A 144,179-nucleotide genomic window follows, 5' to 3' on the forward strand; every position below is an offset into this window, starting at 1 on the left:
GGCATATGATTCAGGGTGGCGGTCATGAATGGATGAAGGATAATGTATGGCAGTGGATGGGACCCAGTTGACTCTTTCTGAACGACTTCTCTTGAACATATGGTGACACTGATGCGATGGATCGATAGCATTACCCCAAATAAGGATGGTATGGCGAGACCATGGTGATGTGACCGGTGAATGAAATAACCCAACCCGATTGTGGTACGGAGGAAAAGTGTCATGTTCGAGAGCGACTTGCTACCATCAAAGTTTTCTTGATTTTCTCCCAATTTTTCCCCAGTCATTGCTGACCAGTACCTCTTTATTTTTGTCAAGCTTGAGGAGGATAACATATGCTTGTTCTATAACCTGCCCTTCGAGCAAGCCCATCGCTATGTTTTAACGAGCCTAGCGATAGTGAAACTCGTTCTCGTCTAAAGACAAGTTTGTCGCTATTTAGTGATTTTAACGAGTCTAACGACAAGGATAACTCGGTCCTTTTCATTTTTAGAGAGTCTGAAAAGGTACATAAAGTCAACTCCAAAATTCCTTTTTCGTCATCTAATCCCTTAAGTCCGAAAAAGTATAAAACAATACAGAAGGGATGAGTTTTCGATAGTTTTAACGAGCCGAACAAAACAAGCGCTCGATCTTTTTGTGCAATAATCCTTCAGGTCCAAAAAGATTAAAATCTAGAGGAGGGATAGCTTTTCCAGTTGCTTTAATGAGCTGGAAGGCCAAAACTCGGCAATCTTTTCATATTTTACAAGTCAATTGAAAAGAGCTTAAAGAAGACTCGTCTTTTGAGGAACGAGTGATGAACAGGGATAGCAGCTGATTCCAGGTACAGGTTGGAATTTTCCAATCACGGCAGTGTCACAAGGATGGCTAGGTGAAATCACTCTTCGCAGCTGTTCCTCAAAATGGGTAAACAATCATATGGAGGTGAACGATCAGCCAAATGAAAAGTGGAGGTGACGGTGCAAACACGACCAGGGCTTTTATGGCTGATAAATTTACGATCACAGTGGTTATTTACTGGTTCATTTTTTCTGGATGAGCTTGAACTCTAGGGGAAAGCTTGCTCACAATCGCTTTTCTATTTTTTAACGAGCATAAATTCCGCGTTAAAACTGCTTGATTTTGCGTTTATTTTTTAACGAGCATGAACTTTATGCTAAAACTGCTCGAAAATATATGGTCAAATATTTTGATTTTTACCATGACTAGCTTTGCCCTTTTCAAAGATAGTACTGTATCCTCAATTGCTGCATCAAACTTAGTTAGAAATGAATAATATTTGCATGAAAATGAGATTATAACCCTAATATTTTGCTTTGAACTACGTAAAAAGCCATTAAAAGGTGTTTTTACCTCTCATTTTGCCATTTCATTTGAACTTGGTTTGTTGGAGCTCTGGAGGTGCCTCTTCCCCCTTGATTTTCACCAGATGATTCCGGGAGATTCTGCGGACGATTTTCGACGTTGTCTGGACTAGGTAGGAGCTAAACTCTAGCTCTTTCTTTTCATGGTTTCCTTTTTCCATTCTGTGCCTGTTTTCCTGCCCCCATGAGCCCCTGGGGTTTTGACATTTTTGTCGAACTGCGCCTTGACTCATTTCTTATGGGCTTCGTTAGCCAAAGCGGCATCACGACGGGTTTCATCCAATTGGATTAATTCCAAGAAACGAGCCTCTTCTTCCGAAGTTCCGGGGAGGAGATCAATTGCGAGTTTAAGCGACGAAATTTCACACTGGATTGGCAAGACTGCTTCCAGGCCATACACCAGTTGAAAAGGTGTGAACCCGGTCGCGTTCTTTACCGATGTTCGGTAAGCCCACAAAGCTGAGTATAGGATTAGGTGCCACCTTCTTTTGTGAACCCCGATCATCCTTTGCAACATACGCTTCACGACCTTGTTGATTGCTTCAACTTGTCCGTTGGCTTGCGGATAGTACGGGGTAGAGCTGTCGTGAGATAGCCCTAGCTTGGAAGCTAATTCAACCATCATGTGATTGCGAAAATGTGACCCATGATCTGTAACTATAGCCTGTGGTACGCCGAACCTGGCGACTACATGATTGAAAAAGAAAAGGGCAGCTGTTTCGCCAGTGTTATCTAATGTAGGCATAGCCTCGGCCCATTTGGTAAAATAGTCAACGGCGACTATAATATACCCATGCCCCCCGGTCGAGGTGGGGTTACATTGCATGAAATCGATGCCCCACTTGGCGAAAGGCCCTACAGCAACTATTGGCTGTAAAGGTGCGGGTGGTCTTCTGGTTTTGCTATCAAAAATCTGACAAGCATGGCAACTTCTGACTGCGATTATGCAATCTTTGAACATGGTTGGCCAGAAGTATCCTGTTCGTAAGATTTTTTGTGCTGTAGCATATCCAGATTGATGCCCCCCACACGCGCCTGAATGACACTCATTCAGGGCTTTTTCGGCCTCTTCATGGGTGAGACACATTCTCAGAACTGTATCGATACCACGACGGTAAAGCGTATCACCGACGATCATGTAGTCTTTCGCTTGGTATCGTATACGTTTCTGTTCTGAGTGGGTGGTGTCAGGCCTGAATTTTTGGGTTTGAAGATATATTATTATATCTCCATACCACTCATCGCTTGCATATATCAGAAACAAACTTTCGTCCACGATTGACTCTTCTGATGTTTCATCGTTGGACGACGACGGGAGATCGCACAATAATTCTGCGAAAACTAAAGCTTTCTTTGATTTGGATTTTACAAATTCCAGATCAAACTCTTGAAGGATCGCTATCCATTTTGAATACTTGCCCCCCAACAACTGTCGCGACAAGATATAAGTCATGGGGTTGCAATCTGATAGAATGGTAGTTTTCCGAAAGAGGACATAATGTCAAAATCTTTGTATCGCTTGAACAGCAGCGAGCGCTAGTTTTTCAACATAAGAATATTTACTTTCTGTATCATTGAGGTTTTTACTTAAATAATATATAGGATGTTCAATTCCATCGACTTCTTGACCTAAAACCATCGCAATGGTCGTATCCGCTGCAGCCAGATATAGGTTAAAATCTCTTTGATAGTCTGGGGCATACATTAATGATGCTTTTACTAGAGAATATTTCAGAGCATCAAAGGAAGCTTGCGCCACCTGATCCCAAACAAAAGGTACATCCTTTTTCAAAAGACGATTATAACCTTTAGCAAGTTCTGCGTAATTTGGAATGAACCTCCTCAGAAAGTTTGCTTTCCCTTGGAGTTTCTAAATCTGATGCAAATTTGAATGTGGAGGCAAATTAATGATTGCCTGAACCTTGCAAGGATCGAGACAAATCCCATCCTTAGAGACTACAAAGCCAAGTAAACGACCAGAACCGACGCAAAAAACACATTTGTGCGGATTGAGTCTTATCTTGTAGTGTCGGCAACGTAGAAATATCGCTCTTAAATGCTGCGGATGATCAGTCCGCTTTCGCGAATGAGCCGGAAGGTCGTCGAGATATGGTTGAACGATGTTCTTGATGTCATGGAAGGCATAATTCATTGCCCTCTGAAATGTCGCCCCTGCGTTCTTTAAACCAAAAGGTAATTTTTGATAAGCGAATGTGCCCCATGGACAAATAAATGCAGTCTTTGACTGGTCCTGTGGGCGGATATTTATTTGATTATACCCGGAAAATCCATCCATAAATGAAAAAATTTCACATCCGACGCATTCATCAATTATCTGGTCGATGAAGGGTGTAGGGTAGTTGTCCTTTGGACAAGCTTGGTTTACATCCCTATAGTCGACACACACTCTAATCGTCCCTTGTTTTTTCATAACAGGGACAATATTCGATACCCAATCGGTTAGAGGAACCGGGTAGATGAAACCAGCATGGAGAAGCTTTTCAACTTCTGCCTTAATGGCAGCGGCTTTCTTGGGGTGCACCTGCCGAAGCCGTTGTCTTACTTGTTGGCATTATGTTTCTGGTATGGCTATATGTTACAAATGTTGTACTTGATGGCAACTCCCATGACAAGGCTCTCCATTTATTGAAAAATTAAGAAGGACGCAGGAAATCAGTTCAGAGGGTGCGTACCCGCAGGTACACCATGCAGGAGCCGCGTCCAGAGACGCAGGACAGCCATTCAGGAGGTGCGTCCACCCAGTGCACACAATTCAAGGCAGAGAAAAGCTCATGTGGGGGTTTCTTGTGTTTTACTCTTGGTATCTAGCCGATGGTATTGTGTTATTATGGTGTCGGCTCGTGGTATTGTTCCATGTTTTGAGGAGGAGCTTGCCTATATAAAGCAAAGGAGATCATTTGGATTTAGCATGTCTTTGGTTGAATATCTGATGAGGTGAGATCTGGTCTAGATCTAAAAGGCGAATCTACTGAAGGACCGAGATCTCTTTGGCGCAAGATCAGATCTGTAGATCTAACTGTTTGGGTTACACTTAAAGTCTTGAAATCATTCATACCCGAAAGGACGCAGGTACAGTGAAAGGAAAGTGCGCCGGGACGCAGTGCAGTAGGAGGATACCTGCGTGAGGACGCAGTGTAGATGAAGTTTAGGTGCGTCCGAGACGCAGTTCAGTATCTGGAGATCTGCGTGGGGACGCAGGGCGACCAAGGTTCAGGTGCGTCCCTGAAGCAACAGGACGCGGCGCGATAGTGTCTTCTGGTGCGTCCTTGCAGCAACAGGACGCGGCGCGATAGTATTTTTGGGTGCGTCCCTGCAGCAACAGGACGCAGTGCAGTTGAAGGAACAGTGCGTGGGCACGCAGCGCAGCAGAAGGATCGCTGCGTGTGGACGCAGGGGAGCAAAAGGTTAACTGCGTCTGGTCGCAGGCCACAGAAGGGAAAACTGCGTCTCTGTCTTAAGATGTTCTATTGATTGAATTTCTCTGTTGATAAGGTGTTCTGGGTTAATTATGTTATTACTGATCTGATAACTGTAGTGGACTGTAACTGTTATGTACTTGATGATCATTTGATGCTTTATGAAAAGAAGGAGGGGGTTGTAGCTCCCTTCCAGGAGAAGACTGGAAAACGAGAGAGAGTTGTAGCTCTCTGCAGGTTGCAACCTGCGTACTGGTAAAGGACTGCACCAGTACAAAATCATTGTAAAAGGAGTATCTAATTTGAATGAAGATAGAGACATATTGCAGCAGGTGGTTTTCACCCACATTGGGTTTCCACCTTACATCTTGTGTTCTTTGGTGTGACTATCTGTTTTCTTTGTTCATGCTCATTATTTTATGGTACTGACATGCAAAAATAATTCAAAGATCAAATAAGGAAGATTTATTAATTGCTAGATAATACTGATTCACCCCCCCTCTCAGTATTATTTCCAACAATTGGTATCAGAGCAGGTCCTTCAGAGAAGCTTGATCGCTTGAAGGTAGATCGTTCATCATGAGCAACTACGAGAGAGAAGCATCAATCAGGCCACCAGTTTTTGATGGGACAAACTTCAATTATTGGAAGGTAAGAGTTACTGCATATCTTCAATCTCTTGGTACAGAAGTTTGGGACATTGTAGAAACAGGCTATGCTTTTCCTTCAGCTACTCCTACAGATCCAGCTGAGAAAAAGAAGTATGAAACAAATGCAAAAGCAGTCAGTACTCTGTTAGGATGTATATCCCAAACGAAATTCATGAAGGTAATGCACTACAAATCCGCAAAAGAAATATGGGACAAAATTGTCACAAGCTATGAAGGAGATGAACAGGTAAAGCGTGCTAAACTTCAAACTCTCAGGATTCAGTATGAGACTCTCAAGATGTATAATGATGAAAGTGTGGCTAACTATTTTCTTCGGGTAGATGAGATTGTTAATTGTATGAAAAATTTGGGTGAAGAAATAAGAGAGGCTATAGTGGTTGAAAAGGTTCTAAGATCTTTGTCTCCCAAGTTTGAATCTAAAGTATCTGCTATAGAAGAAAAGGAAAATCTACGAATTCTTACTATGTCTCAGCTACATGGAATTCTAACTGCTTATGAAATGAGAAAGGGAGGTCCTTCAGACAGAAGAGAAGCTGCTTTCAAGACATCAGGCAAAGGAGATTATTATGAAGCAAGCCACGTCTCAGAAGAAGAGGAAGAAGAATCAAATTTTGTCAGAAATCTTCAAAGGGGTTCTGGAAGGTTCAGAGGTAAGTTACCTTTTAAATGCTTTGCTTGTGGAAGAGTAGGTCATTATGCTGCAAAATGCCCTTATAAGGATAAAGGAAAGGAACCTGCTAGATGGAACAAGAAACAGAACGCAAATAAGAAAAGCTACTACACTCATGAAGATAGTGATGGTCTATCAAACAGTGATGAAGATGAACAAGGTAATGAATATAAGTTGTTAATGGCATTTGAAGATGATGATTATATGGATGATGTAGATGTGGATAACCTTTATGATGAAATCACTAGACTCAAGAGATGTATAGAAGAAAAGAACATGATCATTGATACTCTACAATTTCAAATTGATGAAAAGGAAAAACATCTTGAAAAATTAGAAGGTGAAATTGTTGGTCTTAGAAAAGATATTGAGAAAACAAAAGCTATTAATCTCAAGTTTGTCAAAGGATCTGAAACTTTGGATGAGATTATCAATGTGCAGCGATCTCCTCTAAACAAGACAGGTCTGGGCTATAATGGAGAAACTTCTCAAGCATCCACCTCAAAAAGTTATCTTGATGCAGCAAGAAGAAATGAGCAAAAGCAAAATGAAGATCATCAGGTAAAGCAGGGACGAATTACAAACAGAAACTATCAGGGGCAATCCATCTTAAGGGTGAACAAAAGCTACAACCAACCACAGGTAAAATCTTCTCAATTTGGTTCAAGAATGGATGATCATAGAAATTACAATCATTTGGCCGGTAGATTTGATAACCGCAGAAGTTTCTTCAATGGACAATGCTTTTCTTGCCATAACTTTGGTCACAAAGCAGCTCAATGTGTTGCATATAAAACAATCATGACTAGGGAAGCTCAAAAACAAAGAAGTATGACAGGGATTACAAAAAGGACCTATAACAACTTTTCGGTTCTTGAAAATGAAGTTGAATGTTCTATCTGCAATAAATTTGGTCATGAAGACTCTGAATGCAGGAGCAGGTTTCAGCAGAAAAAGGAACAAGCCTTAAGCACCAAAACATGGAGAATAAAGGAACCTCAAACAGAAAGATGTGGGATAGCTTTTTATGCAGAGGGACAGGAAAATCTATGGTACATTGACAGTGGATGTTCGAAGCATATGACAGGTGATAAAGAAAAACTTGAATCTTATTCTGCTCTAGAAAAGGGAAAGAAAGTCTCTTTTGGAAATGATACTCCTGCAACTATAAAAGGAAAAGGCATTGCTCAGTTAAAAGAAAAAGTCAAGGCTGGAAATGTTTTGTATGTTGATGGATTGAAGCATAATCTTCTAAGTGTCAGTCAGATGTGTGATCAAAGAACCGAGGTTATATTCAGATCGAATGGATGTCTTGTTCGTGATCTTGATACAGGTAAAACAGTGCTCAAAGGCAAAAGAACTCCAAATAATCTATACATATTTGAAGAAGGACAACAACAATGCTATCTAAGCAAGGATGAAGAGCACTGGTTATGGCATCGAAGGTTGGGACATCTAATCTTCTCACAAATAAGGAAAGCATGCAAATATCAGGCAGTTCGCGATCTTCCAGATATCAAAATTCCTGACAACACCATATGGAAATCATGTCAGTTTGGAAAACAAACCAGAACTAACTTTCCAGAGAAAGAAGGATCAACTAGCATGCCTCTTGAGCTAGTACATACAGATACATGTGGTCCCTTCAGAAAAAGGACACCTCGAGGAGAAGAATACTTGATATTATTCATTGACGATTTCTCCAGGTTTGTCTGGTTAGGACTTATGAAGCACAAAGATGAAGCATTCGAAAAATTCAAATCCTTCAAAGCCTTGGTGGAAAATGAATCAGGTCACAAAATTAAGTGCCTCAGATCCGACAGAGGTGGGGAATTTACTTCAAATGAATTTTTCGATTTCTGTGAAGAACATGGGATAAGAAGGGAATTCTCTATAGCAAGAACTCCCCAGCAAAATGGAGTTGTGGAAAGAATGAACAGAACAATCCAACAAATGGCTCGTGCTATGCTTGATGAATCAGGAACTCCCGCTACTTTCTGGGGTGAAGCTGCACATGCTGCAGTTGTTATTCTCAACAAAACGAATGTCCGGGTGAACAGCACTCAAACTCCTCATGAGCTTTGGAATGGTAGGACTCCTTCGGTAAAGCACTTCAAAATCTTTGGGAGCAAATGCTATATCAAGAATACTGATGAGCAGCTTGGCAAACTTGAACCTAGAGCAGATGAAGGCATTCTTCTTGGTTATTCTCCATATAGCAAAGCATACAAATGCTACAATAAAAGACTTGGCAGAATTGTTGACAGCATTGATGTAGTGGTTGATGAGAAGGGATACATTCCTAGGCAAGTACATCGTGAAGACATCGAAGAAGATGAAGGCTACCCTCAAAGACAGAATGATGAAGAAGAAGAATCTCAAGAAGAACCTCAAGAAGAACCAGAGGAGCAAACAAGAATAGAAGAAAAGACTCCATCCAGATATGTTCAGAAGAACCATCCAGAATCTCAGATTATGGGACAGAAAGAAGCAGGTGTACAAACTCGAAGAACAATTGCAGAAGCTTCAAGCTATTTAGCATTACTCTCCTCAACTAAACCACAAAATGTGAAAGAGGCATGCAAAGATGAATGTTGGGTGAAAGCAATGGATGAAGAACTTGAGCAGATCGAAAAGAACAACACTTGGGAGCTGGTTCCTAGACCAAAAGATAAGAATGTTATCGGGACAAAATGGGTCTTCAAAAACAAATTGAATGAAAATGGAGAAGTAATTAGAAACAAAGCCAGACTTGTTTGTAAAGGGTATGCGCAGCAAGAAGGAATAGACTTTGAAGAAACCTTTGCTCCAGTTGCAAGACTTGAGGCCATCCGAATGTTCCTTGCTCTCTCAAGTTTTCAAAACTTCAAAGTATTTCAAATGGACGTGAAATCAGCCTTTCTGAATGGAGACTTGGAAGAAGTGTACATTGAACAGCCAGATGGGTTCATTCTTGGAAATGATCCAAATCTTGTATGCAGATTGAAAAAGGCTCTCTATGGTCTCAAACAAGCTCCAAGGGCTTGGTACTACCGTTTGGACAAATATCTTCATCAACAAGGTTTTTCAAAAGGTTCAGCAGATAGCAATCTTTATATAAAAGTTGAAAATGACAAATTGCTAATACTTGTTGTGTATGTAGATGACATTATTTTTGGCAGCAATGAAGAAGCTATGAGTCAAAGCTTTGCCTCGGTCATGCAGAAAGAATTTGAAATGTCCTTGCTAGGAGAACTGACATATTTCCTTGGTTTGCAAATCCAACAAAAAGAAGGAGGAATCTTTTTATCTCAAACCAAGTATCTCAAACAGATTTTGAAGAAATATGGCATGGAAGATGCAAAACCAGTATGTACACCCATGGTCACAGGATGTAGTCTCAGTGCAAATGATGAATCTGCAGCAGTACATCAACCAACCTACAGATCTATGATTGGAAGTTTACTATATTTGACAGGTACCCGACCGGACATCATGCATGCAGTTGGAATAGTTGGAAGATTTCAGGCAAATCCGAAGGAGACTCATCTTCAGGCAGTGAAGAGAATTTTCAAATATCTTCAAGGGACTCAAAATTATGGCTTATGGTATCCTAGAGATACAGATCTTACACTTCATGCTTATACAGATGCAGATTGGGCCGGAAGCGTGGATGATAGGAAAAGCACAAGTGGTGGTGCATTCTTTATGGGTTCCAGACTAGTATCTTGGTTCAGCAAGAAACAGAGTTCGATTGCCTTGTCTACAACTGAAGCGGAATATGTTGCTGCTGCATCTTGTTGCACCCAACTCCTTTGGATGATGCAAACTTTGCAGGATTTTCAAATCACTTGTACACCACCTATCCCCATCTTATGTGATAACACAAGTGCAATCAGCATCTCAAAGAATCCTGTTATGCATTCAAAAACCAAGCACATACCAATCAAGTATCATTTTCTCCGGGAACAAGTGCTTGAACAGAAGGTCAAGTTGGAGTATGTTCCTTCTAAGGAACAAGTTGCTGATATTCTCACCAAACCATTGCCCAGGGACACTTTTGAATACCTCAGGCAAAAGCTGGGGGTTGTTGATGCATCATCTTATTGTTGAACCTTTTCTGATTGATGGTACAGGTTCAGGGGGAGCATATAATGCATTGTTGGCATTATGGAGGATGGTCAGAAGGAGATCTTGGAAATAGCTGCAATATGTCTCTATCTCTTTCATGGTGGATTATGGTTCTTTGCTGCAGATCTGGTTCATTTTCAGGGGGAGCATGATCTTAGGGGGAGCATACCCCTTTGCCCTTGATGTCAAAGGGGGAGAATGAAGCTGAAGTTTGTGAGGTTGCCATCAAGTCCAAAGGGGGAGATTGTTGGCATTATGTTTCTGGTATGGCTATATGTTACAAATGTTGTACTTGATGGCAACTCCCATGACAAGGCTCTCCATTTATTGAAAAATTAAGAAGGACGCAGGAAATCAGTGCAGAGGGTGTGTACCCGCAGGTACACCATGCAGGAGCCGCGTCCAGAGACGCAGGCCAGCCATTCAGGAGGTGCGTCCACCCAGTGCACACATTTCAAGGCAGAGAAAAGCTCACGTGGGGGTTTCTTGTGTTTTACTCTTGGTATCTAGCCGACGGTATTGTGTTATTATGGTGTCGGCTCGTGGTATTGTTCCATGTTTTGAGGAGGAGCTTGCCTATATAAAGCAAAGGAGATCATTTGGATTTAGCATGTCTTTGGTTGAATATCTGATGAGGTGAGATCTGGTCTAGATCTAAAAGGCGAATCTACTGAAGGACCGAGATCTCTTTGGCGCAAGATCAGATCTGTAGATCTGACTGTTTGGGTTACACTTAAAGTCTTGAAATCATTCATACCCGAAAGGACGCAGGTACAGTGAAAGGAAAGTGCGCCGGGACGCAGTGCAGTAGGAGGATACCTGCGTGGGGACGCAGTGCAGACGAAGTTCAGGTGCGTCCGGGACGCAGTTCAGTATCTGGAGATCTGCGTGGGGACGCAGGGCGACCAAGGTTCAGGTGCGTCCCTGAAGCAACAGGACGCGGCGCGATAGTGTCTTCTGGTGCGTCCTTGCAGCAACAGGACGCGGCGCGATAGTATTTTTGGGTGCGTCCCTGCAGCAACAGGACGCAGTGCAGTTGAAGGAACAGTGCGTGGGCACGCAGTGCAACAGAAGGATCGCTGCGTGTGGACGCAGGGGAGCAGAAGGTTAACTGCGTCTGGTCGCAGGCCACAGAAGGGAAAACTGCGTCTCTGTCTTAAGATGTTCTATTGATTGAATTTCTCTGTTGATAAGGTGTTTAGGGTTAATTCTGTTATTACTGATTTGATAATTGTAGTGGACTGTAACTGTTATGTACTTGATGATCATTTGATGCTTTATGAAAAGAAGGAGGGGGTTGTAGCTCCCTTCCAGGAGAAGACTGGAAAACGAGAGAGAGTTGTAGCTCTCTGCAGGTTGCAGCCTGCGTACTAGTAAAGGACTGCACCAGTACAAAATCATTGTAAAAGGAGTATCTAATTTGAAAGAAGATAGAGACATATTGCAGCAGGTGGTTTTCACCCACATTGGGTTTCCACCTTACATCTTGTGTTCTTTGGTGTGACTATCTGTTTTCTTTGTTCATGCTCATTATTTTATGGTACTGACATGCAAAAATAATTCAAAGATCAAATAAGGAAGATTTATTAATTGCTAGATAATACTGATTCACCCCCCCTCTCAGTATTATTTCCAACATTACTGGTTTGACATCAGGATACATTTTAATCTCATGTTCAACGATACTCGAGTCAATGCCTGGCATTTCATCATATGACCAAGCAATGACATCTCTGAATTCGCGAAAAAGAGCGTTATATATTTCCAGTTCTAAAGGGGAACAACCTTTGCCGACATAAATATTCTCTACAACATTTTTTTTAGTCGAGATATTTATGGCTATAGTCTCTTCAATATTGGATAAGTTTCGCTCGGAATCCACCGTATTTACAGTATTTGATAGGAATTCAAAAACTGAAGGGTGATAAAGGTCATGTTGAGTATCTTCTTCATATTCTGGAAGAAGGGAACGATGGTGGAAATCGTTCCATGGTGTCCCCTCAATCAACATTGATTGTAGAATTCCTTCGTCAGTCCCATGTACTTTCGACCAAGGATCTAATGGGGTATCATATTCTCTAGACCTATCTACCCAAACGCTTGACGAGCGTTGATTTGGGTTCGCCTCCCATGCTCGAAACATTGATTGCTACAATATTCGTGGAAGATATCATGTTGCAGGCTCTTACAAATGCTACTTCTCCTATATAGAATGGAGGTGGAAGTGCGAAAGTTCCCATTAATGTGGGGTCTTTCAGTAGGCCTACTCCGATGTCTTGAAGCGAATGATTGCTTCCATGAATCATGGGGATGCTTCCTGTAACTTGTGAACCATTAGGGAGGAAGTTTTGTTGGTCGACGATCGTAATCCCTCCTTCAAACGGGAATGCGATCTTCCTAAAATAAGTCGATACAACAGCTGCCGTGGCATATATCCATGGTCTTCCCAGTAAGATGTTGTAGTCAAGATTCCCATCGATGACTTCGACATCTATTTCTACTGTTTTTCCTCCTAGTTCAACTTTCAAGTTATTAAGGATACCCAACGGGGTATATGTCCTTCCGTCGAATGCTTTCAATGTCGTCGAAGATCACGACAAGGTCGGAGATCCTAAAGTTTTCCAGCAACTCATCGACATAATACATGTAGATGCCCCCTCATCAATAATTGTTCGGTGAACAGTTTTGTTGAGGGCTTTCACTTGAATAAGGAAAGCTAGTTGAGCTGGTAATTGAGGATCGTATCCTTTGTGATCAAAAGATACAAGATTGGAATCCTTAGGATCAACTCCGCCAATAGCCGATAACAAAGCCTGCCTTTGGCATGGGCAATTTTGTAGTACTTCAAGAGTCGACATAGCGGATGGCGATTGGGCCAAATATTCCACTATGTTATAATGCTGCGCCGCTCTGGCGCAAGGATTAAATGTCGACTTGTGTACTACTCCCTTCGGCGGTTTTATTGTTAATTCAGGAATGATGGGCGGTACAACTTCTGACGAAGTTGTTGTCGAACTACTTGGTTGATCTTTACCTTTGTCGTTCGACAGCTGTGGATTCCCGTAATCTTTGTTCCTCGTCGAAATCAAAGCATCATTCTGCTGTTTTGAAACCGACAACATAAGTACTTGCGACGGGGAAGCATTTCCACTATCAACCAGATTTTGACCTGGATTAGGAAATGGATTAGTTAACACAGCTGGATTTGTTCGGACTCTTAAAGAATCTTTTTAACTCAGCTTTGTACGGATAATTTCTTGTCCGATGATCCTCCTCATCACATATTAGACATGGATATTTCCTATTTCCCGGCGGGTTTGAAGAAGTCTTTCCAGGAGATGACTCACCCTGTTTCTTCTTCTTCCCTTTTTTTTGCTTCTTCTTGCTCCCTGGTTGTTTGGTTTCTTTGCCTTTATCTGCTGATACGGCATTTACTTCCGAAGCAAGAAATTCTTCTTTTGCATTTTGATCCGAATTCTTACGGGCTTTCTTAGAAGAAGCCTTTGTCGATTTCGCGTTTGCCGTGCCAATCACGCCATCGCCGGCATGAGAGTCACTATTGGGTTTAGGAGGAGGAGGAATTGAAAATTTCGGTCTAGGGGCATTAGGTATTTTGTCGTAGAGCGTGCCAGACTGAGTATAAACTAAGTCTAGATATTGCGCATGAGCAATAACTTGCTCCTCTGTTACGACTCTCCCCTTTGCCACATCTTCTGTTATAGCAGGAAGTAACGACTTTATAAACCATTCGGCTAACAGCTGATCGGGAACGTATGTTTTCACCATCCTACGACGACGACGCCACTCATGTATATGATCGGATATATGAGTGGCAGTTGTCTGCTTGAAGTTGGTTAAGATTTCGGTTCCCATTTCATACCTTATCGGTAATTGAAAATGGGTTAAGAAAATCGTGGCTAGGGAGCTAAAATTGTCGAACGAGGCTCTAGGTAACTCAATATACCATTTTGCCGCTGGACCCATTAATGTCCTCTGGAAAAGGCGAAGCCTTATCGAATCATCATTCAGGGTGTTTGATGAACACCACAGATGAAAAGTCATCACGTGATTCGATGGGTCTTCACCTGGATTTCCATTGAATTTAGGAATGTCAGATGGAAGTTTGTGAGGAATCGCTGGCCACCAAGGGGCGTAAGCAATCGGATCATTGGTTAACCGGTGTAAATCAGGTAACTCTAAAGTTGCCACGAATGGCAACTGTTGATTCAGGTTAGGTGAAGCATACCCAGGGTACGATGGAATCGCTTGAGCAGTGGGTCTTTGCATACCAGCATAATGTAATTGATGTTGGTATGACTGATACGGTTGGTGGACTTGACCACTGTAAAGCGGTTGGTTTTGAACGTTTTGAATATACGGTTGTCCACTGTTTGCAAAGATCTGCTGCTCAGAACCTTGGTACACCTGCTGGAATTGTGGTTGTTGGTATTGCACCAGCCATGGTTGTGAAGCCATGTTTTGTTGTGCTATACTAACTGTTGGACCGAGGTGTGGGGTAATTGTACCCGTTTGGACCTGTGTCGCCCCACCAGTTGGCGATTGCGGTTGTGACCCAGGGTCAAGGGGCTGTTGCATTACAACCTGAGAAATCTGAGGTTGACATACAACAGGCATCGCTTGAACTTGTGACACTGTTACAATAGCCGGTGTGGTCGGGATGTTCGACATAGGTACACACTGTTGCATAGAATATACAACCCTTGGTTGTTGAGGTAGCATAGGTACCCAACCACTTGATGTAATTCCAGTATAACCTGAATACTGTTGTGAACTCCCATATGGGTATCCTCCCGGAGGGGGTAATGAAAGGGCATATTGCCCCCCATACGGTAGCAATCCGGAATTCAAGGGGATTGTTTGTCCTTGGGGACTGGATTGCCCAAATTGACTTCCAAATGGATCAATCTGGCGAGTCTCAACATAAGAATTGCCAGATATTATTCCGAATGAACAAACTGGAACAGACCACACTGTCGAAATAGTTCCTTGGTGGACTCCTTCTAGCTGTTGCGAGCTAGTCGGGACAGATGGTATGCCGGCAAACATTGTCAGAGTGACGGCAGGGGCTTCTGCTATCGCTGTGTCGTTCGACACAGTCCTAGATGTTGACAGTTGTTCAGACATTTTGAGTCTATCCAATAGATTGCCTAGCGATTCTACAGGAACTTCCACTTGTGGTGGATTAACTTCTGATGAAGGAAATAGAGTGACCCCCACTCCGAAATGGGTTGGAGTGCTTGCTTGCGGATCCTCTACAATTTCCTCTATCGCAATCAAACCTGGTGGAAGAGGAAGAACGTCAGGTCCGTAAAATATTTCTGGTGCCGAAGAAGGGGTTGAATCGACAGCGACAGTTGTTTGAGGAGCAAGACTCTCTAAACCGGTTACAGATGGAACTGGTTCAGTAACACAAGTATTTGCCCCCAGACCAGGATCAGTGTTACTGTCCCTCTGTGGCTGTTGAACTTCTTCTATAGAGGCAGGGTTTCCAGAAATGTTTGGAGTAACCGGAATCTCGGATGTTGTTGGAACACTTGTTCTAACTTTGATAGGAGATTTTGAACCGGTTAAACGAGTTCGCTTTGTCCGTACTATTTTCGATTCTGGAGACAAAGACGGTTGACTCGTAAGCCTCCGCGAATGACGGGGGATCAATTGACTTTCTTCCACGATTGCGGATTACTCGATCAACCAAAATACACAAAGGGAAATTGGTGTTTCTCAATTGAATGAATTTTATTAGACGCTTTAGACACAACTTGCTTTTTCACTTTTAAAGAGTCGAGAAAAAACTAAAGATGACTCTAGTCTCCTTCGATGTTTTAACGAGCCCGAAGTGACAAATGCTCGGATGGACTTTTTCTGTTATAGAGTCTGAAAAAGGCCAAAAGAAACTGCTCTGGAGATCTAGGCAGAGGGTGTGCCAAACTTTTCGCAAAACCGCAGAATACTTTTTAAGGTACGGGCGGTCGATCTTCGTGAATGCTGTGTTCACTGCATTGCGATCAGTAGGGTGGCTGACACGGCTTCCTAAGGATAAAGGATATATCCCTATAGGGGTCTCCCAATATATACGCGACGGTACGTGGGAGCACAATCCGTACTAGTGCTATCGTCCCTCAGGAGGAATCACCCACCTTCCATGAGATCGACAGTCACTAGGCTTAACGACGCCGGAACACGTCTCTAGCCTAGACCTCTATGTTGTGCGTTATGTTACAAAGCGTTGTTAGGTTCATTCAGTTTATTTTAGGTTGATCTTTTTAAAGTTTGCCTTTCAAGGTTCACCACGAGATGTATGATACAAATTCCTAAATGCAGTCTAAAGATGATAAGCAAGCTTTATAATCTTTTCAACTTTGAAAATCCTAGCTACTAAGGGAAAAGAAAGACACCATCTTTTCTCAAAGAGAAATCAACACACTCTAATGCACTCTTCCCTAAATCAATCATGCAAACTTATCAAAATGCAAATGCACAATGCAGGTGTTTGTTTTCCACTTTCTTAGTATAAATGCCTACAAAGAAAGCTTTTTGTACAACTTTGAATTTGTTTTTAAATGACCGATACAAACAAGTTTACTTTTTCGAAAACAACAAGGGTAGAAGAGATACAATCACTTTGCGACTTTCGAAATGAATACTTGTTTCGACATTTAAAAGAGACAAACTCAAACCAATAAGCAAAAGTAAATATATAATCAATCTGCAAACAGCCAATGAACTCTCTTCTAAGATCACAATCAATCAGATCTGAATCAAAGGCTACAGGATGACTACTTTACTCATGCAAAGGAAAACTGTAAATGACGCCACAAACACATAAAAACATTCACAGTCTTTTTGTACAAAAGGAGGCGGAATCTAAGCAAAGAAAAGGAGTTATCAGACTGGTACCTATGCTGGTTAAAGGCTGCAAAAAACAGAGATCAAAACAGGGCAACAGACAGCAGAGAACCCCAGATGCACAAGGCTAAACTGGTTCAGCGCAAGTCCAACACTGTGGGTTTGACATTCAGCGCAGGTAGCCTTCACGGGACCTGCATTGAAATGCAAACTGCCTTCACAGTGTTTGCGCTGAAGGAGAAACTCTCGTTTCCCCTGCATTCTGTGTCACAAAATGCTCAAAAATCAACTGTTTCAGGCCAAATTAGAAACACAAGCAAGGTATAATCAAAGGGATGCTTTGAAAGGGTACTAAAGACTATCACAAAGGATCATCAAGTCATTTGTGAGTCCATTGTTCAGATCATAGACAAAATCCAGTGAAGGATCAAGGCAGCAACAGTCTACTTTGCAGAAGCAGTTCGATTGTTGCTGTTGAGTCTATGAAGCAAACAATGATGTAAACACAAATAAAATGACTAAAGCAATCTCCCCAGTGGAGTCGCCAATTTGTTGTGGGGAAAAATGCCTATGCAGGACGATCCTATCCACCTAAGGTGTGACAGTGCCTTAGCAACAAACAGATACAGCTATTCTGGTTTCTTCCTTTATGAAATGTGAAAGAGGGGAGATCGATAGACTTACCGTTGTCTTCCGTTTGTCCCTCGATCTAGATCCTCTTCTCTTTGGGTGTTCACAGCTACTTGTCTCCTCGCTTGCTCAAGAGAACAGCTACTTGATTCCCACTAGATCACAAGAGAACAGCTACCTGTGACAAGAGAACAGCTACTTGCGACAAGAGAAGAACACAACACAAAGGAAAATATTCATATTCATAAATGATTTAGGATTAGAAGTAAATCAAATACACTAATGCAATCATACAAATACACCAGTATATAGGAAAAAACCAAGATAGCTTTATTGATTGATAACAAGGTTCAGGAAGAGATACAACCCAGAGGGCTCCAATCCAGCATCTCCTTCCCAGCAGAATGGAATTCCTTCTTCAACTCCCTTCAAAGCATTAAGCACCCAATGTTGCAGTCTCAAACCAACAGAAATTCTTTGCAATAACATAATTCCAGCCTCTAGATCTCATGGAGGTGAGATCCATATATAGATGTTTGGAGAGAGGATGAGTCAGCTTGAGATCTGACTAGTGTCCTCTCCCTTTGTCAGTTCTTGAGTCCACTTGGAGGTTCTTGCTTCCACTTGGAGATTTGGAACCTCTTACTCATCACCAGTCGAATTCCCTGAGGCAAGTGTCATTTTGGAAGCTTCCTGGCTTTTGACACCTTGAGGAATGAGTCTGCCACATGTCCAAACTCGCTCAGCGTAGGTAGCTAGTGTTGGAGTTGACATTCAACGCAGGTAGCCAGTGTAGCAGTTGACATTCAGCGCAGATGCTCAGTGGAGCAGTTGACATGATCCTGAATTGACTTGTTTTTGAGTGGTTTCAGGTGGAGAACTTCTGTGAATTGTTGTGGTTAGTTAGCCTTGTTCCTCTAGGGGTAGGAACAACATGTTTAGGGACTTTGGATCCCTTAGATTATGGAAATTTCATGCTCAATGCTGTAAGGCACAAAAATGTCTATAACATTTACCCTTGTAATTTATAAGTTGAATGTAATTATGATGCTTCTAGAGCTTACTAGGGTAGATTCATTAGGTGAAACAAATTTATGAGGTGTAATGTATCAGTTTGTTTGGATTAGGGATGAGTCACTTTGACCACCCTATTTTCTTGTTAGTATTTTATATTATGTTGGAAATAGCTCCTCCTCTCATGGATTCGACTCCCTAAGCTTAGGATGAGTTGTTTGAGTTTTGCCAAAGGATTGAAAGGGTGAATTTTTGTTAGCAGTTAACGAAGCAGTTCATCCTCAATTCACAAAACAACGAGGTCACTTTAGCCAAGGTCACATTAAATATATCCTCTGCCATCATATCACATGACACTAGAATTCCAAATGTAGGAGAGAAATGGTTCAGGCAAAGAAATATGCCTCACAGTTTTTATGAGCCATATCTTAAAACAAGGTTTAAAAATGATAAGAAAACAATTTTCCCTTTCTCTTATCTCTTAGACAAGTATGTGCCATTAATTAAGATAATCATGAGGTATTTCACATGTGAGGGAAGGTTTTCCAAACTCTTCTCATATCATATCAGGCTTCTCATGCACTTTACCAGGGTAAGAATGCTCAGTCTTCCATATTAGCTTTTTAGAAGTATTGACAACATAACATATATTGCTAATAAAAGGGATCGATCTCATTAGATGACTAGTATTTTCCATCATTCTCTTCTCAAAATGGTATTCCTCCATCACTTAGATCAATTAGGCATTGCTTGGGAGACCTTCATATCTAATGAAATATTCGATGAACCACCTACTCAGCCAGCTCCCCACATTCCTCCATAATCCTCCACTCATCCATCTACTTCTTCTCATCCACCACAACTTACTTATCACTCATCCTCAATAGATCATTCTTCACCAGCCACCTCCACACCATCTACATCACCATTTCATGTAGCCATTCATTCACCCAATAGAGATGATGACAGTGATGAGGAACATGATGAGGATCATGGCAGTGAGGGACATGATGTACACACTGAGCATGGTCAGAGTAGTATACCATAAAGGAACAATTTGTAGCCATTTTCTTTCACCTATCAAAGGGGAAAGAGGTAGGTGTTTACCCCACAGAAAGTGGGAGGGGCCTTGCCTTTGTCATCAACAATACAGGTTAAAGGAAAAGAGAAAATGGTGGAGGAAGAAGATGTCAAATAGCAGCATGAAAAACATAACATTAAAAAGGAGTTTCTCCTTGTGAACAAAAATGATGAGGAGAAAGACAAAATCACTCAGGCTGTCTTGAAAGAAAAGGATACAAAAATTAGGAAGCTTGAGACCAGGTTAAAAAGGGCCAAATATATCATCTCGTTTTATGAGCAAGAGAACAAACAGCTAGAGGTCAAGCAAGAGTTAACGCAAACCAAGTACATCAAGGCAGAGAGGGAGGCTGAGAAGGCCAAGTTTCAGCTTGATGAGGATTACAAAGATTATGGTGAGCAAGATGATGAATAGGGATAGAGAAAACGACCAAGAACAAGAGGATTAAAGGGAGCATTAGAGCTTGAAAAGAAAAAGGAGGAAGAATTAAAGAAGCAGCTCACTTTAAATGAGCAATTGGTCAAGCACATAACTGAGAACAGAGAGTCTTGGCTTGAGAAGGTGAATACACACTTGGAGACCCTATTGGAAAAAGAAAATAGATATGTTTAGATACAAAGCAAGATGGCCAAGTATTATCCACGGTGGAACCAAGTGGCAAGGAGAAAGCTCAAAAGAGCTCATGATAAAATTGACAAAGTGACCAAGCAAGAAGAGAGGAGGAGACTTCGCATACTTGTTGAGGCATCCCTACATTCCTCTAACCTTTGATTAGCCATAAAAATAAATTTTTGGGCATGTTGAACAATTTTTGAGCTTGAAGGAAATTGTTGTATTTTTCTGTCCAGATTTTGCACAGTCATGGAGGGAAAATGCGCAGCACCGTGGGCACTGCGCTCTTTTTTGAGACATCCAATCAGAAAGAAGTAAGCATTTTTGGGTTTCTAGTGATGAATACATACACCTTATACATTTTCCAAGCATTTGGAGGAAAATTGGTTGGTCAAAAGCTCAAAAAACACCCAAAAAATGACCCTTATGCCCTCTTTTTGGCTTGGGTGTTGCGCAGTGTTGGGAAATTTGGTTTTTGACTCGGAAAATGACATCCAAATTCAGAAATTCAAGTGGTTCTAGAAAGTAGATAGGTAGAGCTTTCCAACAAGATATTGTGGGCCCAATTTGGACAACGGGAAAGCCTCCAAGAGTGCAACTGAAGTTGAAGGGTGTGCCTACACTTGGCGCTGTGCGCTGGCACTTAGTGCTGCGCATTTGACACTTTGCCCAAAATTTTGCAGATTCGACCCAGTTTTCCCTTCTACCATGACAGATCATAATTTATAAGTTGAATGTAATTATGATGCTTCTAGAGCTTACTAGGGTAGATTCATTAGGTAAATCAAATTTATGAGGTGTAATGTATCAGTTTGTTTGGATTAGGGATAAATCACTTTGACCACCCTATATTCTTGTTAGTAGTTTAGATTATGTTGGAAATAGATCCTCCTCTCATGGATTCGACTCCCTGAGCTTAGGATGAGTTTTTTGGGGTCTATATGATGCTTTTCCTTAGTCATTTTAGGGGTTGGACTCAGTGGGATGCTTATGTTTTGATTAGATATCATTTTGTATTAGTTACAGTAGGAGATTAATGAAAAATTGCAACTATTTCTTTGGGATCCATGTGGTATGATGCTTAGTTCAGTTTTTCTTTTGTATTCATCTGTTAGAATGCATTTTTGACTCCATTTAATCATTTCATTTCCTTAATGTGAATTTATACAAGTCTGAGAGGTAGAATCCATATCTTTTATGCTCTGTTTTGGGTAGACATTTCACAGTCTATGTTTTCTTCAGTTTAGGAAGAATCGATGTGGTTTACATGCTCTTTCTAGATCCTCACCTATCTTTTCACCTCATCCATCAAACCCTAAGGTTCTGATCATTGTGCCTAACTTGCCCCATAAAACACCCTACAGTTTTGACCTAGTTTCCTTGCCCTAACTATTTGGCTCTTTATGATCCCGTAAACACCTTCAAAAAATCAAGTCAAAACCCTGTGCTACTATACCTAGCCTAATATCAAGTTCTTGATCCAGTCATTTTGTATGAGATCCTTACAGAGAGAGCCCTCTCTAGGCCTAGTAGGGCTAGCTACTTAGCTAAGTGTAGTTTGTGGTTACCCCAGAATTGCCTTATTCAGCCCGAGGTTCAATCTAGGTGCTAACATTAGGTTTTCTTGGACCTTATCACAGGTATACAAATTTAATGTATTTTCATATGCATAACTTATTCCATCCTTGGGATTTTCTTCATTTTGTGAGGCTAACTTCAAATTTCCTTCTCACATGTTGACCACACATTCTTTATGGATATTTTTCAAGAATATAGATGTAATTTATGTTCCTTAGGTCCTTGGAAGAAGACATAACACCAATTTTTCTGGACTAAGCGTTAAGACCATCGATCTCTTACCTCCCTAAGAGGTTTTTCCTTAAATTTTCAAAAGAATATACCAAATAACTAGCTAAGATACTATTGAAGGCTGAGAGTATGTGTTCATATTTATTTTTTTAAATGATTAGGTCCATATTGACCTCTTTTTCATTAACATTATCTAAACTTGTATAAGAATACCAACTATTCTGTAAGGTTGTATTTGCATAATGTTTATTCTCATTCTCTTTCGCCTCTACATGGAATATATAGTGCAATGTGATTTTCGTATATTTGAATAATGTAACTTCCAAATTTAGTTCATAATTTCATATTCAATTATACCCATATATGGGTTTTTCTCCTTTATTTAATTTATAGGTACTGGGCTATCAACCTACCTGTTTAGGAACAAGTTTATTGAGTTATCCTTAGATTCACAAATGTTGTTTTTGTCTAGTATATGGAAATAGTTCATCCCTTAGACTATTTTTATTGTAATAAAACACTTGCTTATAATCCATGTGACTAGAGATTGACACAAACTAACACTCTTATGACAATTCATAATATTAACATATTAAATAAGTAGATGGATTATATCCTTATATATATATATCTATTTATTAACCTTTTTTTTTTTTTTACACTATAATGATCGTATACATATTCTACCCTTAAGATATTATTTCATTATAACTTATGCATTTTGATCTTCACTCGAAGGTTCCACTCTATACCGAATTTTTATGGTATTTATTTCATATTGTGCATGTATCGTTCCTATGTATATTTTTACATAATGTAATGCTTAGTTATATTAGAATGATGATAGTTTCTTATGGATCTTAATGACAGTGACAAATAAAATTTATGTATTCAAAAAACTTCTAGGAATACTTATATAATATATGTTTCCTTACCTATATGGCATTCTTGTCCATGTATAATTCTATAATAATTAATTGTGGCTTATATTTTGATATTATTTCTTTGAATTGTTAGAGTTCATCTCACCCTTCTTGCATTTGATTCATATTTTAATTTCACCCTCACTTCTTTTCTTCTGGGGATGGGGTTCTACACTCGCGTTTGTCTTAATTCTTTCTATGGAAACTAGACCCTAGTTCCTTATAAATAGAATGAACCACTACACTTTTGGCATTTATAATTTAATTCTGATGAAAGAGAACATCGTTATCTTTATGTTACTATGACTGAATATATTAGTCTGGGTTAAACATTTCACTTCACCACCTCAATATATATATATATATATATATATATATATACACACACACACACACACAAATATGCTTATACCAATTGTCTTATTTACCATCCATGCATGAATCATCAGCAAGCATTGGACAATCATAATCATCTTTTCGTAAACAACCTTTTGGAAAACTTAGGGAGAGAGCATGTTACTCCCAACCAATGAGCTGCCACCAACAACTTCCCCTGAGCTCAAACTTACTACATCCAGGAATAAAAACCTCTTTTATATTTACTAGTGGTATTTTTATAATTATTCTTGGTATTTTTTTCTTAGAAATGTCTTTCTTTTAGGGCATCCACCCTTTCAATTACATAACATTTTTCTTTTTAATTGGGAAAATGTCTTTCCTTTTTCCTTTAAAGAACATTTTTCTCTCTCATTGTGCTTTCGTTTTCTTTTCACCCAAATATCTATCCACCTCAGTTCCCAGAATATTTTCCGTCTCCCTTTATGTTATTCTTAAACTCGAAGTTTTCTTCTAGGCGTTTTAGGAGAATATTAGGGAAGGTCCACTATTTGGACTTTAATACTTGACAATTCTTCTAGAATCGTAAAAATCCTCTATTACTCATGTCCTCTTTCTCGTTTATTCAAAAAATAAAAATCATGTATTAATCATATAAAATTTTACTATATAATCATCTAATTCCAATTCTGGCATCCACATACATCAGGTTCAAACAATAATCAAAATGTTCTAGAAATAGTCATTTATTTTTCAAAGAAAAAATAGGGGTATCATAATTATTGTATTGCTAATCTCTATTGCTTGTTAGATTCATTTAGAAAAAAATGGGTTTTCTATGTGGGAACCCTTTTCTTTTTGGATTCAATGGTCATAGCTCTAGATGAATGTTTAGTTCTCTAACATTCTATATCATTTTAGTGGATTATTCGAAGCCATGGTGAACTAAAATTCCTAAGGTAACTTTCATGTTAAACCTTATCATCTCAAGAATTTGATTAATATTTTAGGTTCTATATAATGGTGGTACACCTAGAAATTATTATATTTTCTTATAACATGTTATTTCTCTCATCTCCCATCATAGATTTTCCTTAACATAATATTAGAACTACCTCACTAGGTAAAAACACTTCCTTGAACATTGTGTTTTCTTGAACATGCTCTTGGATAATTAAGTGGATTATGTTGAATGAAAAGCCACCATTGGTTCTTGTGAGTTTTTCTATTTAGGGTTTTTTCATAGTCAACCTTTGAGTTATATTATTATTTTAAGGGACTAATCTTTTTAAGTTATTAGTTTTCTTTTGTGCAGTCTATCCTTGTAGACTCAAGAGTTTGCATATTCAACTCCTTTTGGAGTCATTCACAGACTAGTTTATCATCTATTAAATTTCTAGTAACAAGCATTACAAAATCCAATTTTCATGCATAAGTAAATTAAAATAATTAACGAGTTGGTTTAGGTATACCCTTTTCTAAATATGTTCTTAGTTTTAAAAAAAATCCTTTTACTCTACATTTGTTTAAGCATTTCTTCTCAATGAAGAATATGAATTATTATTCATTTAAATTTGTTCAGTATTTATTTTCTTAAACAACAGTTACTCTTTCTCTCCCTTAGTACATATTTTAAATTTCGTTTTCCCTTTTGTAACTACTTGACAAAAGTCTAGACTTAGAGTCTTTCATAGTAGACTCTGAGCGAGAAAGGAGTAATTATAAAATACATGTATATTTAAATTTTGAAATTATCTACTCAAAAGTTTCCACAAAACTAAATGATAAACTATGTATGACACCCTTACATTTTATTTTTATCTATATGATAGATTGAAACATAAAACTTCTATAAATATTTCATATACTCACTATTCATAACAAAGTAGCAATACTCATCGAGATTTCAGTCATATTAAAATTTGTTTCCTTTGATTATTCTATCATAAATGATTTCACGTCCCACATTAAAAAATGAATAATCACATTAGAAAAGTATACACACATGCATTCTTTAATTACAATCAATACTTACATGCATTCCTAATAATTAATAAAAAATTATTGTTTCCTTCATTATTGATGTAAACATATATATTCTAAATGACAATAGTAATTGCATATTTCAAAACAAAATTTCTCAATGATAAAAAGAATTAGAGTAAAGCTTTCTACTTATCTCATCACTTGGAAATAAAGTAACAACCAGCATGTTCCTCGCAACCAGTGAGTTGCAACCACAACAACTCCTCCTTAAGCCCGAGGCTTCACAACTGTCATTACTCTATATTTTTCTTATTGGAATAACTTCTCTTTCCCACAAATAATTTAGTAGTGTTCTTCCTCTTCCAAGTCTAGTCTATCCTTCCTATTGTAAGGAGTATTTATAGAAAACTTAGTTTCTTCCCCTCAACATTGCCTTTCTCTCCAACGTTTGCTTCTTATTCTCTCTTTCTCCCACCATAATCTCTCTCTCCACTTCTGTTTCCTATTAGTGGAGATTATTCCTCCCAAAATATTGGGGAAACAGGAGAAGCTATAATTTTGGCAAACACCACCTTTTTTTTTCCAATACCTGGGACTCTGATATGATATATGATCCTAGACAATTATTAAGGTATTACAGACTCATGTGCATGGATATGCCTATGTTACTTTGTGCAATGGATCGATAAGATTGTGAAATACATAGACAATGAAGCATTTAAAGAGCATAATAGACAAACACATATAAACAAAGCAAGTTTAATAAGGAGTTCACCCAACACTCCTAGGCTATGTCTCCTGGTCCAGCCTTCAGTGGTGACCTCTCTATTATGTCTTCAAAACAGAGTCTTACAAAAGTGTGAGCTCAATTTGAGTCTCAACACACAACAGATACAATGACAAGAGTTTTTCTTGAACCCCTCAAGCCTCTCTGAGTACACAGACTCTTTTTATCACTCTTTGTCTCTGTCTTTGCTCTGTCTCAGTACTTCATGTTCTATTTTTGGTCAATATGTGGCTTTAAAGCCAGTCTGCTCTATTTTTTCGTTTCATCTTCTCGGGCTCTCTAGCTTCCTGAACTCTGTCCACTCAGATCCCTTTCTGAGTTTTAGCAATCATTGCTAAATGCTTCCAGGGATGGTGGCCACCAGTTCTGTAATGGAATGGTCATCAGGCCTTTGAAATCCTTTGAAATCGTTGTTCTCTATTTACACAGAGAAATATGTTGGAACATAGGAAAATTTTGCCAAACACTATTTATCATACTTCAAATATCCACAAATCTACCTTATACTCCTATCAGGTCCACCTTTTAACTGCTTATCGCTTCTCCACCATTGAGGTCTTGATCCAATGGTTGAGATCCATTTCGGACGGCCCTTTCATATGGGGGTTACCTGCTCGATGAGGGTGGTTTTCTCTCTCCTCAGCCCTGACACGTGGCAGCCATTGTATGGGATTGGGTGGAGCCCAACCTAAACCATTTACCACCTTTGGCTCTCCTGAAATCCCGCTATTTTTTGTATTAAATAAATACATTAAAACATTAAAATTCCACTTATATCGGACTTGAAATCATATGTAACAGTATTAGTAACCGTTTCGGGTCTGGCAACATCACTCAAATCACGTTTCCTTTGGTTTTCGTTTATTTAACTAAAACACAACTTTACATAGAAAAATCTCTTTTTACGGATCTCAAACTATATCAAATATCACTTATAAGCCTGCCAGGTCTAGCCATTGCATCGCATATATATATACATCCCTGCTCCATTGTACGACTATGATCCGGTATTATGATGCGACTCGTTACAATCGCATATCGCCTAAGTCCCCGAGTCGTTGTAAGTGCTCCATTGTTACCTGCCAATGCGATATGGCAGGTTAACCTCAGTCATCAATCTACACTTGATCGACGGTCCTCGTTGACCCCACTTATCGATATTGCAACATTCATGTGACTGCCTCTGATAGCCTTCGATAGCCATCGCCGATTGCGATTTTCCGATTGGATTTGGACTGTTGATCAGCCAAATCCGACGACTCCTGTGCATCGCTACTGATAACTTGTTTGTCATTATTTCTTGTGTTTTTTGCTGCTGATAGTGTTTTCTGCCTGTCTTAAGAGTTCATCCTCATGTGATAGTTTTGATCTTTTAAAAGATTTTGAAGACTTAGAGGGTTTTTGGATCACGCCTTCCCACTGAAAAAGGATTTTGGACCACCAAAAGTTGGTTTTTAAGCATCAATCAAGTGAGGATATAGCTTCCTCACTTGCCCAATCTCTATCCCTCTTTCACCACTTGGTTTTGAACCTTTGAGTCCAATTTTGAGGTGCTCAACATCCCCTCTGTGCGTATTTCTCACCTTCCTATCCATAACTATATCTTCCTGCAACTCATTGAGATATTCAGGTGACAGATCATCAATAGAAGGAACTTGACTTTGCTCTTTGGGGTCTTCAATCAATGAAGGTTCAAACAGTCTCAAGTTCTCTGCATTAAATACTAAATAGATGTGCATATAAGCTTGAAAATTAAGGCAAAAAACATTCTCACAAATTTTCTCAAGTATCTTGAAAGGCCCATACCTTATTGGCTTCAACTATTTACCTTCACCTTGCATTCTGTCTTTGGTGATGTACAGCCAGACTTGATCACCAACTTGGAAGCTATGCTCAATTTGATGCTTATCATGCCTTGCCTTGTACCTGGCTTGGCTCTTTTCCAGTTGTTCATACACTACTTAGTGAATTTCTTGGATCTGTTCAATGAACTTGGTTGCTTTGTCCACATCATTATGTCTGTCAACTGCCGTGTCTTTACTAAAGACAAAATCCAAGGGAGACCTTGGTGTAAAACCAAAACAAGTCTCAGAAGAATATATTTGTGTAGAAGAGTGCTTAGCACAGTTGTAAGCATATTGTACATAACATAAATGTTCATCCCAAAGCTTGGGATGCTTGCTGCAATAGCCTCTATGAAATTGGATCACTGTCACATTGACCACCTATGTTTTGCCATCTATTTGTGGATGAAAGACTTTGCTCTTCTTTAGTCTGGTGTCCATTAACTCCCATAGACTTGACCAAAACTTCCCAACAAATCAGGAATCTCAATCAGAGATAATAGAAGTGGATAACCCAAAATGAACCCATACATGCTGAAAGAACAACTTTGTTGTTTATTTAGCTATAATCTGCTTGTTACAAGGTATTAAAATACACATTTTGCTGAACCTGTCCACAATAACATATAAATAGTCATGACCTTTTCTAGACTTTGGCAATCCCCCAACAAAGTCCATGGAAACACTTTCCCAAGGATGAGAAGGAACTGGAAGTGGAGTGTACAAACCTAGTTTTCTATTGCTGGGCTTGCTTCTAGCACACATGGTACACCATTTAATATATCTAAAAACTGTTTCATGCATTCTTGGACAATAATAGAACCTTTGTAGCTGTGCAACTATTTTACTTACACCAAATTGACCTGATATTAGAGAAGTATGTGCTTCTCGGATTATGTTAACTCTTTCAGTTTCAGGAATTCATAACTTTCCCAAATGATATAAGATTTGGTCCTTAACATGATAATCCAATTCTTCTACTTGGTTGCCATGACTTAAAGTTGCATATACATCTTTAAAATCTACATCTTGAGCTTATTGTTTAATGTAGCTTTCATGCAATACTGAGTTATGCTTAAATATATTAGATGCATTTATAATTGGTCTAGATAACATATTTGAAACCTTATTGTCTATTCCTTACTTATATCTCATGACAAGATGAAACTGTTGTAGAAAACCCATCCACCTATAGTGTCTTGATGGCTGCAATTTAGTTTGTGAGTGCAAATATTGAAGTGGTTGATGATCAGTATGTATAACTATTTCTTTGCCCATTGGGTAATGTTTCTGCTTTTTCACACTCTGTACTAATGCATACAATTCTTTATCATATGTGGGATAATTAACTACTGCAGAATTAAATGTCACAGAATGATAACATATGGGTTTATCATGTTGCATCCACACTACTCCCATGGCATAGTCACCGGCATCTATTTCAATGTCAAGTGGTCTTTGAAGATCTGGCAATGCTAGTACTGGTGTTGTACTAATCTTTTCTTTCACAGTGTTGAAGGCTTTCTTCTATTTGCCACCCCACTGAAACACCTTGTTCAATCATGTTAAAGCATGTAAGGGAGCTGCAATCAAGGAAAAGTTAGCAATAAACTTTCTCCAATATTGTAATGCTCCTAGGAAGCTTCTAAATTCTGTAGCAGATTTGGGTTTTGGCCAGTTCACAATGACTTCAACCTTAGAGGGATCTATCTTCAATTCACCACCCCCTACAATATAACCCAAATAATTCAAAGATGTTTTGCCAAATTCACATTTTGATAACTCAACATAGCGATTTTCGTTTTTCAAAACATCTAGAGTCTGTTTTACATGCTTCAAATGTTCTTCCCATGTTTTACTGAAAACAAGAATGTCATCTAAATATACAATTACAAAATCATCAATAAAAGGTCTGAGTACATCATTCATAACTCTCATGAAAGTGGCAGGAGCGTTAGTTAAGCCAAAGGCATAACTAGCCATTCATACATCCCTTGCCTTGTTTTGAAAGTAGTCTTCCATGCATCTTTCTCTACTATTCTGACTTGACGGTAGCCTCTACGCAATTCCAACATGGAAAAGTAAACATATTCCTTCAATTGATCCAATAGATCATATATGCGAGGAAGACGATAATGATTCTTGATCATTATTTTATTCAGTGCTCTATAATCAATGCACATCCTCCACGAGCCATATTTCTTTCTCACCATGACAATTGGAGATCCACATGGTGATGTGCTTGGCCTTATGAACCCTTTGTCGAGTAGCTCCTGTACCTGCTTCTTGATATCTACATTCTCTAAAGCGGATAACTTGTACATTTCGATGTTAGGCAATGGAATATCTTGCTACAAATGAATATCATGTACGATTTCCCTTTTGGGTGGCAGACCTTTAGGTTCTTGAAATAGGATATCATATTCTAAAACAAATTTTTCTAAATCATCTTTCTATTTAGCATCACAGCCTTTAAATGCATTGGTTTTATCAGGTGTCTTTCCTTTACAACCATTAGTAAAAATTGCTTGCAAGAATTTACAATTCTTTTCATCTGCCATGAGTTTATGAGAGTGTAGTTATTTTTTAGCTGATGAGCTCTTACAATATATGCTATTCCATCTTTTGTGAGTTGATACCTATTTTCAGTTCTATAGAAAATGGCTTTTCTATCATACAAGTAAGGACTTCCTAAAACAATACCACATATATCCAAAGGAACTATATCTAACTCAACCTCATCTACAAAAGTTGACCCAAAAGAAAACATCAGTTTACATTGTCTAGTCACTTGTAGCTTTTCTTTATCACATACCAAACCCAATGGATATGGCTTCTTGTGAGGTGTGTTTAGTTGTCCCAATTTCTTTACGCTTGCTTCAGAAATCAAGTTTACTTGTGAACCACAATCAAATAAAGTATCAATCTTTTGATGCTTGGAAATAATTCTAATATGAAAAAGCTCATGTCTTTTCCTCTTATTTTCTTCATTATCAATAGATTATGCATAATTACTAGTAGATGTTTCATAATTTCTACCTTTTATACCTACAGCTGTGACTATTGTTTCATCACCTAAGTCTGACCCCAAATTCTTCTGAATAGTAGCAGCAGTATTCTTCTTCTTGCCATCGAACTTCTTGGGTTTCAGCTCTGGATGCAAAGACCAGCAATGTTCATCATCATGTCCATCCTTCCTACAGTGAGTGCATGAAGGTTTGTCTTTCTATACAATGTTGGTCTTCCTCTCTTTCCATTTCTACTTCCGCTTTTCCTTATTCTTGCTTGCAATGGGTTTTGATGATCCCCCAATCTCTGGGTTCACATTCTTGACTCTAGCCTCTAGACGTGTAGCCTGAACAGATACCTCATCTATGCTAGTAGGTTAAACATGAGAATGGTGTGCCTCAAATAGCTGTGTAGACCACCTATATACTTCAGCAAAGTTTCATGTGAGTCTAGAGAAATGCCTAGAATTAAAGCTCTTTTTCTAAATTCCTAGGTATAACTTTGTACACTTTGCCCCTTTATTTGGTGAAGAGTTTGCCAACTCATCATTGCTTGCTGCATATAAGCTAGCAGATAGAATTGTTTTTTAATGGCAGAAACAAATTCACTCCAAGTAGAAAGAATTTTACCATGCTTCTTCAAATCAACTTGTGTCTTGCCTTCCCACCACACTAGGGCAGTTCCTCAAAGGCAAAGGCTGGCCAACTGAATCTTTCTCCTTTCTGAATTAATGTTATGCACCCTACAATATACGTCAATCTGTATAATCCAGATATCTAGCTTTTCTGCATTTAATTCTCCATCATATATTGGCAAATCAAATTTTACGTCTAATTTAATCAAAGGTCTAGAAGGAGGTGTTGATAGAGGAGGCTCTTTTCCTTTCCCTTTGCCTTCTGAATGGCCATCTAGAAGAGGTTCCTCTGTTCCTTTGTCTTGTTTAGAAGTTGAAGTATCTTCACTTTGACCTTTCTTAAATTCTCGATACATCTCTTCTACCATGGCTCTCATGGTCATGAAACTGTCCATGAACTAAGAGTTTGATTCCATGGGAATTTCTTCTGCCATTTTCCTCCTAGGATAGACTCTTCCTATTTGTAGGTTAGTCTCAGCCAGTTCTCCTTCTCTTAATTTGAGCTTTGAGCTAGTTAGCATTCAAAAATCTAGCACAAGCTTGTCTAAGCTTAGCAAACCTAAAGCTCTGATACTACTTGATCTGATATATGATCCTAGACAATTATTAAGGTATTACAGACTCATGTGCATGGATATGCCTATGTTAATCTGTGTAATGGATTGATAATATTGTGAAATACATAGACAATGGAGTAGTTAAATAGCATAATAGACAAACACATATAAACACAACAAGTTTAATAAGGAGTTCACCCAACACTCCTGTGCTACATCTCCTGGTCCAGCCTTCAGTCTTGACCTCTATATTATGTCTTCAAAACAGAGTTTTACAAAAGTGTGAGCTCAATTTGAGTCTCAACACACAACAGATACAACAACAAGAGTTTTGCTTAAACACCTCAAGCCTCTCTGAGTACAGAAACTCTTTCTATCACTCTCTGTCTTTGTCTTTACTCTGTCTCAATACTGCCTATTTTGTTTTCTATCAATCTGTGGCTTTAAAGCCAATTTGTGTTGTTGATTCATTTAATCTTATCGGGACCTCTAGTTTCTTGTCCTCTGTCCACTTAGATCCCTTTCTAAGCATTAGAAATTATTGCTAAACGCTTCCAGGGATGGTGGCCACCTGTTCTGTAACAGAATGGTCATCAGGCCTTTGAAATCCTTCAAAATCATTGTTCTCTATTTACACAGAGAAATATGTTCAAACACAGGGAAAGTTCACCAAACACTATTTATCTGACTTCAAATATCCACAAATATGCCTTATACTCCTATTGGGTCCAGCTTTTAACTGCTTATTGCTTCTCCACCGTTGATCTGAGAAGTCTTGATCCAATGGTTGAGATACATTTCAGGTGGCCCTTTCGTACGGGGTTTACCCACCCAATGAGGAAGGTTTTCTGTCTCCTCACCCTGGACACGTGGCAGCCATTATATGGGATCAGGAGGAGCTCGACCCAAACCATTTACAACCTTTGGCTTTCTCGAAATCCCTCTCATTTTTGTATTAAAGAAATACATTAAAACATTAAAATCCTGTGTATATCGAACTTGAAATCATATGTAACAGTATTAATAACCCTTTCGGGTCCAGCAACATCGCCCAAATCGCGTTTCCTTTGGTTTTTGTTTTTCAATGAAAACACAACTTTACATAGAAAAGTCTCTTTTTACGAATCTCAAACTATATCAAATATCACTTATAAGCCTTTCAGGTCTAGCCATCGCATCACACACACACACACACACACACACACAGATATATATCTATATATATATATATATATATAGATATATATATATATATATATATATATATATATATATATATATATATATATATATATATATATATATATACATATACAGCCCCACTCCTTTGTACCACTCTGATGTGATATTGTGATGCGACTAGTCCCAATCGCATATTGCATAAGTCCCTGGACCGTTATAAGCGCTCTGTTGTTACCTGCTGATGCGATATGGTAGGTTAACCTGGGCCATCGATCTGTGTGCTTGATTGACGGTCCTCGTTGACCCCACTGATTTCTATCACAACATTCATGTGACCTCCTCCAATAGCCTTCGATAGCCATTATTGATTGCGATTTGTCGATTAGATCTAGACGGCTAATCGGCCAGACCTGACGACTCCTGTGCATCAGTGTCGATAACTTGTTTTTCCACTGTCTCTTGTGTTTTTCGCTGCTGATAGTGTTTTCCACATGTCTTAAGAGTTCATCTTGATGTGATAGTTGTGATCTTTTGAAATATTTTGAAGACTCAGAGGGTTTTTGGATCCATTTGGGATTAGACTCCAACTACATAAGGCAATTACTAATAGAAAATTAGTCTCGATAATGACATGTTTTTTCTCATAATATTTCCAATTAGCATTACTTTATTTATAATAATACACAAATATTTTCACCAATCATTCACAAATTTCAAATTTTGGTCAATGTATCAAATTCAAATATTTACAAATAAACATAAACCAATATAATCTGACATGAAGTAATTACAATAGGGGTACAAACCCCCCCTTAATTTGGACACCATCATTAGTGTTTTATTTGTACTCATAACTCCTAAAAGATTAAAGGAAAGTCCTCTTCAATGTTCTCTTCAATCTCCCAGGTGTCTTTTTCAAGGCTGAAGTACTTCCCTTGCACTTTAACCTAAGTGAGGTCTTGATTCCAATGTAAATTTTCCTTCCTGTCGGCTAAATTTCACAAAGGCTTAACTTGGAACTCACATTCATGTCTGGCTTATACCACATTCCTGTGGTGAAGTAAAATGATAAGTGCGGACACAAACAAATTCCTCTAGCCCAATAATGGGTCTAGCAATAACATGTACATTCTATGGAAGATTTCCTTAGGCTAGAACCAATTAAGAGGGCCTACCTCTTAGTACGCTTATCCCATTTGATGATTTCCTTGTTTTCTTGCTCCAACTATCTCTCGCTTCCTTCTTCAAACACTTGAAACAAGTAAACAATTGCAAACAACAACTGTGATAATAGACAAATTGTATTTCAGTCTAATTAACAAATCAAGAAACATTAAGAAATGAATACGTAAGATGACAAAACATGTAGGATATCAATCGATAGTTTCATATATATTGAATCAAGAAGAGACTACAACCATTGTCTTAAATTTGTTTTTCTCCTCTGACAAGACCAGGTTCCCACAAACTTCTGCTAGCGTTCCATGATGGCCTCAACAAAAATAGTTTTAAGGCTATTCCCTTTAGGCTTCACTCCAAACAAATCACACTTCTCCCTCACACAACTAGAGAGATACAACTATGAATAGCTTTTTGTTTACTCCAAACTAAATTAGCACTAGCACACCAACATCAACACCAGCTTGTGCTTGGGAAAAAGGGAGGTTTATATAGGATGAATGGATGGGAGATGAATCCTCTTCTCATGGGAGAAGGGCTTATCTCTTGAGGTAGTTCCATCATTATAGGGGAATTGAGCCCAAATTGACATCCTCGACCCCATTCAGCCAAACCATTTACCAGAATTCTGTTACGAAGCTTCTAGAGCTGGAAGCTTTAGCTCTTAATTTAAAAAAAATTCCATAATAGGACAAGGACAACTTGAACATAGCTCAGTCACTCCGGTCGGCACTAGGGATAGTACTATTCCCTGCATATCAGCATGAGGAAGACAAGGGCCATTAGCGTCGGTCCTATAAACTAGGCAAAATAGAAGTTTCATGGGAAATGGTGCAAAAGGGAATGGATCTACTCATGAAGAGGGTGATTGTCGTAGCTTCCATTGTAATTTAAGCCTCATTTTAAGTTTTATCACAAAATTAAATAAAAATGAAAAGAAATGAAAAATCAAAGTATTGTCTAAAGGTCATGCAGGTTCAACAGGCACGATGAAGCGATAGATTAATGAGTATGATGAGGTGTGCTGTGGTGAAGTAATAAGCATGAAGATTAATTAAAGCTCAACCCCCACAGTTGACCATGACATTAGCATGGTTGACCACAATGTGTGGCCTATAGATACTAGGGGGGTCCAACCTCAATGAGTATCTCGTACATTCTTTACCCCTGCAAAGTTTAAAAGAAATAAAGTGTTTTGTTTGATTGATGGGACGACTTTTGAATGTGAACCCGCGAGAAGATCTGGGTTGTCCGATCAACATGCCATAGATCCGACGAAAACGAAGTGGGTAACTAATTATATGCGATGACATATCAAACACAATTTTTGCTGAATTCCGGGCCATTCACAACTGTCCATCCAAAGAGACGGGATCCGACAGATATCGGGTGAAAAAGTAATTGGGTTTTAGCTTTAAAATCAGACATGATATATTATTAACTGGCGATTTATATTTCCCATTAGGTCCATATGGGAGTCAACGAAGCGTTGAAAGGGTAGACTCAATAAGGTTTAGTTCAAATAGGTTTAAAGTCTTGTGAGTTTCGAAGGATCAGACTATTTATTGAATGAGTGATCAGATAGTTCACGTACAGCTAAGGCGGACTCGACAGGTTTATGAATCTGACTGTTAATCCATTTCAGTTCCATGGTAAACTATGTTTCACATGAATTAGCCGATTCCGCTGTTTAAGAAAAATAATCAAAATTAGAGGGAGATGATCAAAACTTCAAAGGGTCAGTGATTGATCGAGTTTCCCTGTGTTTTGGCCAACGAAAACACTCTTGATACATATGTGGGCCTAGGTCCACGTATGGGGTTTTGTCAAATATAGTTTATTATGATTAAAACAGTTTAATCATTATTAAGTAATTTACAAAAAAAATTCATCAGCAACCAAGCAAGGGAGCCGAAAAGCTAATAGTCATCATCATTTTCTAAATTTTGTTACTTCTTGTTATTTTGTTGATGAGGTGTCTTTTATCCTCTATGTAATATTCTGTAATAACTTTTACTTTAGACAATTAGGAGAATAGTTAAGAAGTTTGACAGTTTTGGTGATCACCGACTGTCTTATAATATATAAAAAGAGGAAAATTTACAAATAAGGGGTTCGAATTTTGGAGAACCTGGATACTAGGCCACTAAATTCCTTATACAACTCTTAATTAATGAAATAATCAGAATTTTTCCATACATTGTTGGGTATAATTTTGTGACTTCTCTGTTATGTGTCATCTTATGTTTTCTTCGTTTAAGTATGGTAATGAAGCTATTGGTCTTTATTTACTTATGTAAATGAAGTTAAAATTCCTTAAAAGAGTGCTCCTATACTTGAAGTTCACACCTCTGCAATTCTTCTAAGTTACAGATAATAGTTTCTGTGTAAGACGACATATTATCTATAACTTCTCCAAGTGTCACAGATAGTAGATCCTGTGTAAAACAACATATTGTCTATGACTTATTCAAGCTTTCTTCATTCATCATTTATATTCAACAATCAAATGGCATTCTAATATTTTCTTGTCACCTAAGTATTGAGGGTTAGTAACCAAATTTTCCAGGTCCTTCATTTGAGAACACAAAATAAAATTAAGTGAAAAATAAGTGACAATAACTATAAACATTAATGTCTTAAGAAAAATTTATACACGGCCAGGAAATTGGTTTCTTAAGGTACAACATTAATTGGCGTCATTGCGGGGGAGAGAAGACAAGAACACTTTTCCCTGGGTTTTCAATATTTTCCTCTGGTTGTTCAATGAGGAGGAAATATTTGGCTGTTTTGAACAATAGCAATAACTTTGGATCCAAGGATACCCCATACAAGGTCAGATACCTCACAACAGAAAGTTCAAGCCCTTTCATATCCAGAAAGACTAGTTTCCAAGAGGGTTGGAAGGCCTAAAACTCCACTTACAACAAGTCCCACACTGTCTGCACCAGGCAGCAGTTCATCACATCTTTCACATTCATCTTTTATTGACCAAGAGTCACCTTTTACATCGAATTCATTTCAAGAACCCAACTATCAAGAATAGTCTTTAGAGTCTATTTCTTTTTTAGTATCTACTATAGTTATTCAGCCTGAACCTATAACTGCATTACCACCTTTGCACACTCCATTTACTTCTTAGTCAGGTTCCACATCTGCTGGTAATCAAGGTTTAGTAAATTCAGGAAAAAATATGGCAGCACCTGCATTCTTGATAAATAGATATGCACCTCTTCAACTACCACAACCATTGAATCAAATGCCACAAGAATACCTCAAGATTCTTCCTCGTTTTACAAGGGAAGATGAACAAACAACAGAGAATCGTGTATCAGTATTTTGTAATTTTGCAGAAAACCTAAATGTTGAACATTTCAATGTTGTTCTAAGACTTTTTATTCAATCCTTGGATGGAGAAGCAAGGAAATGGTTTAAAGGGCTTCCTAATAACTCTACTCCTACTTTGGAAGAGATGGAGAGCTTATTCGCCCAAAGATGGGGAGAAAAAAGAGACCATGGGTATTCACTAACAAAGTTTAATGCTATAGAGAAGAAATCTGATGAAGCTGTAGTTGAATTTGTTAGAAGATTTAATAAATTGTAAAATAGTCTTCTATTCAAGATTAAGCCCCCTCCTGCTGGTGCAAAAATAACTTTTGTAGGGGCTTTTGAGCCATATTTTGGATTTAGATTGAGGGAGAGGAGATACCCAACCCTTGATTAGATCCAATCAGATGCATTAGAGATAGAAGCAAATCTGGTGGCTACAGGTAAAGAACTAGAGACACAGATAGAATCCTCTCAAAGTCAAACGTTAGAGCATATGAGTAATGTAATTGAAACTTTGCTAGATAAATTGAATAAGTTAGAGTTGGAAAACAAGAATTCTTAGAGACAAACACAATATAATAAGAACTTTACTCCCTAATACATAATACAAACTTTGCAAATCTTATAAAAGAAGAGAAAAGATCAAGATCAGATTCAAGCACCATTGTATATAGAGGTAGATCTTGGTGAAGTACTAGAGCACCCTAGCGATCATGAAGATCAGATTTCTATGTTATATGTAGTAGATGGAAATGAACTTGGTGTTGAAGGAGAAGAGTATGAATATGTTGAAACACATGCCATTTATGATGAAAATAAAATTGATGAATATTGGAGGCAATTCTCTGATTTTATGCAGGCATAACTACATAAGAAATATGACTTGAGATCAAGGAAAAGATCAAGAAGTCAAGAAAATGAAAGTGAGCAACAAGTTCTAGGTTCCTCACCAAAGGCAACTCTACAAGAATCTCAGCCTGCAAAAAACTAAATAAAGGAAAGCAACAACAAAATGAAAATGGCAAGACACAAATACTTCAAGGTGAGTCTTATCAAGAACAAAGTGGAAAAAATCCTTTGGAGAAACTTGTTTCAATTCCCCAAGTAATTTCAGCCATGAAGAAAGGAGAAGATGAGAATGAAAAGAATTCTAAATAGGGTCATTTGTTTAGTCTTACTAAATAATTGGAAAAGGTTAAAATTCATGTTCCCCTTATAGAATTAGCAAAAAGACTAGTCTATCAGAGGGAGATTGTTGAGTTTATTAATATAACAGAAAATGTGAATATAAATGACACTGTAAATTTGCAGGAAGATAAACCAGTAGTGGTTTTTGGTCCACATGTAGAGGAAGTAGATCCTTCAACACCTCCTTTTTTTATTTCCTTATTGATCCATGATTTCCTCCTGCATAATTGTATGTTTGATTCGGGAGCTTCACACAATCTTATGCCATTTTCAGTGATTGTTGGGTAGCAGAGGCCCCGTGTAACGGATTTGGGGCATAGAGTCTGTAGTTTAGGGGAATGATGGAGTAAAATTTTGTAAAAAGTGTGGAGTGTGAAATGTAATGGGTGGAGTCAAAGGGTTGTCCACCCGAAAAATAATGTAAAGAAAAAGGAAGTGAGTCGGCTTACCCTTGGTCCGCGGACCATGGGAAGGTATAAATAGAGCAAGGTGCTAAGGTAGAAGGTAGCTTTTGTAAGATCTGAAGTATTATAGGTTTCAGGAAGTGAATAGAGCTCTCAGTCTATAAGTCTGAGTCTGGGTTGGTGATAGGAGATAGAGGCTCTGCAGATGTGTGTGTAGGGGCCTAGTAGAGTCTGCAGCTGAGTGCGCAGACCCTTGCAGCTGTGTGTGCAGGATGGAAGTGGAATGTACTAGATTGACCATATTAATAAAGATAAGTAGTTCTGGAAAATTGTGATCTATGCTCATTTTGTGTTATGTATCTATTATGATCTCTATGTTATGATTAGCAAATTAAATTTATAATCGATCTGGGTACGTGCACTAGTAGTATTATTAAATGTTTGCTTAAAGACCCCAAAAGACTAAATCTAATCTATAGGAACCACATGACTCGATTGAAATAATACTTTGTCTGAATCTGTGCAAAGGTCAAAGAACAACACAGAGTGGTACGAAGCTGTGGGGTTAATCGCAAACCTTCCAAGTTCCCATCACGACATCCCTCTAGTGCGAAAACCTGGTTCTAGCACCCCCATGCTACCTCGGGTGAGACTTCAGTCTGCGCTCCACAGACTGTTGCTGAAAGGGCCAGTAGCGCGGGTTTTGTTTGGCTAAATAACTCTTCTAAACTTGGGTCAGGCCCCAATAAGACAACAAATGGTTCTGTTATTGGGACCAGAATCTTCCTAAACGGGTGTCTTGTGGTTGGATAAGAGGATGTTTCAATGAATAAGGGTGAAGGTCGACGAGATCAGTAGATAAAATGGCGAATACGATCAAGTTACCAATATTTAAAGGAATAGGAAATGAAAATCCGGAATAGTTTTGGTTTGTGGTAAAAGCGGTATGGGAAGCACACGGAGTTACAGATGACAATGTGAAAAAGGCCACTCTAGTAAGCGCGTTGTAGGATTGGGCGTTGACATGGTACATAAAGCATTCTAGCGATAATCCAAATGCGAGGATAACAGCGATAGAGGATCCATTGAACAAGGAGTTCATTCAACCAAAATCAGAAACACAGTTGATCATCGGATTCAAGGAGATTGCAATGCTACCGGGCGAAACCCCATGGGATCTTGATCAGAGATTGAAGAGTATGATCCAAGAAACTAACATAATGTTGACAGACATGCAACACTACATGTGGTTTGTGGCATCTTTGACACCACACCTCCGGATGGCGTTGTCATAGCAGAAGGTCTTGACCTAGGTGGAGGCACTAGAAACAACGATGAGGTTGCATGAGATGCCAATACAAGACCTTGGGTTAGGAGTTCAGCAGATCCATGCGTAGATCCAAAACCTATGTTTAGAAATGTAGAATCTGAAACAGGAAAAGGCACCTAGACTAGAAGCACATGAAGAAGTGTGGTGTATCAAGTGTAAAGGTCAAGGGCATGACAAAGATCATTGTCAGGTGTTTACGAATTACTTGATCATGGGGGGACCAATGCCATTGTGACAAGAGGCATTGGTAGGGCCTAGCATGGTGCCCTCACTCTAGTACATGATCTGTCAGGTGGGAGGAAAGCACACCATGGACAACTATCACCTATTGCCAAAATTCACCTACACCCCCCCAAAAGAAGTTATTTTGTAAGTTCTGTAGATCGGTAGGACATGATGAGCGAGACTGTCGAAGCTATGAGTTATTGATGGACCAGACGTCTGCCTACAGGATGCAGACTAAGGCGCAAGGACAAAATCTAGTTGTGGCGATGGTGCACGATGGGTTCCAGGGATGCGGAAGAGGACGGGGAGGCATGGGCCCGGGTAGGGGGCACGGATGGCTGATTACAATTGTGGAGGACCGGGTCTCTACACACAAGATTGTACTAATCCTACCAGACTATTTTTCCCATATCGTAAATAATTCGATCATGAAATGATAGATTGTCCCACAATGATAGCACAGATACGTGAGAAACAGGCAGCTCAACCAACACCAACACAGAATGTTCAACTGATGCGATCTGAGCCGCGTGAAGAAGAGGCCCGCGTAAATCTAATGTGTAGAAGTCACACGGTAACAACAGATGGCAGAGGAGGTAGGATAGACCCTCGGATCTACGAAGAAATGACAATAGAAGCTAGGGAGAGCTTCGTGGAGGTCTCTAACCTAGGTAGTAGGGACCAACCTGGATCAAAAATAGGTCCCTCGATGTTGACTACCTTTTTAGAGACCTGTATGAAACTGCTACGGGATAGTAGGGTGGTTAAAGGCTTGCAGGAACTAATGAATAGATGCACAGGGTTGAGTGAACCGCGCATAATTAGAAAACTGGGCAAGCAGGTGATGTGCACTGGTAGAGAAATGTGGTTAACAGCACGAATTGGTGATTATGAGATGGACTAGATCATTCTGGACTTGGGGTCAGATGCAAATGTCCTACCTAGGCAGACGTGGGAATGCATGGGTTGACCTACACTGTAGTGGTCTCTGGTTCAGTTGCAGATGGCCAACCAGCAAACAATCTTGCCCATGGGGAGACTAAGAGGAATCACGGTCGATATAGTCGGCGCTAGCACACAGATAGATTTTGAAGTAATAGAAGTCATGGATGGCCGGAGCTCGTATCCCACATTACTAGGGGTCGACTGGACCATGGCTATGAATGCAGTCATCAATTTGAAGGATAGGGAGATGGTCTTTGAAACGAAATCTCTACGTGTAGTCATTCCGCTCGATCCAGAGGGAGGAGTACATTACGTAGCACCTGTTCACGACAATAATAGGGATATAGGTGTAGAGCATATCTACCAGGTAACCGCGTAAGGGCCAGATTGGCTCAACCTGGCCCCAAAAGGAAGGATATTAGAGGAACGCGTCGAGCTCTACGATTCTGGCCTAAATGAGGAGGATGAACGATGGCATAACCAGCTGAGCAGCACCACCACGCTAAACTGCAACATGATAACGCAGTCACTATATTGTGTAAGGGTCCAGGATCGTGAAATGCCAAAGTATGATGGGTTGACAGAAGTGGGTATATTCCTAACCAAGTTCGAGAACACAGTACCATAGAAAATTTTAGGGGCGAATGTTCGCCCTTTGGCGAAATTAAGGGGTTTTAAATTTTTAGTGGGCGAATATTTTGTATCATAGTACATTTTTACAAATCACCTCAAATAGCCCACCTTATTTTAAGGGAGAGGGTAAAAAAGGTAAATTTAGCCCTTGAAATTAGGAGCTACAACCTTCCATTCCCCTATTTTCAAGAATAGGTTTTATTTAAGTGAATCCATTCGCCCATTTTTCAAGAATAGGTTTTATTTAAATGAATCCTATGGCCAAAGGCCCAAATACCATATTTATAAAAGAGGTATGGTAAATTAATAAAAATATAAATAAATGAGAAGTATGGTAAATAAATAAAACATTTTTTATATTTACTCCATAAGTCACCTTATATACATGCAAGGGTGTAGAAAATAAGAATATAAGTAAAGTGGAGGTATGGTAAATAAATAAAAATATAGATAAACTAGACGCATGGTAAATAAATAAAACCTCCTTTTATATTTAGTCCATAAGCCTCGCTATATTTATGAAGGCTCAAGGAAGAGGTTTTATTTAAGTGAATCCTATGGGCCAAATACCATATTTGTAAAAGAGGTATGGTAAATTAATAAAAATATAAATAAATGAGAGGTATGGTAAACAAATAAAACATTTTTTTATATTTACTCCATAAGTCACCTATTTACGAACACTCAAAAAATGCGTTATATTTAGGTGAAACCTATGGGCAAAATACTATGGGACAAATACCATGGACTAGATTGTTATTAATACCATGCGAAAAAACATTATTAACCCTAATATTAGTATTAATAAAAATAAAAATAGCACATGGTATTGACCCATGGTATTCACCAAAATGGCACATGGTATTGACCCATGATATTCACCTGGAATGTAGCCTATTTAAATGGGGGAATTAAACTAGCATAGATCCATCTTTACTCTGGATCTACTAACCCCCGAGAGGAGGTATCAAATATCGTGATATGCAATATGCAAACTAGCATAGAGTGAAAACATATTTGATCCAATCAAGAGTAAAAATGGATGTTGTAATTTAATGTATGTTAAACATTTTAGCTTGGTTAAAATAAAAATAAAAATAAAAATCAACTATTAATTTTATTAATTTTTATAAATTACTAATAGTAATTTTGCTCCAGGTTTATGATAACCCATGGTATTGACCCATGGTAATACCATGGTATTCATGTGAGCATAGACTATTTAAAGGGGAAATTCTATCATCTTAGATCCATCTTAATTCTGGGTCTACCAAGTGCTCAGAGGGATAAATAGATTTCATCCCCTTAAGAGTGGTAGATGTGGAGTTAAGATGGATATAGGTTGGTTTTTATGATAATGAAGATATTAAATAGACTTAGGAAATTATATTGTAAAAACATCTTAAGGTGAATGGTTAAAGCATAGACATTGGACAAGTATATTTGTATACTTTTGTTTTAAACTGAAACAAATCCAGGGCTAAAAGGAATGGATTGATTGCACTAGTCATCCTTCTATAGCTTTCCAACATATGCTAGAGTAAACAGATTATAATTTGGGTAATTTTTCTAATTGCAAACAGGAACATACTTGTGTATTGGCAGGGTGGTTACTAGGTCCCTAGAAGTGATGAATTTGAATTTTTCTTGGTTTTATATATAGTATTAGGTTTTTTCTAATGCTTTGTGTGAATGGAACGGGTGAATTTTATCCTACACCCACTAGGTTATTGATATGTAATTTCGGTAATTTTGATTTCAAAAGATATTTTAAAGAAATGCAATGATTTCATTTGTGTATTCAATAAACACAAGATTTTATAATTGAGTAAAATATTCGCCATGCCTGGTGAGAGATTCGCCAAAAAATTATATATACATATCATATTATTGATAAAATCGCCTTCCATTTTTCCTATATACCATGGAGATTCGTCCATTTATTATAAATGTAAATTTAGGGGGGGTTCTTAAAATTTTCCCTGCACAGTACCTAAGCACTAGCGGTTCGATGCATTGAAATGAGCATTACGCGTGACGCCTGCACGATGGTGGGGGACACATAAAGGAACCTTTGAAGAATGGTGTGACTACAGAAGAATGATGCAGATCAGGTTTGGCAAACCAGAACTTCAACTGACCACGAAGTACGATAGACGTAATGATCTGCGCATACACCTGGCATGATGGACCAAGGCGTATGGGGAAGAACCCGAGTCAGAGTGGGTACATTTATTTTATCATACATTGGATGTCATACCTCGGAATTGGTATACTGAATCAGAGCTTCGACATGACACCGGCAAATGGGATATTTTGCATGAAGGATTCTTGAAAACATTCCTGTTCGAAGACACATGGACGGATACTGTGGATGATGCACTGAAAGCAGTAAAAGCCATTATTTTTATAAATCCACCCGAAATAGAAGAAGTAGTGTGACTAGAAGGGGTACAACAATTAAGCCAAGCTCTGGAATGTTACAACGTGCAGGTGGATGATGATGAGGATGATCCCAGGAACATCAGTATTCCGAAGACAGAGGGGAGATACGAAGTATGCGGACTGGAAATCGATGACCTCGACATTAATGCACCGTTGAAAACAAAACATGTCAATATCGAGACTGAGGAGGAGCCAAAGTTTGCCATGCTTGGAGACTATTGGGATGTCGCAATAGTAGACAAGGTCGTCGAATTACTCAAGGAATATCAGGACTTATTCCCAACAAAAATCATGGAGTTAAAAGGGATCCTTGGCGATTTAGGGATGATGAGGATAACTCTAAAACTAGACATGAAACCAATGAAGTAGCGACCCTATCGATTGAACCCAAAATACAAAGCGAAGGACCGTGAAGAATTGGACAAAATGCTGGCCACGGGAATAATTGAACCAGTGGAGGAATCTGATTGGGTAAGTCCCATGGTGGTCTAGGAGAAGAAACAGAAGGGAGAAATTCACATCTGTGTAGATCTCAGGAAACTAAATGATGCATGTGTAAATGATCCTTTCCCGACGCCATTCACAAACGAGGTGCTAGAGAATGTTGGTGGACAGGAAGCCTATTCGTTTATGGACAGGTTCTTACAATATCATCAGATCAATATCACACCGGAGGACAGGAGCTAAACAAAATTTGCAATTGAATGGGGTTGTTTTCAGTACACAGTGATGCCCTTTGGATTGAAAAATGCATCGGCAATATTCTCGCGTGTGGTGATCACTACATTCAAAGAATTTATACACAAGTTTTTGGAGGTATATCTGGATGACTGGACTATCTTTGGGTTAGTTAAGCATCATACTGCAAGTTTACGGTTAATGCTGGATACATGCTGACGACACCAGATTGCACTAAATCTCAAAAAGTGTACGTTCCTTGTCCCATTCGGGAACTTGCTAGGACATGTGGTATGCAGGCAAGGGTTGATGGTAGACTCGACCAAGATTACCGTCATACTCAATCTACAAGCACTGTGGAGTGTCAAACAGTTGCGTGCCACGTTAGGACACACTGGCTATTATCGAAAGTTCATAAAGAGCTACGCGCATATCATGATTCAAATGGAACAATTGTTAAAGAAGGATGCTACATACTATTGGAATGAAGAGTGTAATAAGAGCCTAGAAACACTGAAGGAAAGAATGGCATCCGCACCCATCCTAGTCTTCCCAAATTCGGACGTCAAATTTCATGTGCACGTGGATGCGTCATGTATCACACTGGGTGTGGTACTTACACAGGAAGGGGCATAGAGGATAGATCATCTGATCACATTTTCTAGCAAACAATTGTCCAAGGCTGAAAGGAATTACTCCACTATGAAGCGCGAGGGGTTGGCTATGGTATACGTGCTACAGAAATATCGCCACTATCTGCTCGGAGGACATTTCAAGATGTACACCAATCATTCTTTGCTGAAATACGTAGTCAATAAGCCTGTGTTGGGGGGGGGTGCATCTGCAGATGGTTGTTGTTGTTCCAGGAATATGATTTTGAATTCATCTTTAAGCTGAGACGTTTAAACGCAGGACCAGATCATTTATTCTGAATTAAGAATGTTGAAGAGCCCATGAACCTGGAGCAAGGGTTACCAGACACACAGTTGTATGTAGTATGCATCGGGGATGGCCACTTTGAGGATATCATCCATTTTTTTACTACAGGAGCTGTGCCCCTAGGATACTCTATTCAGCAGAAAAAATAACCAGTGATACGCGCAATGGATTTTAAAGTTATCGTAGGATACCTCTACAAAATGGGCAACGATGAAATCCTATGGAGATATGTACCAAACTTTGAGCACGGATAGATCCTTGCCGAAGCACATGGGGGAGTCACAGGTAGACATCATGCAGGACGCGCAACAACACAAAATATTCTTCGCACTAGATTATGGTGGCTGACTCTACATAAAGACTCCAAAGCATTCTGTCGGGCCTGCGATGTCTGTCAATGGACAAGGAAACCTTCACAGAGAGACAAAATGCTGCTCAAGCCTCAGATGACAGTGAAACCGTTCGAGAAATGGGTAATCGATTTTGTCAACCCTATTACACCACTAGGAAAGATGAGCGCGTGGTATATTATCACCGCGACAGAGTATTTGACCTGATGGACAGAAGCACAACTAGTCAAGGATTGCACAACTACTACTGCCACTAAATTTTTGTTCGAGAATGTGTTGACGCGATTTGGCTGCCCGAAAATTCTAATGAGCAACCGCAGGATGCATTTCTTAAACGAGACTATTAGCGCACTCACGGAAGAGTTCCAGATCTACCATCAATAGAGTACGCCATATCATCCGCAAGCAAATGGGACCGTGGAAGCATTTAATAAGATTTTGGAGACAACATTGACAAAGGTGTGTAATGCGTAGTGAAATGATTGGGATCTACGCATACCAGCTGTACTGTGGGCTTACCGCATAACATGCAAGAAGTTGACAGGCCAGACACCTTTTCGGTTAGTCTATGGTCAAGAAGTTGTGATGCCAATGGAATACATTGTACCTAGTCTGAGAATTGTAGCAACAATAGGCATGGCAGACCACGTAGCATTGGAAGAGAGGATCGCGCAACTGGAGGAGCTGGAGGAGGAACAATTCTTGGCAGGTTTTCATCAGCAGGTACAGAAGCAACGAGAAAAGGCTTGGCATGACCGTCATATCAAGATGCACACGTTCAAAGAAAATGACTTGGTGTTACTTTATGATAGCAAGTTTGACAAATTCCCTGGAAAACTCTGAATGCATTGGTTGGGACCCTATGTTGTCAAGGAAGTCACTGATGGCGGTGTGGTCCAGTTGGGAAAATTGAATGGAGAACCCTTCTCACGCAAAGTAAACAGCAGTCACCTGAAGCTGTACATGGGTGGGCCAACTGCCTGACTAACCGCCCGACGTATAGTCTCATCACTTAGGCAGTTGAAAGAGAGCGCATGATGATAAGGAAGTCTGCGAGGAAGCTACAAGTTACCAAGGATAACCATAGCATCAATAGGATACAAGGTTTGTAGTTGCATGGCAGGAGATGCACGGATGCGAGGCATAACAAGGAGGTGACAGCAGCTGTCACTATTCATGATAAGATATCTGAACCCGGGGGAAAAGGAGCGGGCGGCAGGCAATTAAGTTGCCAAGTACAAACTGAATTGAAAGAGATCCACCCCAGCGATAGCAGTACGACGTCAGAAAAGGAGGGAACAACCAAATTCAAATTTCGAATTGCTTATAAATTAAGGCCGAGCATCCACTGAATGAGCTACGGTTGTAAAGGAAGTCCATTCTCTTGCTCGTTGAGAATTATGACAGTGTTGTTCATTAAAGTCGAGGGAGTAAGCCCGGGAATCATTATATGCGCACTAAAGATGTAAGATTCTATAGGATGTACCGTGTCGACGGTAGGGGAGGAACCAACGACTTATGGACATGAAGCAGAATTGGTCTGGATGTCGTTGCCTAGCCCACAGTCTGGCCAGTAACCCATGAAAGATAAGGAAAAGACCGTGAGTAAGGAGCCAAGGGGCGGAATTGCAATTACCAGTTGAACTCCACAATACCTAGAAGATGAGGATTTCGTGGATAGCAGGATCGTTCTTACAAAAATTTAATATAGATGGCCACAGATAAGGTGTAAGGAAGATCAGAAATTGGCGATTGGCTACTATGGCACGAAGAGTTTCCAGAGGTGGCACCCCAGCTCGAGCTAAAATCCTATGAGGGGGTGGTCTGTTTTAACCGAGAAGAGCAGAATGAGCATCATCAGTTGCACAAGGTCATGAAGGAAACGAAGTAGGAGTTTGTAGAGGAGCTGGAGGAGATCAAGAAGAAATAGTAGTATGAAGAGCGTCACTCCAGGGGATGGTGGACTGCAAAGCAATGGTAGAGTGTAGCGTCGTACCACAAAGTGACTCGGGACGAGTCACGATGATTGTGTTTGGGGCATGTTGGGTAGCAGAGGTCCCGTGTAATGGATTTGGGCCATAGAGTCTGTAGTTTAGGGGAATGATGGGGTAAAAGTCTGTAAAAAGCACAGAGTGTGAAATGTAATGGGTCGAGTCAAAGGGTTGTCCGCCCAAAAAATAATGTAAAGAAAAAGGAAGTGATTCGGCTTACCCTTGGTCTGCAGACCATGGGAAGGTATAAATAGGGCAAGGTGCTAAGGTAGAATATAGCTTTTGTAAGATCTGAAGTGTTATGGGTTTAAAGAAGCGAATAGAGCTATGAGTCTGTAAGTCTGAGTCTAGGTTGGTGATAGGAGATAGAGGCTCTATAGCTGTGTGCATGGGGGCCTAGTAGAGTCCGCAACTGAGTGCGTGGACCCCTGTAGCTGTGTGCGCAGGATAGAAGTGGAATGCACTAGATTGACCATATTAATAAAGATAAGTACTTCTAGAAAATTGTGATTTGTGCTCATTTTGTGTTATGTATCTATTATGATCTCTGTGTTATGATTAGCAAAAGTAGATTTATAATCGATCTTGGTACGCGCACTGATAGTATTATTAAATGTTTGCTTAAAGACCCAAAAATACTAAATCTAATCTATAAGAACCATGTGACTCAATCAAAAGAATACTTTGTTCAAATTCGAGCAAAGGTCGAAGAATAGTACAGAGCAGCACAAAGCGGTGAGGTTAATCTCAAACCTTCCAAGTTCCCATCACAACATCCCTTCGGTGTGGAAACCTAGTTCCAGCACCCCCGCTACTACCTCAGGTGAGACTTTAGCCCGTGCTCCGTGGACTGTTGTTGAAAGGGCCGGTAGCGGGGATTTTGTTTGGCTAAATAACTCTTCTGAACCTAGGTCAGGCCCCAATAAGCCAACAGTGATGAAACAACTAAATCTATAAGGTACCAAACCCTATAGGGACTTGTATTCTTTTGATTCAAACAAAGTCAAGTATCTGGGGTTCATTAAGGATCTAGTAGTGTCACTAGATCATATTCTAACTAGAAGCTTGGTCATGGATGTAGTAGTAGCAGATATCCCTGCTAGATTTGGAATGCTACTATCTAGGTTATGGGGGCATAAATTGGGTGGTGTTCTAAAACTAGATTTTACATATGGTGTTATACTGACTTTTGGTGGGGAAGAGAGGAGATTGTAGAGAGAAACTAGATTTGTAAAAACAATTACAAAAAATGGAGCCAGTAATTCACCTGTATATAGCCAAGAGAAAGATGAATTTGCTTTCTTCGTGGTGCATGATAATGCAAAGTTGGCTGAGGATAACCAGAGGTAGCTTACTTCAGCCTGTGTAAAGACAGAGTTGCAAACTGAAGGAATGTGGAAATGCTTCTTTGATGAAACCTACTCCAAGGAAGGAACAGGTGTTGGTTTCCTTGTAATTGCACCTGGAGGTAATATGTTCCCTTTTTCTTTTAAATTAGAGTTCGAAGCAACAAACAATGTGGCAGAATATGAGTCCTTGATTCTTTCTCTGCAAATAGCTAAACAGATGGGAACTAAGTCAATTTTTTATTTTGGAGATTTAGAGATGATTATCAAACAAATAAAAAATCACTGTTAGACAAAACACCCTAGGCTTATGGCATACAAAAATGAAGTATGGGATTTGGTTGAATTTTTTTTGAATCTTTTAATATTCAATTCATTCCAATGGATGGGAACATATTAGCAAATTCATTGGTTGTGGTTGCTAGTAATTTCAGGCCTCCTATTAATCCAAAACTAAGATATGAGGTAGAAATGAGGCACAGACCTTCTATTCCCGATAATGTTAAACATTGGCAAGTTTTTGAACATGATCAATAGATTAAAGAATTTTTTACTATGGTTGAAGATTTTCAAGGCACAGAAATTGATCAGGATGAAGATGAAACAACAGAAGTTGCAGAAGTTAGTGGTTTAAAAGATTCAATAGCTAATCAAAAAGTTTTTCAATTGAATGATAATATTCTGCCAAAGGGGCTTGTCCCTCTTGAAAGGCTCTTTAACCCCAATGATGTGGTTGTTGATTCAGGGAAAATTTCCTAGGATGAACACATTCAAGATCATAATATTGGAAATCAGGAGGAACCCAGGCTAGTCAAATTATTCAGTGGAGTTTCACCTAATTGTCAGGAGAGATATATTAAACTTTTCAAGGACTATGTTGATGTCTTTGCATGGTCCTATGAGGATCTCAAAACATACGATGTAAATATTATTCAGCAAAAGATCCCCTCGAAGGAGGGAATTAAACCCTTTAAATAGAATCTTAAATAGATAAATCCTCTGCTTCTACCGTCAATTGAAAAAGAGGTCAAAAAGTTGCTTGGTGCCAAAATAATCGTTCCACTCAGGTACTCCGATTGGGTGGCTAATTTAGTACTTGTAAGAAAGAAAAATGGAGAGAAAAGGTTATGTGTGGACTTCATAAATCTCAACAGGGCTTCCTTGAAAGATAACTATCTATTGCCTAAAATGGACCATGTGCTGTAGAAAGTAACATGATCTTTTAGAGTGTCAATGCTGGATGGATTCTCTGGCTATAACCAAGTGGCTATGGATAGAGAATATCAAAAGAAGACAACATTCACAACTCCTTCGGGGACCTTTATGTATGCCATAATGCATTTTGGATTAATGAACACAGGTGCTACATTTCTGAGGGCTATGGATATTGCTTTTGTGGGAGATAAGTTTGTAGTAATATATTTGGATGATATTACTGTTTTATGAACGTCTGATGAAGAACATCTGGACCATCTAAAAAAAACTTTTGGAAAATGTAGAAGATTTGGTCTTTCCTTAAATCCCAAGAAATCCATATTTGCTCTGGAAGAGGGCAAACTATTGTGGCATATTCTTTCGAGAGATGGAGTGAAGATAGACCCAGCAAGAGTACAAGCTATGCAAAAAATACCACTGCCTAGGAGTAAAAAGGATATTCAAAAGTTTCTGGGAAAAATAAACTTCTTAAGGAGATTGGTGTCCAATTATGTAGAAATTGTAAAAGAAATTACTAATATGATGAAGAAGGAGAATGAAGTGCATTGGACTAGGGAAGTTAGAGAATCATTTTCCAGGATTAAAGAAGCATTGCAGGCAGCTCCAGTCCTAATCAGCCCTGATTATCAAAAGCATTTCCAAGTTTTTTTCATTCGCATCACCGACTTCATTAGCTATTGTCTTACTGCAAAAGAATGATGAAGAGAAGGAGTAGACTGTTGCATTCTTTAACAAGATTCTCAAGGATGTTGAGCTAAACTATAATATTCTTCAAAAGTAGGTGTATGCTTTGGTAAAAGCCCTAAAATCCTTTAGAACTTATGTGATGCAGTCACAGATCATTGCTTATGTGCCAAATGCAGCAATAAAATATGTATTAGTATAGGGAGATGTAGAAGGCAAAAGAAGAAAATGGATAGCCAAGATCCAAGAGTATGGCTTGGACATAAAACCCACAAAGTTGGTGAAAGGGCAAGGATTGGAAAAAATGTTGACGGAGTCAAACTTTGGGGCATTGGGAATCAACTTGCTAACACCTGTGGATGAAGGAACAACTGAAGAAAATGAAGAAAAGCCAAATCTAGGTATGAAGATCAGGTATAAATTTTTATGTTCAGAATGGTACAAGTATATAATGGATTATTTTTGTTATCTCTCCTATTCCCAATCCCTAGATAGAACAAAGTATAGAGAATTAAAGATCAAATCACAACCATATTTGATTGTGGAAGGCAGATTATGCTGGAAGGATCCTGTAGGAATTTTTTTGCTATGTTTAACAGAAGATGAGTTTATAGAGGCAATCAAAGATCATCATGAAGGGTTATGTGGAGGACATTACAGTTGGAAAGTTACTACACATAAAATCCTTTATATAGGATTTTCTTGGCCTACTTTATTTGGTGATACATTTAAGTTTGTCAAAAGATGTCAGAAGTGTCAGTTTTTTGCTGAGAAGAAGAGGTTAGTTCCCTTGCCTCTGATCCTAGTCTTCATAGAGGAACCATTCAGATAATGGGGATTGGACATTGTTGGAGAGATTAACTGATCTGAATTGGATCCATAGAAATACTGTCGAGAACCATGACTGAATCAAGTTGAACAAATCTCTAAATAAATCGAAAACAGTATCGAAAACACCATGAACTAGTGGCCATGGTAGCTGACGTGAAACGACGAGTACCTCGATCAAGGCACACTGATCGAGGCCCATGGAGACCACGGAGGAGGCCAAAGTAGCCCCTGGGAGCCCCAGAATGGGAAAAGGAGGAGGTTTTTGATGCATGATTAGCTAGGCGAACAAGGCCCTGAAGGGGAAGCCCAAACACTTGATCACATCGGGAGCCAGGAAACAACGAGCAGAAAAAGCAAAAAATGCTAACGTACGAAGGTGGGACCTGTGTGCTGGAAAACCAACGGTATTGATCATGGTGCCCTTAAATGGTAAGAGGTTTTGCACAGGAGTGGAGCGATTCCATACACCGATCGACAGGTGGTAGGCAGAGGTGAGAGAAAACTGTTGTTGATCGCGCGCTATCGATCGAGAAATCCAACCACACGAAATGTGCGTCTAGTGTCGAATCTGGAGGGCCCAGATCAGACGGGTGAGATTACACCCGATGGAAAGAAGTGGAATCGACGGGGAATTAAGCCACATTCTAAAGGGATTTGGAATCTGTTTGACCACCACGGTGGAGGAGAACACATCCACGGTGTAACTGAAGAAACAAATCAACGAAGCATGCTGGTGCCATTTAGAGGAGGACAAATGGCCACTCCTTGAGCATTCATGATGACGCCAAACGTAGGAACTCCAAGCGTAGCTATAGAAGGTGAATCGACAAAAGCGGAAGAGGAACTAAATAGGCATGGGGATCGAATGGCTAAAGACATGAACAGAGACAGTTGAATTAGTTAGAGTTGATTTGGAGTCAGAATTGAGAAGAGTCCAAGCGACCAAGAGAGACAGTGAATAGTGAACCCTAAGAGGATGACTGAACATAGAGAACAATAAAGCTAAGTAGAAGAGACAAAGGGCTGAGTTGGCCAGAGGCAGTGTCAAGCACTAGAGAGCTTGAAGATTCAAGCCTTCCCATAGAGGAATCTGTCCAAACTGAGCATCACATTCGGCTCTTTCCACTGTAGACCAAGGGTCACAGAGCTGGTAGGAAGAAGAAGAGTCTGTGTACTCCAAGTGGCTTTGGGAATCCAAGAAACACCTTTCCAAGCAAAATCTACTTCAGGAGAACTCATGTTGAGTCCCTGTATTGTAATTTCTCGGCTCAAAGACACAAGAAAACAAGGCCACCATTGAAGCTAGACCAGAGACATAGCCCTGGAGAATAGGGTGAACTACTTATTAAAATTGCTTGTGTGTTTGTGTTGCTTACTGTATTTCTCTATTGTCTTTCCATTTTATTTGTTTGTGTATTGGCAATCTAATCAATCTGTTGTTTCCATAACACGTAACACACACCAGCACATGAGTCTGTAATACGTTTAGTTTAATAAATCTTTAACTGATGGCACTCATAGGGTGAATATCAGATCATTAACCCACCTTCAAGTGGACAACACAAGTGGGTTCTCACAGCTACTGGTTACTTGACCAAGTGGGTAGAAGCTATACCTACTAAGAGAGCAAATGATCAAGTGGTGATGAAGTTCTTAGAGGATAATATTTTCAGCATATTTGGATGCCCCATCAAAATTATAATAGACAATGCTCAAGTCTTTCATTCGAGTAGGTTTATTTCTTTTTATCCAAAGTATAATATAATTTTGTCTCATTCAACAGCTTATCATCCGTAGGGAAATGGATTAGCTGAATCCACTAACAAAACTTTGATAAATATCCTTACGAAAACTATTGCAGAGAACCAAAAAGACTGGGATTCTAAGTTAAAGTTTTCTCTAGGGGATGCTAGAGTGACTACAAGAATATCTATAGGAAAATCACCTTTTGAATTAATATATGGAACTCAGGCTCTGTTTCCATGTCAACTTGTGAAGGCTATGATTGTAATGATTCAGGAGGTGAAAGAAGAACCCAATGATTTGATAAGAAGAATGAATAAATTAGTGGAGCTAAGTGAGAATAGGGTCAAGGTAAGAGACAACTTGATTATGTATCAACCAAATATGAAAAGTATTTTTGACAAAAAATTCAAGGAGATTGACTTTAAAGTTGCACACCTAGTATTAAGATGGGATACCACAAGAGAAGATAAAGGTAAGCATGGGAAGTTTGATAGTCTCCAGTATGGCCCTTTTAGAATTGTTGAAGCAAGGTCCAATAACACTTTCCTTCTTGAGAATCTTAATGGTGAAACTCTACAGCTGCATGTCAATGAGAAATACCTCAAGAATTACTTTCAATTCTGAAGCATAAGCATCCCATCATTGTAGATACCAGAGTGAAATCAGTGTACAAATACCATAGAATTTAAATTTATTAATAAATATAGACCCCATGCCCAAGGTGTAGGCTCTGATCTGTGGTTCTTAGTGCTTCTGTGGCAAAAGCACTATCCCTAGGTGGAGCAAGATGTTGTAGCTTCCATTGTAATTTAAGTCTTATTTTTAGTTTTCTCACAAAATGAAATAAAAATCAAAAGAAATGCAAAATCAAAGCATTGTCTAAAGGTCATGTAGGTTCAAGAGGCGCGATTAAGCAATAGCTTGATGAGTACGATGAGGTGTGCTGTAGGGAAGTAATAAGCACGAAGATTAATTAAAGCTCAACCCCCGCAGTTGACCGTGACATTAGCATTGTTGACCACAATGTGTGGTGTAAAATTACTATGGGGGTTCAACCTCAATGAATATCTCGTACATTCTTCACCACCGTAGAGTTTAAAAGAAATAATGTGTTTCATTTGATTGATGAGATGACTTTTGAATCTGAACCCATGAGAAGACCTGGGCTGTCTGATCAACAGGCCACAAATCCGATGACAATCAGGTAGGTAACTAATCGGACGTGATCACATATCAATGACAGTTTAAATTTGCTAAAGTCTAGGCCAATCTAAGTCGTCCATCCAAAGAGACGGGATTCAATGGATATCAGGTGAAAAAGTAATCGGGTTTTAGCGTTAAAATCAGACTCGATAGATTATTAGCAGGCAATTTATTTCCCATCGGGTTCTTATGGGAGTCAACGGAGGGTTGAAAAGGTGGACTCAATAAGGTTTAGTTCAAACAGGTTTGAAGTCTCATGAGTTTCAAAGGATCAGACCATTTATTAAATGAGTGATTGGATGGTTCATGTATAGCTAAGGTGGACCTGACAGGTTTATCAATCAGATTGTTAATCCTTTTCATTTTCGTGGTAAACTATGTTCCGCGTGAATTAGCCAATTTCGTTGTTTAAGAAGGATAATCAAATTTAGAGGGAGATGATCAAAAATTCAAAGGGTCAGTGATTGGTCGGGTTTCGTGTGTTTTGGCCAATCAAAACACTCCTGATACATACGTGGGCCTAGGTCCATGCACGGGGTTTTTTCAAATACAGATTATTATGATTAAAACAATTTAATCATTATTAAATCATTTACAGAAAAACTTCATTAACATCCAAGCAACAAAACTGGAAAGGTAATAGTCATCATCATTTTCTAAAATCTGTTACTTCTTGTTATTTTATTCACGAGGTGTCTTTTATCCTCTATGTAATATTTTGTAATAACTTTTACTTTAGATAGTTAGGAGAATAGTTAAGAAGTTTGACAGTTTTTGTGATCACCAACTGTCTTATAATGTATGAAAAGAGGAAAATTTACAGAGAAGGGGTTCGAATTTTGGAGAACCTCGATACTAGGCCACTAAATTCCTGATACAACTGTTGATTAATGAAAGAATTAGAAGTTTTCCATACATTGTTGGGTATGATTTTGTGACTTCTCTGTTATGTGTCATCTTGTGTTTTCTTCCTTTAAGTATTGTAATGAAGCTGCAGGTATTTATTTGCTTATGTAAATGAAGTTAAAATTCCTTAAAAGAGTGCTCCTATAATTGAAGTTCACACCTCTGGAACTCTTCTAAGTTACAGATAGTAGTTTATGTGTAAGGCATCATATTATCTATAACTTCTCCAAGTGTCACAGATAGTAGATCATGTGTAAAACAACATATTTTCTATGAATTATTCAACATTTCTTCGTTCATCATTTATATTAAATAATCAAATGGCATTGTGATATTTTCTTGTCACCTAAGTATTGAGGGTTAAGAAATAGATTTACCAGGTCCTTCATTTGGGAACACAACATACAATTAAGTGAAAAATAAGTGACAATAACTATAAACATTAATGTCTTAAGCACAATTTATACATAGCCAAGAAATTGGTTTCTTAACTTACAATAGACACAATGAGGGTTTCTTCATGAAGGGAGAGCATGTGGGGTTCACTTTAGATGTCCTCCAAGATCAAGGAACGGGGAGTACAAGGATAGTGAAAAACATTTGTGTGACAGATGCCCCCTAAAGTGTGAAGGCTGAACTAGAGTGAGGGATGAAACGCTTTATGAATCAGTGCTGGGAACAGTAGTCTATTGTTGGAAAACCTACAAGCAACTACAAATACATATACATAATTGAGAACTCTATCAAAAGATACATGAACCATGGCATCGACGTAGCCATTGAGAGAATGATCATGTAAATGGATCCAGGTATGTGCCCAACCATCTATCAAAGAGGATCATAATGAAATCAAGGTATGGTTGCAACCATCCAATAATGAGAAAGATCACATATGATAACTCATGGTATGGTCACAACCATCGATATGAAAGAGACATGTATATTAGCATGACCATGTCACATCACTTCACAACCTAGACTTTTGTGATCTAAGTCTAGGGTCTTTCACTCCAACACGACTCGATCAAAGTACAAATTCTAACATACAAATAGATGTGCTATTGTCAAACATGCTAGAAAGTCACTTGATTACTAGTCAATGATATAAACTATTAACAAGTGCAAGATAAACCACCAATAATGACAATCGTCCTCAAGGTGCTATCAGCACAATCCACGGAATGTGAATAAAGGAACTGAAATCGAACACCTGTGAATTCACTCGATCGAAAGCTAATGATTAAAACTTGTCATTGAGTGTGAAGAACTTGCCATTAGGGCATGCAAGCTCTAAGGTACTGGAAGGGAGTCTCTTGGTCAACTTCCTAGATAAGGAGCTGAAGTCGACGGGAAACAACCATGTTGAAGGAGGGCCATAATTTTTTCCACATCATCGACACGAGACAAATGGATGAAAATTATTTTGGATGATACAGAGATTCAGAGGTAAACGTAACTACAAAAGGACAACTCTTGAACATATCGACGAAACAACTAGAAGTTTGGCAACTTTTGGATCCATGGGATCAGTGGTCATGATCATGTGGCAGTGATCAAGCGGAAGGAAAAAATGAATGGCCCAATCCAAGAAGGTCAATGATAAAAAGGAGGATATCCAAACCCGAGATGAAACAGAAAGTTTCATGTTCAAGAGTGAGCTGCCGACACAACTGATTAGATTTGCAAATTTCCCCCCACCATTTCTGGCAGGTACCCCAATTATTTTTAATCGCAAGCTTGAAGGGGATAGCATATGCTCACATTGTAAGTTCATCCTTCGGATGAATCCGACCTAGTAAGTTTAACGAGCCTTAGGAAGGAGAAGCTCATGTTCGTCATGGTGACAAATCTGATGTCGTTTAATATTTTAACGAGTCCGACAAAGCTGTAACTTGGTATCTTTTTCATATTTAGAGAGTTTGAGAAAGACACGTAAAAGAAAACTCCACATGGCCCATTTTCATATATTTGTGTCTCTCGAGCCCGAAAAGGTAGAAAACGATACTTGAGAGAAACACTTGACCATTTAAGTCAAGGAGTACCTTTTTCTGTAAATAGTTCATTCCAGCACAAAAAGGGGGTAAACTTATACTGGGCACACAAGGTTTCACATCCATTAACAAGTTCAAAACGAAAAGGGTTGAACTATCTTTTCACTTTTAAAGGGTCAGAAAAGAGCTTGAAAGCAGACGCCCCATTTTATTCTCTTTTACAAGTCAAAATGGAAAAATACTCGGCAATATTTTCATTTGAGTTTTAGAAGTTGAGAAAAGAGCTTAAAGGTGACTCATCATGGAGGAACGAGTGGCATAAAGGGTAGAAACTAGTTCCAGCAATGGTGGAACTACTGAAAACATGTAATGGTCAAGAGGCTAGCTAACAGAACCACTCATCGCTACAGTCCCTGAGGAAAGGAATAACAACCAAGTGAAAGAATATGATTGGCAAAAGAGATGGTGGCAATGAAATGAAACAACCAAGGCTCAACTAGCATAAATTACATGAAAAATGGAAATCACGAGATATAAAATAGGCATGGGTTAATTTTTACACAAGCTTGAACCATGGAGAACTCTGTGTGAATTCGGTTTCATTTTTACAAAAGATTGAAATGAAAAACTATGCTTGCTATAAGTTCGCATGCCCCCAACATAATGACTCAAATCTAGGTGCATGCCCCCCAAGTTTCACTTCAGTCAACTAGGTGGATGTAATGAAGGTTCAATTTCGAGATCATGGAAAGACTCGACTAGGATTTTACGAGATCTTAATCAAAGACTCGATTTGGAAAAGGGATTTGCTTCATTTTTTAATGAGGTTGACAAAGTAAAAGAACTGTCCTCGAGACCCTTGTTTCAATTTTTAACAAGCTTGACACAAGACAAAGAACTATGCTCACACCCTTTGTTTCATTTTTTAACGAGGTTGTCATAGGAACAAACAATCCTCACACGTTGTTTCATTTTTTAACGATGTTGACACAATAGAAAGAACTATCCTTGTTAATCTGATCATGGGCCATACAAGAACATGGTTCCCAAGAGGCCTTCACTAGATGGAAGAACCACGCTCTGGGAAAAATACATGTCATTTGGTACCAAAGACAGATCGGGTTCCAATGCCCCCAGTACATAATGTACTATACCATCTGTGTGATCATCAATAGATGTTGAGACGGAACGAGTAACCACATAATTTACCTATGGTGGAAAGGGTATTTCTTGAAACCAAGAACCAATAAGGAATGATAGTTGCATAGGAGGCACCTGGTGACCAATGAATGATAATTAATCAATGGTCACTATTCTCCCTTTGTGCAGAAAACAAACCACACGGAAAAGTGAAGAAACAAGAGCTCCCATGACATATAGATAGTCGCATCCAAGGAGAAGATTGAAATCTAAAGGACCTCAGATTACCATCACATCTATATAGATGGTCTTTCCTCCCAAACTAATAGGGAACTTTGGAATGATCCCCAAGGGTTGATTGCTTCTTTTGTTGAAGGCCAACAGATTTTGAGTGATAGGCACAAGTTGTGGGGAGCCAAAATATTACCAGTAGTAGAAGACATGATGCTAACAGATGCGCATTCATCCAATATAGTGCCATGTACTACCATATTATAGGTTTGTACTGTGATCTGGAAAGACACATAAGATGGCAGGTGGAAAGCAATCAATGGACCCCAATCGAAAGAGACAAAAAAACTACTTGGTGGGGGTACCATATGATTGCCCCCATATTGTACAGGAATAGGAGAAGGACTCTCCTGAACAACCATGAAAGGAGGGCCACTCTTCAATTCATGAGAATTTGAGGAGACATGAAGAACATGAGCAATATGATCACCACTCTCTTCTGGAAGAGAGTAAGCAACTGAAGCTAGAACTAAGTTGACACTCTTTCTGACCAATGGTTGTTCAGGAACAGACACAAGAGAGTCATGCTCAAGAAAAGCAAGACCGGAAAGAGATGAATTCAAGTCAATCTCTTTACCAACTAGGAGAGGATCAGAAGGAATCCTTTGATAACCAACAGGAAGTTGGGGTTGAGGAGCTGTAATATTTTCCAAAACTTTGGAAGCTTTACACATAAGAGGACAAAGATGAAGAAGATGTTTTCCTTCCCATAACCTACAAGGGAATTTATCTTTTCACTTCTCCTTACCATCACTAGCCGAGGGTGTAGCATCAACATGATCTCTAGAGGTCGACGGGGATGGTCGGTTCAAGTTTTGAGACCATACCTCTGAGACTCTGGGAATGCTAGGATAGTCTATAAGGAGATGGTTACCGTTACACAACTTGCAAGGGAATCAGACCTTTCGAGGAGGATCATAAGGTTTGTCTACATGAGGCGCATTTGGAGCACCAGCTGCATAGTTGGCCTCTCACTTAACTGAATTCTTCTTCTTCGTCTTATTCTTCTTCTTCTTAGCCTCTTGATTATTGGATTTCAAACTTTCACTAGGCGAAGTAGAAGAGGAAGAGGAAGAAACAGGGGACGAAGGGGAGAGATCGACCTTAGAATCAACGTGATGTGACTCAAATGAAGGAGACCGCAGGGCAGGAGTTGGGACACTCGAGACCACTGAGGTTGAAAATAACCAGATAGGTAAACCAATGGTTAACCTAGGGAGGGACAATGTTGCCATATAAGGAGCACCATTGTTTCCAAAGGAAGGAAAAGGATCCGGATTCCCACCTATGGGGAATCCTTGACTCGTAGACTCTGGAAATGTTTCTATTAGAATCGACCCTAAAGAATCACTAAGGAAGATAACTTTAACCAGGAATATTTTGTGGGTAGTTAATTTTAAGACACTGAAACAAACTTTTCCTTTTCATATTTTAAGAGTCGAGAAAAGGATGAAAGGTGACTCTAGTCACTTTCATAATTAACGAGATCGAAAGGAAAAGTGCTCTAATGATCTTTTAAGTTTAATGAGTCAAAAATATCAAATGACTACTTTGAATGGTCTAGGTAAAAAGGATTACCGGGCAACCATGAACTACAAAATACATCCTAGCGAACCAAGAAGTACGGGCAAGCAATCTCCCTTAATGTTCTGCTTGGTGTATCACATTTTCAAAGCAGTAGAGTTAGCTTCCTATGGATAAAGGATTGCCACCTAGTGGGGTCTCCCTTTATGTACGCGATGGTATGGGGAGCACACGTCCGTACTAGCACTGTCTAATGTTGAAGCGAATGACAACGGCTAGGTTTAAAGACGCCAGAACACGTCTCTAGCCTAGATCACTAAATGTGAGTGTTATGTTTCAATGCTTCCTGAGGTTAATTCAATAAATTTTAACGGTTGATCATTAATTAGATTTCAACTACAAGGCCCTACCACTATAATCTAAAAAAACTCCTATATGCAGTTGTACGAGAAAAGAAATCTTTCTTTGATGAAAGTTAACACTAATTAAGGGATAGAGAGCACACAATCAATGCAATAGTCAAAGAATGAAAACTTTACTTATGCATGTCCTAAATGCACTTAATCTTCCCGTAACAACATAAGAAGTTTCATTTCATTCCAATGCTTATGATGATGCAATTCTAGCTTCTCAATAACACTACTAATGCAATATTTTCTCTTAAGAAAACTAGAATGATGTTCTCCTTTTCATAAAATGCAAAATGAATATTTCACACAAAGCAACTCAAATGAAAATTCTCACAATTCCAAACAAACAAGCATCAATAAAATCGAAATCATGAAAATGAAACTAAAAACAACTTCTTCCCTAATTCAAACCAACCAAACACATAAATGCTTTAATCGAGAAACCAAGAAATGTAATCTATGCTTGGAAGGAGAAAAGAGACCCTCGAAATAAGAGAACAAGTGAGAGTCTTTCACTCATTCAATTGAAAATGAAGTAATGAAGACGGGAGTCGGATGAATGGAGTGTAAGGGTCAAGACACATTGACACGGCAATGTGAAAAATTCATATTTTTTCTTAACTTAGAGACCAGAGAAACTACCTAACTGACAACTAGTGTCAATCAACACATCTTGCCAGTACTAAAGCTATTGTCGATGGCCTGATCGGTGCCACTACCTAACTGACAAGTAGTGTTGATCGAGGATTCAAAGAAAAAATAAAAAATAACTTCACACAGGGCCAGACTTGACACATCAGAGGATGGGTTAAACCAAGAAAGCACACAAACCAAGCTAAGTGGAGCTTTCTAGTCAGGGAGAATGTAGTCTAAACAAGCTAAAAGGTAGAAATCAAGAGATCAAGACATGCTAGTTGAAATTTAGGGTGAACCCTAATCTTCACCTACAGGCATCGGCATGAATGCCTAACTGAAAATAAGCGCCAAAACGGGGTCAACACGACTGTTTCTGAGCATATCGTTCCGATCAGCGCAACTGTTAGCGCAATAAGTGCGTTGAACTAGGATGAAAATAAAAAAAATAAAAAAATTCAAAAATTGAGACCAGAGTTGCTACTTTGAATTTCAAACCCATAGTAGTAAACAAAGAAAAGTAGATAGAACTAAAGGCAAATGCCGAAACTAGAAAAGTTCACACAAAACCATGAAATTCCAAGCAAACAAACAGAAGGATTGGTTCCCTAATGGAGTCGCCAATTTTTGGTGGAGTAAAATTATAAGTGCGAACACAAACAAATTATTATAGCCCGATAATGGGTCTAGCCATATCAGGTTCATTCTATCGAAGATTTCCTTATGTTATAACCAATTAACAGGACCTACCTCTTATTATGCTTATCATGTTTGATGATGTCCTTGTTTGCTCACTCCAGCTATCTCTCGCTTCCCTCTTCAAACACCTGAAAGAAGTAATCAACAGCAAAAAAAAGACCATGATAAAAGACAAATTTTAATTCAGCCTACTTAACAAGTCAAGAAACATTAAGCCATGAATATGTAAGATGACAAAACAATGGGAAATCAATCGATAGTTGCATATATATTGAATCAAGAAGAGATTACAACCATTATCTTGATGTTGATGTTCTCCTTTGGCAAGACCAAGTTCCCGCACACTTCTGCTAGCATTCCATGCTGACCTCAACAACAATAGTTTTAAGTCTCTTCCATTTAGGCTTCACTCCAAACCAAATCACACTTCTCCCTCACACAACTAGAGAGCTACAACTATGAATAGCTTGTTGTTTACACCAAATCAAAATAGCACTAGCACACCAACATCAACACTAGATTGTGCTTGGGAAAAAGGGAGGTTTATTTAGGATGAATGGATGGGAGATGGATCCTCTTCTCAAGGGAGAAAGGCTGATCTCTTGAGGTAGTTCCATCATTATAGGGGAAAGGAGCCCAAACTGACATGCTTGACCCCATCCGGCCAAACCATTTACTAGACTTGCTATGAAGCTTCCAGAGCTGGAAGCTTTGGCTCTTAATTTTAAAAAATTTCCATAAGAGGACCGACGCTACTGGAACATAGCTTAATCGCTCCAGTCGGTGCTAGGGACAGTGCTAATCATTACATATTGACACCAAGAATACAAGGGCCATTAGCATCAGCCTTGTAAACTGGGCAAAACAAATGTTTTGTTGGGTTGTGTTATATTCTTTCCATGACTAGCCAACATAGTTAACCAGGGGGTTAGAATGGGAGCGAAGGCCCCCTTCGTTGTGCCGATTCCATAGTAGGGGGGTCACAGGGGGTTTGAGGGGTGCAGGTAACCCCACTCTATGGGGTTCAATGTAGCACCCCAGAAATTTTTTTTTGGACCCTATATTAGGTTGGGCAGACGTACCTATGGTTTTGTGGATGTTTCTTCGCACATGGTTTTGGGCGTGATGGTTTTTGGTCCATGGTTTTGGACGCGAGGGTTTTTCGGTCCATGGTATTGGATGCTTCGGCATGTATAAATATGTATTGCAACATTGAAAGGAACATAATGAAAAATCACACTTGTAGTCTCAGTTTTGGGCTCCAGGGGAAAATCTTTGTGTATATGTGTTTTATGTGTTATGCTCTCACATTGTTTATTTTCTGTGTTTTATAATTCATATGCAGGTAATTTATGTACGAGGTTAAAACCTACATTTGGTATCAGAGTTGTTTTGGCTTCAAGGGGACGCCTTTGTTGCTGAGGGGTTTCGCTCCAGCCTGTGGTAGACCCTATTCAGTGGGACATCTACGGGATCGATTCTGGTGATGAAAGAAGATGGTGAGCAGTGGAAAGATAGAGATCGGGAAATTTAATGGTTAGAGTTTTTAGTTATGGAAACTCATGATGGAGGATCTGTTGGTGGATAAATATCAGTGGATCGTGGTAGATCCAGCTACTAAACCAACGAGAGTGTCCGATGAAGAATGGAAGAAGTTGGATCGGAAGGCTAAGAGCACAATATGATTGTGTGTCTCGGATTCAGTATTGCTGAATGTATCAGGGGAAGCTACGACAAAGGCTTTGTGGGACAAGTTAGGGACTTTGTACCTATCTAAGTCTCTGGTGCATAAACTGTTCCTACGGAAAAAATTGTATAACCTGAGGATGAAAGATGGAGACTTGGTGATAGAACATCTGAATGCATTTAATACTATCTTAAGTAAGTTATTATCTGTTGATATTAAAATTTCAGATGAAGGTAAGTGCATCAGTTTGTTATGGTCTCTACCAGATCCATGGGAGAGTCTATTTATTGTAATAGGTAGCAATGCAATTGCCTTGTAGTTTGATGAAATAGTCTCATCCTTACTGACGGAGGAGATGTTATGGAAAAATATGGAGAGCTAGAATGGTGATGCCTTGTCTGTACGAGGACAGTCCCAGAACAAAAACAAAAATAAGTCATCGAGTGGGAGATCTAAATCTATAGGGAGATCTAGATCTCCAGGAAAACCTGTAAAGGTGGTTTGCTGGAAATGCAAGGAAGGGCACTAAAAAAGGGATTATAAATATAAAGCTCATGACGAAGGAAAGGGAGCCAATGATGCTCCTTCTGTAGAGGTGAAAACTACCTCAGATGAAGGTGGGGGTGTGTACTTGGCTTCTTCAAGTACACATGTAGATCATGTGGCATGGTTTATTGACTCAGGTGGATCCTTTCACTTCACTCCCCATAGAGAGTGGTTCTAAAAGTATGAGAAATATGATGGTGGTGATGTCTTCTTGGGGGATGACAAGAAGGCTAGAATCATTGGTCATGGAAAAGTAAAGTTGAAGTTGCAAGTTGGAAGGGTTAGAACACTTCCGGGTGTTCTGCATATTCCTGCTTTGGCCAGAAATCTAACTTCCGTAAGCAAGCTGGATGATGGAGGTGTAAAAACAATATTCGAGAAGGATATCAGAAAAATGGTTTAGGGAGCACTGGTATTGATGCAGGGAGTTCAGATTGGAACTTTTCACAAGCTGTAAGGTAGCATTGTTATCGATGGGTGCAAGGGTTCTCTGGTTCCTAAAAGTGGAGTAGAAAATCTAGTGGTCTTTTGAGAAGAGACCATGCTATGGCATCAAGGGCTTGGAAATATTGGAGAGAAGGGCCTTCGAATACTTCATGGTAAAGGTATGGTAGAAGGTATGACTAATAGCTCTCTGGATTTTGATTTTTGTGAAAATTGTGTATATGAGAAGCAAAATCGGGTGAGTTTCCCCTCTGGTGGTAAGAGGGCGAACCAAATATTAGAGCTTGTGCATAGTAATGTGTTTGGACATATGAAGGTTCCATCACTGGGTAAGTCTATGTAATATGTATCATTTTTAGATGACTTCTCAAGGAATACATGGATATATTTCTTTAAGAAGAAATCTGAAGTCTTTGACAGGTTTAAAGAATTTAAGGCTCTGGCGGAAAATCATATAGAGAAGAAGATAAAGGTGCTGAGGACAGATAACAGTGGAGAGTTTTGCATTAAGGAATTTGAAAAATTCTGTAAGAAGTGTGGTATAGCACGGTAGAATACTACTCCATATACACCTCAACAAAATGGATTTGCATAAATAATGAACAAGACATTGATGGAAAGGGCAAGAAGCATGATCAGTGGTGTTGAGTTAGGACAGGAATTCTGGGCAGAAGCGGTGGAGACAACATGTTACCTGGTCAATAGATCACCTTCATCAGCGTTGGAGGATAAGACTCCATAAGAATTATGGACTGGTAAGAAACCCTCTCTTTCACATCTGAGGGTATTTGGATGTGAGGCATATGTACATGTTCCAAAGGAGAAACAAACCAAGTTGGATATTAAATCTGAAAAGTGCATCTTTATTGGGTATAAGGATGGTTTAAAGGGTTATAAGCTTTGGAACCAAGTAACAAGGAAGGTTGTGTACAACCAAGATGTGGTGTTTAGAATCAAACTCTATAGTAGAGGAGGAATCAAAAGATGAAGAGCCACAAACTCCAGGTGTGAGAAGATCAGTTCAAGAAAGAAGGCAGCCAGAAAGGTACAGTCCATCTGCTTTCTATTCAAATTTTACTTTATCTATTACTGATGATGATCCCAGAACTGAGAAGGAAGCAATAGATTCAGAGGATGGAAAACTCTTGAAAGAGGCCATGGTTGATGAAATGGCATCTTTGCACAAAATTGAGGCTTGGAATCTAGTGGAATTGTCAGCTGGAAGGAAACCCATTGGTAGAAAATGGGTGTTCAAGAAGAAGACAAATGCAAAAGGAAAGGTGGAGAAATACAAATCTTGGTTGGTAGCAAAAGGTTATTCCCAGCTGCGAGGAATTGATTTTGGTGATATTTTTTCTCCTGTTGCCAAGGTAACTTCTATTATATTACTTTTATCTGTTGTTGTTGCTTTTGATTTTGAGGTAGAAGAAATGGATGTGAAGACAACATTTCTTCATGCGGACCTGGAAGAGGAGATCTACACGAAGCAACCTGAAGGCTTTGTAGTGAAGGGTAAGAAAGATCTGGTATGAAAGTTAAAGAAGTATCTCTATGGGTTAAAACAGTCACCAAGGATGTGGTATCAGAAATTTGATACATTTATATGGGGACTTGGCTTCACCAGAAGCAAAGTAGATCACTGTGTGTATTTTAAATTAATTGGTGACCGTGTTATTTATTTGGTCTTGTATGTGGATGATATGTTGCTGGTTGGAAATGACAAAGACATTATCCAGGATTTGAAGACCCATTTGTCCTCCAAATTTGACATGAAAGATCTTGGTGCTGCAAACTATATTTACGTATGGAAATTAAAAGAGATCGAACAAAGAGGAAGCTCTGGTTGAACTAGAGGAAGTAAGTTGAGACAATATTGCAGAGGTTTAATATGCAGGATAGTAAACCAGTAAAGGTTCCTATTCCTATAGGTATAAAGTTATCTACTCAATAATGTCCCAAGACATAAGAAGAGGAAGAGGACATGTCCCATGTTCCATATGAAAGTGCAATAGGTAGCCTGATGTATGCAATGGTCTAGACTAGACATTGCACATGTAGTGGGAGTATTGAGCAGGTTTATTTCAAAACTAGGGAAGGAGCACTTGACAACAGTGAAGCAGGTTTTCAAGTATTTGCATGGCACTAGTGATTATGGTTTGTGCTACCAAGGAAGACCAGGATTGGATAGAGTGTTGGATATTCGTGGCTTCGTTGATGCATACTGGGTTGGAGATCTGGATCAGAGAAGATCTACAGGTGGGTATATGTTTAACCTATTTGGAGGTGTAGTCAGCTGGATTAGTAAGAAACAATTTGTAGTGGCACTATCAACTACAGAGGCAGAATACATGGCAGCCACTCATGCAAGCAAGGAAGCAGTTTGGTTGTAGAGATTGTGTTCAAGTATGGGGTTAGTACAAGGAGCTATAAGGATAGAATATGATAGCCAAAGTGCAATTTTCTTGGAAAAAAACCCTGCATATCATTCAAAGACAAAGAACATTGATGTTAAGTATCACTTTGTGAGGGATATGATAGAAGACAAAAAGGTGTTGCTGGTAAAGGTGGACAATTTGAAGAATACTTCAGATGCATTGACAAAATCTATGAGCTCTGAGAAGTTCTATTGGTGTAGAGAAATAATGGGCATTGTAGGGCTGGATAAATGACTAAGCTCTCCTGTGCCCCCCTATGGAAAGAAAACAACAAGTGGGACAATGATGGGTTGTGTTATATTCTTTCCATAACTAGTTGATGTAGTTAACCAGGGGGTTAGAAGGGGGGGGGGGCTCACACGGGGTTTGAGGAGTGCAGATAACCCCACTCTATGGGTTTTAGGGGAGCACCCTGGAAATTTTTTTTTTGGACGCTATATTAGGTTGGGTGGAGCTACCAATGGTTTTGTGCATGTTTTTTCGCACATGGTTTTGGACGCAATGGTTTCTGATCCATGGTTTTGGATGCAATGGTTTTTCGGTCCATGGTATTTGATGCTTCGGCATGTATAAAATGTATTGTAACATTGAAAGGAACATAATGAAAAATCAAGCTGGTAGTCCCAATTTTGCGATCCAGAGGAAATCTCTATGTATATGTGTTTTATGTGTTATGCTCTCACGTTGTTTATTTTCTGTGTTTTAGAATTTGTATGCAGGTAATTTCTGTACGGGGTTAAAACCTACAAGTTTCAATGGAAATGGTGCAAAAGGGAATTGATCTGCTCATGAAGAGGGACACAATGAGGGTTTCTTCATGAAGGGAAAGCATGTAGGGTTCACTGTAGATGTCCTCCAAGATCAAGGAATGGGGAGTACAGGGACAGTGAAAAAATGTTGTGTTACAATTCCCATAAATAATATGAGTTGGATGATGAATATATGTTTTTATAAATGATACATGAAATACATTATGTAATTTTATATGGATTATTATTGCTAGATGATAGGCCATTATTCCAGCTCAGGCTAGTATCACAAATTTCATCGAGAACCTTGGTGTTAATTTAGCACAAGCTCCTAGCCTCAATGTGATCCTATTTGGTTAGAATTCGATAAAAATGTTCACACACATTATATTTCTTATGAATCTTTTTTCATCTACGTAACATTTTTTCCTATCTTTAGTTGTCTTTAAATTCTTCCTTTCCTTTCTAACCACCAGCAAGATATCAAGTTCCAAAACCAGTTTTTCTTCTTGTTACTAAAACTCAATGGAGTATGGCATTTCCATCCATAATGTAATTCCAAAGGAATCATCTTAAGAGATGCTAGATAATTTTTGCTATACACATACTCAACCATATGTATGTAGTTTTCTGTTATGAAACCAGCTCACAAAAGATAGAAAAGATAGATCAACGCCTTAGAATTCAACCTCTTCGAGGGGGCAACCTCCTTTACATTACATAAATGAACAATTCTTGGATGATACAAATGAAAATACCTCCTTTCTATATATAGGAGTCTAAGTGGTCCCAATACAATCAAAGCCTACATAACAATAATATTGTAGGGCACAACAATAACAATAGTGGGCTTCTATGTGGCACAATAGTAACAATATGGGCACTACATGGGTACATCAATATAATAAGTGGGTTGTAGTAATAAAAATAAGGGGTTACACTAGTAGTATAGGGGCCTAACATGCCCCTCTCCTTCAAAAAGCGTTGTCCTCAACGCTTGAGTAGTTCTTGATGCTTCTGTATAAAATTATTGTCCTCCCATGTGGAATCTTCAGCGGGTAAGTTCTTCCACTTGATGAGATACTCTAAAATTGATCGATTTCGTAGCTGTTGGGTTCTTGTTTCTATGACTGCTCCAAGTTCCAATATGATTTTTCCTTCTTCTTCAATTTCTGGCAATATTGTTTGAATTGGGATCTTTTGCAACTTTTGAATAAATGGCCATACTTCTTCGTCCTTCTTCCATTCATCCCTTGCTTTGTTTATCCAATCTGGTTGGATAATATAAATAGCACAAAAGAATGCTTCCACATCCTCATCCTTGAAGAGTCTTCCCATTCGGTAAGGTCGCCATTTTTTAAGTGCATGTAGTATTGCCAACATTTCCTTCTCATAAATAGCTTGCTTGAGATGTAGCAGTAAAAATACCCAATCACCTACATCAAAACATTTTTCACTGCGCTTTTTATCTACCTGTTGTTTCGTTTGATTTTGCACCGAAGTGGTGTTATCCTTTAAAATTTGGAGAACTTGTTGTTGATGCTCGATGTGATATTTCACTGCTTGAAGCTTTTTCTTCTTGATATGTCCTTCTATCTCTAGAGCTTGAGGAGTGGTAATTTCTTTCAATCCTTTACAAGATATGGTGGGATTCATTTCTTGATGCTCTATGTGATCTTTCACTTCTTGAACATTTTTCTTCTTGATATGTCCTTCTATCTTGATAGTTTGAGGAGTGGTAATTTCGAACAATGAATTACAAGATATGGTTGGATTCATTTCTTCTTTCTCGATGTGATATTTCACTTCTTGCACATTTTTCTTCTTGATATGTCCTTTTATCTTGATAGTTTGAGGAGTGGTAATTCTTGCCAATGCTTTACAAGAAATGGTCTGATTCATTTCTTCTTTCTCTGGGGTGGTGTCCTGGTGTATATCCTCTTCTTTTGATGTTTCTTGATCCTTTTCTTCCTCCTCTTCATATTCTATGTAAAATAATTTCTTCTCAGCACACCTATGACCTTTAGTGCATTTGCTATCACAATTGTAACAAAGCCCTTTTTCTCTTTTTTCTTCCAATTGTTGTGGTGTAACCCTTGTAGGTTGTGGAAGGCTAGGAGAAACAACACTTTTATCTTTATAGCTGTGAGGGGTATGCTTCCTAGTTTCCATAATTTTGCTTTCCATTATGTCACAAAGCCCTTTTACTCTTTCCAATTTTTGTGGTGTTGCTCTAAAGAAGGTGTTGCTCTTTGTATCCTCATAATGTGCTATCATTTCCTCCGTGAAAATTGACCACGTAACAAGTTTTTTACGAGAACAAAGCCCTTCATACCATAAAAATTGATCTGGTTCTAAATATGAAGATGCAATACATACCTTTTGTAACAGTTGTACACCATGTAGATCAAAATATTGCTCCATCTGAAGTATCCAATTTACCGGATCCTTGCCATCAAACTTCCTCATCTTGCTTTTTCTTTATTTTAAGAGCTCGACCTTGAAATGACTGTAACTCTGTACTTTCAGATCTTTAAGTTCTGAAATTGTGAATTGTAGTAGCCTTCTATGTCCTCTTTCCAATGCCACTAGTCTGAACCAAATTGGATTCTCTAAGAAAGAGATATGCACAATCTCCCGCAGTGACCTGATTACAGACTAGTTCAGTAGAGCGAACTTGTATGAAGTGCCACGTGTCACTGTTTCAACCTTTGACTCTGAAAAATATATAAAAGAAAACTACAGTCCGTCCTCTTTTGGTACCTTCTTACGAAATTCAATTCCGATGCTCAGAAAGAAAGTTATGACGATTTTCCCCAGGTCACTTGTTTTGAGTGTAATTCAGGAGTCTGCAAAAGACCAACTTCCTCAGATCATATCTCCGAAGATATGACGCGAAAACTTCTGAAATTCGGACCCAAGGTTCAGCGCCAATTCTTCTCAAATGGGTGTTTTTTGCGACTTCTGAAACATCACAGAAAAAAAGTTATAGCGAAAATTCCACGATGAGCTGTTTGGAGCAGCGAAACCCTAGAATCCAAAGCTCTGATACCAAATGTTATGAAACCAGCTCACAAAAGATAGAAAAGATAGATCAACGCCTTAGAATTCAGCCTCTTCGAGGGGGCAACCTCCTTTACATTACATAAATGAACAATTCTTGGATGATACAAATGAAAATACCTCCTTTCTATATATAGGAGTCTAAGTGGTCCCAATACAATCAAAGCCTACATAACAATAATATTGTAGGGCACAACAATAACAATAGTGGGCTTCTATGTGGCACAATAGTAACAATATGGGCACTACATGGGTACATCAATATAATAAGTGGGTTGTAGTAATAACAATAAGGGGTTACACTAGTAGTATAGGGGCCTAACATTTTCTCGTTTAGTGGGTTGAACCATTGTAAACATGTGAACCATGTCTTCAACGATCTAGTTAGTTCTTTTGGAATGTCTATTTTTTTTGGGATGGTAAGTAGTATTGAAATACAATTGTGTACCCAATCCTTCAAAAATATGCTTCCAACAATTGAATGTGAATTTTTCATCTCTATTAGGAATTATTGTTTTTGGTACCACATAAATCTATATATCTAATTCATAAAAATATCAACTATATGAATATATTTAAATGTTGTCTATGTTGTTATAAAATGGGGCACCTTAGTCAATTTAACCACTACAACCATGATTGAAACATGTTGTCTCCTAATTTTGGGTAACCCTGTAATAAAATTTTAGATGATTTCCTATTTCCACTGAGGATTGGGTAATGGATTTAATATCCCAACAAGAATTTGGATCTCCACCATAAACTTTTGACACTACGTACATTTTTCTAAATATTCAGTTATTTCTCCTTCTATTCCCATCCAATGAAATTCTTTCCTAATGTTGTAATTAACTTTTGATAGCTTGCATGATATGAAAAAAAAAATTATGATGTTTATCGAGGATCAAGTATTTAATTCTATGAATATTTTGAATATAAATTCTATTTTTTCAAGTCAAGAAACCATCACTACTATGAGCATAATATGATCCTTCTCTTTTACCAATTTCAATTATCAATTATTCTTGTATTTGTCTATACTCTTTATTTTTTAATGTTGAAATTTTGATTTGTTAATTAAAACCTTTTTTAACATTGCTATCATATATCCCATAAAGATGATTTAAACTTCTTCATAATGCATTTTCAATTTCTCTTTCCTTTCCCTTAATGTGTTTTATGTAAAAATCGAATTCACTAAGAATAGACATCCACCTTTATTTTCTTTGATTTAAATTTGGTTGACTAAATAAATACTTTTGGTTTATATGATCTATTAATAATGTGAATTTATTTCCCAAAAGGCAATTCAACCACCTTTTCTAAGCATGAATTATGCTCCTTTAAATTTTTAGACACATAATCTATAACATGGTTATTTTCCATTAATACTCTACCTAACACTTCCCAAAAAGGATCTTTCCACATGGTATAATTGCTATTGGGATCAACAATTTAAGCATGGGAGATATAGTTAGAAAATATTTCAAATGATACAAGTTTTCGTGAAACTTATCAGTCCAAACAAATTCAACTCCTCTCTTTTGTAATGATGTTATAAGGTAGTCCAATTTGGAGAAACCTTCAAACAATCTAATGTAATAATGTATAATTTTCATAAAGGATATTTTTCATCTACATCTTTATGTTGGCATTATGATATAGGTGTTGTTCTTGATGGCAACTCACTCATAGGTCATCTCACATTTGATAAAAGGCAACTTACAGTGTAACAGGTCAATTCAGAGGTAATAGGGAATTGGTACAAAAGAACAGGAAGTTGGAACAAAGGTCTATTGATCAGAATCAAGAAGTTGAAGGAAAAGGATGTTTTCAGATAACTTAAGTTGTATACATAGGTTCATCTTGAAAAAGAAATGTATATATGCAGGTTCACAGAAAAAACTGCGTACACATATGTACGCACTTTCACAAGAGGAAAAGTGTGTATGCGTTGGAAAATCAAGAAAATTCAAGACTAAAGAATACCAAGGGTCAATACCATGTTATTAGCCCACAATATTGAGTGGACTAACGGTTATTTGATCATGTCCAAGAATACGACATGGTCTAAGGTATCGAGGAAGGCCAAAAATATATAAGGAGGAGAAGATCAAAGGGCCATGTGTGCAGTGAAAAGGGTTTCTTAGGAATACCTCTATCTGAAGTATATTTTATGTTACAGGGGTTATGATTATGATATAATCTGAAATTTTTTGTGCACCTTCTATACAATGTTGGATTAGGATCATGAGAGATGAAATGACTTATCATTGTATGATCTAATATTGGTTGGGCTAAATCCAATTGCTTACACATGTTTTATTCTTTAAATATGATGATCTGGGTATGTCTGAAATCTAGAATAGCAGCGAAGCTATAAGATAATATTTGAAGATCTATATGCTAGTTCACCTTGGTAAAGGCACGTATACACGCAGGTTCAACTCTTAAAAGTGTCGTATGCAAAAGGAAAGCCTGTTGTTCATAAATGATTGATCTATCTGATTAGTGCTATTATTTTACTATTGTCTATCAATGGAGTCTTTTTAGATATAAAAAAATGGAATGCACAAGGAGTTTGTGTCTGATTGATTAATTGATTAAGTGAGAAGGGTTATCTTTGCTGATGACTGACTAGATCCCTATAAATTGACAATAGATGTTCAGAATATTACTGATTGGTAGAGATCTAATTCAGAAGTTTTTATGACTTAGTAGTTTTGGAGGTATATGTAGGTTTTCTTGTAGGAAGTAGAGTACACATGCAGGTTGGCTTCATTAAATTTGAATATACATTCTGATGTATGCTTCTTAAGGTTGCAGTTGGTTCTGAATGATGGTGTAGGTTTTTGGGTTCAACATAGTGTTTTGATGACAGTGAGATGACTGTTGAGATTAACTGATTATTGGTTGATGCAATTTGAGTTTCTAAGTTTCTGATGGGTCTAGTGTAAAAATTTGAAGAAACGAGAGCTTCATATTGTATTGTTGTGTACCAGGAGCATCCAATATGGAAATTCATGAAATGCGGTCCTTAGAGGAAGACAGAAGGTCGTAGCCTTTTCTAGGCCGGCGCTTAAGTACTAGCAAACATATCAGCTAGTACAAGAGCTAGGGGGTTGTTGCTCCCTTCCAGTAGAAGATAGAAAATGAGAAAAGGTCATAGCCTTATGCAAGTGGGTGTCTGCATACTGGTATGAGTCTACACTGGTACAAGATTGTAAATAGATTTTCTTTATATTAAAAGAAGACAAAGAGGCAACAACTGGTGGTTTTTATCATGCATTTGGTTTCCACCTTAAATATTGGTCTTCATGTGTGTTTCTTATGTGTGATGGTTTATTATGTTATTATAGCACATAGTTACTGTATAATAAGTTACTCATGCCTGATTAAAAATCAACACATGGTAAATTGACTATATCATAGAGTCTTTGGGTATACAGTGGCTTCTCTAATCACATTAAGGTGCACATGCAAGTTCACTTCACTGAAGTAGCATATATAAATATTTTTTGGAAATGAAAAATTATTGAAGTAATAATACTAATTCACCCCACCCCCTCTTAGTATTATTTCCAACCATTGGTATCAGAGGAGGTCCTTGAGAAGAAGCTTGATCGCTTGAAGGGAGATCTTCCAAGATGAACAATCACGAAGGTATGGGATCTATCAGACCACCAATATTCAATGGAAAAAAATTGGTATGCTGCAAAATAAGAACCAGAGCCTATCTTCAATCACTTTGAGCTAATGGTTGGGAAATTGCGGAAGGAGGATATCAATTTCCAGTAGGAATACCTACAGATACAACAGGTAAGAAGTTATATGAAACCAATGCTAAAGTAGTCAATACTTTATTAGGAAGTTTTCTAGAATCAGAATTTTTTAAAGTCATGTAGTTCAAGAGAGCTAAAGAGATATGGAACAAAATCATTCAAAGCTATGAAGGGGACTCCTAGGTAAAATGTGCTAAGCTTCAAACTCTCAGAATTCAATATGAAACACTTAAGATGCATAGCAATGAAAGCATTGCTAGTTACTTTTTACATGTAGATGAGATTGTTAATTGTGTGAGGAATCTGGGTGAAGAAATAAAGGAGGCTACTTTAGTAGAGAAAATTTTGAGATCATTGTCTTCCAAATTTGAGTCAAAAGTATCTGCCATAGAAGAAAAGAAGTATCTTCTATCTATTACTATGGTTCAAGTTCATGGAATTCTAATTGCCTTTGAAATGACGAAAGGAGGTCCATCAGATATGAGAGAAGTCGCTTTCAAAGCTTCAACAAGGGAAAATTAATAGGAAGAACTCAATGAATCAGGATATTCTTCAGAAGAAGAGGATGACGTAAAATTTGTCAAGAAGCTTTAGCGGGGTTCCAAAAGATTCATAGGTAAGTTACCATTCAAATGCTTTGCTTGTGGTAGAGTCAATCGTTATGTTTCCAAGAGTCCTCATAAAGATAAATATGAAGAAGGAAAGGAATATGCAAAAGGAAATAGAAAATATGTTTTCAGTAGAAGAAATTTCTATACCCATTAAGATAGTGATGGATTATCTAATAGTGATGAAGATGAAACTAAACAAGATTATAAACTACTCATGGATTATGAAAATGATGATATTTTGGATGCCTTAGAAGAGGAATAATTTCTTGAAGAAATCTCAAACTCAAAGTCTATTTGGAAGAAAAGAATATGATCATAGACGCGTTGACACAACAACTCACTAAAAGAGAAAAGCATAACGAAAAGCTAGAATGTGAAGTTGTCTGTTAAGAAAAAAACTTTAGAAGAAAAAATATCTTAATCCTAGATTTGCTAAAGGATCAGAAACTTTAAATGAAATCATCAAAGGCCAGTGTTCCCCTCTTGTAAAAACAGGACTTGGATATACTGCAGAATCATCCCAATCACAAAAGGCGTCATCCTCCACCAGAAGCTATCTTGATGTAGCAAAGACTAGCGAACAGTATGTCAATCATCAACAAAATCATAAAAGTACTCATCAGGTAAATCATGCTCGATTTATTCCAAGGATGAACATCAATAAAAGCATCAACCAAAAGGTAAACAATGCGAAAAGATTCTATGATCACAGAAAATTATTTAATTGATAATGCTTTTCATGCCATAACTTTGGGCATAAGGCCGCTCAATGCGTTCCTTAGAAAACTATCATGAATAGAGAAGCATGATATCAAAGGAGCATAACAAGAATCAAGAAAATTTCCTATAATAACTTCTCTCCTCTTGAAGATGAAATTGAATGTTCGTTTTGTAATAACTTTGGTCATGAAGAATCTAAATGCAGGAGAAAATTTCGGCCAACACTTGAAAAGGAGAAATCATCATCAAATTCCAAGGTATGGAGAAAGAAGGAAGTTCAATCAAAAATATGTGGCATAGCTATGTTTATAGAAGGACAAGAAAATCAGTGGTACATTCACAACGGATGCTCTAAACACATGACAAGAGATAAAGAGAAACTTCATTCATATAATGCTTTGGAAAAAGAAAAGAATGTCTCTTTTGGAAATGACACACTAGCTATCATTAAAGGTAAAGGTCTTGTTTATTTTAAAGAAAAGGTTAAAGCCAGAAATTTCATCTATGTAGATGGTTTAAAGCATAAATTTTTGTTTGTCAGTTAGATGTATGATCAAGGAAATGAAGTTGTGTTTCGATCAAATGGATGTGTGGTTCATGAGATTGATACAGGAAAGACCGTAATTAAAGGTACAATAACTCCAAGAAATTTATACATACTCAAAGGAGGACAAAAAAAATGGTATCTAAGAAAAATAGATGAAAGCTTGTTATGGCACAAAAGATTGGTGCATCTAAGATTTTCTCAAATAAGAAAAGCATGTAGGGGCAAGGTGGTCTCCGATCTTCCAAATATAAGAATTCTATAAAATACCATATGCAAACCATGTCAAGTCGATAAGCAAACCAGATTTCATTTCAGTGAAAAACAAGGATCAACAAGTAAGCCCATTCAACTCATCCATATTGATTTATGTGGACCAACAAGGAAAAAGTCACGCCGTGGAGAAGAACACTTTATTTTATTCATTGATGAATTTTCTAGAATGTGTTGTATAGGTCTAATAAAGCATAAAGATGAAGCATTTGAAAAGTTCAAAGCCTTCAAAGCCTTAGTTGAAAATAAATCAGATTGAAAAATCAAATGTCTCATATCTGATTGAATGGGATAATTCATATCAGATGAATTCTTTGATTTTTGTGAACAACATGGAATAAAATGGAAATTATTTATTGTTAGAACTCCTTAAAAAATTGGCATAGTAGAAAGAATGAACATAATAGATCAACAAATGGCTTGAGCTATGCTTGATGAATTTGGAACTCCTACCACCTTCTGGGGTGAAGCTGCATTTACTGCTGTGACTATTCTCAACAAAACTAATGTTCAAGTAAATAGTGATCAAACTCCATTATGAAATTTGGTATGGTAAGCCTCCTACTGTAAAACACTTTAGAGTTTTTGGAAGAAAATTTTTCATTAAAATGACCGATGACAAACTTGGTAAGTTTGAACCCAGAGCAGACAAAGGAATTCTTCTTGGAAATTCATCGAGAAGCAAAGGATACAAATGTTATAATAAAATACTTTGGAAAATTCATGAATGCATTCATGTAATAATTTATGAACCATGCAGAAATCAGGAAGAGGTGAAATCAACAAAGGAATATGACAATGATGGAGACTGTTAGGTACCTATACAACTAGTGTAACCCCTTATTGTTATTAGTACAACCCCCTTATTATATTGTTGTGCCCATGTAATCCCCATATTTTTATTATTGTGCCCCATAGAAGCCAACTATTGTTATTATTGTGCCCTTACATTATTATTATTATGTCACCTCTGATTATATTATGACCCCTTAGACTCCTCTATATAGAAAGGAGGTATTGTCATTTGTATCATCTAAGAATTGTTCATTTCTGTAATGTAAAGGAGGCCTCCCCCTTAAGGAGGCTAAATTCTAAGGAATTTATCTCTCTTTTCTCTCTTTTTGTGAACTGGTTTCATAACATTCAGTATCAGAGGTTTGGATTCAAGTGGTTCGCTGCTCCAAATAGGACATCGTGGAATTTTCGCTATAACGTTTTTGCTAGAAAGTTTCAGAAGCTGAAAAAAAACCCATTGAGAAGAGTTCAGTCTAAACCTCGGGTCTAAATTTCAGATATTGTCGCGTTATATTTTTGGAGATATGATCTAAGAAAGTTAAGGTTTTTGAAAGCTCCATAATTTCATCTCAAACAGGTCATTGTGGAATTTGCGCTATAATGTTTTTTCGACAAATGTTCGGACTATGAAATTAAAACCGATTTGAGCCGAAAGCTTACTGAAGCTCGGGTTTAAATCTCAGATCTATTTTCACTATATTTTTTGAGATATAATCTGAGGACGTAAGGGTTTTTGAAGCCTCCTGAATTACATTTTAAATGGGTGACCTTGGTAAAATCGTCATAACTTTCTCTCTAAGTGACAAATTGGAGTTTCATCAGAAATACCTGAAAGAGGACAGATTGTAGTTTTCTGTGTATATTTTTTAGATCCGAAGGTCGAAACAGTGAGATGTGGCACATTGTACAAGTTAGCTCTACTGAAACATTATATAATCAGGTCGTCTTAGGAGATTGGGCATAACCCTTTCTTGGAGAATAAAATTCTGATCATATTGCAGGGTTAGAAAGAGGACTTAGAGGGCGACTATGGGATGCAATTTTAGAACTTGGAGATCTAAAATTGTCGAGTTGCAGTCGCTTCAAGGTTAAGCTCCTAAAATCAAGAAAAGGTGATATGAGGAAGTTTGATGGCAAGGATCTGCTAAATTGGATACTACAAATGGAGCAATATTTTGATCTACATGATGTGCAACTGTTACAAGAGGCACGTATTTCATATTCATATTTAGAACTGGACGAATTTTTATGGTATAAAGGGATTTGTTCTCGTAAACCACTTGTTATGTGTTCAATTGTCACGGAGGAAATGATAGCACATTATGATGATAGAAAGAGAAACACCCTCTTTAGCCAATTGATAAATCTCAAACAAAAGGGTTCAATGGCAGAGGACATTGAGGACTTTCAAAAATTGAATATAAGGGTAAATGATATTACAGAGAAGAAAATGATTGATATATTCATAGGGACTTTAAAGGATAACATTCAACATGATGTTCATCTTTGGGAACCTGATTCATTTTAGAAGGGGTTCAGGTTGGCAAGAAAAATTGAAAGCGAAATTATTGAAACAAGGAATCCCACCACTCATGACTATAATTATGGAAGTGTTTTTTCTCCTAGCCTTCCACAACCTACAAGGTTTACACCACAACGATTGGAAGAAAATGTAGAAAAAGGGATTTTTTACAATTCTGATAGCAAATACACTAAAGGTCATAAGTGTGATGAGAAGAAATTATTTTACATAGATTATGAAGAGGAGGAAGAAAACGATCAAGAAACATCAAAAGAAGAGGATATACACCAGGAAACAACACTGGAAAAAGAAGAAATGAATCTGGCCATATATTGTGAAGCATTGGTAAGAATTACCACTCCTCAAGCTCTCGAGATAGAGGGACATATCAAGAGGAAAGAGGTTCAAGAAGTGAAAGATCACATAGAGAAAGAAGAAATGAACCTGGCCATATCTTGTAATGCATTGGCTGAAATTACCCCTCCTCAAACTATCAATAAAGAAGGACATATCAAGAAGAAAAATGTTCAAGAAGTGAAAGATCACATCGAGCATCAAGAAATGAATCTGACCATATCTTGTAATGCATTGGAAGAAATTACCCCTCCTCAAGCTCTCAAGATAGAAGCACATATCAAGAAGAAAAAGAATCAAGTAGTGAAATATCACATCAAGCATCAACAACAAGTTCTCCAACTTTTAAAGGATAATGCCACTTTTGTGCATAATCAAATGAAACAACAGGCACATCAACATCGTAGTGAAAGAAGTTTTGATGTAGGTGATTGGGAATTTTTATGGCTACATCTCAAGCAAGTTATTAATGAGAAGCAAATGTTGGCAATACTACATGCACTTAAGAAATGGCGACCTTGCCTAATGGGAAGAAACTTCAAGGTAAATATGGATCATGATAGACTTAAATACTTTTTAGAACAAATATTATCTTTAGAAGAAAAGAAAAAATGGGTCACAAATATGTTGGGTTATGACTTTGAAATCATCTACAAAAAAGGGAAACAAAATGTTGTTGCAGATGAGCTCTCAAGAAAGGATGAGCATGTGGAAGCATTGTTTTCTACTATTTCTATTATCCAACTAGATTGGATAAACGAAGCAAAGGATGAATGGAAGAAGGATGAAGAAGTGTGGCCACTCATTCAAACATTGCAGAAGATCCCACTTCAAACAATATTTCCAGAACTTGACAAGGAAGGAAAAATAATATTGGAACCTGGAGCAATCATAGAAACAAGAAATCGACAACTAAGAAATCGATCAATTTCAAAGTATCTCATGAAGTGGAAGAATTTAGCTGCTAAAGATTCCACATGGGAGGATAAGAATCTTTTACAAAACCATCAAGAACTACTCAAGCATTGAGGACAACATATTTTGAAGGAGAGGGGCATGTTAGATCCCTATACTACTATTGTAACATGTTATTGTTATGAGTACAACCCCCTTATTATATTTTTGTGCCCATATAATCCCCATATTGTTATTATTGTGCCCTTACATTATTATTGTTATGTCAGCTCTGATAATATTATGACCCCTTAGACTCCTATGTAGAAAGGAGGTATTGTCATTTGTATCATCCAAGAATTTTTCATTTGTGTAATATAAAGGAGGTTCCTCCCTCGAAGAGGCTGAATTCTAAGGTGTTTATCTCTCTTTTCTCTCCTTTTGTGAGCTAGTTTCATAACAAAGATGGTGAATGCTTTGCCGTATGAAATCAAAATTATATAGAGCAAAAGACCAATGAAACATTAGAAGAAGATAAAAAAAACAGGGAAAAGACTCCATCCAGGTATGTTCAAAGGAATCATCCAGAATCTCAAATTCTAGGAGAAAAGGGCTCTAGAGTAAAGACAACAAGAACTCTTATAGAAACCTCAAGTTATTTAGCATTACTATCCTCCATAGAACCACAAATTGTAAATGAAGATAGCAAATATGAATGATGGGTTAAGGCCATGGATGAAGAACATGAACAAATTGAAAAGAATGATACTTGGGAATTAGTTCCTAGACCTCATGATAGAAATGTTATAGGAACAAAATGGATATTTAAGAATAATTTGAATGAAAACAGAGAGGTTATTAGAACTAAAGCAAGACTTGTTTGTAAAGGGTATGCTCAACAAGAAGGTATATACTTTAAAGAAACCTTTTCACCCATTGCTAGAATTGAAGCCATAAGAATGTTTCTTTCTCTTTCAAGTTTTCAAAAAATCAAAGTATATCATGTAAAATAAGCTTTTCTTAATGGGGATTTAGAAGAAGAAGTCTATATTGAGCAACCCAAATAATTCAATCTAGGAAATGATGCAAATATTTTATGTAAGCCCAAAAAGGCTCTATATGGTCTGAAACAAGGTCCAAGGGCCTGATATTATCATCTTGACAAATATCTACAACAACAAGGCTTCACAAAAGGTTCTGCAGACAACAACTTATATACAAAGATTGAAAATCATAAACTGCTAATTATTGTTCTTTATGTTCATGATATCATCTTTGGTAGAAATGAAGAATATATGAGTCAGAACTTTGCTTCGGTTATGCAGGAAGAATTTGAAATGTTCTTAGTTGGTGAACTTACTTATTTTCTTGGTCTACAAGTACAACAAACAAAAGATGGTATTTCTCTTTCACAAACTAAATATCTCAAGCAAATTATGAAGAAGTATGGAATGGAATATTCTAAACCAGTATGTACTCCAATGGTAATAGGATGTAGTCTTAGTTCTAATGATGAATCACCTCCAGTGAACCAACCAACATATAGATCTATGATTGGAAGTCTGCTTTATCTATAAGCTACCAAACCTGATATCATGCATGCAATAGGAATTGTTGGAAGGTTCCAAGCAAATCCAAAGGAGTCACATCTTCAGGCTATAGAAAGAATATTCAAATATCTTCAAGGAACTAAAGACTTTGGTTTATGGTATCCTAAAGATACAAATCTCATTTCTCATGCATATGCAGATGCAAATTGGGTAGGAAATGTTGATGATCAAGAAAGCACTAGTGGAGGTGCATTCTATATGGCATCACGGTTAGTGTCCTCATTCAACAAGAAACAAAGATCAATTTCCTGATCTACAACTGAAGTGGAATATGTGGTTGTTGCATCTTGCTACATGCAACTGTTGGGTAGCGGGTCCCCGCGTAACGGTCTTGGGGCTTAAAGCCCACAATTTTGGGTAATAGTATGGTAAAGGTTCCGTGAAGTGCACGAAGCGTGAATTATAATGAGTCAAGTCAAAGGGTTGTCTGCCCGAAAATAATGTAAGATAATAGAAAGCGAGATGGCCTAGCCATGGTCCACAAACCATGGGAATGTATAAATAGGGCAGCGCTCTAGGTTTAGAAGTCAGTTTTTGGTAATTTTGATGGAGATCTAAAGTATTATGGGTTTGTAAAGGCGATATTGCTCTGAGTCTATAAGTCTAAGTCGTGGTTGGTAGTAGTTAGAGTAGGCTCTACATTTGTGTGCGCAGAGACCTGGTAGAGTCCACAGTTGTGTGCACATACCCCTGCAGCTGAGTGCACAGGGTGGATTTGGATTGTACTAAAACAAAAGATTAATATAAGATAAGTGTTCCTGAATTATTGTGCATCTGGTTGAAAATATGTATGTTTGTTCTTATGTTATGGTTTTATGCATATCTTTAAGATTTATGGTTGCACACGCTGGTTATAACTATTGAATGTTTGATTGAGACCTTGAGAATTAGATCAGATCTATAATAACTGCAATAATAATAAGGAATCTAGGAAGTGCCCCGTTGCAGAGCTACGCGAAGGCGGAACAACTATGCAGAGCAGCGTGAGTTTGCAGATTGGTTCGCAACCCATCCAGACCTCATCAAGATATCCCTAGGGTGCGGAAACCTAGTTTCAGCACCCTCACATACTACAATGGGTGAGACTTTAGTCCACGCTCTGTGGATTGTTGCCGAAAGGGCTAGTAGTGTAGGATTTCTTTGGATAAAACACTTCTGAACCTCGGTAAGGCCCCAATAAGCCAACAAATGGTTCTGTTGTTAGGACCAAGATCTGCTTAAGGGATTTCTGATGTTGGAACATTGGACCCCTAATAAGGAAGAAATTGAAGAGTGGTTAGATTAGAAACTTCACGAGTTCATGGTACAGGAAAAAAAAGTTCACAAATATCCGAGAAGTGGTGGCTAGACTGCTACATATATACAAAGATCCACGAGATCTTCTTCATGACCTTCTCATCAGAACTGTATGGTTGAATCACGAGGCTAGCCAATAGCCAGGGAAGGTGCAAACTCTAAGAACCGATAGTGTGGACTCCAGAGTTGGTGTGCAGGCTAGAGGCATCTGAAGTTAAAAGCACGCGGGGTGTAAATCATTGGCTAGACAAGATAATAGGAGGGTTTATCAATGAGTTTGTGATAGACACAACCGTGAGCTATATAGAAGCTGAGTGGTGTTTTCTCAAGGGACTGCGAGGTAGGTACATCAAATCCCTGAATAGTTGGATTAAGATGTTGTTATCTGAAAAGCAGGTTATGTGACTACATTAATGTTTGGAGCAACCTAGATTGGAAGAATCTACTAAGGTATCAAAGGCTTAGGAAATAGTCCCCTAATTTCACCCGCTCGATAAAGCAAGGAAGAACGTGCTCTATATTCTTCGAGGAGTGCAGGAAGTTTGATAAGGTTATGCATTCCACAATTGTCACCTCCACTTACGCTATTACCTACTTCACCTTCTTCACCTCCATCCTCAACTACCCCACCTCCACCCACCCCGCTCCTCAACATGGTGAGTGCGATTAAGTTGCCTGTATTCAGAGGAGTAGGGAGTGAAGATACAGATTAGTTTTGGTTCATAGTAAGAGCAGTGTGAGAAGCCCATGGAATTACGGATGATAACATTAAGAAGGCCACCTTCATAAGTGCACTGCAGGATCGCGCACTGACTTGGTATATCAAGCACTCAAATGATCATCCAAATGTCGGAATAGTGGCAATCCATATTGCATTAAATAAAGAATTTAGCCGACTGAAATTGGAGACGTAGTCGATCATCGAATTCAAGGAGATCGCGATTCTTCCAGGTGAAACCCCATGGGATCTAGATCAAAGACTGAAGAGCATGAGCTGTGAGGCTGACATGACGCTGATGGATGCGCAGCACCACACGTGGTTTGTGGCATCCTTAACGCCTCATCTAAGGACGATGCTATCACAACAGAAGCTTTCAACCCAGGCAAAAGCATTGGAAATAGAGATGAGGTTGCGTGAAACTCCAATACAAGATCCTCTGTTGGGAGTCCAATAGATCCATGTGTAACTACAAAACCTATAATTGGAAATGTAGAGGTTGAAATAGGATAGGGCACCCCGGCCAAAAGCACGCGAAGAAGTAGGGTGCATAAAATGTAAAGGTCAGGGCCACGATAAGGATCATTATTTGTTATTCATGAACTATTTGGCAGGGGGGACCAATGCTATTGAGACCAGAGACACAGGCACGGCCAAGTGCGACGCCTGTGCTCTGGTGCGCAATCTATGAGGTGGGAGGAAAACACATAGCAGACAACTTTCATCTATTGCAGTAGTTTACACAGACCCCCCAGCAGCTGTTCCGCAATTTTTGTAGATCAGTAGGCCACGATGAGCAAAACTGTCTAAGTTATGAATTGCTGATGGATCGAACACCTATCTAAAGGATGTAGACTGAGGTGTGGAGATAGGATCCAGCTGCAACAATAGCGCGTAGTGGATTCCAGGGACGCAGACGAGGATGAGGAGGAATGGGACCTAGACAAGGGCATGGACAGTTGATCTGCTACATTTGTGGAGGACCTGGGCACTATGCGTGTGACTACACGAACCCAACCAAAATATCTTTTCCGTACTATGAGCAGTTTGATGACAAAATGGTAGACTGTCCTACGCTGATCGCTCAGATGCGTGAGAAAGGGATACTACAGCCTACTCCGACCCAGGACATCCAAATGATGAGATTTGAACATCGCAAAGAGGACCCCAGTGCAAACATGGTTCTCAAAAGTGGCGCGATTATAGGGGAAGATAAAAAGAAGTAGTGAAAAGAAGATTCATGGGTTCTTCAGGCTCCTACAAAATAACCTGAGTCTGACTTGGAACGCACAAAGGAGACATTGAAGGAATCTAAGAAAAGCTTCACGAAGGCCTCTACTCCAGGTAGTAAGGATCAACCAGAGCAAGGAATGTATCCTTCCATGCTTACTACCTTTCTAGAGACATGCATAAAGCTGCTACGTGACAATAAGGCAGTTAAGGGACTACAATAACTGATCACTAGGTGCACAAGATTGAGTGAACCACGCGTAGTCTAGAAACTAGGAAAGCATGCGTTGCACACGGTGTGGGAAATGCGATTAACGCACAGATTGGTGAGTATGAGATGCATCAGGTCATCCTGGACTTGGGTTCAAGTGAATGTGTTACCAAAACAGACATGGGAACACATGGGCAGGTCTGTGCTACAATGGTCTCCTATTCAATTACGGATGGTGAACCAACAAAAGATCTTACCCATGGGAAGATTGCAAGGGGTAACCACAGAAATCGAAGGTGTAAGTAGGCAGATGGACTTCAAGGTAATAGAAATTGTTGATGATAGTAACCCTTACCCCGCGTTGCTATGAATAGACTGGGCCATGGACATGAATGGAGTAATCAACCTAAAGAGATGGAAGATGATATTCAAGAAAAGGTCTCTCCATGTAATAGTTCCGTTGGATCTAGCTAAAGGAGCATGCTACACCAAAATTGTCACGACGAGGACAATTATGATGAATTAGATAACAGTACAAGACCAGGATTGGGTGAATCCGATAGTGGACGAGAGAATCTCGTGGGAGCGCAACAGTTCCTACATGTCAGATTTAGATAAATAAATAGAGCAATGGCAGAACCTATTGCATGAAGCAACAATGCTTAATTGTAATATGATGGTTAGATCACTATAGTGTGTGACGACCGAAGCAATGGAACTACCAACAGATGGGGGCATAACAAATGTGGAGGAATTTGTAGACAGTTGTAAAATTGCAATACCGGAATAAAAGTGGCACGGTGTGAAAAAAGGGGCGCTGTGCATGACAACTGCACAAGGGTGGAGTACACATTAGATGACTAGGCGGAACTTGCGCGAATGTAGAAGGCAAGTGCTTGTATGATTTATAGGTCCCCAGCATCGAACTCGATCTAGGCAGCAAGGACAAAATGGTTTGAACATCCACCTGTGGTAAGGGACGCAGACGTATGCTATGCAACCACCTCCCCAACTAAGAATAAAAAATTAGCACCTGACGAGGTAGCAGGGAAGGTGATGCATTCCGCCAGTAGTTCGCGATGGAGCTTTTGAAATCTCTAGAATAAAAAGTACCAATTGGAATCTGCACATACCAAGGGTTTGATGGGCCTATAGGACCATAACAGAAAAGAGGTGTGTGAAGATGACCCTATCAGCGTTCAAACAAGATGAAACCAGGAAGACGGAGAGAACTCCCCAGACCATAGCCCCAACAGTTTGGACAAGATGCGAGGAGATGGGTAAGGAATGCGCCAGTTACATGAAACCATTTGGTATGGGAGTTTGAAACTTCATGCACTCGATGAAGAATGACCACGACTGAGGAGGAAAAGTGTAATATTGGACGAAGAAATCAGTAAACTGGAAACCCAAGTTGCACAAGCAGGCCGTGTGAAACTAAGCATGATGAGACCAGGACTTTCCGACCCTACTACTACACTGGAACGAACTGTGACCCTACTATCATGGCAGTGACCGCACCTTACTAAACAAAAGGCTGCACCATACAAAGAAGAACGCGATGCACTAATGGACACAAGAGTAGGTGAAGGGTGCCCGCAACCTGGGCTAGCAGGGAAGTTGAAGTCTCACACCTAGGGTGCAACAACCTGATTATCTGTTGAAAGCATAGTCTTAGCACTCCCAGCAGTTGAAAGAAGGCACGATACTATAAACAAGTCTACAGGAGAGCTGTGTAGAAAGGAAGTTTCGTGCAGGGCCAGTACGTCATTAGGATTGCGGTTGCGCATAAGAGGCTGCACTGCCACATGAAAGGGATGGAAAGTGACCATTGGAGACACTATTCATGACAAGATGTCCAATTTAAGGCACTGAGGAGTGGATGATGGGAAATTAAGACATAGGGTCAGAACTAGGATCTGCCGCCAAAAACACATTAATGAGCCAAGAAAGGTGAAACAGTCAAATTTGAATTCAAAAAAGCCTATAAATCACAGGTGGTCCGTCACCGAATGACCCTTGGCATGTTTAACTTGTGGCATTGTTAAGCGAGCAGTAACTTGATGAACTTGGAGACTGTAAAAGCAAGTCCGTGGTTTGAAGCATCGCAAAAGGATACACAAGAGTCCCTGATCAGAATAATGACAACAACTAGGGGAGCTGCCTAGAGTTCTACACTGCCAGTAGGTGATACACAAGAAATACCTAAATCACCTTAGAAGCTAAGGCCCAAAAAGGACCCACAAGTAGCAGGACTAGTGCATATGTCCCCACAAAATCCTCAGTTCGGAAAGCTCTCGATGGAAGAGATGGGTAAAATGGTTAATATTGAGAGTGACAATGAGGAAGAGGACCCTCCAACCTCTGTCAAAGAGATGGAACCAAAGGAAGAGATAGATGAAGACATCTAGCCAGTACGTGCCACAACACAACTACCCAAGTATGTCCCTCCGTGGAAAGGGAGGGTAAATGTCCCTAAAGATTTGGACATTGTGACAAGCACACTCAACACCCTGTTCCTCCCCAAAGGGGTTCTATTTGAAGGTAAGGCTGTACATTGTGTGCCCACTATAAAGTTTGAAGACTGGGACCTCGCGGATACTAAGAAGTTCCCGCACTTAGAAACTAGCGAGATGATGGAACAAAGCACAGAAGGGGTGGTTACCACTCTGCAGCCACGGACATGGCTGCACAAGGTGGAGGAGGCCGGGCTACTCCACCTCCTATCAATTCCACACTCCCATCGGGCCCTAATAATGATATTTTTTATCAAACAACTACTTTGCCTGGTGCATGATGGGTACATGTGGTTGGAGGAGCCCATTCCCATCACGACGGAGCTCTTTCATAGGATTTCTCGACTTCGATGTTTGGGAAGGGACCCCGCAGAAATTTCCAACACCAGCGGGGACTTAATGCTTGTGGAGGCTATGAAAAAGATATATAAGCTGGAAAAAAAGCATAGGGGGTATGTTATTACTAGTATTTAGAAAAAAGGGGTCCGCATAGCTACCCATTTGTTGTCTAAAAGGGTGATGAGAAAATGCAAAGGCAACGAGGTACGAGCCACAATCATCACATTGGCCGAACAATGTGCAGAAGGGGTACAGTTCAACTCAGTGCAATTCCTCTGCGACGAGTTTCTGACAAACTACAGGGAGGCCCAAGAATAGGGTAAGAGCTTCCACTACACGTGGTTACTCTTTTCGATCCTATTGGTTACCATCAAATTACCTGAGGATAGTCAGTTTCCTCCCCTTGACCAGGACTAGCCAAAGACCACAAAATACATGTCGTTGTGGGCAACAAAGGATGTTATGCGAATCAGGGATACGAAGATCTTCTGGGTGCTAATGGAGGCAAGCATATGACTCTAGATCGATAAACGACCACGCAGTCTACCTCAGTACACAATAGTCTGAAGAAGTTTGCAGACTTTAAAATGGATATGCACAATTTATATATTAGGGTGCTAAGGGATCCAGAGCAGGAGTGGACCACACTCCCCTTCATCGCCATAGATGAAGTTGTTTTTGTAGTGGTATATACATGGCCACCGAAATGGCGCACACCAGATGTGGTAGTGCGCGATGAAATAGAGATCCATAAGTAAAAGGTTGCTACCAAGCAACTAGCCCAACAGAAATGGAACGAACAACTAGCTACGGAAGTACGAGCATCTTGGGATGTAGCGAAGGCCACCATAGAAAAGACTACAACATCCAGGGCCACTACAACATAGGAAGAAAGACTCTTGTACATAACAATAGAACAGGGGACAGATGCGACAATGGAAGGCGCGGACCCAAGAACCACCTCAACACAATTGAAACGCTCGCGCGTACCAGAATGCATTGGGCCATGGAAGAAGACCAAGGCTTCCAACTTGGATGGGGAGCCTATTACATTGACTGAGGGTGACCTATACGACATCGGCGACACATTTCATGAAGCCACTAGGGAAGTGCTCCAAGAAGAAATGATAGAGCAATATAATGTGTTGGGGGCACTCAGGACACAAATCCAGGATCCTCGGGTGTGGGCCCCATAGAAGGGAATGGTTGTTGCCCACGAGACCATGGGTACATCAGCAACCGAGCAGTTTCTACAAGCCAAAATGGCTAATACCGTCATGGTACCAGAGGGGGCACTCACAGTGGATAACGCGGAGGAGAGAGTCACGGTAGGCTGACTCAAGGGTCTTAGTCTAAACTTGGCCACCCTCTCATGCGAGATATTATACCAGTTGCAGGATGGAGAAACGACAGAGCTTCACGCTAAGGAAGGATGTGCAGTACAGATGCTCAGTGAACAACGAATCAATATTGAGCATGTTATTGCCTAAATCTGCCTTAGGCTGAAGGAAGGCAAAAATTAGGGTAACCATAAACCATGCTCAGTCTGGTAGCTAGCCCTACCAGAGCAGGAGAGGGCTCTCTCCGAGTCACGCTCAGTGAATATATGATCGAGAAGGTCTGAGATGACTCACAATACACTGTTTTACCTTAGGCTAGTAAGTGGATAGGGATTTTGGAAAAGATTTTATGAAATAACCGAGCTTCTGGGATGTATATGGGACTGGCGCTTAGCAAAGAACAGAGAAATGAAAATGAAGGCACAGATTATTCCGTGAGGCAAGGTAGGCGGCAAGCGCAACAATTTCAGCTTAAGGTAACGTGGAACGGAAAGATTTCTGAAGAGAGTGAAAAGGGCATGGTTGCATGAATCCTTTTCAACAAAAGAATAACACTGCACATGAAATTTTCCCACAGGCAAAGCAATATAAATTGAATTCTACCTAATCTCACTTAGAAAATTTCACTGAAATGAAACATGAAATGACTTATGAAACATAACAAGATACATATGAAACATAAGAACACATTTTCCACACTCACAACCACAAGAATCTCATGAAACAGAGCTGCTGCCTTTCATTAGTTCTCTATCAAAAATACACAGTGCAGAAACAGAGTTTCTTTCCCATAGTCTCCCAGAAGTTACAAGCCAGCCAACCCTTTGCAAATAACTTTCATACAATATATAGAATGTGTAGAGAAGAGATGGAATGCCCAGGAGTTGGGAAGTTACTCAAATCATTTCGAAAAGGAGATGGAGAGCCAACCATCAGCTACAGGTGCAGCGCTCTCAAACATGACATTTGGCTGGGGTGACCCTTTGCATTCTTTTGCCACTTGGATAGATGCCCATCTGGAGAGAAAACTATTTAAATTCCACCTTAGGTGCCAAAAAACCAAAGAGTGGATGACCGGGCCCACTTGGACAAGTCGGGACCTGAAATTTTGCAAAACGGGAGCAAACTGGGAAAAATTTCCTCTATGCGCCGCGCGCTTTTCTCTGTGCGTCATGCTACTTTGGAGCCTGTTCTGGGGCACTTGCAGGTGTCCAAAATGTTCCCAAGTGGGCTTGTTGGAAAGCCTGTCCTATCTACTTTCCAACCTAACTAGAATTTCTAAATTGTAAGCTCATTTACCCCTGCAAAACTTCATTCTCCCAAGACTGCTTTCTGTGTGTCCAAAGAGTGGCAGAGAGGCCATTTTTGGGTGTTTTTTGACCTTTAGGAGACCCAGAACTTATCAAAATTTCTTGCCCGGACACCAGTAGATGTATTTTTTGATGCTGAATCCAAATATGCAAGCCATTCCTCATTTGGAGCTATAGAATTTTAGCACCGCGCGGGGTGCACAACGCACAGGGAGAAAAACCCTGTTTTTTGACCAAAAATTTCAAAATTTCAAAATGTGTTCCAAATTTCTTGAAATTTGGTCTGGAGCTTCTTCATTAAGTGTTATGGTGGGCCAAGGATTGCCTCAGCAAAATTCCAGAGTCGATCATGCTCTTTTTGCCTCTTTTGCCTTTTTGATGCCTTCCTTAGGTTTGCCTTCAAATTCTTTATTCGTGCCTTGCAAACCTTGTTCTGTGCCCAATAGTGGTTTTTCATGTTCCTGAGCATGTCCCTATCCTGTATTGCTCTAAGGGAAGCATCAGCATGCAAATCCAACTTAACCTTATCTTTTTGCCTGATTAGGGTTTCCTGGAGTATTTTCTTCAACTGCTTGATTTTGACTTTGGAGACCTAATTCCTTATGTAGCAATGAGTAGCCATGTGTCTTTGAAATTTGTTGTCTCTTTTGGCCTTCTTAAGAAGATTGTTTAAATGGAAATTTACTTTGTCAAGCCACAACTCCCTATTTTCATTGATTTCTCCTGCAATTAGGTCAACTGAAGACCTCTGCTCCCTTTGTTGCTGAAGTTCCCTTTTGAGTCCTCTAGTCTTTGGATTCTTCCTTGTCACTTGCTCTTGATGCTCATCTGAATCACCTTCAATTGCTTATTATCCTACTCTAGGAATCAAACCATGAAATTGGCCTTAGAAACATTGTCCCTAAGCTCTTTGATCTTAGCATCTTTCTCCTGAAGCTGTGTCACTGTGGGTATCCCCCTCATAATCTGATGAAATTCCTGATGCCATTACTGCTGTGTGTACCCTGAGTTTTCCTTTGCTGCCCTCTGAATCCAATGAAACTGGTGGTTGCCCTGAGAATCTGTCACCAAGGGGACAATAAAATAGGGAGTGTTAGGAGGGGAATGATGAAAGGGGAATAAGGATTTAGGAGTATTTTGGGTATATTTTTGATGGGATAGGGTTTGGATATTATTGAGGTAGGGATAGGGGGAACAAATGAATATGATCATAGTGGAGCTAGGGTGATTATTAGGGAAAGTGCTACAGGGGAATTAGTTTGATAAGGGTAGCATAAGAGCATGATTTAGCAATAAGTTCACTGTAGCAAAACTCTAGCTTTTTTTACCCTTTTTGTGTCATGTTTGTTTGCTTTTTAAAAAAAATTTGCATTTGATTTATGGTCACCAAAATCATGTTTCTATTTGAATTAAATGTCAATGATGAAGGTATTAGGGCCACTTCTCCAAATTTGATGGCCATATATAAAAATTTGGACGATTTGGTGGTTTTTTAGGCTCACAGGCCTGTGCGCCGCGCGCTTTGCCCAGTGCGCCGGGTATGCGCCGTGCCAGTGTAATATTAACACTGTGGCCGGGCTCCCAGTGTGCCGTGGGCCCTGAGTGCACCGCGCCACCTTGTGTGTGCGCCGCGCACTGTAAGATGACACCAATTTGCTTGGAAAACCAGGGGTAGGGTCTTAGTGGCGTTTTTAGGGGGTTTTCTTAGGAGACATAATGTAATGGGGGTGAGAGCGATGACAAGTGAGGGGACAAATGGAGGGGAGTAGAAACTTGGTGGCATCCTCACATTTTTGCAACCCTAGCCTTCGTTTTCTTGGTGATTTTTTCATGGTCGACCTTATGCTTTTGGGTGACATTCAAACATCTCATAAACACCATATCATTGACAAATTTGATGGACAAGAGGTGTCATAAGGCCTACCTTGCAATTTGATGGGCTTCACAAGAAATTTTAGGCAATTTGGCACAATTTCAGGCCCCTTTTTCCCTGTGCACCATGCTCTCTATGTGCGTCGCGCCAGTGTAAATTTTACATTGGAAAATCTCTCCCAATGCGCCGCGCTCCCTCTGTGCGTCATGCTCTTTTCCAAGTGACTTTTGTAGGCCTTTCCGGTGTCCAATTTGGGTGAAAGATAGCTCGTTGGAAAGGTATTTGAGTTTAATTTCTAACCCAAGAGGAATTCTTTAATTTGGAGTTCATTTTCCCTATTAAAAATTAAATCTCCCAAGATAGGTCAAAATGTGCCCAGTGAGGCTGCCTCAAGGCATAGTGTTGTTACAGTCAACGTTTGAATGCCTTCCTCAACTCCAAATTGAGATCATGATAGCTCATTGGAAATATATTTGTGTCTACGTATCATTTGACTCATCAAAAAAGTCATTTGGCCAACTTAGCTAGGAGAAAAATGTATTTTCCCAAGGTCACTCAAGAGGTGCATCAATTCTCCTGAGGCAATTGTATTTTTGACATTTCTCTAAAACCATGACACCTGTGTAAAAAGTGAAGGATGTTTTTCTTTCTTGGCCTGTTTTGGACAAAAAAATCTCTCATTTTTCATAAATTCATCTTTTATTGTTCAAAAACATCATTTGAGTGAAACCTACCCCGATGTGTGGAACAAGGGATTTGTTGAAATGAAGCGAAATGAAGGGGATAGGGAGCTTATAAATTCTTCAAGAAATTTTGGGAAGTAGGGAGGGATGTTAGGAAGTAGGGGAAAGTGGAATCTCTAAAATTGATTGAGGGGAAGGGGTCCAAAAAGGAAAAACACTGGTCCAATGCCAGGTTGTAGCAAGAAACTAGGGTTTGTGCGAAAATGAGGAATTTGGGGGATCTCAGTGATGGGAAGTGTTTGATAAGGTACTTTAAGGATAGGGGAAGGTGTATGAACATCTGGATACAAGTTTTGCCGATGATTTGGCCGTCCAAGAGAAATTGCCTTCAAAACCCTAGGAGAGGGAAATGACCTTACCTAGGCGCAACTGAAGCATGAACAAGGTGTAAAACGACCCAGTGGGACTTGACATGATAATGACCACTCTCTGAATGATGGTACACTCAGCTGAATTGTGACATGGATCGACATTTGGACAACTTTGACAAGGGTAAAATCAAACCCTAGACCCAATGCCTAGTGACCAAATTTTGCTTGAAGACTCGCTGAAATGACAAAATTTGTCCTTGACACATTAAAATCACTTTGTAAGAGCATGTTTGATCACTAGAGGAAGGCTGTAAAGACTGACACTAACATTGGCTCCAATAGGGATGGGAGCTCCTTGGAGGTGCCAAGAACTGCAGATCTTTGGGTGAGCAGACAGTGCCTTCGTCCATTGGGCTATGGAGTCCATTATTCCGAAAAACCAACATGACTCAATTTATTGACTGAAACTTGACTGAAGCTAACTAAATGCGAACTGAAATGGCTGAAAAACTTGACTCTATGCAAAAGGAAATGACTCATGACTCACTTAACTAAAACAAGTATTTACACAACTTGTTCAATGGCAGTAGTCCATCAAGATTTTGAGGGTTTCAAATGAAGATGACAACCACCTGCGTACTAATGCAATATGTACAATCATGTGTAATGTGTCTTCCAATGAAACCAATCAAGTAGATGCCTCCTTGATTGATTCTCCTGATCAGATCTTCTGGTCAACAATAGATACTTGTAACTGGGCATCCAAACATAATTGATCATGATCTTTTTCATCACTGAATACTGTAATAAACACCTTCACGACTGACTGCAACAGATGTGCCAGAGGATCTTGAAAAACATGAAGTCTGTCCTCCTGCTGTAAGAACAAGGTGTCTTTCTCCTTTGCTTCTGATTTTTCCTTCATAATGTACTTCAGTATGAGTATGTTCTTGATCCTCAGAAAATTATAAATAGGTAGATGAGTGAATCTCCTCTTGAAAACACATTTCAAAACATAAAACATATGAAGAAGAATTTGAAATGGAATCCTGAATGGTCTGATCTTCAGTAGTCTGAATATATTGTAAGTCATCTTCATATGATATGACAACCATATTATCATTACATTCATCACATTCATTAATCATGAGAAAAGCAACTTCAGATGATTCTTGAAACCCAACACTAACATTCATACCATCTACCAATGTTTCATCGAAGGAAACTTTTTCACTTACTTGAACCAATTCTCATCTTGCTGTTCATGAACTGAATGAGCTACCTCCTCATGAAGATCTAGTTCTGGTGGGATAAGGTCAGTTAAGTTTGTACCTCTGTTTTCTCCATTTGAGGCAGCATCAACCATGCAACTCTCTTTTTCCTCCTCACCATCTGTCTCTTGATCTGATTTATCATCCCCATTATCTGAGATTGGAACATCATTTTCTTGCATATCATCTTTTATTTCCACCAAGATCTGAAACAAAACTTCTTCTTTCATCATTTCCAGCCATATGGAAATCTTCAACCTGCTGATCTATAAAGTGGTTCACCGAACTGTCATCCCTTTCTTTAGAGATATTACGAAGATTCTGCCTTATAAACTGAAATGCTTCGTAACACAAGGGTACATAATCCTCTTGCATCATTAAATCATGTATTTCGGCTACCTCACCTTCATCTGTAATCTGACCTTGAATTATGTTTGGTCTCTGCAAATCTAGTTGTATATGCAAAATGATTTCATCAACCATTTCAGGGGAAGATTTCTTATTAATGACCTGCTCAAAAATTTCGCCATCTATGTCATCTTCAACATTAAAACTGAGAGATTGTTGATTTCCTACAAGCTTTTTATTTGAAGATTTACTATGCAATTTACCCCACAAAAACTAAAATGATTCAAAACAGAGAGGTAAGGAATATTATTGTATCGTTTGATCATATAAGCCAGCTTCTATGTCTTCATGTGCAACCTGACTATTTATGGCATTTGGGGGCTGGAACTCTGAATATAAGAAGTCTGGAACAAAGTTTTCATCTCCCTCAAGAGGATCCAAATCAAGATTTGTCGATAGCTGATGTCTGATTGCATGGAAATTATCTCTGATGAACTGACATGAATCAACGTACAAAGGCAAAGCTCCTTCACTTACCTCAAAATCTACTGCGCTTTCCTCATCGTTTCCATAGATGATATGCCTCGGTTGATCACTGTACTCGAGCTGCTGTAAGCGAACTTCCTCATCCCATAAACTGGCTGCTGATTTTTCTACAAGATTAGCTTCTATTTGGAGAGCATAATCATCATCATCATACTGATCAAACTAAGGAAAATCGTCAGTATAAAACACGTCATCAAGCATACATGTCATATCAACAGGTCTTTCTTCTCCAATATGATCTACAAAACAATTCTTATGACTATTGAGATAAGAAACAAAATGTTTTGGATTAGCCACTTGTTCATGAACGCCATTTTCATCTTTTGCAGTCATTTTTCTCACCATCTCTTCTACTGCACTCACCAAAATGTCAAGATTTTCCTCTGAAGGTGTAGTTTTCTCTAGATCCACGTTTTTCATCTCTTCTTCTTTCAACCTTGCCCTTCTCATCAACAAATGAGCCTCTACATTTACTGCATTGTTCTGCATCTCTTCAAGTGTTGCGACATTCTTCTCTCTCAGCTGAAACTCCATTTCCGGATCAAAGGCACCCAGGTAGTGCAAGAGAGTAGATCCAGGAGGGGGTCTTATATCAACCGGCATTGAATAATAAACTTGATTAAATCTGGCTGAAAACTGTTGTACTATCTCCCCTGGCAGTCTTTTTAGCTGATTATACTCTTCTACGATAAGGAAAATGTTCTGTCTAATCCTCCATTTGTCAAGAAAAACTTTGATGAACTGATGTAAATCTGTGATGCTCGCATCCAGCAGGGCTTTGAACCAACTCTTGACTTTGCCTTGCAAAGAAAGAGCGAAAAGCCTTATACTGACATCTTCTTCATCAATTTCAAAAAGGTCTAGAAAAGTCTCAACATTCTGCACATGTTACTCAACATTGACATTTTTACATTCACCGTAAAATCTTGGCAAGTATAGATCATAATTTTTGGGGAAAGAATGAAGAACAGAAGGTAAAGCAAGAGGTTTATACCTATCTGGGATTATAACAGCTGTAGGGATATGTACAAGAGCTATGGGATCGGTTTTGTTTTCTTTAGGCTCATCACTTTGTAGAGAATCATCATAAGATGTAGGAAAAGTAAGGAGGCCAAGATCCAAGGGAAACTCACTATTTACACATTTGAATAGATCGAGTGAAGATTTTGATCATCTTTATCATATAACAAGTTCTGAAAAAAATTTAGGGCAGCTTCAAGAACAGCGAAGAAGTAATTTACAAGAAAGAAGAGTAGAACCTGAATACCATTCCACTTTGGATACCCGAACTTTGTGTAAGATCCTTCCATTTTCACAGAGAAAGAATTAGTCCTCCAGTGGAGTCACCATGAAGCACCGATTGTTGGGTTCTTCAGTGAATGGAGTCGCCAGGTGAATGATTTCAGCCTTATTATGTCTGATCACTGTTCACCGTCAACAATGAGCTCTGAATTTGAGATGTGTACTAGGGCAAAACAATCTTCAAGCAAACCAATTTCTTCCGCCTTATGGTCACCATTATGTTATCGCCTAAATCTGCCTTAGGCTGAAGGAAGGTAAAAATTAGGGTAACCACAAACCACGCTCAGTCTGGTAGCTAGCCCTACCAGAGCAGGAGAGGGCTCTCTCCGAGTCATGCTCAGTGAATATATGATCGAGAAGGTTTGATACGACTCACAATACACTATTTTACCTTAGGCTAGTAAGTGGATAGGGATTTTGGAAAAGATTTTATGAAATGACAGAGCTTCTAGGATGTATATGGGACTGGCGCTTAGCAAAGAACAAAGAAATGAAAATGAAGGCACAGATTATTACGTGAGGCAAGGTAGGCGGCAAGCGTAGCAATTTCGGCTTAAGGTAATGCGGAATGGAAAGATTGCTAAAGAGAGTGAAGAGGGCATGGTCGCATGAATCCTTTTGAATAGAAGAATAACACTGCACATGAAATTTTCCCACAGGCAGAGCAATATAAATTGAATTCTACCTAATCTCACTTAGAAAATTTCACTGAAATTAAACGTGAAATGAATTATGAAACATAACAAGATACATATGAAACATAAGAACACATTTTCCACACTCACAATGACAAGAATCTCATGAAACAGAGCCGCTGCCTTTCATTATTTCTCTGTCAAAAATACACAGTGCAGAAACAGAGTTTCTTTCCCACAGTCTCCCAGAAGTTACAAGCCAGCCAACCCTTTGCAAATAACTTGCATACAATATATAGAATGTGTAGAGAAGAGATGGAATGCCCAGGGGTTGGGAAGTTACTCGAATCATTTCGAAAAGGAGATGGAGAGCCAACCATCAGCTACAGGTGCAGCGCTCTCAAACATGACATTTGGCTGGGGTGACCGTTTACATTCTTTTGCCAATTGGATAGATGCCCATCTGAGAAGAAAACTCTTTAAATGTCGCCTTAGGTGCCAAAAAACCGAATAGTGGATGACCGGGCCCACTTGGAGAAGTCGCGACCCAAAATTTCGCGAAACGGGAGCAAACTGGGCAAAATTTCCTCTATGCGTCGCGCGCTTTTCTCTGTGCGTCACGCTACTTTGGAGCCTATTTTGGGGCACTTGCAGGTGTCCAAAATGTGCCCAAGTGGGCTTGTTGGAAAGCCTGTCCTGTCTACTTTCAAACCCAACTAGAATTTTTGAATGTGAAGCTCATTTTCCCCTCCAAAACTTCATTCTCCCAAGGCTGATTTCTGTGTGTCCAAAAAGTGGCAGAGAGGCCATTTTTGGGTGTTTTTTGACATTTAGGAGACCCAAAACTTATCAAAATTTCTTTCCCGGACACCAGTAGACATATTTTTCGATCCTGAATCCAAATATGCAAGCCATTCCTCATTTGGAGCGCTAGAATTTTAGCACCGTGCGGGGTGCGCGACGCACAGGGAGAAAAACCATGTTTTTTGACCAAAAATTTCAAAATGCAAAAATGTGTTCCAAATATCTTGAAATTTGGTCTGGAGCTTCTCCATTAAATGTTATGGTGGGCCAAGGATTGCCTTGGCCAAATCCCGAAGTCGATCATGCTCTTTTTGCCTCTTTTTCCTTTTTGATGCCTTCCTTAGGTTTGCCTTCAAATTCCTTATTCGTGCCTTGCAAACCTTGTTCTGTGCCCAATAGTGGTTTTCCATGTTCTTGAGCATGTCCCTGTCCCGTATTGCTCTAAGGGAAGCATCAGCAAGCAAATCCAACTTAACCTTCTCTTTTTTCCTGATTAGGGTTTCCTGGAGTATTTTCTTCAACTGCTTGATTTTGACATTGGAGACCCGATTCCTTGTGTAGCAATGAGTAGCCATGTGTCTTTGAAATTTGTTGTCTCTTTTGGCCTTCTTAAGAAGATTGTTTAAATGGAAATTTACTTTTTCAAGCCACACCTCCCTATTTTCATTGATTTCTCCTGCAATTAGGTCAACTAAAGACCTCTGCTCCCTTTGTTTCTGAAGTTCCCTTTTGAGTCCTCTAGTCTTTGGATTCTTCCTTGTCCCTTGCTCTTGATGCTCATCTGAATCGCCTTCAATTGCTTATTATCCTACTCTAGGAATCAAACCATGAAATTGGCCTTAGAAACATTGTCCCTAAGATCTTTGATCTTAGCATCTTTCTCCTGAAGCTGTGTCACTGTGGGTATCCCCCTCATAATCTGATGAAATTCCTAATGCCATTACTGCTGTGTGTACCCTGAGTTTTCCTTTGCTACCCTCTGAATCCAATGAAACTGGTGGTTGCCCTGAGAATCTGTCACCAAGGGGACAATAAAATAGGGAGTGTTAGGAGGGGAATGATGAAAGGGGAATAGGGATTTAAGAGGAGAAAGTTATCAGGGATTTAGGAGTATTTTGGGTATATTTTTGATGGGATAGGGTTTGGATATTATTGAGGTATGGATAGGGGGAAAAAATGAGTATGATCACAGTGGAGCTAGGGTGATTATTAGGGAAAGTTCTACAAGGGAATTAGTTTGATAAGGGTAGGGTAAGAACATGCTTTAGCAATAAGGTCACTGTAGCAAAACTCTAGCTTTTTTGACCCTTTTTGTGTCATGTTTGTTTGCTTTTTAAAAAAAATTTGCATTTGATTTATGGTCACCAAAATAATGTTTCTCTTTGAATTAAATGTCAATGATGAAGGTATTAGGGCCACTTCTCCAAATTTGAGGTCCATACATAAAAATTTGGACGGTTTGGCGGTTTTTTAGGCTCATAGGCCTATGCGCCGCGCGCTTTGCCCAGTGTGCCACGCGCCGGGTATGCGCCAAGCCAGTGTAATATTAACACTATGGCCAGGCTCCCAGTGTGCCGCGCTCCCTGAGTGTGCCGCGCCACCTTGTGTGTGCGCCGCGCACTGTAAAATGACACCAATTTGCTTGGAAAACGAGAGGTAGGGTCTTAGTGGCGTTCTTAGGGGGTTTTCTTAGGAGACATGATGTAATGGGGGTGAGAGTGATGGGGAGTGAGGGGAAAAGGGAGGGGAGTAGAAACTTGGTGGCATCCTCGCATTTTTGCAACCCAAACCATCGTTTTCTTGGTGATTTTTTCATGGTTGACCTTATGCTTTTGGGTGACATTCAAACATCTCATAAACACCATATCATTGACAAATTTGATGGACAAGAGGTGTCATAAGGCCTACCTTGCAATTTTATGGGCTTCACAAGAAATTTGAGGCCATTTGGCACAATTTCAGGCCCCTTTTTCCCTGTGCGCCGCGATCTCTGTGTGCATCGCGCCAGTGTAAATTTTACACTCGAAATTTTCTCCCTTTGCGCCGTGCTCCCTCTGTGCGTCGCACTCTTTTCCAGGTGACTTTTGGAGGCCTTCGTAGTGTCCAAATTGAGCACAAGATAGCTTTTTGGAAATTTATTTGAGTCTACTTTCCATCCCAACCAGAATGTTTCAATTTGGAGTTCATTCGCCCTGTCAAAAATGAAATCTCCCAAGACTGGTCAAAATGTGCCCAGTGAGGCTGCTGCAAGGTAGAGTGTTGTTACAGTCAACTTTTGAATGCCTTCCTCAACTCAAAATTGAGCTAAGGATAGCTCATTGGAAAGATCTTTGTGTCTAGTTATCATTTGACTCATCAAGCAAGTCATTTAGCCAACTTAACTAGGAGAAAACTAGATGTTCCCAAGGTCACTCAAGAGGTGCATCAATTCTCCTGAGGCAATTGTATTTTTGACATTTCTCTAAAACCATGACACATGTGTAAAACGTGAAGGAGGTTTTTCTTTCTTGGACTATTTTGGACAAAAAAATCTCTCAGTTTTCATAGATTCATCTTTGATTGCTCACAAAAATCATTTTGAGTGAAACCTACCCCGATGTGTGGAACAAGGGATTTGTCGAAATGAAGCGAAATGAAGGGGATAGGGAGCTTCTAAATTCTTCAGGAAATTTTGGGAAGTAGGGAGGGATGTTAGGAAGTAGGGAAAAGTGGAATCTATAAAATTGAGAGAGGGGAAGGGGTCCAAAAAGACAAAACACAGGTCCAACCAAGAAAATTGCCAAGTTGTAGCAAGAAACTAGGGTTTGTGCGAAAATGAGGAATTTGGGGGATCTCAGTGATGGAAAGTGTTTGATAAGGTACTTTGAGGATAGGGGAAGGTGTATGAACATCCGGATACAAGTTTTGCCAATGATTTGGCTGTCCAAGAGAAATTGCCTTCAAAACCCTAGGAGAGGGAAATGACCATACCTAGGCGCAACTAAAGCATGAACAAGGTGTAAAATGACCCATTGGGACTTGACATGATAATGACAACTCTCTGAATGATGGTACACTTAGCTGAACTGTGACATGGATCGACATTTGGACAACTTTGACAAGGGTAAAATCAAACCCTAGACCCAATGCCTAGTGACCAAATTTTGCTTGAAGACTCGCTGAAATGACAAAATTTGTCCTTGACACATTAAAATCACTTGGTAAGAACATGTTCGATCACTGGAGGAAGGCTGTAAAGACTGACACTAACAGAGCAGTTGAAACTCTAATGTGGTGAAGTGGTAGCTCAAACTCAACAGTTGGAGTAGATCATCGAGGAAGCATGTCACCACATCCCCGAACTCGAGATTGTAGCAGACTTATGAGCAGGTATACGGATCCAAAAATTGGCTAGTAGATTCCACAAGGCGAAGGAGGAGGTAACAAGGACCCAGTTGGACCTCAACTTCCAGATCGCAGAGCTGAGAGTGAAGGCATAACACTCTACACCAGCAGAGGTCAGAGAACAGCAGCAACGCGCCATTCAATCTGGGCTGGAAGCAATAGCATTCATTGTGCAGGAGTGCACTGGCTTGTTATATCAATCACTCATCACGGTCACTTCACTACAAGAAGACCCAACATTACAGTGGTTAGAGGTAGAAGCATGGGAATTGTAGCAGGCCTATGATAATGTCCAGGGGACTGCACAGATGATTTCCATTACTCAGTGATTGGCCAAGAAATTTGAGGCCATTTGGCACAATTTCAGGCCCCTTTTTCCCTGCGTGCCGCGATCTCTGTGTGCATCGCGCCAGTGTAAATTTTACACTGGAAATTTTCTCCCTTTGCACCGTGCTCCCTCTGTGCGTCGCGCTCTTTTCCAGGTGAATTTTGGAGGCCTTCGTAGTGTCCAAATTGAGCAAAATATAGCTTTTTGGAAATTTATTTGAGTCTACTTTCCATCCCAACCATAATTTTTCAATTTGGAGTTCATTCGCCCTGTCAAAAATGAAATCTCCCAAGACTGGTCAAAATGTGCCCAGTGAGGCTGCTTCAAGGTAGAGTGCTGTTACAGTCAACTTTTGAATGCCTTCCTCAACTCCAAATTGAGCTAAGGATAGCTCATTGGAAAGATCTTTGTGTCTAGTTATCATTTGACTCATCAAGCAAGTCATTTAGCCAACTTAACTAGGAGAAAACTGGATTTTCCCAAGTCACTCAAGAGGTGCATCAATTCTCCTGAGGCAATTGTATTTTTGACATTTCTCTAAAACCATGACACATGTGTAAAATATGAAGGAGGTTTTTCTTTCTTGGACTATTTTGGACAAAATCCTCCCTCAGTTTTCATAGATTCATCTTTGATTGCTCACAAAAATCATTTGAGTGAAACCTACCCCGATGTGTGGAACAAGGGATTTGTCAAAATGAAGCGAAATGAAGGGGATAGGGAGCTTCTAAATTCTTCAGGAAATTTTGGGAAGTAGGGAGGGATGTTAGGAAGTAGGGAAAAGTGGAATCTATAAAATTGAGAGAGGGGGAGGGGTCCAAAAAGGCAAAACACAGGTCCAACCTAGAAAATTGCCAAGTTGTAGCAAGAAACTAGGGTTTGTGCGAAAATGAGGAATTTGGTGGATCTCAGTGATGGAAAGTGTTTGATAAGGTACTTTAAGGATAGGGGAATGTGTATGAACATCCGGATACAAGTTTTGCCAATGATTTGGCTGTCCAAGAGAAATTGCCTTCAAAACCCTAGGAGAGGGAAATGACCATACCTAGGCACAACTAAAGCATGAACAAGGTGTAAAATGACCCAGTGGGACTTGACATGATAATGACAACTCTCTGAATGATGGTACACTTAGCTGAACTGTGACATGGATCGACATTTGGACAACTTTGACAAGGGTAAAATCAAACCCTAGACCCAATGCCTAGTGACCAAATTTTGCTTGAAGACTCGCTGAAATGACAAAATTTGTCCTTGAAACATTAAAATCACTTTGTAAGAACATGTTTGATAACTGGAGGAAGGCTGTAAAGACTGACACTAACAGAGCAGTTGAAACTCTAATGTGGTGAAGTGGTAGCTCAGACTCAACAGTTGGAGTAGATCATCGAGGAAGCATGTCACCACATCCCCGAACTCGAGATTGTAGCAGACTTATGAGCAGGTATACGGATCCAAAAATTGGCTAGTAAATTCCACAAGGCGAAGGAGGAGGTAACAAGGACCCAGTTGGACCTCAACTTCCAGATAGCAGAGCTGAGAGTGAAGGCATAACACTCTACACCAGCAGAGGTCAGAGAGCAGCAGCAACGTGCCATTCAATCTAGGCTGGAAGCAATAGCATTCATTGTGTAGGAGTGCACTGGCTTGTTAGATCAATCACTCATCACGGTCACTTCACTACAGGAAGACCCAACATTACAATGGTTAGAGGTAGAAGCATGGGAATTGTAGCAGGCCTATGATAATGTCCAGGGGACTGCACAGATGATTTCCATTACTCAGCGATTGGCCGATATGAGGGAGGCCCAAGCCCTCAAGGCACAAGTCAATGCTGCTCGTTAGAAAGAAGTAGTGCTTAAAGAACGCATCCAGCCTTGGCTTGATGAGGCATTCATGGTCACCGCCAACATGTAAGGAAAGCTAGCACACATGCAGGCAATATATGCACTCAGATAAGCAAGTGGACTTAACAATGATGCATCAGAGACTCGCGCATAATGGGTATAGCAGACGACAGAAGAATGTGTTGCAGATGTAAGCGAAGTGCAGAAGTTCCTGAATGACCTTTGCGCGAAGATCAATGCACCAGCCGAGTGACTTGAGACAAGTCATGATGAATGTGTTGGGGGCTTGTTGGGCAATAGATCCCCTACATAATGATCTTAGGGCTTAAAGCCCACAATTTTGGGTAATAGTATGGTAAAGGTGCCGTGAAGTGCATGGAGCACGAATTATAATGAGTCAAGTCAAAGGGTTGTCTGCCCAAAAATAATGTAAGATAATAGAAAGCGAGTTAGCCTGCCCATGGGCCGTAGACCATGGGAATGTATAAATAGAGCAGGCCTGTAGGTTTAGAAGTCAATTTTTGGTAATTTTGATCAAGATCCAAAGCATTATGGATTTGTAAAGGTGAGATTTCTCTAAGTCTCTAAGTCTGAGTCATGGTTGGTAGTAGTTAGAGTAGGCTCTGTAGGTGTGTGCGCAGAGGCCTGGTAGAGTCCACAACTATGTGCGCGGACCCTTGTAGGTGAGTGCGCAGGGTGATTTGGATTGTACTAAAACAGAAGACTAATATAAGATAACTATTTCTGAATATTGTGCATCTAGTCACAAATTTGTATGTTTGTTCTTATGTTATGGTTTTATGCATATCTTTAAGATTTATAGTTCTGCACACTGGTTATAACTATTGAATTCTTGATTAAGACCCAAAGAATTATATCAGATAGATAATAATCATAATAATAATAATAAGGAATCTAGGAAGTTCCCTGTTGCAGAGATACGCAAAGGCCAGACAGCTGTGCAGAGCAGCGCAAGTGTGCAGATCTGTTCACGACCCATCCAGACCTCATTAAGACATCCCTAGGGTGTGGAGACCTAGTTCTAGCACCCTCCTGTACTACCTAAGGTGAGACTTCAGTCCACGCTCCACGGATTGTTGGTGAAAGGGATGGTAGTGCGGGATTTGTTTGGCTAAAACACTTCCAAACCTGGGTTAGGCACTAATAAGCCAACAACAACTGCTCTAGATGATGCAAACATTACAAGATATTCAAATCACATGTACTCCACCCATCTCCATTCTATGTGATAATACAGGTGCCATTAGTATTTCAAAAAATCTAGTGATGCACTCCAAGACCAATCACATATTCATTAAGTACCATTTCCTACGAGAACAAGTTCTTGAACGAAGGATCAAATTGGAGTATGTTCCCTCCAAAGAACAAGTTGTTGATATATTCACCAAACCGCTTCCCAGAGAAAAAATTGAATATCTCAAACAAAATCTGAGAGTATTTTTTTCATCATCCCGCTATTAAATCCATTTTTTCATACGAAAGTTCCTATACATTTCTTTCATGAAGTATAGTCGTGTATATACACAACTTTCTGTGGTTGAAGAAGTGTATATGTATTTCTGATAGAAAAATAGTGGGTGAGACTCTCATATGGGTGCTCGATCTGATATTGATGATTAGATTCTATTGTTATTCTTTGTTCATTGATTTTTATCTAACTGATGAAGATGCCTTGATGAATGATTTGTTGACAATGCACAGGTAGCACAGGTTCATAAGGTTCATTAGCCTTATCAAACATTCTGCATTGTTGGCCTTATCATTGCTGATTTTAGCTATGGTTTTAGATATTCATATCAATTGTTGCATAGGTCATGTAGAGATCTAGGATGCAACATGTCTCCTTCTATCATAGTCTATTTTTCAATGAGTCCTATTGGACATATTATGTAATTTGTATCCCCACTATGCATGGGAAGGATGATGTAATAATTGATATTTTAGTCATGTATAAACAATTGGTATATCCCCACTTGGTTGGGTGGACGAGCCAAATTTGGTGTGTCCCCACTTGGTTGGTTGATTTATGTATATATGAGTCATTGGTCTTAGGGAGGTCATCTTCTCTCTTAGTTGAGTTACAGAGTCATGCTATTCTTTTGAAAACATATCTCTACAAACTCTGCATGTACTCATGGGGAGCATGGAAAACATGTGTATCTCAAAGGGGGAGAATATCTTGGTCCATCCTTTGCCCTTGATGTCAAAGGGGAAGAGTATTTTGGTGTTTCTTTATATCTCTAATAGTTTCTATAGCTTGCAATAATCAACACCAATATGGTTGTCATCAAGTTCAAAGGGGGAGATTGTTGGCATTATGATATAGGTGTTTTCCTTTATGGCAACTCACTCACAAGTCATATCATATTTGATAAAAGGAAACTCAGAGTGTAACAAGTCAATTTAGAGGTAACAGGGCATTAGTATAGAAGAACAAGAAGCTAGAACAAATGTCTACTGATTAGGATCAAGAAGTTGAAGGAAAAGTATGTTTTCAAAGAGTTTAACCTGTATATGGGGGTTCAGCCTTAGAAAGCAGCGTATACATGCAGGTTCACTGAACAAAAAGAGCATATACGTATGCACACACTTTCACAAGAGGATAACTGCGCACTAGTAGAAAATGAGAAATTAGTGACTAGGTGACTAAAAAAGTTAGTAACCACACCTTTTCCAAGTGAAATACTACCAAAAATGAGCAATATTAAGTGACAGAACTAAAAATTACTAACATAAATCACTAATTTAGTCGTGGGTTAAAATATGTGACTAGAGAATAAGTAATATAACTAAAAATGACTAACATGAATGACTAATTTAGTCTAAGAACAAAAACACAACTACCTAACAGGTACTACAATAATATGTATCAAATTTTTATGTTAGTTATCTTAATTGTGTGAAGCAATATAAACTTACAAGTGATAGGGGATTGAAAGGTTGTTAAAGATTGGTTGAAAGGTTATCCTTCCTTAAAACTTCTTCATCCTCACATGTTGTATAGGTGAGCCAACTTTGCACTATGTATCTCTAATAATTTGTAATTTTAAAAATATATCTTTTAATAAAAGAAATTATTTTATGTATTTTTTAAAAATCTATTCATTGAATCTAATTGGATCTAGTTCTAATTTGAAATTAATTTAAAAGCGATATTTTAATTTTTAAGACTATAATATCAAATAAAAATTACTTTAATTTCATATTAACCAACCTACATCCATCTTAACCTAGGATCTATTAAGCATTGAGAGGGGTCCAATCTCTCAAGGTGCAAACATTTTTCTCTAGTGCCAAACTTGAGGAAATGTTTTCACCTCGAGAGTTTGGATCCATCTCGGAACTTGATAGTTATAGGTTTAATATGGATTTAGGTTGGTTATATAATACTATATAATATCTGTATTTTTATTTGTGTCCCTTTGGTATTCCCTCTCTCTATATCACCCCCCAAACATACACACACACTCTCTCCCTCTCTTCCCCTTCTCTGTCTATCTTTCTCTTCCCCTTCTCTCCCTATTTATATATATCCTTCCCTATATTCCCTCCTCCTCTACTCTCTCCATCACTCTCTCTCCATGACTTCCTTGTCATCCCCTCTCTATCTCCACATTTCTCCCTCTATGTTTTTCTTGTTTCCTCCCTCTCCTACCCCCTCCAATTCCATCTCTCTCTCCTCATTTTTATCTTCCTTCCTACCTCTATCTCACCTCCCTCCTCTCTCCCCCCCCTTCCTTTCTCTCCCACCTCCCTCTATCTCTCCCCCCAAATCACTCTCCCTCTCTCTCCCTCTCTCTTCTGTCCAACTCTATCACTATCTCCCCCCCTTCATGTCCTTCTCCATCTCTATGTCTCCATCTCTCTCCCTTCCCCTCATATCCCTATCTCTATCCTCTCCTCTTCTTTCTCTTCCCTCCTCTCCTCTCTCCCTCACTCTCTCTCCATCTCTCCCTTCTCACTCCTCTCTCTCTCCACCTCTATCTCTTGTGTCTTTGCTCTCTCTTCCCTCTCTCTCCCACTCCAACTCCATCTCTCTCTCTCTCCTCTTTCGTCCTTCCTCTCACTCCCTCTCTTCCACCTCACTCTCTCTCCCCCCATAACTCTCTCTTTCTCTCTCTCTATCCTCCAAATTCTTCATCGTCTCACTCCCTCTCTCCACCCTCTCACCAACTCTCTCTTAATTTTGATCATATTGTATTGTGTTTATGAATTTTTATTTTTATTTTTGAGTTGGACTAATTCTATTAATCAAAAATATGGTACAAGATGATACAATCAAGAGAGACAGAAAACTGGCAACCAGAAATGATAGTACTATCAACCTCGGTTCCGGAGAAGGAGTGAAACAAGCAAGAAGCTACAACATATGGCTGGAAGCAAAAAAGATTGACTTCTACCTAGAATGGGCAAAAAGCCTCAACACGAAGCTTTTTCCCTTTCCTTTTTTTGACTTTGACCCAACTATCCTAGGGTGAATGAGCAATAACAACCTAAAGATTGGGGTTCTCCACAGGGGGGCCCTCCTTTTCTGAATCATAGGAGGAGGTCATATGGATGCATTTTTGGGCGATGGCTGTATCGGAGGAACGCACAGGACCATCGGTGGAAGGGACCACGAAATGACGGGCTTGATCCAATTCTACATCGCTACCTTCATCTTCAGAGCTAGAGGATTCAGAATCCACAACTAGAGGTGGAGAGAATGGAGCCCATCATTTGGACTTGGGCTTGGAGAGGTTATCCTTATTCTTTTTTGCTGGGAGAGATGGGAAGGTGTTCTGCAGATGCCCTGATTGGTGTCAATGGAGGCAACGAAATGCAATATTTTCGTAATCTAGTGCCTGGGTCTAGAAAAAGTCATTTATCTTGAGATTGATTTGGTCTGGAAGTCCTTTGCTCAAATCCGACTCCGCACATGTTCTAGCATATGTGTAGAGACCTTTATTTTCCCGTCAGTAATCTCCCATAATGAAACTGCCCAAGGTGTTGCCTATAGCTTTATAGACTGCACCATGCCATATGTGGGTAGGTATGTTTGGAAGCCTGATCCATACAGGTGTCTTGGTAATTACTGCAGTTGTTGGATCAAAATCTGGGAACCAAGGAGTAAAGAAGAGCCCTTCAGTTCCCATGAAGCAAGGGCCTTCTTCTAAAGCCTTTTCACAATGCTTACTGTCATCAAATAGAACAATGAAGTATCCTTTTGAATAGTAACTGATCTTATAATGATGAGTCCAGTTTGCATGGACCCATGCATAGAGATCCTGTGATCACGGCCACAGTCTGTTAAATCTTCAAATGATGGCTCTTTCTGCAAAATCTTGAAGTTGGATTGCAAGACCTTCATGGGTGATTTCAACAGAGGGAACTTCCTTTGTCTTGTCAACCAAAAAAGGCTTAGGTTTAAGGGCTTCTAAGGGTTTGGGGTTCTCAGAGTGTACTGCATCTTTGTAAGAGAAAGGAGGAGCAGAGGATGACTGTCCCGCTGCACCTCCTCTCAAACGAAGGGTTAACACCAAAGAGTTGTTTCTGATAATGCTGTAAGAAGAGAGGGGAAGAAGGTCTTCAAGTTGTTTACCTTGAAAGAGAAGTCTCTGAAGGCCTGAAGGGACCCCAATCCGCTGTTCTAGATCCAGTTTGAGATCCAACACCAAATCTGAAGAACTAACCAATTGCAGGATGGTTCTACCTATAGGTTGAGAAATTTGGATCTAAAAGGAGTCAAAGAAGAGCCTAGACATAATGCCAGGGCCTCTTGTGCGTCCGAGAGCAAATCTTCCATGGCGATGAAAGGGAGAGGATTTCTCCTCTACAAGCATATCTGGCGAGTTTGAGAAGAAGATCCACTGCTTGCTTATGACAGAGATGATGGCGGCACCATCTATACCAAAGAAAGCCCTGTGTAGAGGCTTGCCAAGCTGCCGTTTTAGCTCTGCAAACCATTCGATGTGTATTGCCAACAATGGACCTCTGCAGGCAGGTCAGGCAGGTTCGAGAGTCAAATCCGTTGCTAGCTTGCTGCTAAGGTGAAATCTGTGGGATTTCCATAGTGGGTCTTAGTTGCGTTGTGAACAGAATGTAGTCTGGATCAAATGCAGGGAACGCAACCACCAAGATGGCGGTATCATCTATTCCATGGAAAGCCCTGTGCAAAAACATGCAATCCTGCAGATTCAAGTCTGCAGTCTGGCTCTTGGACGGAAGGCGGCCAACTCTTGGAGAGGTTGAGCCGGTGCAAACCAGAAAAGCCAAGCTACAAACCCTAGGCACTCCTTTCGCCATCGCTCCTCCCAGATCAATGTTAAGTTTCGATTCAAAATTGTTATTCATACCCAAGCTTTGGATCTATTGTGTTTACGAAATTATCTAAATTAGAAAACTTAATTGGTAGTAAAATATTAAACCTATATTTTTTATGAATCATGTCAAAGAAAACAAAATAATGAAAAACTTTTAAAAATCGTGCACTATATTTAATCTATTATAATTAGTCAATTTGCTTGCTCTCGTCCTTTGGATCCTTAGCTATTATGGATTGATGTGTTCTTTATATATATATATAAAGTTATTTATATATATACAAAGAACTGACATAGATCCATCTTAACTTAATTTTATTAAAACCTTATTTTAATTTCTATGGGAATATTTTTAGTAGTCGTGAGGATAGGGGGTTTAGATATATCTCAAATTCTAACATTTTCGCTTTTAGATTCAATTAAAAAATGTTGTAAAACTAAATTAAAATAAAATATTTTTACTATGAAATAAGTTATGGTTTTTTGGCATGTGGTATTTATAAGCCATTGTATTAGCCCATGGTATTGTGGTAAAGTGGATTAAAAAGTTAATATCCATGGTAAAGTGAGGGTGAATATCCATGGTTACTAATTCACGTTTTTTTGTGCATGTGGTATTGATAATCCATGGTATTGACCCACGGTATTGTAACACGGGGTATTTTTTACAAGTTAATAATATTTACCTTAATGTGGAGGTGAATATCCACGGTTAAAAATCTTGTCATATTGTTGTAAAATATTTTAGTTTTGAAATAACTTATGGTTTTTGGACTTGTAGTAGTGATAAGCCATGGTATTGGTTGTAAAATATTAAACCTATATTTTGGATCAATCATGTCAAAGAAAATAAAATAATGAAAAACTTGAAAAAAGCATGCATTATATGTAATCTATTATAATTAGTCAATTTGCTTGTTCTCATCCCTTGGATCCATGGATCTATGTCGATTCTTTATATATATATATATATATAAAAGGAAACAACATAGATCCATCTTAGCTTAATTTTATTAAAACCTTAATTTAATTTCTATGGGAATATTTTTAGTAGTTGTGAGGATAGAGGGTTTAGATATATATCAAATTGTAACATTTTCCCTTTTAGATTCAATTAAATAAATGTTGTAAAATTAAATTAAAATAAAATATTTTTGCGTTATGGTTTTTTGACATGTGGTATTTATAAGCCATGGTATTGGCCCATGGTATTGTAACAAAGCGGATTTACAAGTTAATATCCATGTTAAAGTGAGGGTGAATATCCATGGTTAACAATCTTGTCATATTGTTATAAAATATTTGATTGTGAAATAATTTATGTTTTTTGGGCATATGGTATTGATAATCCATGGTATTTACCCATGGTATTGTAACAATAGCACAATAGCTATTTTTTACAAGTTAATAATATCTACGGTAATATGGGGGTGAATATCCACAGTTAAGAATCTTGTCCTATTGTTGTAAAATATTTGGTTGTGAAATAAGTTATTTTTTTGGACTTTTAGTATTGATAAGCCATGGTATTGGCCAATGCTATTGTAAAAAAGACTATTCACAAGTTAATAACAAAATCAAAATATAACCAATTAAATTTTATTATTTTTATTAATTTAACTCTTTATTATAAGTTGACATTATATTTAAATGTTTACACTCATCCCAATATCATTTTTAACTTCCTCTTTTTCTTTTTAATTTAGAATCTTAGGCAAAAATAACAAATTCTTATTAAAAATAAATCATTTAACCCAACTGCAACTTGTATATTTTATTTTATATTTTTTTATATAGGTGGTTCATGGGTGGCTGCTACATCCATGTAAAATCTAGGCAGATAACCCCGAAGGGAATCTTTTAAAGCCCTTCAGCCCACTAGCATGGCCTAATCCCAAGGGCGTCGAGGTGAATTGAACCTGTGACCTCTCGATTGGCAAGGTGCATTAACAATTATTTTATATTATAAATATTCTTTTATTTTTTCTATTATAAATATTTTTTTTTTTCATTTCCACTTTAGCATTGGGTTCAAATAAAATATTCACAGATTACAACATCACATTGTAGCATTGTATTTTTCTCTACCTTGTCTATATCTACATGGAAATTCCAGAAGAAGGAATACCATAGCGTGATCTATGGATTTCATGGGATTCAAACTCAAGATGGAGTTTGCATGGGAAACACCTTAGGAGAGCATCAATGATTAGATGGAGGAAGGGCAAGGTCACTGGGCGTGGATATTTTGGTAATTTGTACATAGGTATGAATTCGGACTCCCTTCCTCCTTTTTACTAAAGAGGACTTTTGTTTGTATGGGTAAATAATTTCAAGGGTTTATATGATCAAAGCATAAATTTTATCTAGAGTTGAGTGTTTAATGATTTTGATAAGGGAAACGTCATTGGGTGTGGATATTTTGGTAATTTGTATATCAATATCAATTTGGACTTTGTTCTTCCTTTTTACTAAAGAGGTTTTTTGTTCTTATGGGTAAATAATTTCGAGGTTTTATATGACCAAAACATAATTTTTGTCTAGAGTTGAGCGTTTAATGACTTTGATAAGGGCAAGGTCATTGAGCTTCGATATTTTGGTAATTTGTACATGGGTATGAATTTTGACTATTTTCTTCCTTTTTACTAAAGAGGATTTTTGTTCTTATGGGTAAATAATTTCGAGGGTTTATATGATCAAAGCATAAACTTTATCTAGAGTTCAGGATTTAATGATTATGATATTTTGGTAATTTTTTACATGGGAATGAATTTGGACTATGTTCTTCCTTTTTACTAAAGAGTACTTTTGTTCTTATGGGTAAATAATTTTGACAGTTTATACTATCAAATCATAAATTTTATCTAGAGTTGAGAATTTAATGATTTTGATCAAAGGGATCTTGATTGCAGCCAACAATTCATCAAAAGACAATGCAAAAGTAAGAATTTTGCATGTCCTTATTGTACAGAGGGTATTAATGATTATGATAATGTAGATCTTGATTGCAGCCAACAATTCATCAAAAGACAATGGACAAGTAATAATTTAGTATGCCCTTATTGTACAGATCAATTTGACCCTCCCTAACTTTTCTAGGGTTAGAATGCATGAAATTTTATTTTTTCTTTTCACCTTTTTTTTAGTGGTTGATTGTTTGTGTAATGGACTCTACGATGCCCAAATTAAAAGGGCTCAAGTGATGCAAGAAAATTTTCTGGTAGGATGCAAATGCTAGACCTTCCTTAAACTTTGTTACATGAAATTAATGTTTCTTGTAATCATGAACATAAAATCTTTTCTATTTCATCCTTACATTTTGATCTCAATGCCCAGATTTTTAAACCATGTTATTATATTTCAAGTAGAATACACTTAGATCCATTAAACCTTACAACTCTCCAAAGCTTAGGTTAATTTCAGCTAAAAAGAAGGAACTTGAATGAATTTTGCAATTTAGATTCAATTCTTACAGACAATGATTAAAAATGGAAGAACTCAATGGTATGATAACTTTTACCCACCCATCAACTTCAAAGAACGTTGGTATTATTCTAAACCTAAAGAGAGAGTAGAAGAAGAAGAGTAACATGGATGAGGTGGACGCTGACCTACTTGATACTTTTCAAAAGTTGGGCATGCCATTGACTAGAAGAAGAGATTGACCAACGTTGTTGTAGATGTTCTTTTCGACAGCGTTTTCATTGCTACAATGCATAGGTAGACTGTATAGGTAGTTGAGATTATATTTTGTTTGTTATAAGAGGTAATTTGGGAGTATCTTTATCTAGTTAGGAAGTAGGTTGGTAGGGTTGTTGCTCTTGCTGATAACTATTATGTTGCATTGTATTTTTATTTTCTTAGTCCTAGCTCCTTCTATTAAATCTCCAAGAACACTTTGTCCCCCATGGAAATATCCACTTATTTCAAGATGAATGAGATGGAGACCAGGCATTTGGGAGGACTCTTACTTTTGTAGAAGAGAGGAGTTATGTGAGGTGATAGGAGTTTTGTGACATATATTGAAGGATGAACTATGCCATTTTATGACATCAATCATCTCCATGTGACAATAGTCGATCTCTATTGCACCGTGGGAGCAATGATAAAGTATTCCACTATAAAGAATTGGTATGTCAGGAATGAGGAATGCAGATGCAGGATTTATAATTTTATTACATAATAGAACTCTTGAATTACATCATTTCCTTACATTGCCTTTTGATGAATTGTTGGCCGCAATCAAGATCTACATTATCATAATCATTAAACCCTTTGTACAATAAGGACATGCAAAATGCTTACTTTTGCATTGTCTTTTTATGAATTGTTGGCTGCAATCAAGATCTGCTTTATCATAATCATTAAACTCTCAACTCTAGATAAAATTTATGATTTGATCATATAAACCCTCAATATAGCAAAGAACTGCAGGAGTAGGATTGTTTCTAAAATTATATCTATAGGAAAGCCAAGGGACTACTACAGAGGATTAGTACAGGTGCAACCAAATTATCATAATCCAAGGAATTTCTCATAGTGTGATTCGAAGATCATTGGTGACTAGGAAGCTAGAAATACTTATCGTTACATTCAGGTACAGTTGAGTTGCATTTTAAAGCATTTAATTTCATTTATTGATAGTCCTTCTTGTGCCCTTGTCTCTCTTAATTTCATTGTGGTAGGATTGGAATGGGTTAAAAAATCAAGCATATCATTGAGTCAAATAGACACCCACATGTCACTACATGTCATTGTGCATACTCTTTTTTTTATATACAATTAGAAGTGGGCAATATGATGTGTGCACACACAACAAATCTCAGCATGCATGATGAATCCCCCTCCAATTCCATTTTCTATGGTGACATTTTATTTTCTTTGTTTATACAGGTCATCTAGCCACATAGTGGCCACTATTGAATGTTGAGGTATATGTCATATAAATATTTTATAGTCTACTTTATTTTGTATTCAAGTATTCATAGTCTTTCATGTCTTACAATATGCAGTGTATCTTCTTTCATTTTCAGGAGAGGAACTCAATATTGATGGTAAGAAGAAACAATTGAATAAATGTGAGAACAATAACACTAGAGCGAGAAATGAAAAATGAGAGAGAGAAGAGATTATGTCTAGTGATACCCTTAGAGGCAATATCTTGCATAAGACACACTCATAGAGATTGATGGTCAAGCCTTCAGAGTTGGTGAATTCACTTGCAATGCTTTGGCAACACAGTGATAATGTTTTCAAATGATGAAACAATATTTCATCTGTAAATTGTAGTCCAACCCATATTAAGTTGGAAACTCATATTGTAATACTTGATATTTTATATAATAAAATTTATATTGTTGAAATTATTTTTATTTGCATGTGATATTATTTAGTATTGTAATTAACATATGGAACTTTGCATTATCTTATTAGATAAGCATGCACATTGTATGACATTTTCTTAAAATTTAGTCGCAAAATCATACTAATCAATTTATCGTGATTAATAATAAACACATAAAATCAATTTAAAACTACTAAATTAGTAGTTTATATTAATTAATGATGAACATGAATAAAATGAATATATGACTAAATAAGTCGTTTATAATGATTATGAATGAAGTTAAATGAAATGAATAGAAACTACTAAATCAGTCATTTATATAATGAATATGAAAATACCAAAAAAAGATAAATAACTATTGAAAATGATACATTTTTTATTATTAAATGATGAGTAAATTTTTCATATATACAACTATTAGTAGCTAATTTACAACATCTTATAACACAACTAAAATTTAGTCATATTTCTTTGGTCATTAAGTGGTTTTCTCAAGGATTCGTATAGTAATATATTTTTTTTATAAATTAGTCATTAATTGGGACAATTAATGACTAAACCAATGAAACTTTTATGACCAAATTTATGACTAAATATACTACTAGATGATAAAATTAGGGAAACCAATTAATGACTAAGCCAAAAATGACTAAAAGCTGGTCACGTTATAAGATACTGTAAATTAGGTACGATTGGTCACCAACTGAAAAATGGTCATTTATATGAAAATTTTAGTTGTTTTTTTAGTAACTAGTTAGTCATTTTGTACTAGTGGCATATGGGTTGGAAAATCAAGAAAATTCAGGAGTAAAGAATGCCAAGGGTCAATACCATGGTATTAGCCCACAATATTGAGTGGAGTAAAGGTTATTTTACCCCATCCAAGAATACCATAGGCTTTAAGTGTTGTTTTGGTCTGAAGTATTAAGGAAGGACAAAACTATATAAGAAGTAGAAGATCAAAGGTCCAAGTGTGCAAGTGGAAATGGTTTCTTAGGAATACTTCTATCTGCAGTATATTTTATGTTGTAGGGGTTATGATTATGATATAATCTAAAATATTTTGTGCACCTTCTATACAATGTTGGATCATGATCATGAGACCTGAAATGACTTATCATTGTATGATATGATATCGGATGGGATAGATCTGATTTCTTATGCATGTTTTATCCTTTAAATATCATGATCTGGAATAGCATCAAAGTTGTAAGATAATATTTGCATATCTATGTGCTGGTTCACCTTGGTAAAGGCGTGTATACATGCAGGTTCGACCTTTCCAAGTAGTGTATGCAAAAGAACAGCCTGTTATTTAGAAATGACTGATCTATGTGATAAGTGTTGCTATTTTACTACTGTTTGTCAATGAAGCCTTCCCAGATCTTAAAGTAAAACTGAATGCATAAGGATATTGTGTCCGATTGATTGATTGATTAAGTGAGAAGGGTTATCTTCGTTGTTGACACACTAGATCTTTGTAAATTGACAGTAGATGTTCAGAATATTACTGATTGATATAGATAAAATTCAGAAGTATTTATGATTCAGTAATTTTGGAGGTATACACAGGTTTTTTTGTAGGAAGTTGCGTATACACGTAGGTTGGGTTCATTAAAGTAGTGTATACATTCTGATTCTTGAGGTTGTAGCTGGTTCTGAATGATGATGTAGGTTTCTGGGTTTAGCACAATGTTCTGGTGATAATGATCTGATTTTTTAGATTAATTGATTGTTGGTTGATGAAGTTTGAGTTTCTGAGTTTTTGATTGGTCCAGTGTGAAAATTTGATGAAACGAGGCATTCATATTGTATGCTTGTGTACCAGGAGCATCCAGTCTGAAAATTAATGAAACATGGTCATTGGAGGAAGAGAGAAGGTCGTCACCTTCTGTAGGTCAGCACCTAAGTACTAGTAAACATATCGGCTAGTACAAGTGCTAGGGGGTTGTAACTCCCTTCCAGTAGAAGATGGAAAATGAGAAAAGATTGTACCCTTCTGGAGGTGTGTGCCTTCGTACTAGTATGTTTTGCACCAGTACAAGATTGTAAACACATTTTCTTAATATTAAAATAAGATAGAGATGATAGCAGCAGGTGGTTTTTCTCTCGCATTGGGTGTCCACCTTAAATCTTGTTGTTCATCTATGTTTCTTACATGTCATGGTTTATTATGTTATTACTGCACATAGTTATTGTATAATAAGTTACTGATGCACTGATTAAAAATCAACACATAATAAATTGACTATATCATAAAGTCTCTAGCTATACACTGGTTTCTCTAATCACAATAGCGTGCACACACAATTTCACTTCACTGAAGTAACGCATATAATTTTTTTTGGAAAATGAAAAAATATTGAAGTAATAATATTGATTCACCCACCCTCTGAGTATTATTTCCAACACTTTAGGCACATGCCAATTTAGGATTTCCTTTACTCCTTCAGGTTCTATCGTGGTCCCTTATTTTGATATCACATGCCCCAAATAATGAATTTGATCCTAATAAAAATCATACTTACCAAATTTTGCATATAGCTAATGCTTTTTAACAATTTAGAAAACTAGTTTAAAGTGTTTTTCATGTTCTTCTAATGTGTTAGAGTAAACAAGAAAGTCATCAATCAAGGTAAAAAAAAATGTTCAGGTAATAGCTTAAAACATTATATATTAGACACATAAATGTGATTGAGGCATTTCTGAGTCCAAAAGGAAGCAAAATGGACTCATAATGGCCATAAGTGGTCATAAAACAAGTTTTATGAATATCCTCATCTTTGATTCTGATTTCATGTCAATAATATCTCAAGTATATCTTGGGGAAGATTTTTCTCCCCTTACGTGACCAAATAGATCATTCATTCTAGGTAATGGGTATTTATTTTTAATGGTCAACTTGTTCAACTATTTATAATAAGTACATAATCTAACTGTACGAAACATCTTCCTCAGAAAATGTACTGGTTCTCCCCAATGTCAGACAGTTGGTTTAATATATCCCTTAACCAACAGTTCTTGAAGTTGTGTCTTTAATTCAGAACATAGTTATCGATCAAACGATAACTATTACCTCAAAATGCAAACACTAGACAAAAACCCCAAAACAACATGGGAAAACAAGCTGAAAATGAAAAATGTTGATGTTGGAATAAAAAAATTTAGGGTAAATTTTCAACATTTTTTGAAATGGCATTGAAACCAGTTTTTTTTGTGCAAACGACACCCTGAAAAGAAAAAGTGTTGATGCTCGAATAACGTCATTTGTTTAGGTAAATTTTCAACATTTTTTAATAATTACGTTAACAATAAAATATCATGACTTTGAAAAACTTTAAATTTCCAATGGTTTTCAAGCATGACATTAAAGTTAAAATATCATGTCTTTGAAAAGACTTAAAATTCCAATGATTTTTAGGCATGGCATTAAATTTAAAATATCACATCTTTGAAAAACCTTAAAATTCCAACAATGTTCAAGTAAGCTGCTAAAGAAAAATACTTATAACTATTTTCAACCATAGCATTAAAGATAAAATATCATGACTTAGAAAAACATTAAAATCTTGACAAATTTTCAACCATGGAATTAAAACAAAATATTATGATTACAAAAAAGTATTAAGTTTTCAAAATATTTCAAGCATGATATTATTGAAACTTTTTACAACTGAAAAAAAATTAGAAATAAAGAACTGAATAAAAGAGTTATTATAGTAAGAGTAATTTATCTTTAAAATGCTAAATATATAGCGATTTTAAAATCTTAGCCTAACACAACTTAATACATTGCAACAAAAAATTAAAAGTCAACTATCAAATTGACACGTAGTGCAGGTGAACTCGAACCATTGTAATGAAAACTTAAACACCAACCATGAAATTGAGACATTGTGGGGGCAGATTCAATTCATTATAATGAAAATTTTAAAATCAACAACCAAATTGCATGTAATGGGATTGGGTTGCTAGACAAGCTTCTCCGTGGACCTTGCAGAAAAAAATGAAAATAAAAAGTAAACCAAAATAATAAATAAATATATAAATAAACAAAACTAAAAAATACAAAAGAAAACAAAAATTGAAATATTGAAAAAAAAAATAAAAAAAAAATGCACAAAATAATAACAAATAATAATAATTAAAAAAAAAAAAACAACGTGACAAAAAAAACAAATACAAAAATAAAATAAAATAAAAAAAGATGAAAAAATACTATAACAATGTGAAATAAAATCAAAATTAACTTGTACAAATTAAAAATTCATAAAAATGAAATAAAAATTGAGACAAAAACAATAAAAAGAATGGAAAATATTTCAAAAATAGACATAATTTAGGAAAAAGAAATTAAAAACTAACAAAAAAAATCATTCTTTTTTAATGTTAAAAATAAAATAAAATAAAAGCTAGATATTTAAAAAAAAATTATTATAAATTAAAATTAAAAAAAAAATAAAACAAAAAGTTATAAAAAAATTAATTTAAAAAGATCAAAAAAAAGTCCTAGTTATGGTAGGGCCAATTCTGGGAATCGGCCCTACCACCCCTAGGCAGGTTGGGCCATGGGAATGGGCAGCGAGGCACCCACCCCATCAGCCAACCCGACCTAGGGGTGGCAGAGCAGATTCTCGTAGTTGGCTCCCTGCCCACCCCTGCATGCCACCCCGTCTAGGGGTTGTAGGGTGATTTGGGGAATCATCCCTACCACCACTTAGGTAGCACGCAGGGAAAATATTTCTCTTTTTTTCGATTTTTTAACATAAATTTTTTCTTCTTTTCTTTCATTTTTTTTAATATATATATCTATTAAATTTGTTTTATTTTATTTTATTTTATTTTTTTATTATGTGGTTTGATTTTTAAGTTTAAAAAAATGTTTTATATGTTTTTTTCGATAAATTATATGCTTTTTGAAATATTTCGCATTTTTCTATTTAATTTTTGATATTTTTTGTTTTTTGTTTTTGTTTATTTGTTTTTATTTTTTCTTTAAATTTTGTTTTACAAGTAATTTTTTTTTTTACATTTTTATGGTTTTTGTTTTTTTAATATATATTTTTTATATTTGATTTCTTTTGTCATGTTTTTTTTTTCCCTTTTTTCTCAACATGAAAATCACCAAGATTTAAAGAAAAATATCCAGACTTAATACAATAGAAAATTTAAAGTGTAGATGTTGCATCAACATTTTTCAAAATCAAGATGAAATCACTAACATTTAGAAGAAAATGTCCGTACTTGATATATAAAAAAATTTATCCGTACTTGATATATAAAAAAATTTAAAGTGTCAAAAATAAGCTCTCTAAAAAAATGTGTTGATGTTGCATCAACACTTTTCAAAATCAGCTTGAAAATCACTAACATTTTTAATAAAATGTTCATACTTAGTACATAATAAAATTTAAAGTGTAAAAAATATGCTCCAAAAAAAGGTGTATTTTGAATAACCACTTTTCAAAATCAGGTGATTTATTTGCTGCCTGAAAAAAATGGGTAAAACAATTTTTTTCGTTGATCGGTAACTATGTTTCAGTCAACTATAGTAAAATCATCCTATAATCCTCCTTGGCACTAGTTTTTCCTAAGTTACATACTGAATGGTAAAACTAATGTCCCTTTTTGGTGGAAACATAGTAATTTCATCGGAGAAAACAACCTTGAATTCCCACACCACTATAAAATAATATGAATTATTTCCTTTAAATTATTTTGATAGATATTCCACTTGTATGGCATAAATTTTACACCCCTTCCTTGCAGATATTTTTATTTGCAGGTCAACTATCTATCTTGTTCAGATTGATCTAGGTATACCTCCAATGGTTTGTACTAGTACTTTATCTTTGCTACAAGTAATTTTTTTTTTTTATGTAGTTAATAACCACTCTTTTCTTTTCTATCCAGTCAATACCCACTAACACATTATATGATCCTAGAGGTAGGATATTTAGATTTATTTATGTTTTCATTCCATTTAAATTAATAGTATAGTCCTGAACCAAACTAGTAATATTCCTTTTAATACTAGTTGTTAGTTGTACAATTCAAGAGATTTTATATTTTTCCATTTTCAACTTACATGTGTCCACTATATTTGGAATAACATAACTTCAACTAGATCCTAGATCTATTAGAATGTAGAAATCTTGGTTTAGAATGTTACCTCATGTTTCAATCATAGTGTATTGATGTTCAATTTGTCGATCCTCCAAGGATGCATTAATTATAAGAATACTCCTAGCCAAATGATTCACCCTGGAGGCTTCTTGTACGTTTGTAAGGATTGATTAGATTTCACATTATATAGGAAATATGGAAGTATATGAGGCTCCCCATAAACCCATCACCTCAAGGGTTCTCTTTCCTTCTCATTGCCTCCTTTACCATTTGTATCAATTTTTCATGATCTTCTTTGCAACTAAGTATTTTTTTGTTTATTATTTTTGTTCAAATTTTTGTTTCCATGATTTTTGAGAGAATTCCTAAGAGAATACTATTTGAACTATTTATTCCGTTTCATAAATCTATTTTTTTCTTATTTTTCCAAGGTTTTGAGTTATCATTTGTTTGTTTGAATTGATCATAACATATTCTGGCTTTCCAAATAGTTTCATCCATTATATTGGGATTGTTATATTGAATATTGTCTTTGAGAAAAAGGGGTAAACTGCTGATGAATTAATGAATTTTATCTTTTTCCTTTAATATGTATTGTACACACCACAAGTGATTGGTGAATTTATTAACTTATTCACCAATGGTAATTTGACAAAGCTTTAACTCATGAAATCATTTATCTCTATCAAAATAATATCCTTTTGTAATAAATTTTTATTTAATTTTTTTTAGTATCCTTCCAAATTAGAGTCGTATCTTCTATATTATGCACATTCCTAATCTCGTCCTACCATAGATATGTCTTACCTTCGAACTGATAAGTGGCCATTGTGGCTTTTAAATTATCGGGATACTACTACACCTGAAAATATTTATTCATATTTAATATTTATGCCTAATATTATTCCTTTGATTCAACGTCACATACTGAAGGCCTAAATTTTCTTAATTTCTCCCTGTACTTCTACCGTCCATTTCTTCAATTGATTATGTGGTATCAGTGGAATTTTAACTTAACTATGTTCAATTCGTTCTCCATCATTTAATTTGAGATGTTTACTCTTGTGCATATTGTCCAAAACTTACATTTTGTGAGATTCCTTTTTAGCTCCATCATTAAGGCATATATTATTATTTTCCTATTTGTATTTTCGGTTAATCTCTCATGATTGTTTTCCCATCCACACTAGGTTTCAACAACTTTTTTTTTATCTTCCTTGATGCTTTCCAGTTCTGCTTTTATAACTCTCACAACTTCTAACAACTCTAGTATATTTGACGATGCCTCACCACCTACCTATACCCAAATTTCCTCTCCGTTAGGAGGTCTTGAAGAAGGTTGTACCATGATTGCTCTTACTTTTCTCCTTATTGTGTAACCCAAAATAATTAATAAGTTAAAATCTATTTCTAATATGGCTCAAAGGCCTTAGTGTTCTATCTTATAGTTATAATACCATATGTAATCTACTTCCAAATTACACATAAAAAAGTTACTTTTGCTAAAACAAAACTAGCATATCATCATAGCTAAGTTACAACAAATTGGATCTTAAACACAAATTCTATCTCCAAGGTCATATAGAGTTATTACTCTCATATTTGTTCTCTTATGTGGTTACGATTTATAATAATGTATATTCATAATATGACCATAATGATTCGTTTTATTCTCAATTTTTTTAATTAGGGGATAATCTGTGTTTGTATAAAAGGAATAAGAATCAAACTCTTAGCTTCAGGTTCCCTGATGATTAAAAATCCTTTCATTATCCACAATACCTCAACATGATGTGTTATGGGTCACTCATGAGACTAAAACAAAAGTGTATGTTTTATCACCCACAAATTATAACCTAGCCATTTCCAACTAAGTGGATTGAAATAAACCATTTAGGATTAATTTTACCATAGTAAAATCACTTTAACTATGCAAAATAATTTAGTAAACCCACTTTTATTAAATTATTTTCTTATTTAAATAAAAAAAACCCTTGAGAATAATTATCTAAATCATTATTTATTTAATTTTCTCTTGGAATAATTATTAAATCATTGTTGAAATAATGATTCCTTGTCACATATGACTAAATCCCTTCTGAATAATTCAATAAATCATTATTTATTTATTATTCCTCATTCCCATTATTGGAATAATTTTTAAATCATTATTTAATAATTATTTCAATTTCACACCACTCTTAATCCTCTTGAAATAATTAATAGATCATTTTATTCATTAATGATTTATGAATAAGGATATTTAACCATTTTAAATATATTTTCCCTCTCCAATAACATAATAAAGTATTTTTGGGGAAAAAACATAATAAAGTATTCTAAGAGGTTAGATCTTGATTTGGTCAATATTATTTTATTATTCTCCATTTTTGAGATTAACTCAATACTTTGTTATAAATAGGATGGTTTTCCATTCAGTCTTCACCCTGATCATTTTCATCATCACCATTATCGTCTCTTTTCTTTTGAGCTCCTGTTTCAGTTCTTCACATTATTTGGGTTTTCCACATATTGAGAGAGAAGATCGATTATTGAAGCATCAATAACATCAAAGAACCCATCCCATGGAGGGGGATTTACAAACCCTTTTTTAGATCTCCTTCACTGAGTGTTTTCAATAAAGAATTTATTCAATTAAATTCCTTCCATCTGTCTTACTTAATTGGGTATCTCTACTGTTTATTTCTATTCTAGATCATATATGTTTTTGTTGTAGTTTTTTCATTTTTATTGTAGACCTGAATTGTAAGCATCCATCAAATTTTTGTTAGGGTGACTTGTCACCTAGTGACTTAAGTGAAGTGTTTTTGCCACACCTTCCAAGAAATTTCACACTAAAAAATGATGAATCCACAGGTGTAATAAAAGAGTTCTTGGGTGTTTACAGTTTCAGTGAATTTTAGTGTTTTCTACATATATTTTTAACTTCTCAATTTCTATTTATAGTATTATTTCATTTTTTTCTCAAATTTTTAGATTCTGGTGGTTTTCTGGTTCTTTCCGCAAGTCACAGGTACCAACCAAGCAGGAAACGAAAAAATCTATACAAGATTTGTTGAACAAGAGTCCTAGGAGAAAAACACTTTTTTTGGACCCTAAACTCTGCTCCAATGCACACTATTTGGCCCAGAAATGGTGTTTTCCACTGTTCCAGGTCAGTACCTGTGTTTTGGTATTTTTCCAGAAAGTTTTCAATGTTTTTTTAGAATTGCCGAGAGTGTTGTCTATAAACTGGGTAGGGTACTTCACCTCTATTTTCAATCTCCCCTAGTCATGGATACATTAAATATGTCTGTTTGATGAAGGAAAAACCCTCCTAGGGTTTAGAGTACATGTCCACATTATTAGGAAATATTTGTTGAGTGAGGAGTATAAGGTTTCAACATTTTTGACCCCTGATTTCAAAGTTTGATCAATTAATTTTCCGCACCTTTGGATAGGTTTATTTTACCTTTTTCTCCCTTTAGAGTTTGGGTTTTCCTTTTCCCCCTTATGATCCCCTTGAACATCCTAGGATTTAGAGCTTCACTCCTATGCGTTGCATCATTTTCCACCTTTGATTTTTGTTGTTTATCTGCACCATTCATAGCAGATTAGTGCCTCTAGATCTCAATCCCTTGACATTAGGTGTTTTAGGAAATTCATTTGTCTTTCAGTATCCTATTTTCCCTCTCTTTCATAGATTCTTGATATCCTTTGTGGGTGGGGTTTTGTGTGTCTATTTGGATGTTTGTTTTCTATCATTTTCATGTTTTTATATAGTTTTTAATCACTTTATTTATAGCATCACATGGCATCATAAAACATGCTCAATTAATTCATCCACTTGACACAATGTTTTCATGCACACACCCTAAGCGAACATGATCTTGGTTAACACTGCCAAGCCAAGACATGAAACACTACACCTTAATAAATAAACACTGATAGATTAAGCCCACTTGGGCACCAAGGCCAAATAATCTTTGTAATGTAGGTGTAGGATCCATGGGATTAGATTTCAATAACAATCATCAATCGCTTTCATTGAGATATAGAAGTTGACATATTAGGGATCTTGAAATCCTTCACCATCCCATGGTCCAAAGTTGGAGTGCGTTAGAAGCTCGATTCAGAGGGGGTTAGGATAGGTCATCGTGCAAATAGTTATCTTCAAGGCTACCCAAATCATGGTAGGGAATTTCATGCTTTGGATGACTACCAAGAAGCTCAAGAATCGAACACCGCCATGTGATGAAGGTAACCGTAGTGACTAATCTTAGGAAAATGTCCTATAGGACTAGATGTGGGAAGCAGTTGGCTCTCTACCCTACCTTTCTCCGGGAAGCTCCGCTTGTGGGGATGAGATTCCGTCAACTAAGAAGTTCTTTGGAAGGACATAGGGAACAATAGATCTAGGATAGTTTGAGGATTTAGATCACCTATAGGCTAGATATATTTTTCTTTGATAGGACATGTTTGCTTGTATTAGAGTAAAATCGTTAATATAGTTAGTTTACACTTGGCACCACTACACTAGGTGTTTTCCTAATGGTTGTTGCTCTTTTATTACTTTTATAACCCTTTACTCCTTAGATAATTATCATCTTGACATCATTGCACCCCCTATGGATTTTTCATGGAGATTTCTAGGTATTCACCCTTAGTTTTCATTAGGACATATTACTCCCTGCTAAGTTCAATTTCATCCTCCTATTCCTTCATCGATTCATCATTCTCATTTCAATTCTATTGGTTCTTCTAGTTCCTCCTTTGATTTTGTGTCTTCTCAACCTCGTACACCACCATGTCAAGCACCAATATGGGTGCGGGAAACTAGGGTGGTAACCCAACACCAACTAGGGTACCCCGACCAATGGAACTCCCATTGGTGTGGTCACTTCTACTCCTTTGGTTCCTTTTATGGCTGGTTTGAATCTCCCATATTTCAACCAGCTCATTAATGATCCCCTTCTCCATGATCCCACTTGGATAATTATGCTTATTAAGCTCCCTTCAGACATCCCAAAGTTTGAAGGTGATCCTAGAGAAGGTCCCACTAATCATGTTCTCCCATTCCACATGTGGTGTTCATCTAATTCCATTACTGAAGACTCCAATCATCTTCATTTTTTCCAAGCACGCTCACTGGAGCTACTGCTAAGTGGTATGTCAATCAACCTAGAGCCACTCATTCCACTTATGTGACTCTTTTTGAAGCTTTTCTTTCCTATCTCTAGTTACATCTTCGTTATGACACTAGTACCAAATTATTGACTTATTTTCATCAAAATTCTACCACTCACCTATCTGACCATGTTGAGGAATGGCGTAGAAGGACGAGCATATATAGAGCTCCTAAATTCAATGATTTCATCTATATAGATTGGTTCCTTAGATCGCTTTTTGCCCTTATTTATAAATATGTCATGTCACACTTCCCCTAGTTTGAGGAATATGCTCTCCAAGTAGCCTTAAAATTTGATGTGATCTACACCCAATCAAGTTATCTCTACATTGTCAGCCTTGATTTGACTCAGCCCAATGTTGCTAATGTAGCAAGGTCATCTCATGCCATAGATGGCATAGTTGGAACCATTTGACATCCTGAACCATATGCTCCACCTCCGATGAGTTATTGTCCATGTTAAGGGGGTACCAACTCCTCCTACTTTTATCCCTTCCCCAATACTCCACATTGAATCTCTTATCCAAGTCCTAGCATGCCATATGCATATCCCCATCCACATCAACAGATTTCAAGGCTAGTTGTTGCATTTCCTATTTATCCCAATTTTTCCCCTTCTCCTTATTATCAGTATGCACCGCCTAGTGCTCGAGCCCCTTTGGCATGAGTGCACTAGGCCCCCGTTCCTTCTCCCCCTCTACCACATCAGCTAACTCCTCTGCAACATCAAGTTTATGCTCAGTAGAGGGGACCCAATCCCCCTAACCCCAAGAAATAGAACAAGGGGAAGTGTAAACGAAACCAACAATCTCAAGGTAGTCAAGGCAACCGGGGTCCTCAACCAAATTCCCCTTAGGGTCCTCAGCCTAATGCCACAACCCATTAATAGGGATGTGAACCCAAGAAAAACAAGGGTCTTTGACGAAAAAACCTTATGCTTGTTGTGAAGTATATGGTCATTATATTCATGACTCTCTCCTTTTACCTCAGATGTGTCAAGTATGGGAAGCTCAAGCAACTGCTTCTCGAGGATTGAAGCCCATTGCTCCTCCTCCCCCTCCCAATTCATCTCGACTATTAGTTCATACCAGTCATTTTCTTCACCAAGGATAAATAGATACTGAGCCTACACCTAGTCAGGTATCTGAACCATCTCCTCCATCTGGTGACCATGATTATCAGATTCTTTTGATGAATTTTGATGAGGTCAATATCAAGAATTTCAACCTTCAAACCTGATCATGCCAATACGACAAGCCACCCTCTAAGTCAGTGACTTAGTCCCAAACCCAAGTTTCCACTAAGCCTCTGTAATCATCGAATGGTACCTTACATATCCCTTAACCTAAGGTCGAGGTTATTTTCAAGATCCTTATTATCAAGAGTATCCTGCTGCCATGTCAACAATGGAAGTCCTCTAGATATGCCCATCCCAATGGAGAGATCTACTATCTCCTTTGGGTGCCATGGATCCCCAATATGATCATATGATTTTATTTCATGTTGAAAATTCATAAAATCCTCCATACCTTTGTCTGTTTCATTTCAAATACTAGTCTCCATTGGAAATGCCACTATTCAGCGGTGTATCATAGACGAAGGTGCCTCCACCTGTGTGATGGTTTCAAATGTTTGGAAGCAACTTGGTTCACTTGTCCTATCCCCATCCAACTTCACTTATTTTGCATGGGATGATCATCCCTCAGAGCCCCTTGGCTTATATTGCAATTGTCTAGTCGTAGTTCTCGATAAGACTTTTTCTATTGACATTGAAGTCATTGATTCTCTCTTAGCCTATAACATCCTTTTGGGTCATATTTATACCTATGCTATGTCATCTATCACATATGTGGTTCACCATAACATATTCTTTCCCCGCAATGGAAAGATAGTCATTGTTGATATTTTGATGTACTATGATCCCAAAGCCTAGACTTCACCTCAAACCAACATCTCCTTCGTCACTCATAATAACATTGTCTTATCTTTCACCAATGTCTCTCTAGGAATCTACAAATATTCCACTTTTCTTGGTGTTGATTAGGGTTCAGCACCTACTCCTAAGCCTATCTCATCCAATGTTTCTATGGTCCAAGCATCATAGGCTGCCCAAAAATAGTCTAGTATTCCTTCATATTAGACCACGACTCCATAACCTATTGTTCCTTACTTAAGCTAGCCTTCTAGTATTATTACTCAAGGATCATTTCCTTCTATTGGTGCCTCTTATAATCTGCTTTCTCCTAGAATTGTTCCCCTAGGTCTTAACCATCCTAGAGTAGTTTTTCTAGGCTATTATACTTCTCGTCATATACCATTCTTATTCCATCCCCCTCGATTTTATTCTACACCTATGATGGTTATGTTGACTTTACCCAAAATTACCTTGGGGATCCCATTCTGGTACATCGATCCACATAAAAATACACCACCCAATCAACTTAAACCTTACACTCCTTAAACCCTGGTCCAACCTATTGTTCTTACCCCCACCTTTTCCTCAATTCCACAACCACCTCAATAAGAACCTACTCCTATTGAGAAATCATCCAGTGAGGGGGAAAGCCTAGGAAAAGAAAACCAAAGGCAAGGCACCCCCAGCAACTCCTACTCCTCCTAAGCCACTAAATCTTATTCCTCCATGTGCTTTGTGTGATGTTATTTGTCATGACACCAATAATTGTTCTGAACTCCCTCATGTTAAGAATGTGGTCTCTGATACCTACCCTGATTTTAAAATTCTTGAGCTCCATGTTACCTTACCTGAGTCAGCTAAGAATAACATATCATTATGCATGAATCACCCATGTGCTTTGTGTGATACTTATGGCCATTATTCTCATCGTTTTCCATATCTTGAAGATTTTCATGATACACTTCAAGTTCTTCACGAATTATAGGTCGATCATAGTGAGTCGACCTCTCCTCTACCTGCATATTCTAGTCCCACTCCTACACTAGAATAGGAGGTCTCTCAAACACCCATTGTTATCCCTCCCCACTAATGTCAATATGATAGATAGTACCTCTACCATTCTCTACTTGTCGACATACATGATATTGATGCATTGGAACTCCCTTGATGTCTTCTATCATGATTTTTTTGAATCATCTTTGAGGAACACCCCAGTCTAAACATTTATAGATATTCCATCTACTTCTCATATGTCTCTCACCCTTGAGAATGAATATGTAAAATGTGTCTCTCATGAATATGCCTCAGCTAGATCTTCTACATCATGTTATCCTTCTTCCGCCCATCCACCCATCTTCCATTGTGATGAATACATCATGGAAGCCATGACCACTCTTGATTATCCTTGGGATGATATGCATCATCATGCACACTTCCTTGCGCAGCAAACCCATGACCGATATGTTGCATATTCCAAACACTTCATCCATGGTGAGGTTTATTATTTCAATTACACCTTACTTCAAACCCACAAATTCGAAACACATACACCTTGTGGCCATTAAATTACCACTCAATGTTTGGGTAAGTTGTGCATCCATTTTTGAGAGTCCAAGAGAAGCAATTCCCCCAAACCCTCCTAGAGAATTTGGCAGTGGCATCTCTAGTACCATTATTCTTCGCCATTTAGAAGAACCTATAGAGTCTCATATCACTTTAGATAAATCTATGGATGATCCAGTTACTCACATCCCCATATTACCTCAACAAACTAGTCACTTAGACATTATTATTTTTCAAACACCATCTTTTTTAGGTAAGCATCAGTTCATAATATCCAAATACTTTGTTTAGTGTAGTCAAACGATGTATTCGGACCGAGTAATTTACTCAATTTGATTCACATATGCAGTATAAGAGAGAATGGTAATCCACCATTTCCTTTCTCATACTACACCCATCATACATTATTCCCATAAGAATACATCCATAACATAAATAAATGGCGAACCACATTATCAAAATGTCTCTGGAGTCCACTACTGTAAATACATCTGGTATGCCCATAGCATACTACATCCATCCATACAAAACTAGTGGGCACATATTCCCTAACATATCCTCATTATCCTCTCCAGGATCGTGTGCTAGTAGGATCAGATGCTTGAATCACTTATTCAAACACTTGGAACAAAATTTCACTCCACAATCTCATCTAGCTAGGGGGAATCACTCCCACCTCATAAGACCCTTCCATCATCACATGTTGGGGGGAAGTATCTCATGCTTGGGCGAATGATGGCCCTTGGCTGCCTTCTCACTTGATTGAAATAAGTCTTAGCCTAGACCACAATGATCTAGATACGATCGATTATACTCCCATTCTTTGGAGTCTCTACTGCTTTGTCTTTACCAAACCCTTGTTTGAGTCATTGACCATCCCCTCCATAATCGAGTCAGTTGTTTCTAGGTCTACCATACATATCATGCTCTGATAAGGGAAGTATTTAGTTAACCACCCATCTTGTTTCCCTCCATAATAATCCTTGGTGTCAATCCATCGGTCACTTTACTATGATTCATCATGTCTTTTTTAATGATCCCTTATTGCCTTAATTCTCGTGGGCCCTCTTTTGGTCAACCTCAATACATTTATTTCATAAGAGTGGTCTAGGTGTACCTTCATTCCAAATTCCATATTTGTTCGATGCCTTAGATCAGTCAAAGGGAATCATCATTTCCCTTTCACTTGGTTGTTTCTCACGTGCTCAACACTAGCTCCTTATCACACGATTGAGATTTGTAAACTTGATAGTTTGATGCTCCAAACGATTATACCAGTGATTCCCAGGTGTGTGTGAGATGTTTCATACCTCATGAGGGGGTGACCCTTTAGGTAGTCCCCCACATGCCTGAATGACCACAGATGTTTATCGAACCTCAGATGTAGTTCCGTAGATGTGATGGGTTTAATTTCCACTGCTTGCAACACCCACAATATGCATGTCTACTTGAGATGATCCATTCAAATCTTAAGAGCCCTTTCTTGTTTAGCATGGCTTCTTTAGTTGCGATCCCCCCTCATCATGTCATCTTGAGGGGAATTATGTCTCATGTACTCATATGTTATTGTATTCCGTCCTAGCCTATGTTTTTCCAGACGCATTATGTATATGGGATACATTGTATTATTTTTTGGCCCATTCATGCTAGTGTATCATGTATCATGTACTTTGTAGCTTATTCTCACATTTCTAAGGTCATCATTATTCTTTGTACATAGTTATCTCGGAAGGTATAGGTATGCCTCCCCAGCATAATTTGAGATCACGTACTCCCACATAAAAGGAGATTTATATTAGTTTAGTAGGTGTTTCCTCCTCCATTATTTGTCCATCATTGCATTGCTTCAATTCTTTCTCTCTCTCTCTATTTGACTCCCCTTTGGTGTCTCATGGAAGTGTAATCTACAACGTATTTCGGTCATATGATTTTCTCCTAACACTCATATGTTGGGGGAAAATATTTTTTCACCGAAAAGTGATCACCTAGCCATTTCTAACTAGGTGGATCGAAATACACCATGTAGGATTAATTTTACCATAGTAAAATCACTTTCACTATGGAAAATAATTTAGTAAACCACTTTTATTAAATTATTTTCTGACTTAAATCCAAAAAACCATGAGAATAGTTGGATAAATCATTATGTATCTAATTTTATCTAGTAATAATTATTAAATCATTGTTTAAGTAATTATTCCTTGTCACACTTGACTAAATCCCTTAGGAATAATTAAATAAATCACTATTTATTTATTATTCCTTATTTCCATTATTGAAATCATTTTTATATCACTATTTAATAATTATTTCAAATTCACACCATTCTTAATCCTCTCAAAATAATTATTAAATCATTTTATTTATTTATAGATAAAGATATTTAACCATTTTAAATATATTTGACCTCTATAATAAATATAGTAAAGTATTCCAAGCAGTTAGATCTTGATTTGGTCAATATTATTTTATTATTCTCTATTTTCAAGATTAATTCAATAATTTGTTATAAATGCGAGGGTTTTCCATTCATTCTTTAATGTGATCATCATCATTATCACCATTATCATCTCTTTTATTTTGAGCTCCCATTTGATTTTTTCACATTCTTGGAGTTTTTCACGTATTGAGAGAGAAGATCGATTACTAAAGCATCAAGGACATCAAAGGACCCATCCAATGGAGGGGGAGTTACAAACCCTTTTGTAGATCTACTTCACTCGGTGTTCTCAGTAAAGAATTTATTAGATTAAATTTTATCCATTTGGGTTATTCCATTGGGTATCTTCACTCTTTATTTGTTTTCTAGATCGTATATGTTTTTGTTGCCTGTTTTTCATTTTTATTGCAGATCTGAAAGATAATAAGCCATCAAATTGTTGTTAGGGCCACTTGTCACCTAGTGACTTAGGTGAAGTGTTTGTGGTACACATTCCAAGAAATTTCACACTAACAGTTTCAGAACTATAAAACTATATGCAGCAATATCACCATCTCATTACTCAAACTTGAGAACTAATAATTACAATTCATGTGTATGACTCATGTAAACCAACAAATCCTCATGTACAATGATAACTTGTCCTCTTCCATTATCCATGATTTACATGATAGTTAAATTTATTTCATTTTTGTTTATTAATATGAATTGAAATTCCATCCTCTGATGCCAACAACCATGGTCTTATTTTAACCACATAACAATTTGAATATGAAGCCACTTGCTTAGTGGCATATGATAGAAATGTGATATATCTAACACCCATCTTGATTCCTCTTTTGTTTCATGACATGCGTCACCAGTTACGTCTCACACATTATATTTACTACATTGGCTAATCCACCTAACAAGGTCACAATGGACAACCCAGATCATCCTCGTCATTTGAATGGATGTGATGGTTGGAGGATTCAATTTTGATTGATTGACTACCCTCCCAAACATTTTACTTTGGATTTTACCTATTCTTTGGGACCAAAGGTTTCTCAATGGAGGGATCGGGTTTGCAGAAAGCTACCTAGTTTCCTAATGATGGTATTAATATGTTTTGATAGATTTTCTCAGTCTTATCTCACCCCAAGGAAACATTTTGAATTGTAAATGACTAGTGGGTCACTTTTGACAATGGATTTATTAAATTATTTTGTCAAGGTTTTGATTCTCTAGGTCAATATATTTCTTCCCTTTCCTATTTTCATTATTAGATATACGGTAAAAAAATCAAGCTAGTGATTTTCTTGGAAGGTTTCGTAGGTTTACAAGAGCATTACTATGAAAATCTCGCACCCAATTTTTCTTTTTTTGTTCAACCCCTTATATTCTTGATGGCTTTCTAGAGATTGTATTTTAACTCTTTGAGGATGAAAAACAGTAAAATTCCATTATTTTGAGGGATTTGTAGGATCTTCAAATACCCCTTCTATTACCTTCTAGCTAACAATTACTTGGGGTTTTTTAGATCCTTTGAAGAGATTCTGAAGACGTCTTGTTAACTACAATTTCCTTGAGAATTTCAATGATTCCTTTACTTGAGGAGAATGTATTATTGGATTAGATGCCATTAATTAGTATATATTTAAAGGGTTCTATCAAAATTATTGGTTGAGAAAACAATCATTTAAGGATTGAGTTGTTTCCATAATTGAGAGTCCATCCACTCCTACAAATTCAAACCCTTATGTCTAGGATGTTTTATCACTCTCTATGTTCTTTCTTGTTTTAGGTATATATGATTAGAAATTCATATATTATATATTTTATCTATTCATATATTTTTTTGTGCAAAACTTCCTTTCAGAGTTTTTTAGTAAACTGATGCAAGGGTATGTTCTTGCAATTTCATTATAGGGTTTTTGTTTGAGGGCATTTTTTATTTCAGAAACACTTATCATTATAGGTAATTATTAGCCATGAATGAACATGGATAGTTTCAGGTATCATACTGCTTCATTATTTTGTTGCTAATCTCTACTGCTTATTAACTTCATTTTGAAGAAATGTGTTTTATATATGATAACCCTTCTTTTCATATTCAATGAGTATAGATATAAGTGAATTTTTAATTATTTAAATTTCCATATCATGTCAACAGATTATTTGAAGTTGTGGTGGATTAAAGAAATCTAAGGTAAATTCTATATATAATGAGGGTACTAATGGAAATTACTATAATATATTTGGGGTTAGTTCTATCAATCCTCATCTTAGAGCTTCCTCAACAAAAAATTATAATTAGTTCACTAGGAATGAACCTTTCCACTAACACCTATATTTCATGAATAGATTCATGGATAATTAAGAGGATGATTTGATTGAATGCGACCACCGTTACTTCTAAAATTTTTTATTATTTAGGGTTTTTACATGCTCTACATTTTAGTTATGTTATGAGTTCAAGATATTAATATTCTTAAGTCATTATTTATCTTTTGAACACTCTATTCTTTTGGACTCTAAAATTTGCATATGCAACCCTTTTTGCAGTCATTTATACTTCACTTTATTATGCATTAAATTTCAAGTAATAAGGATTACATAATAATATTATTATACAAAATTAAATTAGAAGTTTTCTGAAAATGGTTTAGGCATACCCTTTTGCAAACATGTTAGTCTTCTAAAAAATCCTCTTATCATACAATTGTTTTAGCATTTCTTTTGAGTTAATAATATGAATGATTATTATTTTTCAAATTATTTAGTACTCCCTTTGTTTAAATAAAAATTACTCTTTGTATACCTTATTTATTGTTTTTAACTCAAATTTTCTTCCATAAGGACTTGACTAGAGTCCAGACTCAAAGTATTTAATAGTAGACTCTCAGAAGGAAGGGGTAATTGTAAAATACATGTACATTTAAATTTTGAAAGTATCAACATCGAAGGTTCCATAAAGCTAAATGATATTGAATGCATGACATTCTTGCATTTTATGTTTATCTATCTGATAGTTTGAAACATAAAAACTTCTACAAATATTCCATATACTCATTATTAATGGAAAAGTAGAAATATGTGCCCAGATCAGTGTCATATTAAAATTTATCACCTTATATTATTCTTTTAAAAAGTATTTCACCTATTATTTAGAAAACAGATAGCCATATTAGAAGAGTATACACACATTGATGCTTTACTCATAATCAATACTTGCATACATTCCTAAGAATTACTATAAATTTAATTTTCTCTAGTTCCTTCTAGTTTATTCTTGATGTAATCATATAGATATTGAATGATAATAGTAATTGCATATTTCAAGAAAAAGCTTTCCGGGTAATAAAACAATTTTAGTAAAACTTTCTAGTAGCAACCAACACGTTCCTCCCAACCACTGAGTGGAAATAGCATCAACTCCTTTTATCATTAGGCTTCCTCATTGTGAGCAGTCTACCTTTTTCTTGTTGGAATAGTTCTTATTTCCCCAAAAAACTTTAGTAGTGTCTTATCTATGCCAAGTCTGGTCTATCTTTCCTATTGATAAGAATTGTTACATGAGAAATCACATTCTTTTCTTCATGATTTCCTTTCTCTTCAACATATGTTATTATCCTCTCTTTCCCTTGGCATAACCTCTCTCTCCAATTATGTTCCCTTTTAGTGCATATCATTCCTCTTAGAATATTGAGGAATAATGGGAAGTTATAAATGTGGCGATGACTACCTTTTTGTCCACTGTGTAGGACTCTAACTACCTCAAACAGTTACTAAAAAAAAAAGTAGATTGACTACTCACATGTTGCTTCCCATAATATTTCCAATTAACAATATTTTATTTATAATAATACGCAAATATTTACACATGTCACTCAAATGTTTCAAATTTAGTCTTGACATCATGGTCAATGTATCTAATTCAAATATTTACAGATAGACATAAATCTCTTACTATCCCACTTCGCTACTCTGCACATCTATTGAATAAGTGCACTCGAAAAAAATGGAACCCCTTTTCCTCCTTGTGGCCTAATTTTACACAACTTGATACCCTAATAGTAGTTAGGTTTGACTCCCTCAACTCTTAAAAAGAGTTAGAATATGTGTTCTCCTACGGTTTTATTCATCATAATCATGTGGCTAGCTCCTTTTCCATGAATTATGTGGGCTAACCTGGTATCCTCAGATTATGGTGGTGAAAATAGGAAGTTCAACTTTTCATTCGAATAACCTTTGCATTACAAACTCTAAGTGAGGTGATTCTTACATCATTGGAAAGGTCTCTATTTTTATAATATCAAAAAGAGGTGGTACACAAAAATGACAAATTTTTACCCACGAAATTCATCATTTCATGCCTCAAAATGCTCATGGAAGGTTTCATAAACCAATTTTGCAAGTTGGGCCCCACAAGTAAAAATTGTCTTGTGGTCTAATTCCTCTACGTTTTCTACTATTAAAGCATGGATACAGATGAAATATAATATAATGATCCAATATAAATCACATGGTATGACAACTTGGTAGTTTTTTTTATTACTTCAAACGTTTGAGCAACATACCATCCTCACTAGAGCAATTTGTCAGTGTTTTACTAGGGAATCAACATTTGGGCTATTTTTTTAAATACAACAAAAAAATAGATTAGAAAGGAAATGCATATTCATAATTCTTGCATATCCTACAAAATAATTTTCTCCTGCAATACATATTTTTTTTTATAGATTAAAACCTTGATGATGGGAGTCTTACAAGTTCTCTATATTATAACAACATTAGCCACATTGCTCTTGATTTTTCCATAATGCATCAATACTATTCCTCTATATTCGTAAACTTCTATAGTATTAATTGCTTACAACTAAAGTAATCTTTAGTAATTTCACATACATAATTTTATATTTTGGTTTTTCTTTTAAATTGGGAGGAAAGTAAGGAAACTTTCTTACTAACCAGAAAGAAATAATTCAAACATATAGGGTATCATCCCTATGGGTGACACAACCATCAATGAAATAGTGAAAAACACATTGATCCAGTCCTCAATTAATCCCAGCATGGTTCACCTAAGGCTGATGTAGAAATTGTACATACAGATCTATATGCAAAGAAAATACACACACAACCACACAGGAAACCCTCAAAGGGAAAAATGTATTAAAATATCATTACCCACACTATCTATCTTTCGTTATTGTAAAGTTAATAGCCTTATATAAGAATATGGAATCATAACTACTAGCCTATAATTACTTAATTGATAAAATCAAATACACAAATCTCTCCACCAAATCTCTCCATGAATTTTTGCATAATCTTATTCCTACTTTCCTCATTTCTCCTCATCTCCAATAGATACAGGATTTCTATATTATATTGAATTTCTTCCATTCCAATATTCTTTCATTAAATATTTCATTTAAGAACTATTTCTCATATTCCCCCTTTTAACAATACCTTAAAATTTAATTATTTTTCATTTCATTTGTCCCACCCACTCATTCCTTTTTCTTAATTCTTCTCACATATTTGGAATTATTTACCATTCCTCATTTCCTTCATCTCATACATGCAATATGTAGACATTGTTGATGTCCATATAGAAAACTAACCTTCTACTAGAATGTATGGTTCACTATCTTCTATATCCACTAGTCTTTTAAGAAACATTTTATTGTACATGGTTCATTAATCATTCTTCCTTTTAAAGCCTCTGTAATTGTAACTATTACTCCCCCTTGCATCAATATAATCATCTTGATCTTCGCTTTATGGGTTACATTGAAATCTATCATCAATGATACTACATCAAGGTTTGTAGATATAAAACTCTTCATGGGCTCCTAGCCATGTGTTCCTCATCTCTCACAAACATTTCTATCATTATTTTCCTTCCTCCTTTAAAAGTTAGTCTCATCCGGATTTAAAAAAGAATGCAAAAAATTATAGATATAACCATAAATACAATGACACAAAAGAAATAAGACTTCATTTCATTAATATCAAATACTGAAGTATGCTTACAAACAAAATGGAAATAATACTAGCTTGGGAGATTGTAGCTTATCTTTGAGAAGGGATGTGGTGGGTACATGCCTCTAAATTGAGCTAAAATGAGGCTCAAGGGCCTTTTTAGTATTGAAAATAAGAGAAAACCATAAAAAACTAAAACCTTAACCTGAGGAGATGTAACAACAACCCCATTGGGGTTAGTTGGGAAACCAACTTCCCGGGGTCGTAACTTGGTAATATTATCTTTGTTTGACATGTATGATACGTTGTTGGAAAGATATCTCTAAGGACTACAGTGGCTGATGTGATTTATATAGGAATCAATGAAGAATTTTTGCCAAAAAAAAGTTGTTTAGAGCCTCAAAATGGCTTTGGAAGTTTGGGACCTGAAAAACTATGAAAAATACTAAATCGTGCTACAATTAAGGAGACTAAAAAACTGAAACAGATAGTGGTGTGGGTGCAAGTGGGATAAGCAGGTGGCCACCAACATCCATCTGGATCGTCCCTCCCTGGTTAGGAAGTTATGGTCCCCATTGCATTGAGTGTCTCCATGATATGGGGAAATTTCTGCTAAAGTTGGTCCCTGGTGAGATGTTCTGCAATCTTTTGGGAAGCATGGTTGAGGTCGATCCACATCGAACACTTAGTGCAAACCAAGGAATGGGGGAATGTGGTGCTCCAAAGCATTGTTTCCCACAACCTTGGTAATGGTGTGAGGACCATATCAGAGTGTTCTAAGCCTTTGATGGACTCTTGTAAGGTGTTCTTTCTGCAAATGCAACCAAAATTTGTTGCCCACCTAAAACTTGTGTGGCACCCAATGTTGATCATGTCGCTGCTTGTATTTGGAATTTTCCACAATGGAACAATGATATATCGGCCCGTTGGGTAGAGGTTCTCCGAGTGTCAAATCGAATGAATGCTTGACCTCGCAGTGCAACGATACCCCTATGGGTGAGGAGAATATGTCCTTCTATTCTTTTGTTACTATATCCACCTACTTCTGCTGTGTGGAGGAACCCTTCCTGAGGGCCATGGATGTGGCTATGATCTGCCTCTTACTTTGAGAGTGAACCATAAAGGAAATAAATTTCCTAGTCTCGGAGATGATCTTGCTGCATTTCTTAGTAGTGGTCAAAGAGTTGGCGGTAGGTGGGGCTACCTCCGGTATCCTGTATAACATATTACCCAAAGAAATAATCATAGAGCGAGGTCTGGACTTATATATAATATGGTGCTTCCACAAGTATGGTTATCCTAATAATACATCACAAACTTCAAGCGAAGCAACATCACACGATACGTCATGAGTGAAGGGCTTGATGTTGTAGGGAAGGCGACATTGCTGGGTAAATCCAGGATCTCTTGCTCAGTGAAGCCACCTGATGTTGTATGGCTACAGATTTGGTATGGTCATTAGGCACAACTGCTTCATGACCTCAGCTGAAATGAGGTTTTTTTCACTGCTAGTGTTGACAATGAATTGTAGCGGCAAACCCTTCACCCACATTTGTGAGTGGAAAAGATACTCCTCCTCCTCCTCTGAATCTTTAGGATCATTCTTCTTGAACTTCGCATTGGAAATAGTGGCACTGGGCTCTGCATCAATAATCTGTTTCCCTTTCTCATTCCTCTTATTAGGTTCTGACTCAGGGTCAGAACATGCATCTAATTCTAAAGCCTTCAACTTGGCTACCACCAACTACTTGGTCCAACACTCACTTGTGTTGTGTGTGGCACTCTTATGGAACTCACAACACTTTCATGTGTCCTTCCTTGACTTCATGGTGGTGTTCTTTTCTTCCAGCTTCGATGGGTTGTCTTGGGTTACCTCGCCTTAGCTTTTTCCTTTCTTATTCGGATAGCATCGCTTCTTTTGTTTAAACTTATGCTCAATCTTGACATTGTATCTGTACATCATGCCAAGCGAGGAGATGTCCATGAACTTCATCTCATCTTGGATGTACATGTGTAGGAAGTCATGGTATTTGAGTACCAAATGGCACTCAAAATCCTTGATACCCAACTTTGTGTGAAGAGTATGAAAAATATTGGTAAACTCTGGCACGTATTCATCCCTTCCCTGTTGTAGCATGGTCCACTTTATGTGTTTATCCTCATACCTTCCGACAGGGTAGTACTGCTCCATGAATTCCAAGTGGGTGTAGTTGAAAAACGTGAGGTCGTAATTTCATCCTTCTATTTGCAATAGGTTTCCCACCAGTCCTTGACATTGGGGACAACTTTGAGAAGCGTAAAAGTAATCTTTTCCTAGGTGGAAAAATCATGAACAAAAAAATATCCTTCTAGCAGATTTAACCATTTATCTACGACATCTATGTCTATTTGACCCTCAAATATGGTAATGTCAAAGTTAACTTGTACCTTAAATTGTGTGGCACTTCCAGAGTAATTGTTGGAAGTATATGTGTCACCTTCGGTTAGCCGCTAAATGACCTAGGCAAAGTTGTCCATCATCACGTTCATTTGTCGCTCGAGGGCTTCTTCGAGAAATATTTTGATAGGATCTCCTGCCCCCTTATCTTTTTTTTCATCCTCCATGGGAGGCCATCGGAATTTGCGAGGCTGGTCTTGCAAAGGTTTGAAAGTGATAAAATTTATTCTTTCATGTTGCTTATAGGGTCTTAGATCAAATTAGTATATTTTCAAATAAAACTTGACATCTTTCTTGGTTTTCAAATGGTCGTAAGTCATTGTCTAGGTGTTATTGCTACTTCCTCCACTTATTCAAGGTCAAATAAAACCATCATGGTCATGTCATCATTTCCTATTATAGGTCATTAATTGAATTACTTGGTCACCATATAGCTTATGGTCTAGAATATACATTTTATGGTGATCATTATATGAACCATCAATATCAATTAGGGAGTCATGTCACTCATTATGGTCATCATCATGGGAGCTAGCAATTAGGCAATAATTTTTTTCAAAAGAATCCAAGTACATCTACATCACATGGATATGTAAGATTTCCTATTGAGGAAATAATGTTGCACTACAAATCACATCATCAAGTCATTTTGTCAAAGTACACATGATGTCATCCCACTAGGAAGCCAAAAATTGATTTTCTAAGTC

The sequence above is a fragment of the Pinus tabuliformis genome, chromosome 4_1, assembly GCF_031772625.1.
Source record: "Pinus tabuliformis cultivar Carrire ecotype Pingquan chromosome 4_1, CPIR1, whole genome shotgun sequence".
Lineage (NCBI taxonomy): Eukaryota > Viridiplantae > Streptophyta > Pinopsida > Pinales > Pinaceae > Pinus > Pinus tabuliformis.